Source organism: Erithacus rubecula (genome assembly GCF_903797595.1).
Source record: "Erithacus rubecula genome assembly, chromosome: 2".
NCBI lineage: Eukaryota > Metazoa > Chordata > Aves > Passeriformes > Muscicapidae > Erithacus > Erithacus rubecula.
The window spans coordinates 59,094,139-59,238,317 of NC_136685.1; the positions used below are offsets into that span (position 1 = coordinate 59,094,139).

Consider the following 144,179-nt stretch of genomic DNA (forward strand, 5'->3'; position numbering starts at 1 on the left):
GTAACAGCAGCTAAAGTGCAAAGAGGCAATGCTGCTCCAAAAGTAAAACACATTAAAAATCGCACACTATCTTCTCAGGAATTGTTTTCCGGGTGTAGGTGTTCCCAGAACACAGAGAAAAGGGAAGGTATGTGCCTGACCTGACAGAAGAAGTTATGAGAAGGACCATATTGGTAGGCTGCAACTAGAGAAAACATCACTTCTCCTAGCCACCTGAACAGTGGCACTCTGCTTCCAAGCAAGCTGAATGAGAGAGCTCTGATGTTTACCTTTTTCTAGAATCTGCATGTCCAGAACCAGTGAGGCTTGATATCCTCCTGTCCAACCCAAGCAGGGTCAGATAAAACAGGTTGCCCAGGATAGTGTCCAGACAGATTTTGAATATTTCCACAGAAGGAGCCTCTGCAATATCTCTGGGAAATTTATCTCTGTGTTTGGCCAGCCTCACATGGAAAAAGTGTCTCCTTGCATTCAGATGGAATTTGATTGTATTTTCATTTGTGCCTATTGCCTCTTGTTCTGTGCTATTTGGAACAATATTTTTCCTGTGTAAAAAACACAGCTATCTTATCCATGTGGTACAACAAGTATGAAGAGATAGTCCATGTGCAGTGAAAGGGCTCAGAAGCCACAAAACATAAAACACAAACCTTGGAATGTTATCAAAACCCAATACAGCTCCTTCTTTGTTAAGTGACTCATTCTATTTTGACTGTGAGAAGACTAAGTCTCCCAAAAAGATTCCTGCTCTGTAATCAGACTAGAAAACCCAGGGTGAATAAGGATGATGACTTAACCAGAGATGAGGAAAGTCTCTTTAGGCCTAAGGTGTCCTAAGGCAATCCCACTCATAAAGCTTACCTGGACTAAAATATTTAGTATAGACGAGTTTAAATCTTCCATCTCCTGGATAAGGAAGACCATTTGGAAAAGATCACTTTCAATTGGTGGAGGAAAAGGAAGAGAGAGAAGCTTTACAAATTGTTAACAAAAAAGGGCTAAGGTGAAGGAGTTGTATAGGAGTTGTATACACAGGATTAGTTCTTGTTGACCTAGTCCTCCTCATCCTGCTCTTGCATTTCTTTAATGGGAACACCATGATTAAAGAAAATTTGAATGCAAACAGATCCCAAAAGATATTTACCTCCTTGTTAGCAGATAAAGTTTGGCTTCCTTCATCCCTTCAGACTCGACTGTTTAGTCAGCATTATTTTCATGTCATATCTCTCCACAGAAGTGATTTTTCTTCTACACAGGCAGATAAGCAACCTCAAAAGACTAGAATATCACAGGAAGTAGAGAAATTTGCTTTAGCACTTACTTATCTGCCTTTGGCTCAGAAAACCATTTCATCATGCTACCAGTCCACCCTACAGCATTCTAGGATCCAGATTAACTATCCTGGACTCCAAGAGTAAGACCCTTGAACTCCTATATTCAACAAGTGGATTATCTGTTTTACAAGTGCCGTGCCAAAGCTGCCTTTGATTCCTCAGCCAAAAAGATCAAACACCCATTTACAAATGGGGCAACTGGAGATGGATTTTGGTTGAAGAGTTGAATGATGACAGTCAGCCTCTCTCTCTCCACAAGTTTCTCTGTCATCAGTATCACACCACTTGCTTCACACACAAAATTTTCCAATTAAATTTCATGAAGACACTCCAAATATGAGTTTGGAGGTAGGACTGGAAGAGGGAAAAAAACCAATATTGAAGCAGAAAATCCAAGCCATTGCCTTGTAAGACAATTCTGGAATTAAGGCTGGAGATGCAGCTTGAATTCAGTTCCTTATGTTTGCATCCTGCTATTGTCTTCAAACACATGGTGCACTCTGTTCTTCCCCACCTGCCCCAGTAAGGAAAAAAGGTTGTGCAGCGCAGACGAAAATTTTAATTCTGGCATTCCCCAGTACAGTTTGCCTAGCAGGCATCCAGATTTTGGACATATAGCTATGTCTCATTTGCTAGGATTTGAAAGAACAAACAGAAGAACAAAGAAGTTCCTTATGGAATACCTCCTTCCTTAGCCACACTATGCACCAGGAAGTTGCAAACTTGTTCTCTGCCACTTGAATTAGGATGGACTTACATGACTTTCTGTAAGTCATGAATGTATCAACTCTGTCTGCAAATATTAGTGAAGATTGAGAGAAACATGCCTGCAGGTTTCACAAACATTCAGACTGCAGGCATTCAAACACTCAAGTGCAGACTGCAGATGTAGACACACGCATTTATTTAACTATATGCAAGGCTTATATCTGTGTAAGCCTGTGCCTCATCTTTTGCACAGTCTGCAGAAAATGAGGCATAGGCCCTCTGTGTCTCATTTCTCTGGATTCCTGGGACTGAACTGAGTGCAGGTACAACACCGTTGTCTGAAAGAAGGTGTCCCTTCAAGTCATTTGGATATCTTAGGACCATAGGAATTTCCTAAGGCATCAAATGGATACAATTCCAGGTACTTAGGTTGTAAAATCCTTTCTCAAAGTCTTCTCTGACTGTGATATGAGCTTAGACTCCCACCTCACACATACATGATACATTTAGATGCCTTGAATGTAGGTCTCTATAATCTAGGGCCGACATTTTTACTGCCACCAGAGAAACAATAACACTTGGGATTTTAGTCACCATCTAAGCCTTGAAAAGAAGTCTTCTTGAGCAGATATGGACTCTCATGCTTGCCCCCCTCCAGAGTTTGGTGCTTTCTGCTCCATCCCACTACAGAAAATTCTGACTCAAACCTTTATCTTCTCCATCCCTGACCCCTTATCTCTGCCTCATTTTCATTCCATCTCCATTACCAGCCTCCATTCCTGACCTCATCCAGCTGCTTCTCTTTTAATTGAACAAGCCCCAACCTTTGATTTGCTTTCAAAGTCCCAATTTAATTTTCTCTCCATCCCTAGACCCACTTCTCTCAGTCAGACAGTTTCAGTTTCCCCTTCCAGCTCTTCCACATTTTCCTGCCTTATCTGCACTGGCTGTTACTACAATAAGCCACAATAAAACTCATCTAGTCTCAGTCTCACCCACATGCCCTGCTTTGTTTTAGTTTCTGTAAATACAGAGAATCAGAATGAGAGAAGGAAACCCTCAGGAAGCTACAAGAAAAAAAAAAAATACAGAATCCATAAAATCCAGTGATTATCTCAATTCACAGCTGTAACCATGGAAAGACACAGGATGAACCTACCATGGACAGCTGTCCTTGAATTTTGGGGACTTCAGCAAGCAGTCTGCACATCTCTTGTGTGGAAATACAGGCTCTCAGCTATGATGGAATGACATTTGGAGCTAGGTTAAGGAGAAATAACGAGTAAAAAAAAGCCATTGCCCCTGTGCAAACTATGATGTAAGGAATATTTTCCATAATTTGCTCATGTTCTCTGAGATCAGGCATTGTCAGTGAATTTCTTTTTGCCTCTGCAAGCAAGAACTTGGGGGAGAAGCCTTCTCACCTGCCTGACATCTTCTCAAAGCTACTATCTGAAGAGCACTTATTTCTGGGAACTGCAAAAACTAAAGACCATAATGAATTCACACCTGAGGAAGAAAAACTTTTAGTCACTTAGCAATGACGCATGAGAGAATTTTTGCTGCCATGGTTGCTTTCTGTGATAGCTGCTTCAACATAACCCAAGAAAGCCTTCACTGGACACAGTAACAGAATAGAACCACTGCTCTTCTGTATCTTCCTCCCATGATTTCTACCTGCATACCCCAGGCACAAGATGCAACACTGATGTAATGTTTGCTGGTACAAACCCATAGCAAAAATATTAGTGCTAGAATTACACCAACCTTGTTGCCCATACTTTGTGTTTCATATTTACCTCTTTATAACATGGCCAGCTGGCTTTTCCTTTTGTGTGTATTTGGCTCTTCAGAGTTCCTTATACTGTATCTAGTTTGATGAAATAGGATTTGAAATCTTCTTATTTGGACATCATGTAACTGGTGGTCAAGACTGCATACCCTGCATTGACAGGTAGTATTAAGGAAGGTAGAGCATCCACCTGTTGGTCAACCAGAACTCTGTTGCTTTTGAGACTGAACCATTCTGTAGGATGTGACTGTGGTCCACAATTCTGACACCTATAATAAAGCCAAGAACTTTAAAGTGGGTTGCTTGTTTTTAGTTTAGTTTGTTTGTTTATTTTAAAATGGGATTGTATTTCTTCAGTCTTTTGCTTAGAACTATCTAATTTCTTATAACATGAAAGACAAAATGGATAGTTTGGGGATTCTGCTAGGATTATGTATATACTTCAATGTTAAAAAGCTAATACTGATGTTAAAAGCTAATAATAAAATTACTGCTTCATAGCTCAGTTCCATATTGTAGGGAGTCCCACACAGTTTTTGCATAATGGTTCCTCTTGTAATAGTGCTGTCAAATGTCTCCAATTACAGCATGAAGAATTATCACAGATGATAAAAACCCCATCTATGTGTTTTTATCTGGGAATGGGAGTTCTTATTTCTGTACTGACTGTTCTGGTTTTGGTGCTGATACATCACAGGAGACCAGGTGGTTTGCTGCAGCACCACACCAGGTTATTCCCAGGTTGAGTCATTTCTTGTTCATAAACTGCAAGTGACAATTTCAGCTTCCCATTGTACCCAGGCAGGTCTCAACCTGATAATAGAATATTATATTTTACTACAGTGAGGCCACTTGGCTATCACAGGGGTAAACTCTGAACAAATAAGAATATGATGCTACTCTGGTAGCATGAGTCAGACCACAGTTAGTGTGGCTATCGTGTGCTTCCAGGAGGACAATTTCTGACTACAGGAAAAGGAAACCCACCTTGGGTAAGCATTCTGGTTACATTTTTCTCTGAATTTTGTTAACAGTCAGTCCTTATCACATGTGTCATCAGAACAGAGTGAAAACTTCAGAGGATCTTCTGAAAGTTAAAAATTCAGAAGAGGGAGAAATTTTTAAACAAAAATTCTGGCAATGATAGAGAGAAAGATCCACGGGAAAAGGGCAACAACTGTTGGAGAAGTGATATAATCCTCATATGGACATATCATGTATGTAGCCATCTGCAAAACTCTGTGGATGCTAGATAAAAAATGCTTTTTCCTGCCTCTCTATTATTCAGAAATGTTAATTATCTATAACATTTTTTTCTATAAATACATCGCTTTTATTGTTTTAATCAGTCTTCACCACTCACTATGATAAATACATCAATTTAAATCTCACTTCTGAGTGAAACCCATTCCAAGTTGTACCTGTTCTTCTACAAAGGGAGAAGAAAACACAGATTATTTTCTAAACACGGCTGACTCCCTTGAGCTCCTATTCCTCTGCTAGGTAATAATATGAAAAGGTTTCTATGAAGGGTTTCACACTTTCTAAACAAAACGTGCTCTTCAGCCAACAAGTCTATTTACAGAACTGATCCAACGGCTGCTCAAAACTCTTCCTTCCTACAACCCACAAACCTCCCACCAACTTCCTCAACAAATGTGACAGTTCATATTCAAACCCTGCACCTTCAGTATCCCACAGGTTATGATTAAAATTATGAAACTTTATTTGAAAAGAATAAATTAAAGCCAAATTCAAGAAGTTTCCAAGTCAGGTGATCAGAGAAGATGCTCTTACAACACAGATTAGGGATTTTTCTGTTCTTCCATATGCTTGCTGCACTGCCTTGAGCCATGCAATTCTGTCTCCATCATAAAGCTTTAGCAAGTGCATCTGTGCAGCTGTGCCTGTGATTCACCTACTGGTTTTCTTCAGCACAGCTGGTAAACAGGTGAGAAAGCAACCACAGTATCCTTCAACAGATTTACAGGGCTGTACTCTGAGTACACAATGTTATGCCATACAATACAGACATGCACACCCATCTTGTGAGCTACAGACACCAGAAGATATGGCATTTGAGAAGTCCTTGGGTGTGAGAAAGAGCAGAGCAGCTGCTAGTTCTCCATAGGTCATCAGGGAGGATGATCTTCAGATAAAGACCAGAAACTTGTACTTAGGGTGTTCAGCATCTGGGTCTGCTTTTCCCAAAAGGCCTTCTACCCAGGACAGTTTTTGGACTGTGCAGTTTATCTCAAATTAAGCATGGGTGATACTGATTTGCCTCCCAGAGATGTGATAAAGAGAAATTTATATCAAGATGGACAAACACCAAGACTACAGTGAAGGAGCAACAGAAGCTGATCTGTCTTGTTTCTTAATCTGCAAGTTTAGTGCAGTTGAACAACTGCCCTCGATACAGGGAGATGCAAATTAGGGCAGAGCTTCCTGGGGCAGAAAAATGGAGTGGAAAAGCCCTGTTCAAGACAGGGAGAGGTAAGAAGGGGCTGGAGCAGGATAGCAGCACACAGTCTATTTGAGCTTAAATAGGAAAGTCTCAATTGATTTGCCATTTGGCAGTGTAATGAATGATAGTTCAAAACTCAATGTGCTCCACTCTCTAAGGTGCTTTATCACACCATCGTAATTTTTTTCTAGTCACTCTCTCTGAAGGCACATGGTGGCAAAAGGCAAGAATGCAACCTCAAGAGCAGGCCTGTGTCGCTGAAAAACAAAGCTTGTGGGAAACATGGAGGAAAGGGAACCCAGGGAAAATGACACTGAGAGTCAGAGGTGAAGTGGTAGGGGGAAAGAGCATTGTAAATTTAGGCTGGAAACCATGATTAATAAATTCTGGTTTTTTAACTAGTGTTGGAGAAATTAAGATCTTGAGAACTGAAACTTTCCAGTCCTGCCCAGCCCCACAAACTCAGAACCAGAGTCAAGAGGAAGCTGTGCTGCTACACAGAAAAAGAAACTTAATAATTTGGGTTGAAGATATGAGTGATAGGATCTCTCTTTTTTTTTTTCTATTAATGTTTATATACCGTTATTAACAACCCTTATTAAAAAATATTGATGTCAGCAGCAGAACTCAAGTTGAGCTCCAGTATTTATTTTTCCTTCTGTCTCTCATGGGTCAAAACTCCCAGGTTGGCACATTATAATTTTTTAAAGCCAAATATCTCCCTGTTCAGACCAGGCCTGTTTATCTCTGATGCACTGAGCTCAGCACCCATGAGCAGCAGCAAAGACACCATCTACAGGGTGGCGGACATCAGTGATACAACACTGACACAGTATTTGCTAATTCTCTCTGATCACATCACTGCAGCAAGTTGAAACAGGTTTCAGGTCACTTCTATTAATTGTTCTCTCACAACATCAGGACAAATAGTACATATACACCTCACTTGGGCTCTGTGATTTTTTCATCTTTGCAGTCACACTGGCAGCTCTCCGTGTCTGTGCTTTTTGTATTTCCATCAGACATCTCAGGGCATTGATTAGCAGTGGCATGATGATTTCTGGGATTTTCAAGCATCTCTATCCCTGGAGATTTTCAAAAACTGGTAGGAGAAGGCCCTAACCAATCTGATCTATCTTTGAATTTGTCCTGGCTTAGGTAAGAGGGTTACACTAGAGATTTCCAGACTCCTTTTCAGTCTAGATTGCTCTGTGATTCCTTGATGCCTACTTGAAAGCAACAGCATTTTGGCATCAAATGGAGTTACTTTCAAGACTGGGAGACCCACACCTTTAACTGCAGGCTCAAGGGGGTAAGAATCACAGATTAAAATTCCATCTTAGGACCATGGAGAGCCAATCTAACCCAAATTTCATATAATTACAAAGTTTTACACCAGGGAAGCATTCCTATGGTTTTATAAGCAGCCATGGTCCTCCTCCAGACAGAAGACAATGTTCTAGAATGGCATTATGCATCTCCCTGTCCTTTCTGACAATTAAGAATTGCCTAGACCCATAAGCCTCCTCCTTTTCTTAATTATGAAGTGGTGCAGAAAGTTAAGATGGTGAAAACTGGACTCAGCTAATCTGCTTAGCATTGTATTGTGTAATGCACTGTGGCACAAGGCCTCCTAGTCTAGCAACATCCAAGCTGGGGCCCCAGGAAGACCCAAACTCAGCACTGTAGATCCCTTATATTGTATTTCAAGGTGTCATTCACTTGTTACAAATGCATCCCAAGTACTGCAGGAAATAGTGGGTGTACATCTTCTGTTACTACACACTGACACCTTCACATTTGCTTTACTGTGAATAAACTTGTTTCACATCCAAATAAAGCAAGCCAAGGGCATGCCATAAGGCATGGTACAATGCCAGGAAATTCTCATGAAAACAAACAAAAAAACAAGTATGTTCAAAGCTTTTTAACAGACCTACAGCAAACCTGGAAGGAGATAAAGCCCTCATTCTGCAGCTTTCAAGTCAGCTGAAGGCACTTCAAAAGACCTTTCTTAGCTGCCATATGGGAGATGGGCTGATTCATTCCTTGCTAGCTAGGCCCATTTCCCAGGTAGTACCTCTGGCACTGCGATTGTGCAGGTCCAAAAAAATCCTCCAAGGAATATGTGAAAAAGCCATTGCTACTGTAAGATCCAGAATGCAAGTAATGGCAAGAATCTGATTACAATCAATGTGGTTTTGGATCCTGCTCCAGTCAGTCTTGTGATGACACAAAGCGTTCCAGAACTCACCAGATATTTTTAGCAAAAAATATTGAAAACAATGAAACACCAAAAAAAACCCCACTCCCCAAACCCAACCCCCAACAAACAAATAAATAAACATACAAACAAAAAACAAATAAACAAACCAACAAAACCAACAACCACCCACAAACAAACAAACAAACAAAACACTTTTAAAATACAGCATAAAAGGGCGTAAGGGGAAAAGCTGCCTTCTTTTCTGGGCATGGCTTTGTCACTTATAAACTTGCAGAGACCTTTGCACTGAACTGGAAACCCAGGAGGTAGCAGTGTTTCACAGAGATAACGAGGAGAGTCTCTGCCATTCAACCAGTGAACATAACAGGTGAATGAGAAATTCTGCTAAGAAGTGGGACACCAGCTGGGGCTAGCTCAACAAAATTAACTTTTGATGCAACACCTTCATCTTCACAAGATTGTTGGTCAATAAGGAACAGGCAGCTCCCCAGGAATCCTTGTTCCAGTGATTACAGGCTGTCTTCTATTTTGTTGTCTTCCTATCCAGTCCATTCCAGCCAAATTTCTAGTGTTATTCAGCAAGCACACTCTGAACAGCTTCAGAATGACATTTTAAAGTCTATGCTGCAGCTGTTTTTCACATGAAGAGAAACACCAGATCCATAACAATCCTGGAAAGGTCTACTCAGATTTCAAGTCCCCAGTCTAAAAGCAGTATAGCCTACTATAAAGTCAAACTTAAATTTTCAGAAAATATGAGTCAGTCACCAAAATCAAAGGATTGTGTTGGTTCTGGTCAAATTTAGGACTGTTCTTTGGCTTAGCTGGACCAAGAACCCATTCATTAGCTTTGCTTGCTCAGACACAAGCAGATATTGAAGGACTGTCTCCCCTCCTATCCCAGTGACACTTGCACTGTACTTCTGCAGGCACGTGTCCACTTTTCCCACCGCCCAGCTAGCAACAGTGTAGTCAACACAAATCCCATTCCTCTATTGATCTTGTAAGCTGCACAATAATGAATTTTAAAAATATTCTTTTTCCCCCTTCATATCCCACACTTGGCTTTTTGGTAGTTTTTGTTGTTGTTGTTGTTTACTTGTTTGTTTTTGTTTTTAGTTCAGGGTGGGTTTTTTAAGCTTGTTTTTCAGATAGTTTCTTCTGCTCCACAGCTTTCCCCACGTCTTTGAGGCCTCCTGCGAAGTACTCAGGGCTGCAGTGGAGCACAGATGTCTGCAGCAGTGACACAACTGAGCTGAAATAAACAGAATGTAACACAACAATTACATTTAAACTGAAGGTTTCATAAACATAGGGCTTGGCCTATTTTATATGGGCTAAGTCTTGCTAGAAGAACCAAAGCATATCCCTATCCACATAGGTTAAGATAAGAGGCTATTGCTGTATCAGTAACCCATCAATGCTTTAGTGTTTCTCTTGCTGGAAATTTTTCACAGAAGCTGAAAACACATGCTCGCGATTTGTCCTGGCAGGGAGTGCCGCTCACCATGGCAGGGACAACTTACTGAGGACTCATCATAAGTCACCTCTGCACTATTCAAATCTCCAGCTTGTGTGAAAAACACCAATTTGGGGTGCAGCTGTTCGAGCCGGTACTTCCAGGACGCCGGCACTTAAGCCTCCAGCAGGGTTTCGGGACCCCCCGGCCAACCTTCGCACCAGTGCCAGAGCAGATGGAGTTAAGCCACCCTGCGTTTCCCTGGGAAGCTGCGAGTGCCGGGAGCTGCTCCGGCGGCGGGAGGACGGTGACCCCTGGCGGTGCCAGCCCGCGGTGCCTCGGCCGGGCGGCGCTGCGAGCACCAGCCCGCCGCGGCTGCGGCGATGCTGTCCCGGCGCCCGGCGGGCCCGAACCTCCCGGGCCCGGGCTCCGTCCCGGCAGGAGCCGCTCCGTGAGGGGGAAGGCCGCCAACAGCGAAGGGAAGGCTCCGGGGTGACCTGACCGCGGCATTCCAGTACCGGAGAGCCGACAAGAGAGCTGGAGAGGGGCTTATTGCAGCGACATGTAGTGACAGGACGAGGGGGGAATGCATTCAAATTGGAAGAGTTTGACTTAGATATTAGGAGGGCATTGTTTGCTGGGAGGGGGGTGAGGCACCGTAGCAGGTTGCCCAGAAAGACTGTGAATTCTCCACCCTGAAAGTGTTCGAGGTCGGGCTGGATAGGGCTTTGAGCACCCTGGCGTAGCGGGAGGTGTCACTATCCATGGATGATCCTTAAGGAGCCTCCCAGCCCGAGCCAAGCCGCACTCCCCCTCACCGCCCGCGGCTGCCGGCCCGCGCATGCGCAGCGCGTTGCCCGGGAGACGGACGCCGTTAGCGCTCCCTCAGGCGCGCCCGGCCCGCCTCTCGGAACCGGGACCGCCTCTCGGAACCGGGACCGCCTCTCGGAACCGGGGCCGCCTCTCGGAACCGGGACCGCCTCTCGGAACCGGGACCGCCTCTCGGAACCGGGACCGCCTCTCGGAACCGGGACCGCCTCTCGGAACCGGGACCGCCTCTCGGAGCCGGGGCCGCCTCTCGGAGCCGGGGCCGCCTCACTGAGCTGAGGTCGCTGAACGGGGCCCACCATGGTGCCCGTCCGCGAGCCCGAGCTGGCCGCGCCCGCTAACCTGCACTACAGCTTCTGCAGCCAGCCCCGCTCCCTGGCCTCCCGCCCCAAGTACCGAAAGCAGTCCAGTGCCTCCGAGACGTGAGTGCCGGTGTCCGGCGGCCCCCTCCCGGCGGGCGCTGCCCCGCTGCCCTCCGCCTCCCCGCTCGGCCCACCTCCCTCCCCGGGCAGCGCAGCCCCCGCCGCCCTGCCCTTCTCCCGCCGGCCGGGGGAAGCCGCAGCGGCGCTGTCTGTGCTGTGCCGCAGGGAGAAGGTCCCGCTGCACCGCTGCAACATCATGATCGACCCGAGAGTGGTGCGCGGAAACGTTCTGTCCGTCCACCACCCGCCGCAGGTATGGGGGTCTTCAAAGTGCGTCATGCTACGGTTTTGTTGGAAAGTCCTAGGTAGGACAGCAAAGATGTTCCTCGTCTATGATTTTAACTACCGGAGCTGTAATTTTTCAGTGTAACTTTCAATGTTTCGCGTAGTCACAGGCTCTCCAGTTAAACCAGCCTGTGACTGTTCCCAGCTCTTCTTTAAAGCACTTAGTTTCGTATGAACTTTTGCAGTTCTGATTTTTTTATTCCCCATTAAGTACTTGATGCCTTTATTTTCCTTCTCCGTTTCCTTCATGTAATGGTCCTGAGCACAAGTCATTACTCGATAATCTGTTATATCATATGCAAGATGTCATCAGGGAGAATTGCAGCTCTTGGGAAAGTGAGTCGTGGGATAGGCTTTGGTTTATCCTACCACAGATGCAGATCTAAATGATCCAGCTGTCTGCAAAAGCTGCCTGTGAGAATGCCAAAGTATTTTGTTTGTACTAGTGCTATATCCTGATAACATAGTAAATCATACAATCTTAGAGTGGTTTGGGTTGAAAGAGTCCCTAAAGATCATCTAGTTCCACCCCCCTGCCATAAGCAAGGACATCTTTCACTGGTCCAGATTGCTCAGAGTCTCACCCAAACACGATACTTTGTTTTCAGATAATATTTCTACAGAGATTATTTGATCATGAATTCAAAGCAGTCCATATTTTTAAAGCTACTGGTTGAAAATAGCTTTGTATTGTTCAATAGCCGTTTTTTAAAGTGAATTTTATGTTAGTTTTGTTTAAGAAGTTCAAAGCTGATGTTTATCTCAATCCATAAGTAGAATACTGAACTTCAATGTTTTTATGAGTTTCTTTTGTTTTATCAGTTTCATTGGTACTATCATTTTTACCTAGCAAACAATTCTGCTCATAATATGATAACTGAAGTCCATTTGACCTCTCAGAATTTGAGAACATACCATTTTAATTACTTTATCTAACAAAGTTCAATACACAATATTCACTTTCAAATAAGAAATGAATTCATTATTACTCTTAGTATGAGATGCCATTATCATGTGCCTGTAGACAGCTAGGATAACTTATTAATTTCATGCCATACAGTCTTTAAGTCAACTGAAAATTTAGGGCCAGGACTCAGGAAAGTAAATCCAAAATACTAGATAGCTAGCATTAAAACCAAAGAGCAGCCTTCATTTTTCTGTAGAGGCAATTGAGTATCATTTTCAAGTACAAAGTGTATTCTGTTCTGTGGGTTTTTTTGGTCTTCACTCCTGCTCAGAGTACTGAGCCCTGTATCCCTGAGGTTAAAAGGCAGAGGAGAGCCCAGAAACAAGGACAGGCCAGAAGGCTCACACAAGAGCAAATTCCAACAGGAACGCCGGAGCCTGTGGAGGGCAGAGAACATGTTTACGTGCAGACAGGTAAAAGGCTGATTTTTTTTAATATCTGCCTGAAAACAAAAGCTTGCTGATCCATATTCACTTGTTAAATTGGTGCTGAAGTTGATAGAATCACACAGTTTAAAATCACAGAATGCTGGAATCTAAATCTTTAGAGGTTCTAACTGTTTAAGTAGTGACATTATCCCAGAAGGTCAATTTTTCAGTGTACATTCTTGAACACTAGTCAAGACTGCTTCATTTATTCTTTCCATTTTTAGTATGATCAGAGAAAATTCACATACCCTTAAAATTGGAGGTTTGAAAACTTTTGCTTAAGGTGAACTACTGTTTTGGGAATCACTTCCATGAAGTGCACTTGACATTACAGAGAACACAGCATCAGATGGCCTTTACAGCAAACTGACCTATGTTTTGAGAGGCCTTTTTTCTAACTTTATAGAAAACATTTTATTGCACTCTTTGGATGTAATTCAGAATGTAGAGTCATCAAAAACAGTTAAAAACAAAAATTAAAGGAATCCCACTTTGACCATGCATTGTGCCTTTGTTTCTAGAACTGTATTTGGAAGAGATTAGTGATCGGGTAATAGAGATTGATGGAGAATGTCAAACAGATGAATTTTTGGACAGACCACCCACTCCACTCTTCATACCAGCCAAAACAGGAAAAGATGTGGCTACACAAATAGAGGAAGGAGAGGTATGAAGTCAGGTCCACAAACGCTGTCAAAATCTGTCTCCCATACAAAACACATTTCTGATGCAACATTGAAGTAGAAACAGAAAGTAACTAAACCTCACAGAACACGCAAAATAAAAAACAAAACTCCAAACCCAGCTCACCAATATCTGCTTTGAGATTAAGTGCAAAACTAAGGAAGATATGTCTCCATGTGCACTCGTTCTGCTGCTTTCAGCTAAGCTATGTTGAGAAATGTTCTCTTCTGTAAAACATGTACAGCCCAAGAAGGGAGTGGGAAAACAGAAATAGGGCCCAGAATAGTGCTCATCTTGTCCCTGGCAGTCCCCACAGGGGCTGTAGGAGGGTGTGTGGTGTGTCAGTCCAGCCCTCTCTCCACTCAGCCCCCAGCAGCACTCTCTGCCTCAGCTGACACTCATCCCCCACTTGCACTTCTCCAGCCTGACTTCCGTACAAGGGCTTTGTTCATCCTCCTTTTCTCCTTGTCGGTCTTTGTTAAGAGTAATTGTGATCAAGGGACATTTATCTCTGTTTCTCTGACTCCCATCCTCAGTTGTTTGACTTTGACATTGAAGTTAAGCCAATCCTGGAAGTGTTGGTTGGGAAAACAGTTGAGCAGGCTTTGCTGGAAGTCATGGAGGAAGAAGAGCTGGCCCAGCTGTGGTCACATCAGCGTGCCTTCGCAGAGCTGCGCAATGCAGAGTTTGCTGAATTGCAGCGCTTGGAAGAGCAGGACAGGCGAATTAGGGAGGAGAAGGTAGGATTTCCTAAGGGCAAATCCTTTCAGAAGGGAGAAAAACATTTCCAGTACTGAACAACAGGCTGTGCTGGCTATGCCCAAAAGGATGCTGTCAGCTTTGATATACCTTCAAGCATTTTGATTATATACAGCTGCACTCTGCCACTTGCTGTCATACAACAGCAACACACTGTTGTGTTTATTTAGAGCAGTCATACTTAAGTGACTTGGTGTAGTTGGACACCTGGTCAAAAGGCCAAAACCAACAGCGTTTTTTTCTGTACCTGGTGCAGCTTCTTCTTAAGCAGTTTCATTATAGTAAGTGCTAAATAGTGAGAGGCTTGGAAGTAAGAGAGACACCTCCTTATCTTTCACACAGTGCGTGCTCTACTCCATGCACACATACATTTAAAGATTGCAAAGTATTATGCTATATTAGTAATATTTAGTAAATAGGAATAAACAGAAACGGCAAGTCTTAATTAGTTAATATTCATCAGCCTTGCATAATTGTGTTTTCTAATGTTTTCCTGTACCAATTTGAATTTTTTTTTTTTTTGTACATTCAGTAGGATATAATATTGGAAGATAAAAAGTTTGGAAATATTTATCCAACTTCATCACATTCCAAGGCAAATAACCAGCTTGATCTGCAATAATAAAGCAAAAAGTAATGAGATTAATGTATACTAAGGTATCAGAGAAAGGTTCCATTTGGCCACCTGCAATGCCCTTATTTTACAGACTTGCCAAAATCAGAAAAGGAATACTAGAGAAATCTGCTTTGCTGTAATTTGGGGTATTTTAATACTCCATAGATTAAGTACAAACTTGCTTTCAAGCACTCTTTCATGTGAGGAGTTTCAGTGGAAGTTAGAGGCTGCAAATACAAAGTAAAGATCATAATTATCTGTACTTTTTACTATCTTTGCTGTTTATGGGACACACACTGTGAAAATTCTTCCAAGTATAGATCAAAGGAGTCGCAGCTTAAAGCTTCTAATTTTACATGCACAATTGCCGTGACAGGAACGTCGCAGACTGGAGCACCTGGAAAAGCTGCGGAAACAGAAAGAGACTGCAGAGAAAATCGCAGCTCGGGCATTTGCTCAGCGTTACCTGGCTGATCTCATTCCCTCAGTCTTCAACAACCTTCATGAAAGTGGATTTTTTTATGACCCTGTAGAAAGAGGTTTGTTTTGTTTTTTCTTTTTAAATATGTCAGCAAAGTAATATAAAGTTCAATACAGCCATGAAATATAGCATATTATCCTATTATTTAGAATAGTGTCATAAGACTTTATTCATTTACATTTGTGTAACGTGTAACAAACAAAAAACTTTATTGATCATCCATACAAATAGTGAAGAATAAGCAAGAGCTCACAATGTGACAATGAGAAGGGCTACTTTGGAACTGGAGAGAAATAAATGGGTGGTTAGGCTTGGAAGAGAGAAAGATACAGATTGAAATACTTGTATTTTTATAGAACAGATAAAGAAATCAGTACGTCATTCTGAATATTTTTTAAAGATTATCAGAGCAAGGGACAAATTAGTAAATTAGAATTAGGCCCTGCAAGTAAGTTTGGAATTGTATATTGGTGACTTCCAAGCCCTCAGAATCAGCAGCATTTCTTATGCAGCTGTCTTGCTACACTCTACTTCAGCAGTCCACACAGGCACAGACTACAACTTGGGAATGGTTACACTCTCTCCAGGTTAAATCATGGGGTCAATTCAGAAACTGAGTGTGTTTTGCCATCAGGGCAGGCTTTGGGATCACGGTGTACAAAAAGTATAATTTGAGAAACACATGGGTAAGCAAGAGCTCCTTAGTCAGACAGAACAAATGCTTTCAGCAGACCAGAAACCAATGTCTTTGGAAAGCAAGGCAGGAAATATTATTCTTCTGACTTGTTCAGGATAGTTATTTAGATCTCACTAGAGCGTGACTGTGTATCTCATCTGTGCTAAGCCCTTCAAAGGTGCCAGACCTCTTTGAAAATTACTGCAGTTGAGAGGACTCTGCTCTAAATCTATAATGATCATGAACCTCAATAAGAGAGGTTGGATGTAAGAAACCAAACAATATCTGAAAAATTTCATCTTACAGAGCAAGTGCCTTTTGGCAGGGTGGGTTTCATCCTTTAATTGTTGTAGCAAATAAAAAAAGCCACCAAGTCCTGTTGACATCCTTTTTAAAGTGTTATTTTTCCTTTGTTTCTTCCTGCCAAATTCTTACAGATATTGAGACAGAATTCCTTCCATGGCTGATGTCAGAAGTGGAAGAAACACTACAGAAGAAGGTTCTAGGAAGGATGATGCTTGACTGTAAGTTACCAAATCCTGGAATGTAATCTGGGCTGCCTGAAGTTCTTGATTGTTTTTTTGCTGGTCAGAACAAATGTCACATTTATATGATCATTGTGGATTAAGGTAGGAAGTGTAATTTTAGGAAAAACACCAAGTACCCACTTTTTTTTTTTTTTTTTTTTTTTTTTTTTTTTTTTTTTTTTTGTGTGTGTGTGTATTGGGGGTTTTGTTTGTTTCATTTTGTTTGTTGGTTTTGTTTGGTTGGGGTTTTTACTATATTAGCATGTTTTAATGTTGGAAAACTACTACTACAACTAGGTAACTGATTTTCAGTCTGAAACAATGGAAGTATCAGTTATGCTGCACTATCCACTCTCTTCTGACTTTATACTGTTTGAGGTTGTTAATGCTGGGAGATACAACACATGTATCAGGAATGGAAAGGTTAAAGAATACAGTTCTTTTTTTCTGCTATAAAGTTTCTACTTCCTCTATGTTACACAGCTAGCACTGCTCTAATATTCTCTGTAGTGCACCTGATTGTGCCAGTGGGAACAGAAAACCCAATCTTGTTTACTGCCACATGTATACCATGAAAGTGTCTTAATTTGCTTGTGTAAACTCCCAGAGCTATGGATTATTCTCCTACATGAAAGGAGGATGACAGCAGGCCATGGTTGACTGAGAAGTGAGGTGACCAATATTTTTCATCAAAACAAGGGTTTACCTCCTTGTCAGTCAATAATCATGTCCTTGCTTTTGAAATAGATTGAAATATCAGTCTTCTTTGAGCTAGGTCAAGATAAATATTTGGACTCTTTTATTAGTTCAGAGGCTGTAGATGAAACACCTGAAAAACTTGGATTCTGTCTTGTGAAGAAACACAAAAGCATTGTATATGGTATACGTGTGCCCAGCAGTGTGCTCCTAGATCAAGCCACTCTTTACACTTGCATTACATTTTCATTCCTATAGTTTTCATTTTGCTGGGACTTTGGGTTTGTATTACAATTGTGTTTGCTTCCTTTGGTTTATTTTTAGTTTAATCAGGACCCTGAATTTTATCTGTTAAGGTATAATATGATTTGGAACAGTTACAGCTGGTGTGTTAGGTATTTTATGCTGATACATGTGCCAGTATGTATACTCAAGGATTACTTCTTCATGTAGCTCTTCAGAAGGAAGGAAAATTTCTTTCAAGAAAAAAGATTGTATGAGAGTACTGAATAAACATCCCAAGGAGAATGATGGTGCAGGATACAGTATTGATGAGAATATCTATCATATTCTTGTTAAATCTGTTTAAGTTTTTAACCAAATACCATTGTCTTGCTCCAGTCCTTAGGTATTTCTTCATTTTTAGAGTTATCTCAGAGTTCTTTCCCTATTTAAGGACTTATAGGTCAGTAATATATATATAAAAAATCTCAAATGATAGGGTTTTTCCTCCGTGGTTGTAAGTGGTGCCTATCTCTGTTTCAGCCTTGATTCGTATGGTGGTTGAAAACCGCTTAGATGAATTTAGCCGTCCACCTCCACCTCCACCTGATCAGACAGAGGCACCCGCTGAAGAGCTTGGGGCAACAGATGCAGCTCCCCAGCAGTCTGCTGAGGCAGATGCTGATGACCAACCAATTGAAGAAGAAGAAGAAGAAGAAGCAGAAGAAGGAGAAGAAGAAGAGACTGACCAACCTGTTGCTGAGGAGTAGCCTTCAGATTCCATCTCTTCTCAGTTAGAAGAGTAACATCAAGAAGGAACAGGGGTTTTGGAAACTGAGTAAAAAACAGGCAAGTCATCATGTAAATGGAGACTGGTGGCTTAGAAATAAGGAATTCATTCCTATCTATTTACAGGTATTGTGTCCTAGGCATGCTGAAGGATGAACCTAAGCAACAGCAGAGCATTAAAACGTGCTTTCCATATGCTGGAATTGCCGATTTCAGGCTGCTAGAATCAAGAGAGAAGTCACTAGTGTAATGAATGGCACGAAAATTCTGTCCCCTTTTACTCAATCCAATCCATCAAAATCTGGGAGGTTTACAGTTAAAAAGTAATGCTGTCCCACACCCTGTGCTAGAAGGTCATGAGAAGGATGTTGAGAGCATCATAATAACCTTTGCAAGTGCTTTGATAATGTTCTTGGAACAATATTTCCTTTCTTTCCTTATTTTGAAAGGTAGTTACTACAGCAATTAAATAAATTGCTTTTGACTCATGTTAGTCTTTCCTTTCCTCACAAACTTGAATGAACATCTCAGCAGGTAAAAGAACCAAAGCAATTGTTCCTCAGGCTTGTCAGGTTCAAAGAGTTACCTGCCCCTGGGAATTTCTGCCTGTGCAAAATCCTCCTCAGCATTCTCTCTTGGAGTCCCTCCTGGAGGTGAGGGGCTGGAGCTACACACTAAGTCCAATCTCGGTTTTCTTTGTAATCGTCCTTTCCTGCGGGTCCTTTCCTGTTTTCACTGAAAACAGTACCAGACATAACTGACAAAATGTGCCGTCACTGCCATGTGTAGTTAGTTGTCCGTTCACAGGCCAGTTCCTCAGGTGGGGCAGTCCCCCTCACGAACTATATGTGCTGCATGCATCAACACCGTGCCATTGCTGGGTCAATGTTCCCAGCAGCAGCTGTTCCTGGCAGGCAGGTAGGGCCGCAGGGTGGACAGCTCTGCAGCCACGGGGGGTGCACGAGGGTCTGCAGCTCCTGGGTGTGTGTGTGCCGGGGAGAGAGGAGAGAGGCCAGAGGGAGCGGGCGCTGCAGGCACTAGAGGGCAGGACAGCCCACGGCAATCCGCCCGGAGAAACGCGGGCAAGGACACTGCTGGTGTCACCTATTGCGCATTTCACACCCTGCACTAGTCACATTCGTCTGAACTCCCCTCCTCTGCTGAACCGCAATGGTGTCGAACTTTCGAAATTTACTCATTTATAGCATAAGAAGCCAACACTTGAATCACCCAGTGCAGTCCACACTGGCTCATAGAATGACAGAGTAGTTTGAGTTGGAAGGGGCCTTATAGATCATCTAGTCCAATCCCATGCCTGCCATGAGCAGGGTCATCTTTGTCAGGTTGCTCAAAGTCCCATCCAGTTTGGTGGTAAAGGAGAAGGTGGAATCATCTCCTCAGGGTTGACCCGTGACAGTAGAAGAAACAGCCACTGGTCGTTTCAAGGGATGTGCACAGACTGCCTTCCCCTTCGGCCTGCTGGGTGCGTGTCTGCAACTGAACACCAAGGAAGCAAAACGGGACGCGTGTAGGACATTCTAAATGCTGTGAGGTTTCTTTCTGGGAAGTTGTTAACCACTAGCAGTGCGATCCAGGGTGTTCTGTGGATCCACACAAGCACGGTCAACTCCACGGCATTGGCAGCATGGGCGGCAGGACAGCCGCGGCACCCGCACGCCCCTGAGAACGAGTTTCCCGGGAGCGTCAGCGCAGAGCGAGCGCTCGGGCACCGGCGGCGGAGCTGCACCCCCGGCCCCGCGCTGCCCGGGGCTCCGCAGGGGCGGAGCGGGGAGGGGACGCGGCGCGGCCGCCCCTCGTGCCGGCCCTCCCCCGGCCCGCCCGCCACCGCCCCGCCGCCAGGCGTCTCCCCGGGGCCGGGCACCGCCGCGGGGACGGGAGGAGCCGCTGCCGCCACTGCCGCCGCTGCGCTCCCCGGCCGGCGCTGGGGCAGCGGGCGGCGCCCGCGGAGCTGGGCCATGAGGTGAGCGGCGCCGGCGTGCGGGGCCGGGCCGGGGGCGCTCCGCCGTCCCGCCGCCGTGCCGGGCGCTCGGGGCAGCGGGGGGCCCGCTCCGGGCGGGGCGCTGGGGGGCGGGCGCCGAGCACCGGGGCTGTCGGACCGGGCCCGCTGCCGCGGGAAAACTGTGCCACAATGTGTCCGCCTTCTGGAGGAGACTTTCGCCTTATTTATTTTGCGCTTCTCCCTCTCGACCTTCCCCACGCCCCGACCGCCGTTCAGGCTCTCCCGCTTGTCCGTCCGCAGCGCCGCGCACCGGAGTCCCGGGATGGGCGCCCGCGCCGGCCCCTCTTGCCTCTGGGCACAGAAAGGCCGCTGGACCGCGAATTTGGGGGAGGAGGGGACATCTCATCTCTCCTCTGCCTCTCTCCAGCCCCTCGGTCCTCGCAGGGCTTTCAGGGCAGAGCGTGGGGCCGCGGGCGGTGCGGTGATCCGCGGCCGGCGGTGGCACCCCTGTGACGGGAGACGCGGGTCGTGGTCCGGGAGGTTTGTTCCCGTGTGGAAAAACTTCTGCGGCTCCAGAGGTGCGCTCGTCGCTCGCACACGGGTCTCGACGGCTGCATAAAAACACCCGCCGACAGAAGCCGCCGCCGCCGCACGGTTTACACAGGTTTCCATCTCTCTTCAGGAGGCCGACAGCTTGCCGAGGTTAAGCCTTGAGCTGTCATTGACTCCTACGGGACACACCACTTCTTGTTGTTTTTTTTCCCCGTGAGGAAGAGGAATTTACTACATTATAGGATTTGTTTGTTTCTTAAAGTACTTAACTTGGTTAAAATTTAACTTTCAGTTGTTTTTTTTTTTGTTTCTCTGTTAGAAGTTTCTGTCCCTTAGTCAAATGACAGTTCACTTTTTAGAAAGGTGAAATTGACTAAACTTTTCTCTGAGGTCTGTTGCTTCCCCTGTCTGACTTTAACACAAGTATGTTCCTCCTTGCAATGCATGGCCAGTAAGGCAAACGGCTTTTGTAGAAGATATTTAAAGTAGTTGATGAAGAGCAAAAGTACTAGCTGCCTTTAAAATATGAGTTTAAACACAATCTTCCCACCTCAGCTGATATTTTTAAATTTTAAAGGACTATATAGGGCAGAATCCAAGCCATATTTTTTGGTATATGGTATATCTACATGCACGTTTGACTGTGGCCACTTTTCTAACATGATGAGGATCTTCATGGATAAATATAAATGACACATACGTTCTCGTTCCAGGAATCAGTAGGAGAGGATGTGCCTGGCATTATTACCAGGAGATTAGCAAGTCCAGCTCTGACAGAATGGGGAAGAGCTTCCCAATCTGAACACTCAGATTGGATTGCATTGCAGTTGTAAAATTAACATCAGTGGGTACAACTTGATTCTTGGTTGTCCCAAAGCTTAGCAGAAAATCTGGCTGTTTAAGTCTGAGATTTCTAATTAAATGCAGCAGCACAAGGTGTCAAGCAGTTCTGTTGCTTCTTAGGACCTTGCAAGAATGTCCCTTTTTTCTTGTGAGGTCTTCAGTGTGCCAGTGACCCTACAACATCTCTGCTGTCCTCTGACCCTTCATCGGGGAGAAATTTATTTATTGATGCTGTCATTGGGAATTTCCCTTCACTGGTCCTTCCCGTCCCTGTCGGTTTGGAGAAGCAGTGCAAGGAGCACCGCTCCACCTCTGTGCGTGGGGAGTGGTCACACTGCACAATGCAGAATGGGGCTGTGCGGGGCACATGGCTCTGGGTGGAACACAGGGAGTTGTGCTAAACAGAAGTATAGGTATAGTCACAGATCAGTGACAAACTGTGATTTTATTCCTCGATATTGTGTGTGTTTGCTGCCTTGGTGCCATTGTATGTGCAGTATATTTTTCCACCGTTAGTGTGTTACTTGCCCTGAACTGTAAGTCAAAGCAGTCAGAGTGTCATTTGCAAACCTAATGGGAGCTGGTATAGACTCTGGAGTACTATGACTGTGTAAGGGGCTGACTGCCACTGCTTTTTGAATTGTTCACTGCTCTGACTTGTAAATAGAACCTGGTTGTTCTGATCATGCCGATGCTGAAAATTGATAACTAGTGTAAGAAGCAGAAGATGGGAAGAGTGGGAATAAAAGAGAGAAATAAGATTGGAAGGACTGCACTGGTTCCTCTGGACCTGTGTATCAGTAGTGGGAGGTTTGGAGAGTTTGGTACAAAATAATCACATAAATACAAGAAAGTAAATAATTATTTCCTAAAGGGGACCATTAAATCATGTAGTTTATTCTCTAAGTTTAACCATGACAGGTCACAAATTCATGCTCTCTAACTAAAGGCAATAGCTTATATTTCCTCTAATTTCTATAATTTTCTCTGCATCAAGAACCTCCTTGAAGTTCTGTGAGCACTCACATGTCTTCTCTCAGTGCCTGCCCTTATGCCAGGACATGGTGGAAAGGAATCATTGTAAGATAATTCCCCTCCCCTTGATTATTGAGACACATTTAACCTACAGTGTATTGCCAGGGCTGGGACCTGATCTTCTGTTCCTCCCTCAAATTCCTAATTTCTTCACTGATGACTGAACCCCCAAAAACGCTGACCCTCACCCTGCCCAAAGTGAGTACACATACTGTATTTAAGGCACTCAGTGCTGGCATTGTAAGTTTGGTGTGTTTGAGCACTTGACCTCACACCTAACTTTACAAATCTAAATCGTCCCCTTCAGTAAGAGCAACCTGGCTCACAAGATGTTTGCAAAACAAGAGTATTGCCAACTAGTTCCCTACTGGCCCCTCTGGGCTTTTATTTTAAGATGTTCCTGCTTTCAAAGATAAGCATGAGGCAAACAAGACTGCTCCAAACACCAGGGGAACAGCTGACACACTTCTACTTTAGCCTGTGCCACTGTGCAGGCAGCTGCATCATTTAATTGTCACTAAACCCAGAAGAATCTGTTTGTTCTTTTCTTGCGTGTGTGGAAAGAAGTAGGAAATCTCTTTGAATGATGCCAAGGATACTGCTATTTTGTGATAACTAGCAGGAAATAACAAGAGTTAGGACAAAAAGAAGGTCAGTTGTCTTGAATTCTGAATGGGAAAACCTTGAAAGTTGATAATAAAATTTAATTGCACACATATCCTGGGGATAATCAAATAAATATTTTGCTTCTAATTTTGCTTTTTGTGCTGGCTTGTGTCTGTGTTCCAATGCATTCTTCTGTATATGGGCCATTTGCAGTTTTCTCTGACAGAGTGTTTTGGGTTCCAGATGTCTCTGATATGACAATTCAGAAGCAAGACTTATTTCCAATTAACTTTACTATCTCTATGTTTCTCATATTTCCTGTTTTTTCTTGCTTTTTCTGCTTGTACTGGTTGATATTTTGTAAAATGGCATGAGTTACAGTGCTAAATAAGGATCAAGGATGCCTTTGTAAACTAGTTATGTCTTAGAGTAGTAGATCAAGAGTAGATTTGCTTTTATCTTTGTGTCTTGCACCTAGAGCAATATTTTAGGAGAAGCTGTTTCACAAACAACTTGGGATAGAAAAATATAAGCTTAGGAAAGCATTTAGGAAAATATTAGTGTAGCAGTATCTAACCTGTGCTAACATGCATAACAGCAAGCAAATGTAGTGCATTGAGCAATATTAAACTTTGCTCTTCTACTCACTCTCTTCTTTCCAGGTTCCTATTGCTATTAATGGTGTTGAGGGACTCTTGAGGAGAAGCAAGGATGTCTTCTGCAAGAGTGACATGTCTTTCACAGAGAATAACAACAGCAAGAGGCCAATGTGATTTTTTGGTCATAAACTGTCACTGCAGTTTTGTTGGTGTACTTTAGCTAGAATGTTATTTCAATCACTGCAGCTGTAAAATGTGATGGGCAGCTTTGGTTTGTCCTGTCCTGCAGAAATAAGTAACTTTAGATTCAGTATGGCTTTTTTAATTATTACAATAAAAGCACTGTAAAACTGAGCAACAAACAAGTTATTTATATAGCATTAGCATTCTATTTTGCCAGTGCCTTGACAGGTTGATGCCCAAAGTAGACACCAAGTGTCTAATCATTATATTGTTCTGCAGTAATAAGCTGTGGAAGGACCTGTGAAGCACATATTAAAGACATACCTAAAGTAGTTTGATGCTTATTTTGTCTTCAGAGAGGTATTACTTCTTTTCTGGGTGGAATTATCTCTAGAGTCATTGTTGCAGATATGGCATGCAGAGAACCAAGAGGAGTTTGAAAGGAAGGGGAGATGCTGGACAAAGATCTGGAAAGAGGGAATAAGCAAAAGGCAGAGGGAAGGTAGTAAAATGCTTGAAAGTATTGGCTTAGAGAAAGAAGTTACTAAAAACGTAACTGATGTTTGATTGGCATAACAAAGGAGGAGCTCATAGATAGGAATATAAAACCCCCAGAGATTTGTTTTGTAATCATAAGTTCTATTTTAATTCAATTTTCATTTATTCTTAGCAACTAGCTTAACTTTCTGTGCAGAGAGGCAACCTTTGTAATATTCCAGAAATGCTCCATACATGTTCTAGGATGCTTTTTGCCTTCTGTTTTTTTCTTTGTTATGTGCTGGGAGACATGACTCACCTGCATCATTGAGTAAGGAAAAGACATTAAACCCTTTTAGAGTGATAAAGACAAAGCAAGAAGATGTAACAAAATCTTTTTCTGCTTCAATTGCACTTAGGTATCTCAGCAATCACCCGTATTAATTAGGCAAGTGACTTAATATGTCTCACAGTGAGAAAGAGCAGCAGATGATTTGCCTGCTGAAACACTGTGTTTTTGTATTCTCAGGGCTCATCCAAGAAAAGACCAGGGCTGCTGGCCAGAATGAGTCCAAATGCACTATGACAAATCCACTCCTCCCTCTTTCAGTGGAAGAGTAATTTGAAAACTAGCCCATGAGGTATCCCGAATAGATGCATCATTTGCTTCCTGTAAACCTGGCAGCCAGATAGCCCTTCCTCATCCCAGTGCTGCCAGGCACTGCAAAGAGATCACTCAGTGTTGGTCCTCAGTGGTGGATGCCAGTGAAAGTAAGAAAAAAATGTGTCAGGTGAGGATTTCCACAGTTAGGCTGTTAGACCCCAAATGAAGGTGAATGAAACTTCTCTTGTCCAGAGAAGAGCAGCAGAGCTGGTGAAGGGTCTGGAACACAATTCTTCTGAGGAACAGCTGAGGGAGCTGGGGGTGTTTAGCCTGGAGAAAAGGAGGCTCAAGGGAGACCTGACTTTCTGCAGCTGCCTAGAAGGAGACAGTAGCCAGGTGAGGTTGGTCTCTTCTCCCAGGCAACCAGCAATAAGACAAGAGGGCATTGTCTCAAGATAGCTCACAGGAATTTTAGGTTAGACATTTGGAAGAAATTCTTTACAGGAAAGGTGATTAGACATTGGTGTGGGCTGCCAAAGTAGAGTCACTGTGCCTGGAGGTGTTTAATGAAAGGCTGGAGGTGGCACTTAGTGCTATGGTCTAGTGGACATGGTGGTGACTGGTCATGTTGCACTCAATGATCAGAGGTCTTTTCTCGTCTAGTTGATTCTGTGATTCTGTAGCTAACAATTTCAGCAAAATGTAGCACAGCCCGGAGCTCCGATTCATCACAAGCCAGTGAAACTGATACAAGTCTGCAAAATGTTTTGGTTTCAGTTAACTCAGGGTATTCAGGCAAAAATAAGTTTACTGGAAATATTTTGACTTGTTCATGACTCACTTGTTTTTACAAACCTAACACTCCTTTCCTCACAAAGCGGGTAAATATGTAGGCAAAGCAAACACATTTACTATAAAATCTGTGATACCAAAATTCTGCAGTTCTGAAAGCTTGCCCTTACTTGAAACCATTTGAAGGGGTCAGGGAGGTGTTCATGTGGTGACACTCACTATGTCCTGGCTTGGAAACATGTTGCTTTGGATTTCTAGTTTTGCTTAGAACAAAAGATTGGCAGGGCATTTTGCATCTCTTGGGGACTGCAGATGGATTGTAATGATATTCTTGTCACTGGTTGTGCCCAGCAAGGCTTCTGGACCTTATTACTTCTCACATAGCAGCTGCCAGGGACAAGAATAATTTTCACACTTGGAAATCATCTTTACTTGACTTGTGAACATTTACATACTATTCTCTCTAAAATACTCTTAGTGCAAGTGATAGAAGGAATTCTCTCCCTTTTTAATAATTGAATTTGCCATACAGATTTTTCACTGAGTCTGTGAAGGGTTAATAATAAAAATGCATCCTAATTTTTAGGCATTTATTGAATGAAAAGAAGAAAGGCTCCCCTAGCCAAAACAGAGAGATTGACAAGATAGAAAACAAAACAAGGATAAATGGGAGATTAAATTGCTTTCCACCCTTTGTCTTACTCTAATAGAACAGATAAGGCTTGAAATTATTTTTTTTCCTTGAAGTTGTTCTTATTGTTTCAGCTATTTGTCCATGTTTATGCCTGAATCTCAGAACATTTCAAGTCTTTACAGGCTTCAGGACCTATACGGGCAAATATGTACAGATTTTTAGACCTCTAGCAAAGATGAAATATTGAGTTACAGAATGTATATTACAATCTTAGAGGTCATCAAAGAGACCTGATTGAGAATGGGTTGTGGCCTCAGTCCCTGATAAAACTATCAGATTTTTGCTAAATGTTTCATACCACTTTTATCAACATCAAAAATCTCAGAATTATAAAATAATTTTAAAATAAGACATTACTAAAATGAATATGGACTTCTTAAATGAATAGAAAACAGAGAATATAAATAAGATTGTTTTAAATATTTTTTACCCAAGTCAAAAAAGCAGTTCATGAAATAGTTGAAGACAATGCAGAATGAGTGTCTTTCTGATCTCTAAAGGTATGAGCAAGATATATTACTCTGAAACTTTTACTTGTCAAATTCACTAATTTTTTAGACTGTATAGGTCTGAATTGTCTTTGTGGTCAGTGATTTGCACTGATAACTTCATAAATTTAATAAGTAATTATCTAATTTAGACCCATAGTCAGGTTTTAATTTTGAATGTAAAATTCCAGCCTGATAGCAAAAATTCTCACACTTCTACTTAGGTGTTATGTCTGCTATCATACTTTTACTAATATATTTGGCTCCCAGAATCTGAAATTGTAGTAAATTTTAATATAATATGTTTTGACAAGGATATTCTTCCAAAGTTGAATCCACAAAGTTTACTGAACCACATACACAGCATAATTGTGGAGAGTGTGACCTGTGCCTTCAGTTTGTCCCAGCAGAGAACTGACTTGAATAATATGGATTCTCCCAATGTGAATATGGTTAGCAAGTCATTAGTGACCATTTATTGAAAATCTGTTAGCTTGTTATTAAGATTGTAGTAAATGTTGGAGATTAGAATGTCACGGTGCAACAAGTAAAATACACTTTGGTAGCTGTTGACAGAAAACATCCAAGTATTTGATAGTGGGCACTTTTAGATTACCCTAAGTTGTTCCACTTGCAGACCTCACATGCTGCATAAACATCTGACAGAATATATTCGTGTAGGTTTTTATAAATTTACTAAACCAGCCTTCTGTTAATTTAGGGTGCAAATGCCAAACACCTGAGTTGTTTCAGATTATTTTTCATTAACTCACAGAACAATACTGAATGGATGTTTCAAAAGTCGGAGTTGAAGAGGTCATGCAACTGGGTGAAGAAATGACAAGTGACTTCTCAGTCACTTTAATGTCTCAGTCATTTTAATGAAAGGTTAGAGATCACTTAGCTTACTTTTTTTCCTACATTATTGTAACTTTTCTATGTCAGGATCACTTTTAAATGAAGAAATGGTGTTTGACTCTGCTGCTAGAGCACATGGAGAAGTTAATCAGGTTCCAAGGCTGTCTCTGAAAAATTGGCATGCAGACAAGTGACTGCAATAAAAATGCCAAACTGCTGAATTACAAGGTGTATTTTATATCAGCCTGCTCTTGGCATTCATTAGTCTATGGTGCACCATATTCCAAGCTCTTTATTTGATACTGACAGAGGAATTAATGGTAACTTGATTTTAAATTGTTTTTGTCATTCTGTGGAGGTAGTGGCTTTTCCTTTACCAGTCTCTACATCATTGACCTTGTTATCCTGTTCTCATAACTCCTTTCACATTCTCTTTCACTGAAGAAAAGAACCTTGTGTAGAGAAGAGACAGTCTCCTTTAATTTATTCAAGTTTCGGTTTCGCTGGACAAAACGATAGAACAACATTGCCCTGCAGGATGAAACTTTAAACAGGCATGAACACTGTGCATGTAATGCCACATTTTTTTGGCTTCTTGTTTGAGTAATGTGCAAAAAGTGGCACAGAATCCCAAACAGGTTTGTATACCATGTAATTCCAGTCCAGACCTTGGAAAGGCAGGACTGCAGCTATAAGTTGTGTTACCCGTTGTCAGTGTGAGAGAACAAGAGGTTCAATTAATCTTTAGTTGACAGTGGGGAGCAACATTTTCTCTCTCTTTTATCTGAGAAACAAGTTACTGAATATGAATAGTTTGCATCTATATCTACTTTTATTCAACAATAATCTGTGATCCACAATTTATAGATTCTTGGAGTCATTAAATGGTTTGATAAAAGGAAGGAAACAGCTAAGTAATATTTAGGGACACGCATAGCTTTCATTATTGAAGCATTTACAGGCCATTTGGAAGATTTAAATATTGCTAGAGTTGTGCTTATTAGAATATGCATTCTAGGCACTATTATGAAGATATAACCTCTAAAACAAACATACCTTTTAATAAAAGGCAATAAGAAATCACTGCTCAAGTTACAGTTTAGAATAGAATAGAATCAACCAATAGAATCAACCCCTGACAATTAATGTGATGGCTAATGTTATTAAATTAATTCTAATGATTATCCCTTGCCTCTGTACTGTATGAGGTGGTAGCTTGCATTTTCCATGCAGCATTGTGCTCCAGCCAGTCCACATGTGTGAACAGGTGGGAAAGGATGTGAGTGGTGTTGCTGCTGAGTTTGCCATTGACAGGTCCAGCTGCTGTCCAAAGGAAATCTGAGCTTGCAGGTTGTAGCAAACAAATGGAGCAATGTGACAGGCAGCTGTTACCCAGTTGAAATCTTGTAGCGTTAATTAAAACAAATCAGCTCCTGCTGTCTCTCTGCCTTGAGTATTAAGTTCTCAGTGAAAACTTTGCTTATGTTTCAGAGTTATAAGGATGTTTTCATGTTATCGTTGCCTACTTCAGGCAGCTCAAGCAAATCTCTGAAGTATGAGGCCTTTGAGAGTGGAGAGGAAAAAGAAAACATTTCTACTAGCCAAGAAGCTGTTAACAAACAGCAAGGCAAATTGTGGAAGAGCATTAATTATGCTTTGCTGCATAATTTATGTATAGAGACATCCAGCTTTTATGGAGCAACTAAAGAGACTAAGATGCTAAAACCCTTGGAATCACTGGGAAGGGCATTTTGCATCTAAAAGAACTGAAAAATATCTGTATTCTTGACCCAAAAATCCTTTTTCAGGTAAAACTTCCTCACTTTTGCAAGTTTCTGAATGAAGTAGTCATTTCACAGCACTGAAATTTATAACTGCTACAAGTGTATGAGAGTGAGCAAAACTGAGAAGTGGAATTTGACCAAATAATTTGAATATAAGTGTTTTTGTAATGTAACAGCAACATTACACATTGTATCACCTTATTGCAATAGTGCTTAGGTTGCATATGTCATAGATAAAGTTTGTGAACATTTTGAGGGTGGGAGGTTTTTGATTACCATAATCTGAGCAAGATGTGTGAGGTAAGGTGTTGGCTTCTAGATGACAAATCTGTTTTCATGATTTCCTGAAATTTACTGACATTGCCAAAGTACTGGCTAAATGTGTATCTCCCTCTCTGGTCACAGGAGTGGGTGACTGTTGCATCGTGTGGGAACTTGTCTGTTTGTCTGTCTCCACTGCGGGTTTTGCTCACCACATTTTGGAAAGTTTTCAGCTGAGAGTGCATGTTATTTGTATCAAACTTATGAAAGAAGTGAGTGTTAAAACCCAGGTTTCTGTCAAACATTTTTTGAAGCCACAGACTTGTTGACTCTTTGGGGACTGCTGCTTGAGGATGATACAGGAAGGGGACAGGAAATCTCCCTGCTGACCAGTCTGTGCTGCAGAGGAGTGGCATTTTCTTGAAGTAAATGTTGGGATGCAGGCTTGAAGTGATGAAAAAGAGTTTAGCCAAGGTATTGAGGGAGAAGAGGAAAAAGTGCTTTTTCACGTGACCTTGTACAAGTGGGTTTGGTGTTTATTTTATGCTGGGATTCAGTCCTGAGTTTCAGCCAGTAGACCAGAGTCCTCTCCAAAGGGCTCATTGAAATGGAAATGGTTTTGCCCTGCTGCTGTGGAATGCAAATTATTTTAGGAATGTTCCTGGGTCTTGAGGCTTTCTAAAGCTCACACTTAAAAGATTTTTTTTTTTAGCTCATTTTATCCAATTCTCATAAGAAAATAAAGATCCAGAAAGATGATTGGTGCCTTGATCCTGACCCAGCAAAATATGAAGTGTAGGTTTGTCTTCATGTGTACAAATAGCTCCCTGCAAGTCAGTGGTGGGAAAACATGGGAAATGCAGAATTGCTTTGCTGGATCACAGTCAAAATTCTGAGTGCTTTGCAAAGCCAAACAAGAGCAGCCCTCAGTAAGGCAGGCTGGCATGAGATGCTGTTTGGTGTCTTTTCCTAGGAGTTTGTCTCCCTTTTGTTACTATCTCTTTTTAAAAATTCTATATAATGGCGTTTCTTGTTATCAGGGCACTGGAGGTGGGCAAAGACTTGTATTTAATGCCTTGTCTGCCACAGGTCTTTTGCTGACCGAAATAGACCAGTGTCAAGTGATACAGGCTGGGAAAATATGGTGAGAGACAGTGCCATATTTCAGAACAGGAAGAATTTGCTTTGAAACTTGGAGTGGGATTTGTTGGTCTTTGTGTTTCTGGTCTCAGGGCACAGGATATAAGGCGTAATTACTTTTAATGAAAATCGGGGGTTTTTGACTTGAAACTGAAAACAGGCTTGGATAGATTAGGTGCCTGTGTGTGAACCATATTTGCTGATGCTACATGTTGAGGTGATCATAACCAAGTTAGAGTATTGGTTAGTTGGTAGAGGGGATGGTAAGGCAGGACTTTTTTATGTATCCAGATATAATGCTCAGTACAGCTCTGCTGAATAATTAGCCAAGGGATCAAAAAGTTTTCAATGGTATAACTCTTGAAGTCACTGGAAACTGACAGGGCTCTTGGTTGCTTGCATACTACTTATCATGAAGGTATACAAAATTTCCTCATTACTTTTGTCATCTCACTACTGTCAAGTCTACCTTATGATTTTGTGCAGTTCTTTTACCTCTGCATAGTCCTTTGTAAAAGAGAAAGACATTGCATCTATAATTTTGAGTTTTCCTTATTCTTTACATTCATAAATAAGACTTATTTAGAGAGCTTCTGCAATATTAGTGAGCCAAATTTCTGGATTGTAGACACAAGTTTCCATGTGATGTACTGTGCAAGCTTTTTTGCTTAATTAAGGGAAATATGTAGAATCCTGTACATAAAGACAAAGATGATGGTAAAACAGTTTTTCTCTTTTGTAATTATAAAATAATACCAGGACTTGAAAAAAACCCCAAGTAATTGTAAAAGTACAAATTATACTATTTTATATTATAAATAAAGTGATTTATAATTTAATCTATTTTGCCAGTGTGGGACTCTACATGTGGTAGATTAAAAATGCACAGAAAATCACTGTTGATCAGTGACATCAAACAAATCATATGTTTGATGAGTTGTACTTAGCATGCACTAAATCCTGATATGGAGGTAGGACTCACATGTGGGACTAACACAAACTTCAGAAAATCTGCGTAAGTTTTTTTAGATGAAGATTTTTGGCTATGCATATTTATTTTTCCTTTTTAGTACTCTGTTAATCTTAAGTAATTTCTATATCATTATGATTTTCTTTCCTGCTCATGAATTTGGGAGAAGAAAAACTATGTCAGCAGTTATCCCAGCACAAGCTCTAGCAGTAGCCAAAAGAACACGAGTAGGGACACTAGTGGAATGCTAATACTGTGTGATGGATGTGTTGTCTCCTGAAGGTGTTTTCTTCTGAGGGATTGCAACTTGAGTCATCAGGTGTGCTGAAAAGTTAAACCCCAGCAACTGATTTCTGTGGTGGGGGAAAGAGAGTCCTTCCTGATTTAATCTCAGTGTAAGTAGGTTAAGTGTGGTTTTCCTGTCACATCTTTGCTTGTTTATTTTAGACACCTGCAACTCTGTTACTTACCATAGATGTCTTGAAAAAATACATTTACTTGTGTTTTGCTTTAACTTAGTTAAAGTATGATACATGGTACTTAGGTAACAATATCACTTACATGAGGCTGTTGTGAATCTATAAATGAGTTGTGCTGGGCATTCTTCTGAGTATCCAAGGAATAGTGGTGTCACTTTTCAGCTGCATGAGTAAGGTGGACAGATGACTTCACAGTGTGAGATTGGTCTTTTGATAACTGGTTAACTAATGTGCCTCTTTGGTGGGCAGATGAAACTGAGGTGCATTTGGGGGCTGTATAACATCAGATCACTCCAAAGAGTATGCCTGCATTGAGAGTTGTCATTGTTTTTGGACATTTTTATGTGGAAAGCAATGTAAGGAATTCTGTAATAACCCCTGAGGACTTGGTGGGGAGCAGAAGCTGACTGGTTCAGAACAGCCATGTTTCAGCTCACAGTGGCTTCATAATTCAGAAGCTGTGATCCAGGTCTTTGTCTCTGCATGGCATAGGTCTCTTTTGCAGGCATTGTGTTCTCTTGTTATCTACAGATGGCATCGTGTTGCAAACACAAGGGTGTCACCCACAGTGTGAAAGCTTTTCCTGTTGCTGCCACTTTTGTCTCTTCCCACATCTGGGTCTGCTTTTCCCTTGGCTTTCTGTGGCATGATGCCAGGGAAGATAGATGTGCATCTTCTGAAAGAGAGGTCAGTGGAAGAGCTCTGCCACATGAACCCACATGAGAATCCTTGGGTGTTACCTGCAGGGCAGCTGCCTTGAGCAACAGGTTGTAGCCTTATGTTGCAGACATTGCAAAGGTCCCTCACACAGCAGTTTTCTGTCTTCTCTTGCCATGGAGTTTGTTGTCTCTTGTAAAAATGAGCTTCAAGGTCAGGGAGACAAGTGCATTTTGGTAAAGCCTTGTCATCCCCATACAACTCTGCAGTGACCTGCAGCAGCTCTAGAAGGTGGAGTCTTTGCTGCCCCTCTTGCTGCCTCCCAGTGGTGAGCAAGGAAGTTATTGAGGCCATTGCTGGCCTCAATAAATAAATTCACGGATGTCTCGTGTCACAGCCCCATAGGTCCTGTGCAGCCTGGTTTTCCTCACTGTGCATTTCCTTGAGGAAGTCACCTTTCCTCTGGTGTAGTGGTGACCTTGATCCTCACTGTAGATCCTCTTCATGAGCCATACCTGGAAACTGCTGCCTGTTTTCATTCCTTCCATGTCTTCTGCACCAGAGCAGAGAAGGTAACAGGCATTGTCTTTCCCACTGTGCGCTGTGAACATCTCATTGCAGTCCCACCACCATTATATGTGTCCATTCTGAGTCATACATGCCCACAGTGTGCCACGACAATCACTTATAAAATAGTCTATGAATTTTTGGCAATGGTGGAGCAATTGAAAATAACCCAAACCATAAAATCCTGGCTCCTGCACAAAATACACTACGACATATCCTTCTAGGCAGTGCAAAACTCATCACTTCCTCTAACGGGTGCAAACCACTTTCCACCACCACAAAGCATTAAACTTTTCATCATTCGAAGTGCCTGTAATCACTGCTTTGCTATCTGTTTACTGTTAACCATCTATTATACTTAAACCCATCAAGTCTTCTTCAGTCTATTACTTGGAAGCCTGTAAAACCCTCATTAGGCTTTGCCTCACATTTTCAAGGCTGCAATGTTCATGTATGGGAAACATTCTCTACTCCGCTTCTCCTCCTGTTCTGCCCATTCTTTGATGAAAAAGGAGGATACTTAAGAGCAAGTGCAAACAATTTCTTTTGACTGTGTGGGCAGCACAGCAAATTTGGCCAATATACAGCCCTTTGTCTAAAGGTCAGTGTGGCACATGGCCAGCCATGGACAAGTGACTGATGTGGCCAGAAACCAGAAGGCACTGTACCTGCTTGGCACAGTATGTGTGACTGCCACAGCTCTGTGTGTGTTGGAGCCCCCTGGTCAGGGGGCAATACACTGCACAAGGTACCCTCATACCCTTGAAGAAAGAGATGGATTTATGGTATGATTTTGTGCAGCTAGGAGGACAGGCAGTCCTGCTTCCATGTTGAGGATAGCTGCCAGGGAGGGCATGGACTGAGGCTGCACTTTCTCATGACAGGAGAGTGCTGCAGACCAGATGTGTGATAATAAAGGTATACTAATGACTCAAACTATATGGGAAGGAAGAGCTTGTGTTGTGGTGGTTTACCAGGTAATTGCCCTGCAGATTGAATGCCAGCACAATTAAGTAATTTTATCATTAATCTAGTTATTCAGTGGGGGAAATTAAATCTCTATTAGTTGATGGCACTGCTTTGACAGTGATAACATGCAGCCTGCTGTTTCTGGGGATGACAAAAGCTGGTGTGTGTACAGTCACATATGGATGCCATTAAAGTCCACTGTTCCCTCTGTAAGGCTGTATTTTTAGAAATGAACACCATAGACAAGAGCCTTGTTCTCAGCCAGAATGGCGTCAAACTGCAGAGTTGATTTTTTTCAGAAATAAAGTGTTTTCTGGATGATGGAAATCAGACTAGGACACTTGCTGCTTAGGAAGCCTGCTGTCAGCATGCCTGTTTTTATCTGGAAAGAGAACTCACTCATGTCTCTCTGGCATGTGGGTCCCTTTACTGCTACTTTCTCACAGCACAACTCAATTCTTGCAACCAGCTCCTATCAATTTGAAAGCATCTTACTGACTATCATTGTATTTTTAAAAATTAAGATTTTTTGATCCTTTTCAGTCAGCAACAAAATACTTTGCGTTCAACTTTTCGTAGAATCATAGAGTAGTTTGGGTTGAAAAAGACCCTTCAGATCACCAGTCCAAACTTTAACCCAGCACTGCCATGTCTCTAAACTCCATATCTACATGTTTTTAAAATATCCACAGAAATGGGAACACTTCCCATGGCAGTCTGTTCCAGTGCTTGACAACTCTTTGGATCAAGACTTTTTTCCTAATATCCAGCTTAAACCTCTCCTGGCACAACTTTTCTCTTGTCCTGTCCCTTGTTACTTGGGAGAAGACATTCATCCCACCTGACTACAACCTCCTTTCAGGTTGCTGTAGAGTCATAAGGTCCCCCTGAGCTTCCTTTTCTCTAGGCAAAACAAAGCCAGTTCCCTCAGCTGCTCCTCATCAGCCTGGTGCCCCCAGACCCTTCCCCAGCTCTGCTGCCCTGGACTCACTCCAGCCCCTCAGTGTCCTTCTTGTAGTGCCAGGCCCAGAGCTGATCACAGGATTTGAGGTGTGACCTCACCAGAGGGACAATCCCTGCCCTGCTCCTGCTGGCCACACCATTGCTGATCCAGGCCAGGATGCCACTGGCCTTCTTGGCCTCCTGGGCACAGCTGGCTCATGTTCAGCTGCTGTCACCAGCACCCTCAGCTCCTGTTCTGCCAGCCCACTTCCCAGCTGCTCTTCCCCAAGCCTGAAGCACTGCCTGGGATTGTTGTGACCCAAGGGCAGGACCTGGCACTTGGCCTTATTGAATGTCTTTCATTCACCCTGATTAATACACACACATCCATTTAAACACTGCCTTAAACACTGCCTGATATATACAGGGCATAAAATGGCATACACTGATGTGATTCATGCTGTTATGTGTGTGTCCTCTTCCTAATACATGCATTATTATTTCTGTAGCTCCAATCAGCCCTATTTAGTCATTGGGATACCTATGTGTTGGGAGTTGCTCAAACAGCTACAGGAAACTCAGGCTGTACTCCTATGTGCTTATAGCAACATTTCAGTCAAAAACCAGCAGATGAATGGGAAGGGAACAAGATGAATGAGTTCAGCAGAAAACCAAAAGTCTCCAGAAGTCCTTCAAGAGAGTAAATAAAATATCTTGCCCTATATTTGGTTAATATTCTTTTTGACTCTGCAAGGGTCAGGACTGTTAGAAATACCAGACTTAAACACAGAATAGCATGCAGTGGAGTAAAACACATGACACTTGAAAATTGTGTTGTAATCGATGCCTGAAAAATACATAATAATAAAAGTTAATGAATATATGGAATACTGTGAACTGCTCTTAGTTAAAATGCATTACATTAATATTGTCAGTTTACATTGTTTGTGAAATGAAGTAGAATCAGTTTTTCTTTTCCTCTACAAACTGAAATTCTTCCTTTGTAAATTTCTGTAGATATTTTCTGCTTATTTCCTAAAGAACTAAAAGACTATGCATATGATTATTGGCATGATAGATAAACATGAACGGTAGTAGTTCAGAAAACTGATAATTATTTTTTCATTTATTTTGTGTAGGTTTCCTTTGCCTGATCTGTAAACATGTCCACAGACCTGCTCTGTAAGTACATTTCCATCATCATGAAAATCACCACAGTGATTTTTTTGTACCATATGTTTTTATTGGATTCCCAGATGTACTCATGATTGATGTCTTTTATCTGAAGTATAAAGTCTGCTTTTCCATTTGCGTTTCTTCCGAGACATCTGTGGAACAATATTACCATTATAATCAACGGGATTATTCTTGGAGTAAAGCATGACTTAATGTGAGTAAAATTGTAAAAATCTGGCCCAAGTATAAGAACAGACTGGTTCATTGAGGTTTGAAATTGCAATTCTGTCTAAAATGTTTTATCTATCTTTGGCACAAATACCATCCCAGATTACTACAGAGTGATGTGCTCGGGATTTTTTAATCATTTTGTGAATTTAACTCCTGTGCTTCCAAGGCATCATTATCCCAGTCACATCAAATCTCCTGCCTTATCACTGTTATTTGTCCTTCTTAGCAGATAAGTGGTATATCCTTATATTCCCCAATACTTGCACTTTCTCACTCCAGTTTAAGTTACCTGAGGCATTAAGCACATTTTTTCTGCTTATTTATCTGATCTAGATGCTTTCTTTTGGAGCGCCTCAGCTGCCTTTTTTTTTACCATTACCTCCAAGGGCTGTCCAGCTGCACACTGTGAAATATAAGAGAGGGAAATTTCAGACATGCATTTTTTCATTCTTCAGTATTTCCTTAGAGGAACAAGGAAAACAAAATTGGGGTGTTTTTCATTGATAACTGCAATCAGTTAATAAATATAAAACCATCAGTGGCTGAATGGAACATAGCAGTTCTATGCAGAGATTAAGTTAATTGTTAAAATGCATTTTAAATTTTTTTTCTGCCAAATGTCAATTTCGAGGCATGCTTAAATACCATTTAGATACAGAGAGAACTCTAAAATAAAGAATGTAATATGCCTGACTGTATTATATACAACAGGCAAAACTCTTATCAGGACTGAAATATTGAAGAAAGCAGAGGGCAGGGTGACTGCACAGGGGTCATGGTCAAGACTCCTCAACTGTACTCAGATATTTGTCTGTTTTAGCAATTTTATGCCCTGGCAGTTTCATTTTTCTTTTTGCCAGTTCAGCAACAGTGCCTTTCTCATGTTCCCCCAAATAATTAGGGTATTAGGGAAGTTGTCACCTGAGTAGAGGCTGAAGGAGTTGTGTGTGTTCTACTTGGAGAAGGCTCAAGGGGATCTATCTGGTCATGGTCTTTCAGTACAAAAATGCTGTTTATGGAAAAGGAGTTGGAAGCAGCCTTTCCCCAGGCATGCACTGTGACAGGACAAGAGAATGGCCACAGATTGCTTCAGGGGAGATGGTTGTGGATGCAAGGGGCATTTTCAGCTGGGGATGGGTAAAACATTGGAATAGACTGCCCAGGGAAATGTGGAGTTGCCCTCACTGGAAGTACTCAAGGTACAGCTTGACATGGCCCTGGGTAACGCTATTAAAGGGCCTGAATTCAGCCAGAGTCTGGGCTAGTTAATCATCACAGGTCTCCTGCAACTTCAGTAATTCTGCAGTTCTGTGTTTCCTTGTGTTCTCAGCTGTCTTCTGTGCAGCAAGCAGTCATCCCTGCCATCTGTCCCTGGTCTTGTCAGTGTTGTACGGCTTGTGCTGTGCTGAGTCCTACGATACTTGCTCATGTTAGTGGGATAGACATTTGTCTTCTCACTTGGAGATGTGTCAGTGGCTTGGAAGCAGTACCAGTGCTGAGGGAACTTTCCAGGTTCCAGCTGGTGGGTGTTCATGACAGCTGGGTAGTGCCTTGGTAATATGTCAGTGCACAAGTAAAGAATGATATGGCAAATCTGTACAGGTGTGAATTGACTTCAGATCTTTATGTCTGTATGTATATAAATAAATATTTCAGGGCCTGCCTGTGAACTCAGTATTAGTGTATACTAATAGGCAACAAACACTAAGGTTTGTCAGGGATAATATCTATCAGACCGTCTTCCAGGTAAGGATTTTGGATATAACCAAACTGATTGTGGGGAAAAAGAAAAGGAGATGATGAGCATTTAAACATGTGGAGCTGGTGCCAGGTGGTCTCAGCAGCAGGTCTCTGGCTTTTACTGTTTAGCAGTAGATGTGTAGCCTAACCATCGGTCCTTATCTTGACCATGTCTTTTGCTAGGGCTTGGTTCAGTACAAGGCCAAATTTTAGCATTAAAAATCTTCTTCCAGGTTACAGTAATGAAGGCAAAATGTATAATTTTAAAAAGTAAAAATTCTAATCAAACTGGAACAAACCCCCTTAAATTCCTTAGAAAAAGTCCCACTGCAGTCTAGGGCAAATTGCACAAAGAAAATATCATGGTTGCACAATACAAGGGCTGCTGCAGCTAGACCTCAAACTCCAGCAGCTAAGTCTTCAAGCTTGTGGAAATAAATCAGAAAAGCTAACATTCCAGAGAAGTTTCAGCACAATGAATTTGAGGTAGCAAGCGTTCCTGTGATTTAGATGGAAAAGCTAAGAAAAAAAAAAAAAAAAGACATTTATGAAAAGTCTGTCAGCTCCTGAGGCTCGGCTGGTCGGGGGAGCAGCAGCCTTCCCTTGGAGCTTGTTTTTCTTTTTATCCTTGGATGAACTAGCGTTTGGTATATTGTGCAGCCTGACTGTCGGGGTTTGTCACGGTTAGCGCCGGGGCAGTCGCGGCGGTGCGGGAAGGCGATGGGCGTGAATGGAGCGTGCAGCGCTGCGACAGAGCCCCGCTCTTCGGGAAACCTGTTGCTGCTCCTCTCAGCACAGCCGGCCAAAGCCAGGCAGGAAAGGAGGTGGGTCTTTGATCTCTTTGTTGTAGCTGCTCCCTGGGAATTTGCTGAAATCAATGCCCTGTTTTCCTGAAGAAATGAATGGCTATGCCTAACTAGCTTTGTGAAGCGCTGGGGAATTCACTGCTTCTGTTTATTGACAGCTGAAAAGGAGCACATGGTCCTGAATGGGTCCTCCTGGGGAAACAAAACAGAGCAGAGTGAGACTTAGTTGAATACAGGGGCATTTGGAAAAATCTGGCGGAGGAGGATGGCATGGTTCCTTACACCCTGTTCTAGCATAGCCTGACTTTTTACTAAAATTGCCATTTTAAGTAAGGTAAGGTTTGTTTTGGTTTCCCATATGTAGTGTGATTATGAAATGTTTGCAGTTCTGTTCTGGAGTGCAAAACCAATGTTTGAGTTGTATTCTGTCGTGGGAAACACCTAAGTAACTCTTGTGCTGTTTCTAGCCTCTGTGTGAGTTCATTTGTTCTTTATCTAATGGTGATTAATGAATATGAAAAGTAATAGAAAATCAGTACTTGGGTCTTCGAGTCAGGTCCTGAACATCAGATATTTATGTAACCTATGATAAGCAATTTTTTATACCTTTGAAAATCAGCTGAGTTGCATCAGATGATTTCTTAACTCATACAGACTGCTGTGTCAATACTTACACACAAAGCAGTAACTAGCAAGAGAGCCTGTCTGGCAAAAAATCTGAGAATCTTAAACTCCTTTGAAATGTGAGGATATGTTTTCAAACCTCTGCTTCCATGCATGGACTCAAGGCAAAAGGTAGATTCATCACTATGCTTGCTGCTGGCTTTAGATGTACGTGGGTTTTTTTGTAAAGACAGAAAGAATAGCAAGAGAAAGGTGAAAATGAAGAAGTAATATTTTCATTGTGCAAGTCCAGAACACTTTATTAGACCAAGGGAATTCGGTGTGTAATTCATATGTAAATTTTCTACTGAAAACAGGAGAACAAATTGCCAGAGTTTCTATATTAGTTTCTGTGGTGACTGAAGGAAAAGATTCCTGGGCTCATGCAGCTTCCAGGTGTGGCCCACTTAGGATAGCAGGAAAAATGTTAAGTAATGTCATTTCTGACTTTGTTACTTTAAGTGTAAGGGCAAACTCAGAACAGAGAAATTGCAGCCATACAGCCTTTTTCTTACATGGCAGTAGAATTGCTGTGTTTTTGTGGCAAACCCGATTAAAAAGTGTCCGTGCATGTGTGCAGTAGCTTGAAAACTCTCAAGTAGTCCCCTCATTTTGAGAGAAGTGCTTGGGAAATTTCATATTTTGTTGGGATAGTTTGTATTCCTCAGTCTGGCATTTTTTCTATGAGTGATTTTGAGCTAGTAATCTTACTAGTTTTGTCTCTTTTTGTGCTTTTCCCAGCAGATAACTTATCTGTTTTTCTTGGAAGAATTTGGCCTACATATGCAAACATGCTTTCTTTAGATTACTTTGTGATCCTTAAAATGAGAATACATTACTCAGCTGTAGAACATCAACATGTTTGCTTGTGGCTTCTGCTGTTAAGTTTCCAAGATTTTCACAGAGAAAAAGCAAAAAAAGCAAATGCATTTATAATTTTGACTAAGATGTGAAAACACTGAACTCATAAGCAGGCAGATATCAAAGTTTGTGGGCTCTGTTGTCATTATTGTTATCCAAATGTGTCAAGACTGTTTTTTGACCTCACTTAAGTGTATTTATGCACGATAGGCATTGGAAGCCATTAAAATGCAAAGCTAAAGCTAATATAAAGTTAACATTTAAGTTGGACAGGAGATGTATTTGTAGGTCCTTTTAGTGCTGTAATCTAGATGTGTATGAAAATGTTGACCAGTGAGGGTTCCTGGCCACTTGTAATGGTGCAAACAGAATAGAATCACAGTTGTGGAAAGCCCAGTTGATCAGGGCTTTTTTAGTTGGTGTAATGGGGAAGAAAGTGGATGATTCATGTGTGACTCGGAAGGTGGCACTTGTTCCCTGTTCCTTGGGCGATAAGACAAGGCAGAGTGTGCTGTGTTTAACTTACTGGACTGCAAGGTGCTTAGGCAGATGTGAGTGGGGAGGTGTGTGAGGATGTTCTGGCAGGACAGTTGTCCCTTTGCTTCTTCTCACATCTTTATAAAATACGAGATTGTTTTGACCTATTGGCAGTGTTAAATTGGAAGAAGTATAAAATATTTGATTTCTAACCAACAGGGTAAAATATACCAAATACAAGGTGAGATATGTAATCATACACAGCTTTAAGTAAATATGTACGTTAAATAACAGAGTTATATAAATATGTATCTGAGGAATGGTGCATTTTCCCCAAGGTGATGCCTTTACCATCTGTTGATCTTGTTCTTTGAGCTAGAAAAGTATGAAAACAGGAACAAATTCTTTGCAACTTTGCATTGCAAGATTGCTTCTTAGATTCATGTAATAGAGGCTACTGTTATTTGTGTGTGTGACTTCTGCAAATAATTTAAAGAAACTACAGAATAATCAGAAATCTGTAGAAAGTGTTTGAATTTTATTTGATCTCAAACTGAGATGACTGTCAGTAGAATAAATAGAGCTGTAAGGAGATACTTTATAATCTGAGTTGAGAGCTTTACAGAAAAAAAATTGCAATTTTTTAAACCCACTAATTTTTGCAACTCTCATGTAATTCTCTTATAATAATCTATAATCATGTACTTTGCATTTCTGTGTCTTACAGAGCTGTTGTTAAACCTCAGGAGAATAGTTATTGTGGGGAAAATGTACTGTACTGTGGTTTAATTTATTGTTGTCAACCTTATTAGCCTTTTTTAATTGGTCTGTTAAAGAAGTGGAGGTAGACCTAATTTCTTTATTACAGTATCAATCAAGACATTAGCTAATTATCATATGGTTCCCCATAAAATTTTTTTTGTAGGAAAAAAATAAATAAATGTTGGATCTTAAGATAAAGAAAACAAATTAATGGAAACACAGATATGATACTTGCACATGTGAGTATTTTTTCAAAGAAATAAAATGTGTTTTTCCAGCAGCAGAGCTTCCCAATGCCTATGAGGTGTTTTTTTAAGAAATCACTTAATGACTTAGAAGAGGAGAGTAATTTAACAGAGTCATAAAGGCTAAGGATGAGAGTCTCTACCCATTTTGTTCCCAGAGAGGCTGGGATCCAAGCATGTTGAATTTCCTGTTGGAAATGAAGCAAGAAGTAACAGAAGATGTCTGTTACAAAGTGGATGCATAGTAAGAACTAAAGCTGTTCTCCTAAGCTGTTAATGATCCTTCATTTACAAAAGCCAATGCTTTTAAAGACAGCTCATTAATTTCAGTATTTTAGATATATAATTAGGGTTCATTGATTAAAAAACCAACTTTTTTTTTTTTCTCTTGGGTGAGTGAGAATATCAGTAGGAAGTTTGGGTGGCTCACTGAGGAAGTTAATTCATTTTCCAGTGTTATTAATAGCTTCAACTGAGTGTAATATGGACTGGAATGCTTTTTCAGGACTCCAAGGTCTCAGCCCTGACCAGTCCTAAGTGTCCATGTATTCACTTTTCCACATGGAGTTCTTTCTTTCATGATGTAGCTACTTGCACATCAGTGGAGCCATGTGCACAGACTAATACCTGCACAAGTGGGTCCTGAGGTGCAAACACTGCTCTTTGATTCCCAGTAGCTGTACTTGCTTCATATTGTTACATGTGCCTCTAAAGACATGAGGTTCTTCATCCACAGGATGAGTACAGTATTTCTTTGCATTCCAGGCTTCCTCTTTGCATTCTACAGTAAACTCATACTACCTTCTCCAAAGTGTGTGTACCTGCCTGGTTCTTTCTTCCAGTAAGCAGCTGGAAATACATCCCAGCTGCTAGTGTCTTTGCTGGTAAAGTTCCCAGAAGTCCTTGTTGAAAGTCACCAGTGGAAAATGAAGGATTGATTTGGGCTGGTTTCCTTAGGAGGGGTAGCTTTTGTCACCAAGTTTTTCACCAGTCTCCTCCGCACAACATCTGGACTTGGTGGCCAGTGACAACCAAGTTTGATGAAAGAGTGAGAGACCCAATCTAAGGTTCCCTTTTAAGGGAATGTTGCAAGGCTTGGAATTATTTCAGCTAATCGATACTAAGGTTTAGTCATTGTAATTGCTGCACTTCCTTTATCAGAATTGAAACCGTGGTGTTGACCTACCATCAATAAAACTGCTGACAGTATTAATGCACTTAATGTGGTGTGTGTGTGGCTGTGTGCATGTGTATTTATACATATATGCATTTAGGAAGATGTATTATATGGGTTTTTTCCTGCTATTACAAAGATGGAAGATTTTGGTGTCTGTGGTGAACTGCTGCAGTAGCATTCACTTTTTCCCCTAAAACATCTGACATTAAAATAAATCAACTGTCATGCCAAAAATCTCTAAAAATAAAGTGCTTGAGATATATAAAATACTTTGCTGTGGTAGGTATAATCTGTGGTGTGGGAGTTGCAGATAGGGGGGGGTCCAACATGTGGCCCAGGAGCCACAGGGTGCTAATGAGCAGCTTGAATATGACTCTTGGTGGCTGTCTGTGTTTCTGTGACAGAGGGATTTTATTCTTGCCATCTGCAGTATAGAAGCAGCACAGTTTGGACAGTTCTAGGGAAGACCTAAAGTAAGCAAAAGGTGTCACAGCCAAGGAGCCACAGCCTTGCACCAGGTTGGATTGCTGCTGGCTGCTGGGGGAGATGGGCAGAGTACAGCAGGAAGGCTTCCCTCTCAGAGAGCTTTTTGCTGGGCATTTCATAGGACCATGCTATGCTGATTCAGGTTCTTTTTCATAAAAAGTAGTAGTTGTTTCTGTGAATTTGCTGTTAACTTTCTTCCTTGTTTCTGGATCTAATTTTATATGACTTTATGGCAAGACAGTGGAAGGAGAGGGAGAGAAGGGAAAAAAACCCTTGGAAAATCCAGCTGCATTTTTCAATATGATTGTTTGAAGTGTGCTCAGCTTTCAGCAGAGAGAGAAGTCTCTTTGTTTGGGCTGATTAGAAGCTATTACATGTAAACTATGGGAGGTGACTTCACTTGAACTGTGCTCATTTATGTATATTGGTTCTGATAACAACCAAACCCCATGTGGTGTACTGGAAACGTGACACGTAAGTTTTATCCCAAGAATAACCAGAAAATGATTATTTTTAAAACTAGTTTCAATCAATTAATGAATTTTTTGACCTCAGGTCATTTTTGATGAATGAACATACCAAGAACTTTGATAAACTAGTTGATCAGGCTGCAGTGAAGTTTGCACCTACCTACTTTCCCTCCTGTTTGGTTTGTTGGGACTTTTTTGTGTTGTGGGTTTGTTGAGGCTTTTTTCTCCTTTAGTTTTGCAGGAAAGATGTTTAAGTTACTGCCTTTTCAGGTGTTTGAACAGTGAAGGTAACTTATTTTTGGTGGAGTTTGTGAAATGCAGAAGAGCACAGGTATGCTTTTGCTGCACAGCCTTCATGGGAACACATTGAAACTGCTGAATTCCATAGCCCAGCTGTGCTCCTTGGAGTTTCTCTAACTTTTTTGCTCCTCAGATTTGCTAGGCAGAATGAGCACGGTAGAAAGCCTCATTGGGGTTGGTGTGAGACTGACTTTTTGTGAAAAGCTGTTTAAATTCCTTTGGCTGTGCTTGTTGTAATGGCCACCAGGTGAAAGACTGTTCCCAGATGAGCTTGATCATCATCATGATAACTCCTTATTAAGAACTGGTAATTAATCATAGTGTTTGTTATCTTGCATGTGTTTGTATAACAAATAGTTTTGCAGTTTGGAGGAATTTGCATATTGGAAGTTGTGTCTGCTGGAAGAATGTGCACATGCTTTGTGTTAGGTTTCTTTGCAGTCAGGTAAGTGTTGAGCCACCCTTCTAGAGGCATTCTTCCAGCTGGTCAGGCTCATCCTTCTGTGAGGAAGGAGCAGGTGCCTTGACAGATGATCTCCCACTGCTGAAAACCCAAGGGTGCAATCTCCTTCCAAATCTTCATTCTTCTTGGGAACAAAGACGAGCACAGGGAGGATGGAAGTGAGGTGAGGGAAGGTGTCACAGCAAATCAGTGGCTGGGTCAGGGGGCCTGAGGGCCAGGCTCACCTGCAGTGCTGAGTTTTAGGGAATCAGCTTGACCTGCCGGTCTGACTGAGTGTATGGGGTGGGGTGGCAGTAAGGCATGTTTGCTGTTCTCTTTCTCTGTTTCTGTCTCCAAATATAGTAACTCATTTTTAAAGTTTTACATTTTAGTAGCGTGAGGTCATGTTCCCATGAATATGTTTAATGTTCAGAATGATTTCTGGGATGTTTGCAAACCACCTACTGTTCTCCTTCCCAGGGAGGGGGCCTCAACAGCAGTAGGCATTTACGTGCAGGGTGCCACTAATGCCTGAGCACGACCAGGACTCCTCCTCACCCTTCACCTGTGTCTCAGGAGCTCCCATCCTGTCACCAGAGGGCCTGGGCATGGCAGCACAAGGCCAATATTGCTCCAGCAGCACATCCACAGTTTCTGTAGTGATGCCACCAGGTTGAGACTGCAAGGTTTTGGGGTTTCTGTGTGCCAAACACATGGGAACTCTCTGCTTGAAATCTAAAGTTTCCCTCTCAAGCACACTGAATAAATCTGCTATTTTTTTCCCCTTCCTTGTGAGGGTAGTGTTATTTTGGGTGCAGGGTTATGGAAAACACCGCACCTGCTCATCAAATAATATGGTGTCATGGACAGAAATGCAAGTTTTCAGTCTTTATCCAGGGGAATGATTATGATTGCAAACTCAGCCTGCAGTTGAGTTTTATGATTAATTTATTTTTACTTTTTTTTCCATGCAGAGCTGAGCAGTTGTACATCTCTGCTAATACAAGGTTTTGGTGTATTACGTAGAAAAGACACGAAAAGGAGACATTCACCTATTTTAATGCTGGACTAGGGGTCAGTTTTTACAGTTAACAAGTGAAGATCAATCTGTAGACAATTTAGCATAACAAAATATCAGAAGTTAATGGGATTTGAATAAAATTATTCTGAATTCTGGTAATTATAGCAAATTCTATTTTACTGCAATATAAATAGAATTAGTTATTAATCAGTTAAAAGCTTCATTTTTCACATGAAGCTTAGGATATAAGGCTTCTTTCAGAAACATTTTTTACAGAGAAAATATGTGTCAGTGGCCCACAATAGTGGGAAAATAACTTGTGATTAACTGTTTGCTAATTGAGTACTTTGAATTTTTTGCCAAATAAATTGTAGAGAAAGGATGTCAAGCTTTTCCAGTACAGTGTGCTGCAGAACAAACCTGGCTGGAAACCTTCATTCACCTTTGGCTAAGAGAACAAGACTGGCATGTGCAGTGTACCTCAGACAGAAAATATCCAGAAGGTGTTTCTGCAGTGTTCCTCCTCTCTGTGAGAGCTGAACAAGGCTAACGGAGCGCTAGTTTTACTCCAGAATAAATTACTGTTGTTTGCTATGCAAATCTTATGATTGTAATTAGGCTAGGATTTGGACTGCTGTGTACACTGATCTTTGTTCCCTCTGCGCATGGGGGCTAATTCTAATGCTGCAAAACAGCAGAGCAAATGCCAAGGTCTGCTCAGCCTCTGATCATTTCTCACAGGCTGAGTTTGCTCCAAGTGGACAGTTGAAAAGGAATGGTTTTCCTCTGCCTTCACAGGGGATGTTACTGCTCCGCAGGCATCTTGTGGGCCACTGAAATGTTCAGGTAAAGTCTCACTTGAAAGCAGGGGTTGGAGAAAATGCAGGGAGGAGGTCCTGATAGACATCTAACTTTTAGCAACCTGGTTTTCAAAAGTGATGTTGTGCTGCTGATTGGTCCAGGATCTGGTGGCATGTGTGAGCTGTCACGACAGTGATTGCAGTTCCTAGTATGGCTATGTATAGCTCCCGTTATCTGTGCAGCAGGGCTCTGTGTAACCGCAGCCCGTGGCTCCTTGCCCACACTAATGAGCTCTCCCCGAGGCTGGGCTTGTGCCTGTGGGGGTGGCACAGTGCTCCAGCCGTGCTGCTGTTTTGGAAACCAGTTTGTTGACTGTGCTCAAGTCCAGCTTGCCCAAGCTGCCGTGCCAGCTTGGCTACTGTTGGCTGCGGGTCCCAGCGCAGCGTGGCTGGCCCCGGAGCTGTCGGGAGGACGAGGCAGGCTGGCAGCTGAGGCTGCCAGGCTCTATGGACTGCAGCAAAGGAGAACTGGCACCTAGACCTGGACTGAGAGGAAGAACCAGCATGGTGAGGACAGTACAGGTGAGCCACACAGCCCATTCTCCTCCCTGGGAACGCAGCTGCCAGTGTCCAGTCAGCTCCTGTGGTGGGAGTGCATCCTGCGGGCAGCGGGTCTTGGTTTTGTGATGACCCAAAGAGCAGGGGAAAGCCAGGGGTTGGCTGCTGCCAACCATGCCTCCCAATATGTGGGAGAAGTGGGAGCAGAGGCATTCAGGTGCAGGGGTAGCAGCTGGGGATGTCTGGGAGATGTACCCCTCTCTTAGCCCCTCCAGCGGTGGTTGGCAGGGCTGAGCACCTTGTTCTTGCCATTGAGGTGGTGGCTGCACACCCACAGCCTGGTCAGAGCCTGCACCTGCACCAGGGCTGGGCTCTTCTGTACAACTGCCTCCCCACTGCTGCAGGGAGCTCCAGCAAAATAAAAATCTTAACAGCTACATGATCTATTAGCTTGTGCAGTTTTATCTACAGATAGATTAAAAAGGTATTATTTGGAATTTTTTTCAGAAACATTATGAGTACAGAGTAAGAATGAAGAAGTACCCTCAAGGGTAGTATTGTTTTTCTGAGGATATAGTGAATGACACAATCTGGTTTTTAGTAGCTTGTAACTCCTGTAAATCTTGTTTATTTCTTTTTGTTGCCTACTCATCTAAATCACAAAAAAGAAGAGGAATGGTGGCAGTCTTACTTTTCCTTGCATGCTTGCACATGACCTCGAATCCATTAATTTTGTTTATGTAAATACCATTTAAGGGAGCAAGGAAACTGAAAAAGCATTGAGATACTAAGGTACCTACCAAAAACCAGAAGAAACCGTCTTTGCAGAAAGTGATTTTTCTGACCAAATATTTTTCATTTCTAGTGCTAATACGAAAAAATGTGTGTTGTTTCCATAGTTGGATGCGCCCTATTTCAGAACAGGTTAGAGTGTGTTCTGAAGCTGTTGTTGAAAAGATATATTTTACTTAATTAGCCAAGTTAAAAAGGGGTATAAAATCTATGTGAGCTTAAAAATTCTGTGCTGCAGCTCTATGTATGTTCCTTTTCCCATGGCATCTGTAATTTAGCATTGAAATACAAAGGATCATGACTTGGCCTGTAATTATCTCTGAAGAAGAATGTGAACATGACAGTTTTGCCCTGTTAGTTTTGGGGAGAGAAATTACAAGGATCTCACTTACCTTCAGTCGTCCCTAAAGTTATTCTATTTGCAGTGCTCCAAACCTATTTTCCTGGTACACCTGTCAGTTTTTAGAATGCAATAAATTTTCAATTAGGGTACAAACATGTTGGTGCAGCATCAAAAACACTGTGTAGTAATGTAATAGCAGTATGCCTGTTATTAGATAACTAGTCATTCTAGTTATCCTCATGACCCATATAATGAAACACAGAAAACCTTAGAGCAAGTGTTGGACAGCTCTGGATATTTCACAGAGTTGCAGAATGTTCTGAGTAGGAAGGGACCCATAAGTGTGATCAAGCCAAACTCTTTAGGAGTACAGGGAGTGAACCCACAACGTTGCTGTTGTTAGCACCATGCTCTAACCAACTGAGCTAATCTCGTCTTTCAAGGTGTTGGGCAGCTGTGCCAGGTCAGAATCCCAGGGCACGCTAGCAAGGTGCTTAATGGGAATTCCAGCTCTGCAGGTAATTTTGTTCAGATGTCTCTGTGCTGCTGGTGAGCTGTGCTGCCTAGGGTGTTGTCTGTGGGGCTGCTCTGCTTGGATCCCTTGCTCAACACCCAGTTGGATGCAAAGCAGTTCCTGATTTAGAGGAGAGCCTCCCTACTACCCATGTGTGAATCATTTCAGACCTATATCTTGGATCTGGAGGACCAAGGAAGGTTAGCCTTCTTCTTCAGGATTTAGAGGCTGATTCAAGGGATGCCCTTTCCCCCCTGCTTTCCCTGTCCAGCCTTCCTGTGAGCTGCCCACCCTGAGCCTCGGAGGTGGGCACTGCCCCGGGGCAGCTGGAAGGTTTGCTCAGGAGCTTGCTAGTGATGAATCACAGAGGTATGGCATGGATTGATAAGGTCGTGTACTTTGTGATTAGACACATCCTTCCTCTAACAGCGGTTCTTTGTCTCCATTTTGCTTTTGGTAATGTGTTTCGGCCGTTTGCATACAATGACTCTCCAAGCAGGAGCTGTTTGACTTGAGACAAAGTCACTATTATTCCAAGCAAGCTCAGGAAGCCCTCATAATTTTGTTGCCTTCAGAAGGGTGAATTTATTTAAAAGCCAGTTAAGTTAAATCACCAAGGAAATATTTTTATTTTCTTGCAGCCTAGCTGTAAAGGAGTTTTGGGTACATAAGTGTATAACAAGAAAAGTTGTCTGGCAGCTATATTGTTGGGGGTTTTGTACATTTTAAGTGATGGCTATAGAGGGGCATGCTCTTTATCCATAACACTAGCAGAAACAAGTTATCTTTTTCAGCTATTCACAGTACAGGTGTGCAACCTGGGAGCCACGACAAAAGAAAACTTCCATGGGCCACAAATTATTGGAAAATACTGATATTGTATTGCCTCCAACCTGACCAATATACAAGTCTGTCTCCTCAGTTGGAGTTGATGGAGAGCCCAAAGAACTCAGGAATACTTTAGGCTTATCTGGGGAGATTTTTGACTCTCAAGGTGCATGATTTAGTCAAGTGCCTGCTTATGTTTACAAACAGAAACCTTTAAAGGGTACCCTGAATATGGCATTTATTGTGCTGTAGTGCTTTTTCAAAGACTATCTCTGATGTCTCCCCAGGCAGTGTCTCCTGAGCCCTTTATGCCCCTGGTTATGAGCCCCTGTCTGTGATGAAGCCTTACTTCTCCTGCCCCAGTCTCTGCTACAGTGCTCCCTTGGACTCCCTTGGCTGTGCTGGCTCCCCTCCTCTGCTCTGTATTGTCACTTACTGAATAGACTTGCTCAGCAGAGTTTTCAGAAGGAAAACAAAACGAAGTAGTCATGGATGACCAATATCAGCTTTTCTTTTTAACTCAGTCGTAAAGCATTGTTGGCTCACTGGTTTGGTTTCTGCTGTCTATAAAAAGGTTTTGTGCAAGAAGTCCCCTTTTTCCCATCGCCCTGTGTGACACCAGTGCTGAGATGACCTTCTGCTGGAAAGTCTCATTGCTCAGTTTTGTCACTGCTCTGTATGAGTTTCCCTGGCAACAAGTTTGAGCTGCGCTGAACCAAAAATATCTCCCTGTGCTGGGGGAAAGTCAGTTTGCAGACATGTATTTCTCTTTAATGAGTTCTCTGGATGGTCTGTGTTTTCAGCCTGCAGATGTCATTATTGGAAACCAAGAGCTGATAGATGCAGTGTGCCCCTTTTCCGTACATCCACAGGCAGAGTGTCCTGTGAGGAGGCTGCCCCTGCATGATTGTCAGCTGAGCTGTGGCTGTAGGACCCATCATACTCACTTCTTATGATACCCTGAGGGTCTCATCTTCTAGTGAGAATGGTCTGTGCAGCAGACACAGTCTTCCTTGGGTCTCTGCAGATTTCATAATCACAGAATGGGTAAGGTTGGAAGAGACCAACCTTACCTAGGTTATTGATAACAACTTTTCACTTTTCTGTATAAATATATGCATCTTACTTTATAGCTGTGCATGCAGTGAAGTTCAGTTTTTGCCCCCATCCTAGTCTTTAAAGGCACAGTTTGTGACACCTCCAAATGATCATATGTATAAATCTTTGGAGGTCAAGACCTGCCAAATTGCTCAGGAGAGAATGCACAAACTGGAGGTGTTATTTCAAACCTTCCTTGTTTAGTTTTGAGTTGCAGATAATCTTATCACTACCTAATGTAGAACACTGATGTGAAGAAAAACATTTGTAATTCCAGATGTGTTCTCAAGATGACAAAATTAGAAGAGACTAAATTGGAAAGCAGGATTTCATTTTTAGTAACAGGTTCCCTTTTCTGGATTTGTAGGGTGTGAGGATTGCGGCAAAAGCCTTATAGGAGAATGCAAACTCCACGGACCACTCATCAGGGCTAAAGATAGGGTTATTCCCAGCCGAGCCCGCCTCACCCTACCTCACTACCTCACTTTGCGAGTCTTGGAGCTGAGAGCTGGAAACCAGCAGAGTAAGTATTTTAGCTCATTTTCCCACATTTGAGAAAGAGGAGACAAAAACACTGGCCTGTTTTCATGAGTAACTCAAGGCATAATCATTGGGCATTAGCATTATGAAGACTGTTTTCAGCTGAGCACAGCTAAAGCTCACAGTCAGCTACTGTTGTTTATGACCGATTTCTGGTATAAACTGATGGCAAGACATTAGCCAGAGCTGGTGTGACATTTAGCTGTGAGCAACCAGTTAGCTCTGTTCAGTCAATCCAAGTTTAATGAATGTTGAATTTGTATCTAATAATAACAGCCATGCGCTACTACTGCTTTTTCTCTTTTCCCCCAGCATGCAAAACAGGAAAGAGTTTTAAATGAAAGGTCAGAAACAAAATGGTAATTGGCATCCCTTATCCATCCTTCAAACTCAAGAGATCACAGTGGGGGAATTTACCTTTTGCAGCATTTTCAGTTCATATTATAGAAAGACTGTTGCTTCCTTCTAAAAGCACAGCAATTTGGATGCCCAAACATGAACAAAGGAATGATGTTCTTAGTGTGCAAATTTTCCACAGCTACCTGTGTAAAATTAGTCCTGCCTAGATTGCTTTTCAGAAAAAAAAGAATTACAAGATGCCTACACTGTCACTCCATTGATCTGGCAGTGGAATAACTGGAATGATTTAGGAGGCTAATACTGTGTTTTTATAGATTCTCTCCACTCTTATTGGGAGAGAACAACCTTCCAAATTATGCCAAAAAGCAGAGGACTATGGTAACATCTGTTTGTAGATTGAGGAGTATCCACATGTTTGTGGATACTCATACTCAGTTTAACATCCTGTCATGGATATTTGATACTTTATTATTTGATGTAGTTCCCATTAAAAAAAAAAAAATCGGTACCTATTTACATCCTTTTTAGTTTCTTTACCTTAGAATTATTTACTGGGCTTATTGGTCTAGAAGAAGAAATCATGTGTTCTGCACTATTTCGTTTTTCTCCTTTTTCACAACTGTAAGCATACAAGAAATAGTTTGTGATGTCTGTACTAATATTAGACTGCTCTGTTTTGTTCACAGTCCTTGGTGTATTTGCAAAGAAAGTAATACAGAAGAGAACACAATTTGGCCCTTATGTTGGTCAACTGTCTACAAAACTGACCTGCTATGATGAGAGCAGGCTAGTCCTACAGGTAAAAACCCATTTCCTTTTTATGAAGTGCATATGTGTCTTTAGCAGCTCATACTTATTTAGGTATTTTAATCAGTCAATTTGCCATCTGATCTAGTTCATTAATTTTACTTTGGATGTGTAAGTATGAGTGTAAATCACTCAGAAATTATTAGGCAGTGCAGCATAACCTGAAGTGCCTAAATATTCCTGTATACTGTATTTTCTAGAAGTTTGTTTTCTTGCTTTCTAGTTTTACCATTTCTAGGGTGTTAGGCCTATCAGTCTAATAGCTCTTGATAAGCTTTTCAGACAGCATGGCTACTGCACTTTCTTCCCAGATAACACAAAAGGATTTGTGCTTTACACCAAACCACTGGGAGGTTTGAGTTTTGCTCTGAGTGAGAGCGACAGAATTATGTGCTAAGGCACCAGCTTAGTAGGGAGAAACAGTGCAGGGATAGGGAAACACTTCTTAATTAATTTTAAATGTTATTGTTATTAATTAATAATAATTGGTAATTTGTTTAGAGGCTTAGACACACAGTGCACGACCTCAGTTTATTTAATCTGATTGTTATTTAGGGCTGGTACCTCTGTTGCTGCACACGTAGGTACTGACTGTTTCATCTGGACCATGGCTCTATTATTTGCACTTTTTCCAGCAAAAATTGTGGCCTCTCAGGACTAGCCCAGCTTTGACAAATCTACATGGACAAGTTTTCCCACAATAATTCCTTGGGAGTGAGAGTTGAAATCCTCTGGACCCCAGTCTTTGCATTTTGCTGTCAGGGTCATGGCTGGGCATGGCTCTGTGTCATATTAGAGTCCATGGTCAAGCCACAGCCTCTGTGAGGAGTTCCCAACAGGTCATGGTTCTTCTGGAGTTTGTATTTCATATCAGCCCCTCTCAACCCCAAAGAGAGAGACACCAGCAGCAGCTGTCCTGTGGCACACTCTGTGTCTTCATCTGAGCTTTCTCCAGAAGCCTGGGAGCGGAAAATACTGTGTTGTGAGAAAATACTTCTGAACTTTAGTTTGAGAGCTTCAAGGTAGTAATAGCTGCAAACTTGATTTGCACATGGAAATTATGGGAATTATCTGCAAGGAAAAATAACACTGTCCATCTATGGGATTTTCATAGCATATGGACACCAGAAAAGCTTTGTTCTTCTCTGTAACTCAGTATCTTCAGTCTTTTGATTAGACACTATTAAAAATGCAGAAAATGTACTTCTCTAACAATGGATGGATGAGCTAAGCACCCAGTTCCTTCCTCTTCACCAAGCCATTGTAAACCACACCCTATCCTCTATCAGTCAGCACCATTTGCTTAACAGTATACAGTGATAAGCACAGCTCTGGCTGATGAATGGACTGTTTCTTCAGAAGAGGAGATTAGAGTCCCAGATTTCCTACATGACAGCAGTAGCTGCCTTGGCTTCTCTGTAGCATGAGTATGTGACCAAACTTGTCCAACAGGCAGGTGCTTTCATCGGAAACGTGATGAAGTTAGATAAAATAGTTCCCAGAAGCAATGAAAATGCAACTTTTTTTTGCAGTTACTTGCTCAGTTACATGGTTAGTAGAACAAATACAAGCTGTACTGACATCAGGTGTGCAGCTTTGTTTGTCCACGTTTGAGACTATTGCAAAAAAGCAACTGTTTTGTTTGAGGTTGGTAGTTTTTGCCTCATAGGGGCATTCTCTTGGAGGAGAATCTAGGTAGAATGAAGAAAAGGAGAAAGAAAAAAATCTTTCTGGCACAATTGTTAATTTGTATTTACTTTGCATTGTTAAAGGGAAAAAGAGAAGACTGTTAAAATGCCATTATGTTGTATGCTACTTCTCTGGACTTATTAACACAAGCTATACAATTGTTCCATGCAAAATGTAGTAGCACCGAAGCTTGAGATTATCGAGTGCTCAGGAAGTAGATAAAGGCATAAAGCTTATCTTTCTACCTGCCTGCACTTAGTTCTTATAATATTATCTTTATAGAACATAAAAATGATGAACTATAAATGGGAAATACATACAAAGGCCTACAGTTATTTTAGTAGTGGGGTGCTCAGCAGGTATTCTATCTTCACTTTCTCTTGCACTCAGTGTTCACTAGGAGTGATCTATTTCAAAACAACCGTGATGTCAAGGGACACATGGCCAAGACAAGGTAGATAACTGATAGCTGTGATTGCGAATTAAAGGAAACTGATGTGCCTCTCTGCAGGACTTGGTTTTATCATATTCGTCCTCCTGTTCTCCCCCTTTGTTTCAGGTATTGAAAGATGGAGGGAAGTACTTTCTGGACACTCCCAATGAGGACTGTGGAAACTGGATGATGTTTGTCCGGCTAGCCCGGAACCAAGAAGAGCAGACCCTTGTGGCTTATCAGCACTGTGGAGAAGTCTACTTCACAACAGTTAAGGTAGTTAAACCTACATTGCTTCATCTCTCATGCAAAGGGAAACTTCTAGACAAAGGTTCTGAAAGACTAACTCTTACAATGAAAGATTGATTATATTCTGCCAACTGGATCGTTACATACATACCACCTTTAATGTCATTTAATCTGTAGTAAAGCAGGCAGTGTGTGGGGTTTGTCAGGAAAAAGTGTTGTGTACTTGCTGTTGTGGGTAGTGAAGAAACTGAGCCAAGTGAACATAAAAATCATTCACTATGACAGTGTTTAAACTGAATGCTCTTTAATCCCAAGTAGATATATGGTGGCACTATTTGGCATTATTACATTCAACAATACTTCATTCAGGAAATAAAAAACAAATTTGTTTCTTTTATTGCATTTCTGGACACATGTTGTTTTCTGAGCACATTGTCCTGTGCTCAGGAACAGGCTGTTAAGTGAATCTTTATGGATAATTTTCCATGGTCATTGAATCTGAAGCCTTAACTGCAAAACTTAGAATACTGCAATGTTGCCATGAAATGACCAGTTTATGTTAGAGATTCTGGACTGCATCTTTGTCTGAAGAGAGAGAACAAGGCATTCTGTGTATATAAATGAAACTAGAACATACAGTCTTGGTTTTTATTGTTTGGCCATTGTCTTAGACAGAGTTGGATTTAATCAGAAATAAATCTTTTGCACACTTAGGAAATTGAAATCTATCTGATGAACATAATGTTTGTGTATCACTGTGAGCAAAAAAATTTAAAAAAAGTAATATTACTGAAAAGTAGTTACCATTAATTAAAATCCAGCATTTCAGTTTTGTATCCAAGGTTGGCACATATTTTTGTGGCATAGTAGTATTTGGAGTTTTTCCTCCATTTTTGTTTCTCCCCATGCACAGTGAGAAAAATATTTACTGTATAGTGCTGATGAGAGAATAACATTTCATACTTTCTAAGTTGTTTGTAACAGTGTGGAGTATAGTTGATTTTGGGATTAATATCAACATAATAATTAAGAAAAAAAAAAGAAAAATGTGAAATAGTATATGCTACTCTGAGATATTTAGGCTGTGTTTGGGATGCTCATGCAGTCCATATCATTTGAGACTTCAACTTGATTTAAAATGTATGATATGGTTGTAAAATTGACAGGATTACTAATACTATATTTGGGAAGCATGAACTTTTTCAAGAAGTAGTTGTTATAAACTGGTAGCTTAAAATTTCCAGTATAATTTAAATTTTATTGAACTAGCTCTCTGCTGACTTCAGCAGAACTCTGCACAGTGTCATTAATGAAGAGTTGCATCCTGTACACTGACACAGATAGTGTCCTAGGATGAGGCATGTGTCTTGGAGCCTTTGCTGTGCTGTGTGTCATAGGGCATTACTTGGGTTTTATTTCTCCAAGTCTCAGTATCATTCAGGGTACTGTGGCATCCTGCAGATTTTGTCTTGGTCAATAAATGTGATGGCCTTGTGCTTCACTTAGGCACACCCTGCTGGTCAAGCTGTGAGGCTGGCTTAGGGCTGATTCTGAAGATACTTTCTCAAGACATTTTTAGTGAATGTATTAAGATGGGAGTAGGATTGGCTCCTTTCCCCACTGTTTTTACAAAGTAATGGGATTTCAGTGATGTGAAACTACAGCTACTAAAGCACGTGTAAGTGGCATCCTGACACCACCATTAGCTTACTTTCTGACCTGATGCCTGCAATCCTTAGAAATAAGTACTTTAAAAGGTATAGAATTGTGAGGGAAAAAAATCACCCATGGTTGCTGTTGTTCTCATCCCAGGAGAATTTCATGTATACACTACAGTTCTCTTACTGGTGGCACAGAGTAAAAGGCTACTTGTGTAGTGATACTGGTATTTAGTTTCAGTTTTACTGAGATTAGAGCTTTTTAATTACTTGACTGTTTCACACATTGATGCACTTGCTCTCCCCACAAAGTCACACTGACCAGGTTTCAGCTTCCCATGAAGGGGATGGCTGCTGCTCCAGGAATGCTGGGCAGAAAGCTGTGACAGTGTCACGCTGTGCAGTTTTTTATGGGTACCAGTCTCAGGTGTCACAGGCCAAGGTCCCAAGACATCCTTAAACATTTGCATCACAATACATGATGAGCCTCCGAGTTAATGGCTCTGCCTTGTGTCCTTAATGACTGGAGAATTCAGGACAGACCATTTCTGCTTAGGACAGGTGTTACCAAAATGTACACCCAACCCATTCTGGTTGTAGTTAGCAATCAGGCTTGTGCTTGGAGTTCAAATTCAGTTTCCAGCATTAAACCCACAATTGACCCCTCGCCTCTCTGCTTTCACAATCTACATTGTCTTTTCCCTACCATGCTTATCCCACACCAATATTACAAAATAAGTGGATTTTATGATGTCACATTTTCTGGAATATGACTCAGCTGCTCTCTTTCTGGACTAGTTTGTTTGGGGTTTTTTTGGTGACACAAGTTTCTGAGTTAAAATGAAACTACAAGTACAGTGCAGTTTGGCTCTACCCCTGTTGCAGCAATGTTGTTTTTTGTTATAGATGAAGAAAATTGTGTACAGGGTCAGGGAGTCATATAAATCATGACCCCAAAGTTTAATTTTCTCCTTTGCATTTAATGAACTAATAGATGATTAGCCAGTGAGTGTAATCACCCCTCTCTTTTTCTATTTGCTATATTATTGACTGAAAGTATTTGTCAGAAGAGGTCATAGTCCAGTCTGAGGAGAGATTTGGGCAAGCATGACTGGATGGGAGACTGCAGATTATGGGCTCCCTTAGTCCTGTGGGGGAAGGCTTCAGTGGAAGGAGGGCAGAGTTACAATAAAGCACAGCTCACACACGTTAGAGCCAGCACATGGAAAGGTGCCAGGTTTCCTTGCAGTCCACAGGCCATCAGCTCTGCACCCATGCTCAGTGTGACATATCCAGGAGCACTTCAAGATCTTGTGTATTCATTATGCAGTTTTCTTTGCCTATAATGTGTGGTTGAGTGTTGTGTCCAGTGGGCTTCCAGACATCAAGGAATGGGCATGGGATATTGCTTGGAAAGACTGCTGGATGTTTGAACATCACAGACAAATGCACCTCAGTGAGCAAAGGTTATGAGGATTGAGGCATCTGTCCTGCTACTGGGCGCCCCCATCCCAAATCCTTGCAACACAATTCCACTTTTAGAAACAGAAAGTGTCAAGCCCTAGTGGGCAGTAATGCTCAAAAAGTGCTTGAGTCTTGAAACTAAGTTACCAATGATTTAAACAGAGTCAAAAAATGCAGTTTGACTGCCTCTGCAGTCAAACTGCATTTGCCCTGCCCCTCCTATCTTTCTTACTGTTTGGTTTAGGAAAATTGACACAAGTAAACATGTGCTGGTTTTTTCCATTCACAGCCAATTGAACCCCACACAGAATTGAAAGTATGGTATGCTGCCGATTATGCCAAATTTATGGAAGCTTCTGCAGTCTTCATTAAAGAAGAATCAGATGTCTCTCCTTTGCCTGCAGTAGCAGTAAGTACTCCTACTCTGCACTGAAGTGATCACCAGGCATAGTAAATTATGGTTTATTTACATGTTTTCTCTTTTTATGTAACTCTAGTAGTGCAAGTGTAGACCACAGAATCCTTTCAGCAATTTTAGCCAAGCAGCTACTCAGAGAAAGATTGTTCTTTCTGTCCTGTGTTTGTAATCCAATGGAGCTATCAGATATAGTCAGAAGTAAGTGGCACCACTTTATGTATTGGAAAGACTTAAGATGGGCACTAATTTGTGGATAACCAAGCTGTCCAGCCTCAGACTTTTTTCACCATTTCCCCGTCTTTTGTTCTGGCAGATTGGCCAGAGTACACACTAATTATTTCAGTCTTTCCTGTTCAGTAACCCTTCTCTACTAATTCAAATACTTTCCCCTCTGTATCATAGTAGAAATCCTTAAACTGATAGGAAAAGTTTGTTAAGTGATGGAAACATGGCTGTGAAAATCAATACTTAATCTAGAAAGAATGTGAAACAAAGAATACAAATGAACCAGGAATCCATGTTCCAAGGCAGCTTGTGAGGCCTTCAGAATATTCCCCAAAAGGAAGGTGTGGGAGAGCCACAGCATCAGACACAAGTCTTAGCAGAGAGGAGGACTCATTCTGGAAATAAAGATGGAGTGGTACAGCCTCACCATGCTCTCCAGAGCAAGCTAGCCCAAGAGCAAGGGAAAAGGAGGACAGTTTATGAGATGCATAAAAGGTAGATGAAATTGAGGATGTACATGGTCATGCATTAATTTGAAGTACATTTCATCCATGATTGGACATTTTGGTAATTGTTTTTCATCTGAATTTTATAAGTATAAAAAGTATTTTTGTATTTAAAGTGAGTTCAACTGAATCCAGCAGAGCTCATTTTCATGGAAGTAATACACTGTTTGCAAAAAAAAAAAGGCTTCAAGTCAGGATAGGCTTGAGATCCCTAAATCTAAGGTGTTTCTTATCCAGTTAATATAAGTCTAATGCCAAATGACAGGCTATGTGAGGAAGTGTCTCCTTGAGCCATTGGCCATTGCTGTGTGGTAAAGCATGGAGTTGGCCCAAAACACAACAAAATCTGTATGACTGAACTACATCTTTGCACGGAAACCCATCCCATCATTGTGTGGCTGGAATAGCAGAAAAACTGTGCCTGTCCAAGGATAAAGTACAATTTATAACTGCTTTTATCAGTAATTTCATAAATGTAGAGACTTTGAAATTCAGTAAGCACAGATAAAGGTGAAGGGCTCAGGACTGTTACAGTAAATACTGAACATGTAAATCAGTATTTAGCCAACTTTACTTTTCCTTTGAGTATTTACTCCCAGAGAGAATCTATTGCCAGTTGAACAACTAGGTGGTAGCACATGGAAGTAAATGTCACCAGAGACAATGATGGTCTTAGAAAAGCAGAGGACAAGATGAGTGAGAAGAATATGACCATCCTTAGAATGGTTAGTAAGGAAGACCTGTCTTCTGTTCTCATTGCAGAAAGAGCCCGTAGACTCTTGGATATGCTCCAGCTGTGGAAGCACTTTTGCAACTTTTGCTCTGCTGGAATCTCACCAGTGCATCCATAAAGACCGAGTCCTTCCTACGAGGTTCAGACCGCCAAATAAGTTGGGACCCGTAAAAGCAAAAAGCAAACTCAAAGGGAAACTGAGAGGAGCATCATTAGGCAAAAGCATTGCTCAATGCTTTGGGACCATTTCCTGTTCCTCTGCTGCCAAGTTCAGCTGTGCCAGCTCAGGAAGCGCTTGTGGTGCTCTCGTGAGGTTTATACCTAAATGGAGAAATGGTCGGCCTTCACTGCTGAAGGGAAAAGAAGTGAAGCAGCCAGATAGTTATCCCTGCCGACTCTGTGGGAAGATATTTGATTCCATTGACAAGCTCACGGTCCACACTTACGCGCACAAAGGGGAGCGTCCCTACAAGTGTTCACAGCACGGATGCACAAAAGCCTTCATTTCCAAATATAAACTGCTCAGGTACAGCTCTGGAGCCATTCCTTCTCTTCTGGGTGGGGAGGGGGGATTAAAAAACAGACATCTTTTTCCTTTGGGGTGTTCTAGTGACAATTAATCCTGGAGGTCCAGCTTTTATTATTACAGTTTTTGATAGAATTGGAGAAAACTAGTCTCCCTTAATTATGGTGGCTACTCAAAAAGATGATATTGAGCAGTTTTAATCTACTCTATGCTTTATGATTAACACCTTCCTCCCCTCCAAAAAAATTTAGGCTTTTACTTATAACCTGAGAAGTTATAACCTGAGAATGCCTTCCTTTGAGAATTTTAGTGTTTTCAAGTTTTGAGACTGCAAGAGTAAACATACTAGAATAAATATGAACACAAATAACTTCTTGTGTGTGTGTGTTTTGTTTTTTTTTTTTATCTTAGGCACTCAGCCACTCATTCTCCACAGAAATCTCACCAGTGTGGCTACTGTGAAAAGACCTTTCACAGGAAAGACCATCTAAAGAATCACCTTCAGACCCATGACCCCAACAAGATGGCCTTCAAGTGTGAAGAGTGTGGCAAGAAGTACAACACCAAGCTAGGCTATAAGAGACACTTGGCTCTTCATGCTGCCACCAGCGGGGACCTCACCTGTAGGGTGTGTGCCCAAGAGTTTGGTGGTACTGAGGTTCTGTTGGAGCACCTCAAAAGTCACGCAGGGAAACCGACTGGCAACATGAAGGAAAAGAAACATAAGTGTGACCACTGTGAGCGTCACTTCTATACCCGCAAGGACGTGCGCCGTCACATGGTGGTTCACACAGGCTGCAAGGACTTCCTGTGCCAGTTCTGTGCCCAGAGGTTTGGGCGGAAGGACCACTTGACACGCCACACCAGGAAGACTCATCCACAAGAGCTGCTGAAGAGCAGGTTGCAGAATGGTGACTCAGTGGGTCTCCTTGACCAGCTCTTGTCATACAGACTGAAGGAGGATGCCAGCATGCTGTCCCCTCTTCCTGAAAGTGTCCCTGTGCCAAATGGGATTGTGAATAGTTCAGAAACAGAGGAATACAGCTGTTCACATCTTCATTCCCAGCCAAGCTTACAAACTGCTCTTCCTCTTGAGTCTTCTCCTCACTTGCAAAGGATGGGCTGTGCGGACAGCCTCCCAGCTGTCCCTCCCACACCGTGTTCAGCAGCTCTCCCTATCAACCTGAACCTTCATCAGCCCAACAAATATGACCTTAGTTCTACCTCATTTGCTGCAGGACCCCTCAAGAATCTACCAATAAAAGTGGATGTTAAAGGTTACAATGTGCATCTTCTCGAGGACCTGCCGTTACCAGAACCTCAGTCTCTCCACAAAATGAGTATGGAAGAAGCTTCCTCAGGGCCTGTAGGGGATACTAACAAGTACCCAGTGCACAAAGAGACAGAGGCAGCAGCTGAAACTGCAGGCCTGCCTTTCATGGATCTCACTCATGTGATGGGTTTCTGGCAGCTCCCACCAGGTGACAACCAGAACACTATTGGGGACATCACAATGGCATTTGGCTCAGAGGAACCTTCACACAGGCTGAATGGCCTCAGCCAACAGCAAGGTCTTCAGCTAGCAAGTGGTGGGATGGCCATAAACCAGCTGCATCATCTTTCTCGCTCCTTTCCATCCACTACAAATTCTGTAACATTGCCTCACTTTCACCATGCCTTCAAGTAACCATTACCCTCTGTGGGTTTTTTCCCTTTTTTTTTTTTTTTTTCCTTTAAGACTGTGCTTCTCCTTACTTAAATCTATTAGGACCGGGGTGGTTTTGTTTTTGTTTTTGTTTTGTTTTGAAGAAAAACTGCCCCAGATATTTTCAAAGCATGTTATGAACATGGTAGTTAAATTCAGGATGTTAATAAACAAGAAGCTCTATTTTTCATACTATTAGTTTTTTAGCATATGGCAACAGTAGAACTAACATATTTTCCTCATCTCCCTCTATATTCTTGTTTCTTTTCATACAAACAACTGAATAACTATCTTCAATGGCAACAAAGTATCATAACAGGCACAGTAAAGCTATGGCTGCTGCAATAGGAGAAATACAGTTAGGGTGAATGGGAAGAGGGGGGAAATCACAAAGAAATCAATTTAATGAACCATAAATCACAAAAAATTTGTATACATGGCAAATGTAACAAATGATTTATCAACATCAGATAGATTTTTAAGCACTTCATTAATGAACTTTATTAATCCTTAATTTGAATTGGAATCATTCCAAGAGTAGATCTCACATCCGTGTTTCACTTTTTTCAATGAAGATCATCACTATCATGATTATGTTAAACTAGATTTTGTTTTCTGGTGGGCAGTTCAGCTGTGTGCCTCTGTTGCCTTTTTCCTAGGGCTGAAAATAACTACCACTTCTGAACGACTGTGTAAGACCTGCTGTCTTGGATACATGCAGCTCTCAGAATGGGAAGTGAATTCTCTCAAGTTAGAACAGAACATTAATTTTCATTTAGAGCTGGATCTGTCAAGACAGCAGACAATTCTATCTCTCTCTCTCTGATAAAGCACTTGAGCATTTCCTTAAATTTAAGCTTACGGTATCCTGCTGGGTCAACAGCTTGATTAATTTAACACTTAATAAAAAATAATGGATCCTACCTAAGGGGCTTTTATTCACCTTTTGTTGATAAAAATGGCCATTGTTTAGTCTGGGAAATGATTAATAATTGTAGCTATCTGAAAAGAAGGGTTTTCACAGAAATCCAGCCCTGGTCCAGGGGAGCCTGTTCCCAAGCAGGACCCCTGTGGAGCAGGGGCAGGTCCATGCACAGAAGGGCTGTGGTGGAGAGCTGACACTGGGCCCTGTTCAAAACCAGGTTCTGAACCTGCCTTACAAGTGTCAGCTGCAATTAGCAGGCATGATAATGGTTGAGGCCATTTTACTTACAGGAGTTCTGCTCAGAAACAGTGGGACGGACTGCTGCAGTTGGACTCCAGCCTTTGTTTCTTGCAGACTAGAAACACAGAGACTTCTCTTTGTTTCCTGGGGTAAATTGTCCATGAGCAGTTCATGTGGACAGTGTGTTGGTGTGACAATTCTATCACCTCATGCATGAACAAGCAGAAATTGTAAAAATCACAGTTTCCAGTAGATGACATTATTAAACGAAGAAACAAACTCTTCACAATATACTTTGTTGCCTAACCCATATTTAAAAAAAAAAAAAAAAAAAAATCATGGTTTTAGTGAACAGCTTAGTTACTAATGGATTCTGTTTCATCTAAAACAGACACAGAATTTCTGAATCTGAGTAAATTCCCAAACCCCAAGAACTGCTCTTCCATTAAATCCAAAGAGAGTTCAAAGTACCCAATGCTCATTACTAATAAAACATGGAGCAAGCATATTCTCTTCTCCCTTGTTAATCACAGGAATATTTCTGGAGAGCTTCAAATAAAAAATAATTTTTAAATGATTGCTGTTTTGCTGTTACTGAGCTCTGAATCATTGTAGCTGTACAATGCCACTGAATATTCTTACAAGTTGATTGGTACTTGGGTTAAGGATTGTTTTATTGCAGTTCATGAGCAAATGTTCTGCAGATGCAGTGCTAAGGGGTATTTTTTGTTATGAAAATTTTTGGCATAAGACAAACCAAAAGGAATTTTAAGGTCATTCCTGTAATGACAACAAGAGGAGAACAGGTACTGCACAGTCATGTCCAGTGAATAGTCATTTAAATTACGAGTTCCAGAATAGGGAAGAGGTTGCAAACAGTGTTATATGCATTTTCTACAGCTAGGCTTGTATTTTCATCTGGACTTGAAAAGGTGTGTGTGTGTATATTCACTTAACTGTATTTTTTTTCCTTATTTGTGCAAATTGTGTTCACTTGGCTTCAAGCAAGCTTATGTACTTGTAAAAAAAACCCACCAAACTTAAGTACAACAAAAAATACTTTGCTACAAAAAAATTTGTTGGGCTACCTAATCATACACATTTTGTCATTTTGGTTTGTGCTTTTATAGGAGGTGTCAGTTATTACTGAAATACTTGTCCTTGAATTTAAATGTGATGTTAAGAAGCAAACATTATCAGACACTGAGCATGTCCTTTCAGCTGCTCTTTCAGCCCCTGCAGCAAGGTACATGAGTTCTGGGCTGCCAAGGGAGGTGCTGCTGCCTGATCTCAGCCCCTTCCAAAATATGAAACAATTATAAGCATTTCTCATCAATACATATGTAACTACAGGTTAAAGGCTGTCTCATTCAAATAAAAAAGAAAATATCCACTTTTGATGCATTTTAAAATACTTTAAAAGCACACAGTGATGGTGTCTGCAAATAAAGCACAGAAGCAAAATTTAAAAGTGAATGCTGCTTAAACCCATCAGCCCAATTTCCTTTTCCCAGATTCTTGACATCATAAATGCAGCAGAAGCTGAGGATGTCCCATTACAAAGAAAGGCAAGTTATTTCAAAATGTGAGAAGTGGGTATAAGGGCAGAGAACTACCATGGAGAAGGCAGGATAGGCCATGGAACAGCAGTTAAGAGATGGGACAGAAGGATCTGAGAAATCTTAGGATATTTTACCTCACATTCAAATAGTGATAAAAATACTCTTTTATCTGAACTCTGCTTGGAAATCTGTAGAAGCAGAGCAGTATGTGGTGAATAAACAACAGAATTGCTATAATGAAATCATACTGTAAAAGAACAAAATTTAGTGAACATTTGGTCTCTTTAAAAAAAGCATTCTGTTTAGGAAAGAAGAAAAAAAGACCCGAACCTGCTGAAATAATGTCAAGAAGCTAAAATTATGGTGCAAAAGACTGCATCATCTATGTAAACACAAGTAGATCTATTGCTAAGTTCCCATCCTCTACCAGAAACCAAGCCCATTTCTTTTTCCTTCACTTTTATTTACCAACTTTTCTTGTTGGAAACTCCAATTTTCGTAGTCAATGTGTTACTTTCAGAGAGTTTTTCATAGATAGATAGATACTGGGATACTAATCTGTGAAATCCTACACTTCTATACACAGACAGAAGATAATGGGGACACACACAACAACAAATATAGTAAAATTTGCTCGAAATTTGAGGATTCATTTATTTGGTTGTTAAAGAGAGCAACTGTGGCAACATTGCACAGTATAGTCTGGAATGGGTTTGTAGTTTTTTCCTTCTTCCTGGACTGAAAGAAAGACTAAGCAGCACTACTCTAATATACTGGGGCTACTGTCATGCCCACTTTTTCTAGCTCTAGGAGTTACAGTTGCTTCAGTGTCATCCTTTCTGTATCCATCTAATCACTATTAGCCAGAGTCTAAGTAGTTTAATTAAACTCTTTAAAATATGGTATTTATTACTGCTGTGTCCAACTACTTTTCATCTTCTTTTACTTAGTAAGAATTTAATAGGTAAGAAATTCCTTACGGATTTGAATTGAAAGCCTTAGTGAAAATTCTTAGTCTAAAAAGCCCCTACTTGTTTCACCACTGAAAGTTTATGCAAGATGATCCAAGGCTGACAGTGGATCAAGTGACCAAAAAAATAAGAAGGGATATACTTCTACAACATTTCTGTCTTTTCGATCAACTTTTAAAAGCAGTTAAAGTGTTTAATACAAGAATGAGATTTGGTTTTAGTCTGAACTCAAAGTGCTTTGAAGAGATGCACAGCATACATGGCCATTTATCATGTATCAATCACTATCATTTATTGTTTACTGGAAGATTCTATTAAATATTCACATGAAGTTCCACAACGTTCACTTGTCTTGTTCAATATATCAAAGCATTAGGGGAAAGAAAAAGAAAATCACATGGTACTGGATCTTCCTACATTTTGTTAAAACCATTTAATGAACTGCTGGTAATGTCCACCCCTCTCAGCAATCATTTAATTAAATCTTGGCAACGGATACAAATAATCTCACAACTTTAAAAAGGATAGCATAATAAGATTTGTAGCCTAGAGAGAAAAAACTCCAACCAAACCTGAGCCAATGAATTGCAGTTTGCTTATTTTATGAGTAGCTGTACCATTTCAGGTGGAATTGATGCTGGAAAACTGTGTTGCTTAAGATCTTCCATAATGTGTCAGAAGAGAGTCTTAACACATCCTTGCCAACCAGTCAGTCTTTTCTTCTTTGTCCATTTGTGGTCTAAAAGCAACAACAAGCCATTTACTTGCTATTTCTTATGATAGAAAGAGCTTTTATATTTTACTCTATTTTCTCTAAGAAGATGAAACCTGTATTTGTGGGAAGGTGATGGAGCAGCTCATCCTGGAAACCACTTCCAGGCACATTAATGATGAGACCATTTATTTGCACCACTCAAAGCCAGTTTCTCACCTCTGCTTTCTCAGCTAAAAAGGGCTCTTGGGTAGCACTGAAACTGATTTCTTACTGCCCAAAGTGCTCTGTAAAGCACCTGGCAAAGTTCAAGTTTTACAGAAAATGCAGCAGCAGTTGCCAGCACCCAGCAAATGCAAGCTCACCTAGCCCAGTCTTTTTCACAGTTCCACTGTCCTTATTTTAGATGTGAGTGTGGATGTCTGTCCCAGGGACCTGCTGGGGCAATGGCTGTCCCAAGCCTCTGTGAGCTGGCTGCAAATACAACAGTGAACCCTGGACTAGCCAGTATCCCTAGGGAAAGGAGGTGTCAAGCCCCATCTTTCAGAGTTCAGTGGCTAAACCCTGAGAATGGTGATGGTATCAATAAATCCCTGTTGGTGGTATGGAAGACCTTGTGTGGTACCCACAGGAGTTACTCTGCTGTCAGCATAATCCCAGGTAGAGAATCCCAGGTAATAGAGATGACACCACTGGATAGGACAGTAGTTTTCCTGTAGCTGGCAAAGTCAAGGAGGTGGGTAGAGCTGATGATGGCACTGTGGAATGGACACTCCCATGCCCATTGCAGTCTTCCCCACAGCTGAAGGATCCAGCCACTGACCAGCAGCAACCAAGGACAGTAAAACTCCTCACAGAAGAACCCTGCAACATCTTTGACTGTGAGTCTCTGCAACTGGCTGTTACACACATTCCTTTTCATCCCATGCTCCAAGCACTCTCACAAGCTTCTCTCCCAGGCTGCTCAAAATAACCTTTCCAGCTATGGGAAATCATTCTTGGCCATATTTCCTGCTAAGAACTGCTAAGGCTGGAAGGGCTTCTTGCTGCTCTGACATGGCTTGGCATGTCCAGAGATGGGAACCCACTGACTGGATGGTCTGAGGAGCAGGAACACCAAACATCCCAAACATCAAGGTCTGGGAAAGGAAACATTGAGGAGAAGGAAGCACCTCCACACTGTCATCCTGACATAGTTGTTACTGAAATGAGTGCTGGCATCTGCCACACTTGGACAATTGAAGCACATTGTAAGTGCACAAGGTCTGCTGGAGAGGTTTGCACTATCAAGTAGCAAATCCTCTTGAGATGTCTGTTACAGCAGAGCACAGCCACTGCCTACTTGGGATGGGGCCATTCCAAATCAAAGAACATTCAACACCAAAATTAGTATTCTCAGCTGCCTATACTGGGGCCCTGAGGAGCTCTGCAACAGGTTTTAGTGAAATTGATTGCTTCAATTAATACAAAGGAGCTCATACTGCAAACACTGCAAGAGAATATTCTATATAACAAAAGCAAGCAATTTCTTTTCCCATTATAATATTTAAATTAAAAAAAAAAAATTTCTTACCCAGACTTTACTGAAGAATTTTTCACAGAAGATACATCCATGGATCTTCCTGGTTTTTTCAGTATTTCTGTAGTGGTCTCTGCAGATCATTATTTTGGAAATTCACTTGCCATAAAACATGATAATCTACATAGATTCTCAAACTTCAGAAATGTAGGGGTCAAAGATACTGATACAAGGAGCAGTACGTATTATCATTCACAGGTTATACTACAAATAACCTTTAAAATAACTTTGAAAATATCTTCTAAGCAAAGTCTGATACAGGTCATGATTACAAGTAGCAATGGGTTCTAGAAAACATGAGATCCTGCTTAGAGAGAACTATTTTAAAGAAGTGGTGATGTTAATCAACAAGGGCTTTTGGAACAAACAACACACAAAGCTTCATATCTCATCTAAATGGACTTAAGGTAAAAAGGATGGAATAAATCTCAAAGCTGAAGATTGAAGGTTGTGGAATTCTTTATGGGCAAAGAGAACCTCAAAGCCAGACTGTATCCTGTATCTGTTTGAGGACCTCTAACTGAAAATTCATTTGGGTCCCTCCTGAGGATTCAAATTAAAATCTCAGTGTCTGCAGACACACAGTGGATCAAGATGATGAACAGGAAAGCCATTCACTATCAACAACATCCACCTGGAAATTTTTCTCCTTTCTCACTATATCAAGTGTTGTGCTAGGAGTAAAATGAGCTTAGGATTTCATGTCAGGACATAAAAAAAAAAAAAAAAAAAAAAAAAAAAAAAAAAAAAAAAAAAAAAAAAAAAAGAAAAAGCCCAGCAAAAAAGTCAAACTTTATAATTCTACATTATTTTCTGAGAAAACTGGATTCCAAAGCCTAGTATCTGCTTTAAAAATGCCTCCCTCACCTCAAATACCTCAGGGTTTGTTGTAAGAAAAACATAAATATGACTAAATGAACTCTTTGCCTGGTTTATGTTTGTCTTTTTCTCTCTCCAGAAGCAATAACACAGCAGGTGTTAATCTTGGAGTTTTACTCTCAGTCAATGGTTGGTTGTTCTAGTAAAAAAAGATGCACAATCATCACTCAACTCTAGCAAGGAGCTTATAGACCCTAATGAAAACTGTCCAAATTGCTGTTGAAGTGGTACTAGGAAGGAACAGGCCAAAGGTCCACCCTCTCATATTTGCAAGCCATTTTTCCTGCTCCAAAGAGGTGAAAGAATAATGAAATTTTTCTACATCTTAAAAAAAATAAACTAAAACAAAATCCCCCCAAATCAGCAGTACTCTCCTAAAGGAGCTGTTTATATTATTCTCTTTACTGTAATGAACAGGATCTCACTTCAAGACACTTATGATTAGCTCTACTTTTCTGATTCCCCCTAAGGGTCCTACCCTTTGACCTTGTGTGTAGTGACCAGGGAATAGCAAACCTTCCAACAGCAGGGAGCCCTACAGAACAGGAAGAGCTTTCTCAATGTACAGCAAAAGCTGCCAGGTTTTTCATTCTCTCCAGTTACCCTGGAATGTAACTGCAGAAGAATCTGAAGAAGTCATTGTCCCAAATTTTTTGTATTGTCATATCCTGCCACTTTTTTAATCAGAAAAAGGGCTCCAGTTATGGACAACTCCCAGATGATATTGATCATGTCTTGCTATAAGAGTTTATCAACTTCCCTGGAATTTCAAGTCTCATATTAATGACCACGAGCTACAGTTTGGCAAATCTGCTTCCAGCACAAGAAAAATGTGACTGTGTTTGCTTACCAAATCTGGTCTGTTGGAGTTTGCAGCATGGCAGACAGCTTGTTTTCTACTAAACTCCATATCCCTCCGTTGTGGAGCCTCAGTAAACCTTTGACAGCACCATGGACGTTGAATATAGTCTGACAGTAAGAAAGGAGCAGCTTGTGTCACAGCTTATACAGTGAGGAAGAATCCCCCTGCTTTACTGGAGCACTCAAGATGCAGTTCAACACCTGGCCCCACCAGCAGGTGTCCATGGTTAATTCCCACCAGCTTCCAAAGTACAAACTTAGCAGAACTACAAAACCTTCCTCTAGAAAAACACTTGGGACACTAAAAGACATGTTTATGGTATTAACACAGAAAACAGTAGCTTCTTTGAGGAATAAACCCTGTGGATTAATGAAAGCATATTTTATTATCTTTGTCCTAGTCCTACCCATTCCCAACCTCACAATTAACTGGTCTGAGCAGAGCTCCTTGAGAAGCTCATGGATATCCACACCTCTGGCTGCAGGGAGTGTCTGAGCCCGGTGTTAAATGATGGAGGATAGTGGGAAAGACACCTGCATGCACTGTGAACAGGTGGATTATCTGCTCAGCCTTGTGGCAGAGCTTAAAGAGGAGGTGGAGAGGCTCAGGAGTATCAGAGTTCAAAAGAGAAGTAGGCTCATGGAATCACATCCTTCTATCCCTGAGAGAAATGCAGTGGATGGAAGATCAGCAAGTGTCGAGGAGCTCTGGTTCTCTTGCCATCAAGCTGAAGAAGATTTAAAAGCAGGGAAATGGAAACAAGTCCCTGCTCAGGGAGGCAGAAGAATCCCCTGCTGGTTTCCCTTGCCTTCCAGGGGCCCTTACAGGAGAGGAGTGAAGCCCAGGATCTCGAGGGTCAGCAGGTAACAGTGGAGAAGCAGCTCTGCCTGGGGGGTCCCAGATTAATGTAGTCAACCAGAGGGATAACAGCCACAGGGAATAAAAAATGGGTGGTACCTTTCTTCTGAGGGGAGCTGAGTGTCCTGTATGTCAGCCAGACTCATACCATAGGGAAGTCTGCTCCTTGCTGGAGCCTGGGTGAGGGATATTGCCAGCAGACTCCCATGACTATTCAGTGCACTGGTTATTACACACTAGTGATTGTCCAGGTGGGCAGTGACAAGGACATTCTGTCATAGGTTGGAATCAATGAACTCAGAGGTTTTTTCCAACCTAACTGATTCTGTGATTTAGCAAAACACTGCTGAAGCATTTGTGCCCTGTCAGCTGGAGCATATCCAAGAGCCAGGTTTCTGGGTGACAAGCAGCATTGTGAAGAACCTGCAGTGGTGCTTTCTAAAATCTTTTTTGACAGTATTACTGTCATGATTCTGCTAAATGCAATTGTTATGGCAGGTAAAATCCAACTCGTTGCAATGAACAATAAGTGTTCAGGGTCAAAGAAGTCACATTCAGCCATCACACTGCCCTTGATGTTCTCAGACCCTTCCTCTGTGTCTTACAAAAGCAGCCCAAGTGTCTTTTGCTTAATACTAAAGATACAGCATGTTTACAAATTATTTCCCTCAGTAACAATACAGAAAAGATGGCCCAAGCTGCCACCAAAAGCCTTCTCCAGACCAATAGCCTGGGAAAAATGGTTCTGAGCACAGGGAAGGGAGGAAGAGACAGGGCAGATACTCGGCTTCAGGGGTGCAGCAGGGACATCTGGAACTTCAGGGGAGAATGGGGTGTTTTGGTCTCTATTTGGAGGAGAATGAGACAAAAACTAATTCTTACTCTCCTTCCCACAATCCACATACTTTCTCAGCAGTCCTGTAGTACAGGATATACAGTCCTGTAGTATAGGATATACATCATCACTAGGCCACACAGCAATTTGTCCTTCTTAAAAAGCAATTCTCCAATTCCTTTCTCCACAAGTACCGCTGCTCTTGCACAACTTGGTTTCCTCCGAGAGGGAGGAGGAAAGGGAGGGTCTGCTCTTAGAGCTGGTAATGTAAGACCAGAAATAACAGTCATTAAAGAACTCAGCAGTGGAAATTCAGAGAGGAGCTTGACCCCAATCAAGGAAGGAAGATGTGTCCTGCTGCTCATATTGCATTGCTGTCATCTAGGAGAGGAGAGAGGCTGGAATCATGGCAGCTGCTTTTGCTATCAGTCATGAATTCCTGCTCTGGAAGTGAGCCCCCCTTCTCCCTTCTGCTGTCTGCCTTCCTAACACAGACAGGACTCCACTGACACCCTTTCCAAGATTGCTCCCACATTTTATAAATCACACTATGATGAGATATTGTCTGTGTGTGCATCTTTTTGAATCTGTAACTTCTAACACAGGCAGCTCTGTGCTTCTTGGGGATTCATGCACCAACTATCTTGAATCATGCTCTCAGATTTAGGTGAAAAGAAATCTATTAGAGATTCACATTACCTTTAAAATATATATTTGAACATTTACTTGAAGAGCAGAGACACTCATGTGCCTAGGGTAGGCATAACATTTGATTTGGCTTCTCAACAGAGAAATATTCCCAAACACTAGCAGCACAGGGAAGGTTAAGAAAGAATTTGGCACTCAGTCAAGCACATATGTGAGACTCATCCACAACATCCAGGCTTTGTCCTTGGAGGAAACAATAGTGTTACTGGATAAAAGACTTCATATGGAGATAAACACATGCACTTCAGTTTTAACTGTACCTGTTGCAGGGGCTGCTTCTTCACGGTGGTAATTTCTCTTGCCTATAGTTTCAAGATGCTGAAGGGCTTGCACTTCCTGATGAAGGATTGCTTGGGACACTGGATCTGCAAAGAAAAACTATTGTTTATGGGTTGGAGTGATGGTTTCTTACCCAGACTTTAAGATTATTTACATTCAGGAGCAGGGAGCTGCAGCAGTATTCAAAACTGGGTTCAGTTTAACTCCTGAAAGACTTCATCAAAACTTTTAAAAGCTGTCAAAAAAAGTAAAAAGTACAGCTGCAGTTCAACACAAGTAAGAAATAAAAGCCATTTCCAGTTTGTTCTGCTCAGGGACAGGCTGGAGAGCAGTCCAAATAGTGACATGCAGAGAAGAACAGTTGGGGGCTGTGAACAGGAGCTGTCCCGTTGGACTCCTCCTCACACACAGCACCTGGTTCTCTTTCTTTCTTGGTTGAGAGGGAGAACAGTCTGATCCTGTTCAAGGGGCCAATATTTTCATTACTAGTCCTCTGAGTTTAGATATACTCTAAAATGAGGTCTCTCCCCTGACCAGCAGCAGTGCTGCCCATCCCACCAATACCACTGAAAGAGCCACAGCCTCAGCTGAATGGGAGCAGCTCCTTACCTGCACCTGTAACCTGATAACACAGAAGGAAAACTAGGGATAGCACCTGTAGCTAGAAGCACAGGAAAATTTTAGGTAGATAGGATATCCAGCCAAATCTGTGGAATATTCATGTGACATAATAAAAGAGGTTGTAAGGTTCAGAAGTCTCTCAGATTTTAGCATCACTCTCACTCTTGTGCAGCAGGACAGGCAATGCACTTTGTGAGGAACACCATGGGAGCAAGGACCAAACTAAAGCCTCTTTCCTGTGCTGTGAATAGCATGAGACCATCCACAGTGGGTAAATTAAAGAACCTATCTTTAATTAAAGACCCTGTTCCTATCTCATTTTGCTTAGTCCCCCTTTCTAATTCTCAGTTATTCTCTTGATGTTAATCATTTCTCTATGCTATCCAATCTGTTTCCGTAGGAATTAAGCAGATGCCTAAGCAAGGCATTTTGGTTACAGCTCAGCTGGACTAAAACGCACCACATTCCACTAAAACATACTTCTAAATCCTCATTTCCCTTTGAACCTTTTACTCATGTGTTTCAAGTCCTTACCTTCTGTCTCTAGACATTTTTGACAGCAAAGTTGAGAGGAATACTCCTGTGCAGTACTGAAGAGCAGCACACACCTGTGCCTTGCTTGCTGAGGAGCAAACCAGTCCTGCATCATCAGGGCATGGAGAGTCATCGTAGGACTTGGATCTCACACTAGCCCCAGTGACACAAAACTTCTCTCTCATAAGACAGAGCTCTCTCTTTTCAAACTATTTTGCCAGATAAAACCATTATGTTCTTCACAAATCCCGAGATATCAAATATGGAACTACTAATGCAAAGTAATTGCACCTTTGTCTTGACTCTTGCAGTCACTCTGATTTCAGTGCATTTTCGTTTACTTTGGGTTTTTTCCTTGCCAAATCAGGTTTTAGCACTATTGCAGGACTCCTCTGATCTATGACAGAGACACAGGATCAGTAACACAAGCTAAGGAGGAGAGGGGTATGTGCAAGCCCCACCCCTTGAAGAAAACCCAGCATCTGGGTTGTGCCAGGCAAACCGTGCAGCCACGCATTTAGTTTGTAATCCAGGGATCAGGGAGGTCAAGGGGAATATTTTCATTCACTTCAGCAAGCTTTGGAACAGAGCCTGGTGCCCACATTATGCTGTCAAAGGGACTACTTATCAGATGGTTTATTAGTCTATTTTTTCCAGGAAGACTGAAATAACAAATTCAGCCTAAAACCCTGGAACAAAAAAGAAAGCTGCAAGTTAGCAATTTATGCCTCACCAAGAGAAAATACATCATTTTCAATTCAGTGTATAGTAAACATGGTTTTGGACAAGCAGGTAAATTTAGGCAGTGCAAGAGTGAAGATGAATTCAAAGTGTGTCTGTGCATGATAAATTCTCTAATCAAGTTCACTAATGAAAGCAGTTACTAGATAATTTGCTGTTTTAAACTTGTTCAACCCACTTCTCTACCAGCAGTCGCCTCCTCCTTCCCCAGTGCTCATTACCCATTTCAGCAAAATGCACTGAAATTCCCATTAAAAAGAAGGGGTTTCTACCACAAAACATGCAAAGTGTTTTCCATGGGGTGTAGAAGGAGGCAGACCTTGACTTCAGGCAGCTGTGAGTCTCAGTCACACAGCACGGGACCTCATGACTGCGGCAGAGTCGGCGCTTGGACAGGGTCCTCGCTGGAACAAGTACTTCATTGTCAGAAAGGGACATCTCCATAGAATTACAGAAGATCCTGGGCTGGAAAGGACCCGAGAATTATCAAACCCAACTCTCCTGTCGCATACCAGGGTTCCTCTTTGCAGAGCTCCCTCCTGATTTATCCTCTTCCAACAAAGCACAAGCTCTCCTTTGCTGTGACAGGCAGCATTGTTTTCCACATGACTGCTTAGGTATGTGCTTTCACAATGACATCACATTTGGCTGAGGAGATGGTGGAACAATACTTAAGTCCATCACTGCCAAAATTCAGGGCAGGTGACCTGCACCCACCCAAATTTATAGTTTGGACATCAGCAGGAGCTAGTGATACCCAAAAATGGCTTAGGTAGAATGTGTCATGCAAAGTATGGCACGATCTTCATTACTAAGGTGGAATGTTTCCATGATATGCTAAGCAGAATTCCAAGATGATCTTACTTTGTAGACTTTAAATTTGTTGGTATTTTCATTTAAATACCCTTTTTTTAAAGGAAAAAAAAGGTGTAAAAGTTACATGGAAAGTAGTTTCAGACCCTTTTAACTCCAAAGACAATCACACCCATTTCAGAGCAGGGACATGACTTGTATTAAACAAAAACAGTCTGTCAGAAAACTTCAGGAAAGAGTGCTTTTCATTTGAATTGTAAACTACAGAGGTATCAACTTCTCTAAGGACTTCTCATGCAAGTGTTCTTTACCTGTTCTTGCTAAAACAAAAGAAATCCTTGTCTTGGTAAGCAGGTGAATGACTGCTTTTGTTTCTTAACTTTTCCTTGGGATTTTACCACTGCTGCAAAGCACAATTAAGGTTACTGCAGTGTTTCACTGATTACAGATGCAGAGGAACAAAGCAATTCTGTAATCTTTTTTACTCCTTTCCTACTGCTTTTGTTTAAATGTCTTTCCTCTTTTGTTTCCCAAGCAACAGCTGTGTCTGTCCTTAGTCCGGACTACACTCTTCCTTTCAAGTGCCTTTCTTTGCCTCCCCCACCTCTTTATTCTGTTCTCATCCCCCCAAGGTTTTTGATTTTGGTTTTTTTTTTTTTTCCTTTGGTTTCTATTTTAAAGGACTTTAGGTATAAGCATAGTACCACTGAATCAGGGATGAAAAATCTAGCAAAGAACATGTGCACTGGTTTTAGTAAAAGACTGTCCTTTTTGGTGAACCACAAAATCATATTCCACCCCAAAGCACTGAATAGCATCTGTTACTTACTTGTTCCATTGAACTTATTTCCTGGTATCTGACTCATCTCCACAGAACTGCTTCTCAGATTTCCTTTTCTGTTTTGTTGTCAGGAGTCATGAGTACTGGGTGGTCACTACTCCAGTTACCATAGAATCAGTGATTACACAATTGGCAATTATGACACAGGCAGACCTTGCTTAAGCTTGTCAAACACATGAAAACTAGTAGAGGCATCAGCTAAAGGAAAACACTGAAACTTTTTGCTAATTTACAGATTATTTCTATTGATTCTGTTAACAGACAACTAGAAAATGAAGGCTTAATCTATATATCTATACTGTATTGATACTTCAGCTTTCTGAGCAAGATTTGCAGACTCAAATGTCTCTATTCCTTTCTCCAAAATCCTATTATTTTACCAATTAAAATATAAAAGTCTTCTTCCAATAAAAACAAGTATTTTGAATTGTTTCTGTACACTGAAAGACTTCATCAGTCCCTGTCAGCTTGTCTCCATCTAGTAGTCACAAAACTATTGAAGGAATATTGAAGATGCCTTGAATTCACCAGTAGTCAAGCCACTCCACCGATGCATTGGTCACCATATCCCTTCCAGTAAAAAGGTTAATTTTTCACATAGAGGCAGAAGATTGCTCTGTCTGCATCATACAGACTTAAGCAAAGGGGTTTTTTATGAATATAGGTGGATCAGGACTCATTACAAATCCTATTCATTCACTTCTTTATGGACCAGTGACTATCAAAATATCTAATGTTTACAGTATAAACATTTAAGATCATGCCAAACCTACAGATTTTGGCCCTCGGCTTATATTCAGGAAGTTTTAACAACAATTGTAGTGGGTAATAAGTTTGTATTCCAATTAAACAGATTTAACACAAGACCTGAGGAAGAATATTGCAGAAACAACAAGACAGTGACTATCTGCAACACACACTTCTTATCCAAGATTCTGCTGTTTGCTTGCCATCCTACTCAGAATGAGTACTTCCAGCAAATCCAATTCCAGTGGCAACATTCCGAGTCACTGACTAATGTAACTGCAACAGTCCTTGCAACAGACTTTATTTGCCAGGAAATGTAAAACTCAGGTTAGATAACTGTGATGTCTAGCTACACAACAGCTTTTCAGACACTTTTGTTTACAAAAAGGCTTCCATCATAGAACCAAAACAATAAATAACCTACCCCCCAAAAAAAGAACCAAGGAGGAGTGGGTGTAAACTCCTTGACTTAAAAAACTGGATCACAGCAAAGAACTATATTAATCAGTATAAGAGAGAGAAGACAAATGAACATACTGTTTTGTAAACTGAAATAATTTAATATAATAACCTTAATCAGATCAAATCTGTAGGATTCTCCTGATTTGTTGATACATTCAACATATCTATATATAACTCCGTTCATTGACAACTTGTAAGAAAAATATTTGTAATTTTGTTACATTTCTACTGCAATGAAATTTTGCAGCAATTGTCATGTCACTCATGACAGAATAGGTATCACCAATATATTATTTTATAAGGAATTTCACTTCAGAAAAAAATTACAAATTACTGGGTCTTGTTACAGAGAGATTTGAACAACTCCCTTTGAGCAGGACTGGCAAAGGTGTGAGTTAGCAGTTCCCTTTTCAATACAAATGAAAAATAAGGGGTGTTTCCACAGTAAGTTTCTCAGTTTCTTCAGGACAGCTTCAGACCTTGTACGTTTTGTTTCAGATTGAGCAACTCCTTCTCTTGTCTTGTTTTCTCCTGTTTGAAGGCCAGCTTGTTGGCTTTCTTCTCCATTCTGCGTTCCTGTACACAGGAATAATGAAAGATTTACAAAATAAGAATTAATGCAAAATCAAACATTCCAATTAACTCTTCTAAATCATGAAAACAAGTGCAATCTGGACAATAGTACTATTTATGGCTCTAATTATTAGTAGTCAAATTGATATGTGTACCAACAGGATAAACATCTTTGGTTAGCTGAAGCTTCTAATATGCAGGCAATTTCTGCTCCGAAATCTGACAGCTAAGATTTCACGGTGGCAAATCAGGATTTTCCATGTGATCTGAGATATCATAACTATTTCCTTTGCTACTCTAGATTGCAAGGAAATCTGATGTTCCTTCAGAAGTTGTATCTGCAGCAGTGGCCACACCAACAAACCCCAAGTTTTGATACTGGAAATCAGTAAGACAAAGTATGATGTTAACATTCTTTTCAGAAGATTTTTTTTTTTAAAGAAGCAATAATTAGTCCTTTGAGACCAGCAAGTTTTTCCCATTACCTTCAGACATAATAAGTGAGTTTTAAACCAAGTTCGTAAGACAGAGTTCAGACAACACAAAACTTGCAAGGTTTTATTCCCAGCCAGGCGTACCTTTCGCTCCTCTTTTATTGCCTGTTTCCTGGCTTTGCGATCCTCTTTGCTCTCAGCTTTGGAACGAGGCTGTATTGATACTTTTGGCAGGTCACTGCCATTGATCATTTGCATGCGTTCCACCTGCTTAGCTGTGAGACCTTTCTCAGGCAAGACATGTAGGGGAATTCCAGTCTTCTGTGAAATTTTTATTGGCTTGGGCTAAAAGAGAGAGTGCATACCTATTAGTGGCCCCTAGCTTCTTCTCCAAGAAGTGCACATGGCACTGCCTTATCAGTGTAAAAACTCCAGATCCAGATTTAACAGTAATAAATATTAAGTCACCTCATACTATTTAACTCCCTCACAAAACACACATTAATCCCAAAGTAAGAAATCAAAACATCTGTGAAAATATCTGGACTTCCAGAACAAGAATAACATTTTCCCCTTTTATTTAAATACTACTTAAAAAATAAAGAACTTATATAGTCACTTAATATTCCTTTATAAGCTGGCAAGAAAAAGGTTTTCTTTCAAATTTGGGGAAATCAAGCTGTGCTTGATGGGGAACAGATGAAAGACCAAAGAACTAGAAAAAATTGTTTCAGACCATAGGAAAAAAACCTGAACAAGTATGTGCTGTGAGACACAGATTACACAAAGGTGTCTCACAGAAAAAAAACAAAGGAAATTCCTTGCTGTTTCTGCCTAGCTATTACAGAAATTTTGAACTGACTCTGTTTTCCTTCTAATAAGAAAACACAAATTGAAACTCTTCTTCAAGGAAGAAATAATATCAGAGCCCTCCCAACCCTCATTTCTGCTCCCTGTCTTTTAAAACAGATACCCATTGAGAAAAAAAACCCCACATTTATCTCAAGTTTACCCAGTGTTATTAATCAGAGTAAGTTTAGTAATTTTACCTTTGATGGCTCCTTAATAAGTGTTGGGTGATTATATAAGTTTGAATAGGTACCTAAGTCACAAAGAAAAAATAAAGTAGTCAAGACAGGCTTGCAAACAGAAATTATGAACTGTACTGCTACTTAGGTTTTAAAAATTCCTCCTATTGTGCTCAGAGAACAAACCATTTTACCTGAAGCACTGTCAGGAAAGTTCTGAAATCACCTATCATTTATTTTGAAATCATAAGAACTAATAAGCAAACTCCAAAATACTTACTCAAAATGGATTCACAATCCCACTTTTCTTTTGGCTCCTCAATAACTACAGTTACTATTTCTTCCTTTTCTTCCTCACTTTCTTCATTTGCAGGAGAGTCCAAATCTTCATCAGGTTCAAGAGCATCCAATTTCACACAACTTTGAAAAAGTTCAGGTAAGAAAAAAATACAGTTTATCTCTTCCTGAAAATGTGCAATTATGTAAGTTCAGACTCCTTTAAGTAAAGCCCCAGACCCAAGAAAGCTATTTCCAATGAAATTTGTAGCAAAAATGAAGCTTCATTAAGTAAACCTCCTCAAAATAAACCAAAAACATTAGGACAAAGACACAGTCAACAAAACAAATATTTCTGCTTCTCAAGAGGATGAATGCCTCTAATAGATACTGCTTACATTAAGTTCAATACAATTATACAAAAGGAACATAACCTACTCAAACCAACAAAATTCCTCCACTTAATTTTATCATACCAATGGATAATACTCATATGCAGCTGCTTCTATTGTGGGATGCAATATTTGAGTACATGAACTTGAAAGAACACACCCAAAATTTCCATATAAACAGAGGATTACAGAAGTACTTATGTGAAGCAGTACTTCTGGGAATACATACTCCTTTGCTTTCTCTTTGTAGTAATCATCCAGGACTTCCTGCAACCGAGTATTGTCTGTGTTAATGTAGCCTTCTAACTCCACGTTATCTAAGGCTCCAATCTCATCTTCATCAAATTGTTCATAAAACTAAAATAAAAAAGTGGTTATCTGCAATTAGACCACATTTGTCATGCAACTTCTCGATAGCTTAAAGTGCCACATGTTTCTTTTTATTTGCCTCTCTTTTCTCTCCCCTCTCATTTGCTGAACAACTGCCAAAAACATCTACAGTAGGATTTCCTCTTTACTTACATTCTTTCCTCACGGGACTCACAAAGTTATCTTAAAATGTTATATAAATCAGCTTCTAGAAAGCATTTTCTATTCTGGTGCACTATTTCCATCTATGCCTTAAGAAGCCTGTCATTGCTCAGAACAAATGTTACACACTATTTCCACTGCTTTGACACCAGTTCATGAAGGTATACTTTACCAGGGACCTGTAAATGGTTTGCTGTGTTGAACTGAGCATCTCAGATGAAAGTGTAACACTAATTATGAATGCTCATATAGTCATCAGAGTAATTTTGTTTACCTCCATCAGTGCTAGGCCTTTAAATAGCAATTAACACAATAACCTAGGTGACACAAGCCTCTAAATGCACCAAGTATTATAAGCAGAATACATGCAAAGAGCAGTGGCTTGATGCCCTGACTGCTAAAAGCAGTAAAATCTGCACATGTATACAGGACAGTGCTTGATGAAATGAATCAACAGACAGAGAAGCATTTAACTCCTTTCACAGTTACACTCTTGAGCTGCCTCACCTTCTCAAATCTGTCATCCAACAGGGTTAACTGCTCATTCCGTCTTATTACTGAAGATGTCATAGAATATTCTGTGAAACGACTCCTGGTTTCTTCTTGCATAAAAAGGAATTCTTTAGTCCGTCCATTAGCCTCATCATCTGACAAAGGACCTTCTGAATCATAATCTTTATCAGTACTGCAGCTATCCTTTTCATCACTATCATCCATATCTTCCCATTCATCTTCATCCTCAGCATCTGGCCCCCTGAACAGAAGTATAAGACGGTTTTAGAATAATACATGGACCTTTACATAGCTCTGACCTATGCTAGGCTATCTGAAACAATTTGGCAACAACAGTTTTAAATCTTGAGTGAGACTTTTGTCTGAGAGCTGAAAGCATTGCTGGTTGGATCATGCATCTGTGCACTGAGACTGAAGTTATTTTTATATTCAGTTGCACATGTCAAAGCAGAAAAATATCAGCTGCATTCTTGACTATTAAAACAAGCAAAATTTCTTATTGTTCATGAAATTACGAGAATGATACCAAAACCTAAGTAGATAAAATGCAGTGGGGTATCACATGAAGCATTTGTAAACGTTTCAGAAACACCCATTAGCCTTCATCAATACTGTTACCGTTGTATTTTACATACAATAGATGACAATGTTTTAAACAGTTCAAGAGCACTATTATTCCAAACACTGTATATAATCCATGAGCTCAAAGTAACTAATGAAACCCATCTCTTGGGTAATGAAATTTGATTTTGCAAGCTACCATCCAAATAACACAAGATAATACTTTTTTCAATACAGCAAAGCATTCAATTTGAAATCTGAAACCATCGTGGCTTCCTACACCACCACATGCAATAACCAACAGCATTTCTCCTATTTCCATAGGACAACTCTTCCAACACAGCTCCATCTACCTCTTCTGTGGTTTATTTGCTTGTAGAACAAAATCATCTTCCAGGACATTTTCTGGATTGTCAAAGTCAAAATCATCATCAAGAGCAGCAACAATATCTGGGTCAAAATCTAGCCGCGGTCCTTGAAAGTTGAAAAAACAAAACATAAATATTTACATTTGTCTGAGATTACAAAGCTACTTTCCTGGATAAAAACCAATCCAGCTGGACTGTTCATTTGCAGTAAGAAAAGCTTAAACCAAAGAATCACAAAATTCCTCATGAATATTTGTAGATTTGATAGAAAAAACATTTCCCAGAGGTCTTAAGCTTCCATAAATGTATTTTAATACAGCATATTGTGAAAGAAAAAATATCCAAGTTAAAGTGCCACATGATCAGGTACCAGCATTTTATCTCCAGTCCTAAAATTCCCTACATTACAAAAGGTTAGAAAGTGTTTCTCTGCTGCAATTAACAGAATTGTCTTTAGCATCCTTCTGTCAGGACAGAGAGAACTGCTACAATTCCTTACTGTTATGAAATATGGAGATAGCTGTGGAGTCAATGTCCAGTCCAAACATGGATACTTAACAAAAACCTACTCACAGTCTGTAATGCTGAAATAACACTAATAAAGGAAGGTAAACACTTTTCATGTTAGTGCATTTGAAAAGATTTTGAGTGAAAATCCAGTTCCAGACTCAGATTCAAGCAGGCAGAATAATAAATTAATACTATTATCTACAGTTTCCCCTCATTATTAGTTTGTATTTGCTACACAATAGTAAGAGCTCGTGGATTCCTTTCCATGCAAAGCTGAAGAACTCTTACTAGTGAATCACAGAAGTAAGTCTCAAATTGAAACAGATCATTCCTTATGTCTGTTACTGAACCGAAACAAAAAAAAATATGACACCAGAATAGAATCCTTAATTACCATCTACTTCTTAGATGGCAACTCATATCACAGAAAGGTGAAAAATACCTGAAACAGGAGCAGCTTTATTTAACAAACCCACATCCTCTTCAAACTCTGTGGCAAATACTGAGGAAGGTAATTTAATGGATGGAGCCTTAGAAAAAGAAACAGAAAAACATGATCAAAATATACTGGTTCTCAGTTTCTTATTTGAGCTCACATTAACAAAATCATGCAGACACTACTGTGACCAAAAGAAATCAAACACCCTCTGCTATAAGTGACTGGCAATGGCATACTTTACTGCTTCAAAGCATTTACTGCTTTTCCATTCCAATGTGATTTAGCACCACGAATTCTACCAATTAGGCCACGAATTGAAAAGTTTGGTTTTATTCCATCTGGTTTCTATTGCATTCCCCTTTTAAAAACATGGTGTGCTGATAATACAACCTGGCATATTCGTAACTCCCAGAACATTCAAAAGTTCTAAAAAAACTTAAAAACAAATGCCCACCCCAGACAAACACACAACTTGTTCAAATAGAAACTTTTGCAAGCCATCTCTGTGAAGAAAAATTTGTTGTGAGTACCTGAAGTGTTTCAACACTGTGCTAGCAAAATAACGTTCACCAGTAAACTCTGGCTTGTCAGCTTCGGAGTTTACTTGTAGGAAAGTCTGTTTGTGGGTCAAAAGGATCCTTATAAATAAATAAATGCAAACAATTAATGTGTCCAGAGGATGCTAATGCTCCAAAGAACAGCATTATCATTAGCAAAAATACTACTTACTGAAATTCTCTGAATTTCATCTTCTATGTGGCCCTCACTTGTGATGACAATTCTGCTTTGCTGTCCACGCACAGATGGGACAAGCTCAGAGGGACCAGAGGCTTCTTTGAGGTGCTGCAAATAGTCATAGTCATCATCAAAGAAGACACCATACTTGCGCTGCTCTTCCCTTCTTTGCTCCTCATGTCCCTAGGAAGCAGGGGGAGAGGCAAATAATCAAAAGGAATGCATTTAGTTATTCAAGTCCATTTAAAATTTACTAGAAAAAAGAAAAGCAATACATCTACAGACAGTGCCTTAATGTTGAAGTCCCTGTAGTTCTCTCTCCACTTCTTACCCTAATTCACAGCTAATTAGAATGTTGTAATCAGCTGGTTCCACATCTGCGTGCTGTCTGAGCAGCATCTTTCCATCAGCAACATAACCAACAATGCCTGTTTTACTGCAGTGAGTCAGGCAGGTTTTCCTGCTATTTTTAAAATACATTTACACCACTAATGACACTTAAGTCATCCTTCAACCATCAGACAGTAACTCAGAACTACGAAATTCCCTACAACATCCTTTTTTTAAAAATAAGCTGAACTAAAAACTACTTTCTCTCAGGCTATGTTTTAAAATTGTAAATGGCACACCAACTTTCTTTCTCCATGGTGTTTCTTATCTGAATGAACCTCAGTATTAAAAGTGAGTATTTACTTTCTGTGTGGGCAGCAGAACTCTCTGGGGTGCAGTATCATCAGCAGCAAGAGGATCCCTCTGACTTCGGTGCACTAAGTGAAATGTTACTGCTTTTTTCTTCTCTATGAAGGGCTTTTTCTTCTTGTGAGGCTGCAGAAGGAAATTTGGTTAACTGTTAACAAAAAATGAAATAGTAAACGCACCAAAAGAGAACCTTTTCTCTGTAGTGTGCTGTATTCGTTTTAATGCCTTAGAAACACATGCTTGGAGACAAAGCATAAAGAGACCAGTGAGAGCTTAACTCATCTCTCCACACGCACAACAGACATTTCATCTGTTCTAATAGCAAATGCAGCTTATTCAGCTGCAAAACAACAATACATAGAACAGTAAATATCTGATAGTAGCACACAGAGTTTAACATACAGCCCTAGAAAGGGGCTGCAACACACTTCAAAGAAACACGGGAAACTGACAGAAGGAAATTCATCTAGACACCTTGCTTTGTGAGAGTTCCTTACACGGCTGCTCCTACAGCAGCAACTCCACCCCAGTCGTGAGCACCATCCGCAGCAACCCCAGCCAGGCACAGCCCTAACATCGACATACACGTGCGTGTTGGATCAACAAACCCACCAAGCACTCTCAACTGGCTGAAAGCCTTTCCTGCGAGTTACCACATCTGACCTGGAAAACACTCCGAGCAAGGCGTCCGCCTTTACTTTCCTAACAAAACGCGTTACAGCCGATACAGGCAAGCTGGGGCGACTCTACTGCCATCTCCCCCCGACAATTCCCAGTACAAACACGGCACACTCACCATGGCGCTGCTCCCCCCACACTCCCGGTGTCCCGAACCCCACTCGCTCCACGCGGGCCAGGCGCCAGTGCCCTCACACTGTGCCCTCCATCTTGGGATAGACCAGTGACCAACGGGGGGGGAGCACATAAGCGGCCAGTCCGGCCAGGTTTGTACGGTTTTGTTTTCCAGTCAAAAAAAATAAAACAACGGGCGTTTTCTCAGACTGAAATAGTATTTTTATAAAAGAGAGGCTCAGTGGACCTAAGCAGGATGCTCGCCGGAGACACATTTTCCCAGTTCTCACCTCAAAATAGTGAGGAATGGTTGGGGCCGGCGGTGCCCCAATGGCAGAACGCGGCGCAGGCGGCCGAGGGGCAGCGCGCGTGCGCAGCAGCCGGGCCGGGGAGGGGCTCGCTGAGGGGACGGGCGGGTTGTGGGGCTGAGTCTGAGGGACTGGGAGTAAATAACGCTCGTTGGTATTAACAGCGTTTGCCGTATTTGAGCTCTTATTTCTGATAAGGAATGACTGGGGAAACTGGGCCTGTTCAGAGGAGAGACGACTAAGGGAGGACCTCATCAAATTGTGGAGTCTCTCTGGAAATGTTAAAGAGCTGTCTGGACACAATCGAGTGCCGTGTGCTTTCGGATAGCTCTGCTTGGGCAGGGAGGTTGGACCAGATGATGCACTGTGCTCCTTTCCAACCTGACCCATTCTGCAGTCTGACACTGTAGTTGTATAAATCTCACCTACACCTTGTAGCAGGGCTGTGCACAAACGCAGGTACTCACATACAGGCACCTTGCTAAGAAACAGAGAAGTATGCTTGGTATTTTAAAACCCGCTTTGTCACTTTTCAAAAGAAAGTGTAAAACACGGAGGGGAGCAGGGTTTTTCAATGTGCTTACAGGCAAATAAAGCAGTAACAGCTAAGAAGAGGTTTTTCCACTGAAAATTCAGAAAAGTTACCCACATGATGTGTGTATGGATGCGGCTAAATATATATGCTTGCATGTATCTTAAAGTATTAGCTTTAGTCATATTTGGGTGGATTTCATTGGTTTTCAGTAGGTGTCACTAAAGCTCCAGGAGAATCCAGATTTTCACTTTTCTGGATGTTTTCTGAAGTCTTGAATCTTTACCAAGTTTCATCACACCACTCTTACCGAAGTGCACAATCTAATCTGATCCACTCCATCAGTTGAAATAACTCCTGTACTCGGGGGATTCAGATAATCTCTGCCTATGTCTGTGCATCTTTCCCCTTTCTTGCAAACTGGTCAGTGTCTTGCCGCAGTCAGCCCTGTGCGGGTGTGGTACACACAAGAGATCAGCAATGACCCCTCTGGACCGCGGGCTGCGAATGGATTTTCATTATACACCCAACAGCAGCCACTCCCTCCCTAATGTGCGTACTGCCAGCCCAGCGACAGCTGAATAGCAGAGCTGGATTTGCACGAGGTAATTAAGAGCAGAATCGTTCAGCTGTTGAAAACACAGTACTTAGCATTTATTTGTGGGGTAATGATGTATATTAGATTACTCCTTATTGCTTCCAAGTTCCTGACGTGCTTCTCTGGTATCCACAGAAGTGCATGTACATAGACTTGGTGACTTCACAGTCCCCTAAACCTGGTGACCTCCATACTCGTGATGGCAGTACTGTCATTCCACATGCCCCAAATCTGGTCTAGGAGCATTGTATGTTTGGATGTGGGCAAAATTAAATTTTGCTCTCAGCACTGCTGTTAGTCAGTGGTTTCCTAAGTGTTAGATAAATTTATGTGTTCAGTTAAGCCTCATTGTTTTCTCTTTCTTTAATTTACATACTTGCCCTGAATTTCATGGTTAGATTCTAAATACTTAGGGGGAAGGATATGTATATGTTCACACACAGAGATTAAAACAGGTTCCTTCCCATATCACAGAAGATTAATGTATACAAACAGTAATACATCTGGGGATGAGTTTGAATCGAGGATTAGCAACAATAGGCACCATGTTGCCTCCTTTGTTGTACCTGAGGGCGAGTCATCTCCTGATTTATATCAAAATTCAGTATTTAATATTACATATATGTGAACTGTATATGAGAGAGTGTCTCAGAGACTGCTTAAGCTTCTCATTCCATCCAAGCTTTACAAGACCATCCATCCCACTGCACTCTCTGACTGGGTTCTTTGCAGAGACTACTAAAGAACTCAGCAAAGAGACTGAGGAGGTAAGTGCTCAGGTCACTAACCACTTCCCTTATGCTTGCAGAAGAAAAATGGCCAGTATTGAAACAGTCTGACTGTCACGACAGCCACTTAAAAGATAATATGCTGGAAGTATATCCTTACCATAATCAACTTGCTTTCTGTGTGAGGAAGTGTATGCTTATTTTTTCTTTTAGTTCTTGCAAAGAAGAGATTATTGCAAAGTAATTAAAAATGGAAGTTATTGTCAGTCACTTTGAAAATTAAAAGATGCTGACTAGGCTGAACCCTCAGCTGTGCAGATCAGTTTTGTTCATGTGCAGAGGGTGTAATTCCACTGCAAATCTGTCAGTGCTGTCAATGAAATGGTAGAAAACACTTCTTGCTGATAAAAGAAGGGAAAACTGGGAGCATAGATTAGGTCTCCAAACCACTGAGCTACAACCCTAACTTTGTATTTTTAAACCAAGTGTCATCTCTTTGAACACACCTCTCCATGAACACACCACACACAGAGAATTTACCAGATGTGTTTGAAGGACTGCCAGAATTCAAAGGAAGCTTTCAGGAACCCTTTTTCATCTCATTTCAACAAGGAGGGAGTTTAATTTGGCCTCTGGAGGCTCTCTGAATTTAACTCTACTATGTGTGCCCATCTACATGTAGAGATTCAAAAACAAAATATTTTCAGTAAAGATGTTCTGAACAATTGTATTGAGGTGTTTTTAAAATTTTTCTATTTATATATATTCATTCATATATATATATATATATATCAATAATTCAAAGACCTAAACAGTTGTCTAAGGCACTTGGAACTGTCCACAGCAGAGTATCTTACAGTGGTGTACAACTAGTTTCCTTGTTTAAAAAAAACACCACAAAACAAGTATAATATATGTACTGTGTAAACTCCCCAATACATTCTTTATGTTTTTCAGGTGATGATACTGGACTATATTAATATGTATATGTGTGTGTATATATATATATATATATGTACTACACTACAGATAAAACCTCAAGAAGCAGCTATCATTAATTTGTAACAATTACAGTTACTTGCATTCACAGATGTCACACACCTGTGTAAAATGCTGTGTCAGATCTGCCACTTCTTTGGAGTTACCATATGCAGTCACACTGAGCCAAGTAGAGGCATTCATTATGTAATTTTTACATAAAATCCGCCCTGTGTAAGCTGAAAAGTTATTGGTATTAATTCTCCACAGCCTTCCATATTTTAAAAGTAATAAAACACGTGGAAAGTACATTTTAAGGGAACAGCAATTCTAAGCTGATAATGTTTCAGATACATTTTTTGTAATTATCAGTAACTATTTAGCATGACAGGCAGTGGGGAACCAAAACTTGAATTTTGTTTGCCTTACTTGACCTGTAAATGAGAACATTTAATGAAATCAAAGGAACTTACTCAAAGAAAAATTTTCATTATTTTTCATCAAATTAGTAGAAACAACAAAGCCTAAGAACTAGCCAAGTGTATATGAATAGGTGACACTCACTATGCAAAATTTTAATTCCAATGAATTCACATGGAAATTCCATTTCAGGTGACTGTGGTTGCCTGAGAGTATATTCAGCAAGCAAGAATCTTCTGGCTGTGCTGAAGCCCCTCCTGGAGTTCAGCACCCACGCTGGTGTGGATGTGTGATGAGTCCTCCTTACTGGAGCCATTGCTCCACAGTGCCCTGCAGACTTGCTTGGAAGGGGCAGGTGTGCACTGATCCCCACTGCTGAACCTGTCCTGGTGCCCTGCAGCTCTGCCACAGAAATACAGGCTCCTCATCTCCCAGAGTTTAAGGTACAGCTGGCTCCAAAGCACAGCACACAAACGTTGCCATGATTTATTGTTTGAGGCATTGTGCTGCTGAACGGGGACACGAATTTATCAGCTTTATCAGCTCCTGTGTGTACAACAGTGCCTGTGCTCTGCAGTCCTCTCCCACATTTGCAGTTTGGTTGTACGTGGAATTCTATTTTTTTTAAGGAAAGCCTCCCAAAACTTAGGAGCTATTTAAACAGTTGCAGGCAATTAAGCATGTGCAATCTCCTCACCCTTCCCCTGCTGCTGATACAGTGGTATGACTGCTCAAACAAGCCATTGATACTTTTGTTTCAAATCACACTAGCTAAAATAATAATAATCCAAACCACAGTATTTCTTTAATTCCAAAATTTTTACAAGTTTACAAATCCATATACCACCACACAAAGTAGTGAAAGGAAGAGATGTTTAGCAACGTTTTAGCATTTTACTATATCATAACAATGTTCAAATATTGTTAAATTTGACATAGTATTGTGAGATTTTTTTTAATATAAAGAATTTATGTTTGAACAAGAAGATACAGATAATACCATTGCTTTCTTTGTTTCTATCCAATGCAATATGCAGCTTCTAGGAAATACTGGTGAAATGCTGTATCTAGTTCATGTGAGCTTTATTTCCATTAAAATCTTGAAACGAAATGGGAACACAAAGTGAAACCTTTTTAATTATTAAAGTTAATAAATAAAAAACCTGTTTGGACATTACAGCAAATATATGTTATTTTCATTCCATTTCTCTCTTTCTCTTGATAAATGCAGTTTTGTAAGTTTTGATGGATTTTGTTGTTTTTTTTTCTTTTCATCAGAATCTATGTCCCATCAGTAAGCATTGCACTGATCTTGGTACAATAAGAATACAGATAGCAACAATAATGGAACTAAATGTGGAAGATCCTAAAGGCAGGAGGCAAGTTTATCCATACTTTTTTTTTTCACCCTGAGTATGTTTTCAGTTTAGTTTACAGCAATGGCACAGGTCTCAACTCCTGAAGATCATTAAACCAGAGGATGTGAAAATGTTAAACACACAGTTCATGTGTACCTGACAGTCTCATGCAAATGTGGGCTTGTAGCTTGGTTGGCTTTGTCATTAAAGCATCAACAGACATTAAGACATGGGCCAATATTCTGGTCTCTTAGGGTGTCAGCAGTGCTCACACAGGTCTGTCCTGCCAGGTACCCAGGTGACAATGTGGCTCTCCCTACCCTGACTCCAAGCCCTGCCAGCTGCAGACAGTCAGGGAGTTTTGGTTGATTCCCAGGCTGCCAGACTGGATTAGATGTTTTTAGTCTGTGGCTGGATCTTGCACTTTATGATGATTCAAAATCGGGGCTCAGACTGAGTTTATAGTCAGGTTAAGCGTCTGCTAATTTGAAACAAATTCTCTCATGTAGCTGTAGTATTATTAGTTACAGGTCTGAGTTTGAAGCATCTCTGTAGGAAACCAAGCACTAATTTCACCTGGAAGCAGGGGTCTAATTTCTATAATATCAGTGATAATTCCTCCCGTTGTTTCACAGCTTTCATTTGGTTTCAAGTTAAAAAATAGGCACTCATCTATGCGGCTTTTCCATGTCAACACTGAGGCTGTGGTGCTTTTCTAAGAGGTGCTAAGGTGGCCAAAGCAAACAGTGGGGCTGTCCTGCTCCACACCACATCAGAGGTCAGTGAAGTCCACCACAGCAAAGGACATGCACAACTGTAGGTAAATGATAAACCCAGCAAATAAATGCAGTCTTGTAGAACTGCAAACGGCCATGAATACTTACAGTGTTTTTGAAGAGATATTGCTTCTGGTGCTACCATGTTTCAAATCACCAGCTGAAATGGTATTTAGCTTAAATAATCATTGTAATTTAGTTTAATTTTTTTTTTGTACTTGTTGAGTCAACATATATAGCACAATTAAAAAAACCCCAAAAAACAGATAGACTGTATTTGAGTTATAAAGACTAATACGTATTACCCGAAAGAAGAGACAAGACACTCTAGAACCATTTCATTTTTTTATGTGAAGAAGAAATTAGGATTTGATTAAGCATCCATTCTTTTGCACCACAGCAACATGCTGTGATGTGTGGTTATACTGATAAATATTATATATGAGATCATTTCAGAAACCACTCCTTCAAGCTGCTCATTTTCTCTTTCTGTGGATGTAGACATACCTGAGTCTGTGGAACATAGGTATCATGTGTGTAAGGTTTGTCATATATTGTGGATGACATTTAAGTGATTTGTCCAACTTGATAAAAATTATCATATTGATCCCTTTAGCCAGCTAGTTGTACTATACTTTGCATGAAAAGTGCTATTATTTCTTTGCCTGTTTAACATATTTTTATTTTTAACTCTAGAATAATTCACTCATGAATTTCTCAGGACTTACCCCAGTTTTTTCCTTCTAGTAGGCATGAAGCACCATAACAGATATATGGTGTAATATTTCCAATGGGTTATTGACGCAACTGAAAAACATTTGAAATTATCAATACAGAGGACTAGGAGAGGCAGCAGAAATTGACTTCAGGCTTCACAAAGCAAACTTGCTTCACTGCACATGGTGACATACCAAATTCTCATTATTTTTTACTGCATGGACAACACAGATGTTGTTTTTCTGCCAGGTGGTAATTAGAATATAAAAATAGTATATACAATTCTATGTCTCTGTGTGGATACAATGCATTATGGATAGTTTGTAGTTCTAATTTTGCAAGAATACTACATAAGATTTTACATAAGTTCCAATAAAGGCAACTCTTTGTCCAGTTATGTAAATGTGTTTAATTAGTTTGCTGAACTGTGAGCCAACCAATCTGATCTGCATATAATAATTATGAAAATTGTAAGAAATTAACTCAGCATCTCTACCAAGGCTAATGCTGAATCTAGCAACATCTTGAATGGAATACTTGAAAAAAAAACCATCCAGCCCCAGAAGGAGAATAGGGAAAGCCTGAGTGATACCTTACCTATGCATCCTTATTTCTTGTGACATAACTTCAGCCTGAAGAAGTCTGAGCCAGAAGTTGAATCCTCATCTTTGTGTTACTACTCTTGAAACAAAAAGGTTGCCACAAGACTTTCCATCCATGGTTCAGGCCTAGTATAGAGGAATGTCTTCTTACAAAGTCAATTTTTTCACTTTATCCTAAGAGTTTAACAAGTTTTTCTTGTGTAACCTGTGTGCACCTTGGCATGGTGGTGGAGCTACTGTCTTTTATAAAATATTTATAGCCTGACATTAACTTTTTCAGAGTTATTCTGCCTGTGCAACTGTCTTCAGTATCTTGGCTGCTTTCAAATGTTTCAACATGATTAAGGCAACACTGAGATCTATTTAATTGCTCCACTCATTTCCTTTGAAGTGAAATAATGTGTTCTATACTTCAATGTCAACATAGTAGACCTTTATATGATTTTGGACACACATTCCTAATTTGGCAACATCAGCAAAAAGAAAAAAAAAAAAAGAAAAAAAAAAAGTTGAAGCAGAACTATTCTAGTGTGACTTTTAAGTTTACTCTTCAAATTCTAAAAAATAAAAACTAGCATTCTACCAGAATTGCTGACAGACCTTGTCTCTAATGCCCTGCTAATTCCTGTATGATTTACTGCCAAAGAATACATTTTCACTTCTTCCTTGATGTGGTGTTTCTATATTTATAAAATGATGGGCTTTCCAGAAGCTTATTTTCTGCAAATGGAATCCTAATGGCTCTTATTGATTCCATTTAAAAAGGAAGGTGCTGCTTCCTTTTCTTTGCTACAAGCATGTAGATGGCTTTTTAAATTTGGTTATTGATATTTTGTGGCTCGTACATTATTAGACTTTTACCAAAGTGTAATGGATCCTAACAGTCATTTAAATCTTATGCTTTTTAAAAAAAGGTTTGCCAATGTCTTTAAAAATCATAGTGACAGGGAATGACAGCTTTTGGAAAGCACTTTCCTATTACTAGAGGTGCTCTTCACTAAAATAATCCACCTCATTTATGCAAACCTGGTCTTGTTGTAAATAGCTCTAAAGAGGGATATCTAATTTTAGCCACCAAATTGCCTTCCTGCCTCTAGGCTGACATCTCTAACAACAACCTTCAATCTTATAAACTAAACACATTCCACAAGAATCTATCAGAGGTTCTGAGGTAAAAATCACATCTACACAGACCTTTTATTGCCAGAAAAAGAAATACTTACACTTTATAATTAAAAACTGAACAGGACACATAAAAGACAAAAATAAATTGAAATATGTACACACATTAGAAAGGATAAATAGCAAATATATTGTAATACTGCATTAAATGTATGCATATGTGAATTCCAGACCCCCCCTGCTCAAAGTTGTGTACACTAATTCAAAGGATAAATAAGTGCTAATATAAGACAGAGAATTTCTTAGTGTAAACAACGCCACAGGCTTTTTAATAGGCCTTTGGGCCAACTTAGAAAAACCATGTATTGCCTTTCACACTCCATACCACTTAATTTTAATAGTACTGTATTCACATGTACAATTTCAAGATAGTATAAAAAACATGATGAATCTAAGAAGCATTCTTCACACTCAACAAAAACAGACTGGAGACACTCCAAGGGTTTTTCTTTCACTTTTGAAGGACCACTAACTGAAGACATACTGATTCATCTGGGAGTTCTTCCTCAAAGCAGTGCAAGAGTCCTTAAATGTAAAAAGTTGCATTAGTAATCACTGCTCAGGCCTATTCATAAAGACTTCTGTGCCTAATTTCAATTCTGACTTTGATTCACACTAGCATGATGTCAAAATTGTCACTACTGCCTGCCATGGATGACAAAGATAATGATGCCTCTGGTTTGAATGGCAAGCGACAGACATCAAGGTGTGTTTCTAAACATAAAGCATTTCATTGCATTCATAGTGTCACATTATTTGTCCTTCAAATCCTGTTTATGCATTTCTGAGGATCCAGAGTATGTCAACATTAAAAACCCAAAAAATATATGACTTGGTCTGTATGAATGTTCCATGTGTTTTCCTGAAGCATGCGCACTGGGATTTAAAAAAAGACAGTTGAGTTATGCTAGGACTAATTTCTGGCAACTGTATTTACTGGCACCAAAGAAAATGACAGTTCTTCCTAAAGTACTGATGACATGAGGACTTATGGCTTGCTATCTTTTTTAAGACAGGCTGCAGCCACTAAAAACCCTACATGCACAATTGCTCACACTCTCAGTTTTTTTTAAAAAATAATTTTTCCCACTGGCCAAGTGCATTGTTGAGCAGTCCCATCCATTCCGCTTTTCTCTGTGGACTGACAAAGTCTCTTTTCTCCAGCTCTCAGTTCTTTTGTCACCCTCCCCCTTTGTTACCCTCAGTCCCAACCCTATGAAGCCTGATGAGATCCTGGCAGCAGGCTCTCCAGCGATTGTCTTCAGCACTTCCTGACTTGTGGAGCTCTGACAAAGAAGTCCACTGGCTTCTCCATGTGGGCTGCCCACAGAACTGTGGTCTGTCTGGACATGGACAAATGCTTCCTGTGGGTTCTCCTCCTAGACTAATCATTTGTCCATTGACAAAGACAAGGCCACTTTCTTCATTAGCCTCAGGGTAAGCTGTAACACACACTCGTACTCAATCAAGTTCCAGTGCAATTTCGGGTCTTCAGAACGCAATGATTTCCCCAAAGAAAATTGTTACTTGAATTACAGGATGTGGTCAAATAGTTATGGACGATGAAACCTGAAAAGATAAATTAAAAAACTTAGAATGATGTTATTTCCACTGACAATGACACTGATCCTCATCCTGCTCTCATAACTGTTTCATTTGTGGGCCAATTATTCCTAATTTTCCTGATCTGTGTTGGTTTAGAGTCAGACCTGTCACTTCTCACTGTCCATCTCTCTCCTTAGAAAACTAAACAGAGATTTGGTGTGGCTCACAAGTGTGGTCCCTGGCACAGTTTTGCTTGGGTGTGCTTTCAGGACAGCATGCAGGCTGGCTATGGGGGGACATCACCCTGTTTTGAGGTGAGAGGAAGAGGTTAACTGAGAGCTATGCCAAGCCTGCTGGCCTCAGGGCCAGAGAACAGTCTCTGGTCTGTTTTGTTTGCCAATACAGATTTAGCCACAATTGCATCCATTATTTGGAGATTTTAGCTTTGCTAAACCATAAAAATTAAATTTCTGGGGGTTGAATCCTTGTGGAAATTGAAGCTAATAAAAATTTTGTATTTTCTTTTAAGTAAGCCATAAATTTTATAGCACTTCAGATACTTTCTTCTTAATAACAGCAGTGAACTGAGGTACATGAAGGCCCAAATATACCTCACTTTTTTTAGGCTTTTAGGTAGGGCACGTACATAATTCCAGATTGCCTGTACGATGGCTAGAGAAGTGGGTTGCTCCAAAAGGTGTCACCAACTCTTTCTATAATAAGTTAGGAACCTACAGCAACTGAAATTCTACATCATTTTACATGTAATGAGTCCAAGCAAAAGGGCAAGGAGGGCACCAGTATCAGGTTCTCAATGTATCTGTCACCAGACAGAAATCCCTGTTAAAATGGCTTTAAAAATTTATCTGCCCCTGAAGTAGTAAAAGATGCACCAGCTTGAAACAGGCATAGATAATGATGTATCTACACAATTGGATTTACCTAAGTTTTTGTTTGACACATTTTCTCTTAACTGTTCCACACATTATCCCTGTAAATTGATTCAATACAATACAGGGATGCATTTCTCAAATGAAGGAGGTGTCCACAAACCCTGACATTCAGAGCTATGCAGCTTATCTGCTAAATGAGGGTACAGAGGATTGCTGAAAAGACACAGGGGTTTTGTATTTTTGTAGAAAAACAATATACTGGACTATATATATAATTTTATATATATATCATATGTATCATTAGAAACACTTAATAAATACCTGCTAATATGCTCCTACCAAACTTGTATTGATTTCTCTATTTCTAGAAACTGATTTTCGTGGATTTTATTTTGTAATAATAGAAAGAATCAGTCAAAATTACTAGGAAAAGAAAACCAGTCAAATTCACAGTTATTACAGTAAATGATGAACAATGAAACCCATTGTTCTTTCTTTTCCAAGTTTAATATAAAATTTTAACATTTCAAATATACTGTAGGTACTGGTTATAATAGTAAATAATCTATATTTAATCTTCAATAATATAGGAAACCATGTACTATAAACTCATTGATCTCAGTGATCTTCTTGAAAATAATTAAAATATTAGAAATTAATTTTCTGGCTAGAGACTTCTGTCTATGGTTTTCTTAAATCCCTTTTGTTGTATCAATCCAATACTACTTATTACTAGAAAGCAGATAATTTTAATGAGATGTCCCAGAGAAAACAGGATCTTTTTTTATTTTCAATTAAAACATCTGCATGGTATTCTGCTCTTAATTAGCTTTTTCTAGTGTTACTCTTCTGACTTCTGTGTAGTAACTCCACAATATGACCAGTGAAACAAAAGGATCATGGATAAAAAGCAGAAAAAAACATTATTTCCCTCAGACTGAAATTCTTTCAGGACCCTCCAGAATCATTGCCTATATTTATCACAATTTGGCTATGCTTGATTTTGAAAGGCTCTCCTTGAAAATAATAATCCACTTTTAACTGGTTTCTTACTCCACTAGATTCTGGTTCAGCTTTCAAGAATCCAGTTGTAATCAGTCTCAACTGTTCTCAAAGCTCATGAAAAAATATCCAATTCTTTTTGCATGAATCATGCATGTCTGTACTTAGGCTTCAACATTGCAATGCATCTCAAGAAACATAACAATGTAAGCAGGGGTTTGCTTTCTATACCTGCTATTTTTTTTCTCTCCCTTAGGATGCTTTTTTTTCAAAAGCAGTATTTTTCTATACTCTGAAAAAGATACACTAGCTGCTATCTAAAGAGAAAATGACATGGGAAGCCAAATGAAAAGATACATCTCCATGTTTGAAAAGGACATTTTCTAGTGGACAGAATGCAACTCAATTAAAACCCTGCATCCCAATTCATCTTCTGGCTTAGGTTTGCTGTCTGTGAAACTGGTTTGAATTTTTTAAGAATGAATTTGTTTATGTTGTATCTATACAGAAGTGACTTTAAGTTACTATTTTTAGACTCCATGTTTTGGTGAGAAAGAAATCACTGAAATTGTGAAATCAAGCAGTGAAGTAGCAGATACATGAAACACCCATCACTCATCATGAATTTTCCTTGTGACACAATCTTTAATTAGGTAAGTCAGACTCAGTAACTCAGATTCTGAGTTTGGTTTAAACAGTAGCAGGAAACTGAAGGGACCCAGTCTTGGGCAATTGTTTTTATTTGACTTCATTTTCTGCAGAAGCAGAGATATTAATACTATGTACACAATGTTGGCCGGCCCTGACATTGAGTTTTGATTGCTGGTGTCAATTTTCAGCCTTTGTGACTTCCAAGAAAAATGAACATATGCTATGAAGATTACAGAAAGTGTGTCCCTCCTCCTAGGAATTATTTTGCCAAATTTGAAAGCCTGCTAAAAAACTGTGGACACTTCAGACCTCCTTAAAATAACAATGCTTCTGACAACATCTTGGTGTTATCCAAAGCAGAAAACAAAACAAATCCACATTAATACATTAGAAGTGGCAACAAGGGAATCTATCTTGTTCCCCAGAATTGCTGCCAGGAGCCTAAGTGACTCTTAGAAAACTCGCCAAGACACTGGTGAGCTCTTCTGAAGTTTAAAACATCATCTGGTTTTCACTTAGGAAATGTATCTACACAAATGTATACTTTAATAAGCAAGGGAATGCTGCCAGAGAAGGAAATCCCTTTAATTTTGTGTGCTTGAGGGTTACTAACTTCATCTGTAAGAACTGATGGGCTCTTTCAAAGGATTATTTAGATTCCCCAAGCAATCTTTTTCTGATGACCAGTCCATTGCAGTCACCTGCACTGCTGTGTCAGCTAGAGATGGCACCAGCAATACTGGGAATTGCAACAGAATCAGTGGTGGGATTCAAGGGAACTCATGATAGGAATCCACACAAATCATGACACAACTGCAGAGAGCTTGCAGAAAAGCAGAGGGTTGCTGCCATACTCATTTCTCACACTTACACAAGAAGAGGGATTCACCCACCTGGTAAATTGCCGACTTTCCTCGTGTACTTCCATTTCTGTGCTTTTAAATTCATTCAGTTCTTTCCGTATTGCTGCCTAATAAACAACAATTATATACACAATCTAAGAAATATGAATTTTCAGGAAACAAAAAAGAGTCTGAAAGCAATGTGGCCCTACTCTTGCAGGCGCCTCACAGTTCCCATTTCCACTCTCCCTTACTGTAATGCACAGCACTTACACACTTCTGATCATCAACACGAATGACTTTTCTATTACAGCTGTTCAAAGCACTCATCCACTACAAAGAAATGCAAAGCATCAAGCACCGAAAGTAAACCAAAAAACATTGAATCAACTGGAATGGGTAAACAAAGCTCACACTGAAATAGAGCATTTTCACTGACAGAAATGGGCAAGGGGCTGGATTACCCTGGTGATCACTGGCTGACTAGGCAGACAGGAGGGGATTCTATCTCCAGGCACAGCCCTGAGGAGCTGGTGAGTCACTGCCTGCACAGGCACTGTGCACACAGCAAGGCCCTTGTATCTCTCCTCTGGAGACAGGACTTCAGGAATGCAAGATGAACAGCATTTTTTTTTTTTTTAAGTGGAATTAGTCACTTGATTTGATTAGTTTTATGTAAAATGACATTAATTGTTTGGGCATTTCAGGCTTGGGTTTTCAGTTAGCAGATAATAAAGAATAGCAGAAATTCAGTACAGTTTGTAAATGTCTTGTTGCTTACAGTAAGAGACTGATAAGCAATTTACTTCATTAAGTAATAAATACAATTTCTGAAATATTATAGTACATACTACAAGGGGTTTTGTTTCTATGCCACACACCTTCCTACCTTCACTGTTAAAGGAAATGACAGTTTATTCTTGCTCATTCTTTTCTTTCACCACTTTAAATAAAGACGGTATCATTTCATTAATCCCTAAAGAATTGTCATCTAGTATGCATGCCTTTCAGTGCAGAACAGACAAGCAGCATGATAAAATTATAGCTTCACCAGGCTGCAGTCTTATAAATGAAAAACTTTGTTTTCAGCAGGGGTGGTCGTGTTTAGCCACAGCAGCATGCTCACATGAGGCTGCTGTAGAGCTAGTAAAGAGACTGATTTCTGAGCACCAAATCAGCAACAAAGACAGCAGAGATCCAGCTCTGTAATACAGTTGCAGCACAATTTTCTGCTCCCACTAGAATTAGAAGAATGATTTCTCTGGGGGGGAAAAAAAAGGACAAGGGAGTTTCCAGGCAACCCCAAGTCTGCCTTTCTGCTAAGGCCAACAAACTTGGGGCTCACAGAATCAACCTTGGGCATCTGTTAATTGCAAAATGAATTGAGACTAAAAACTGCTACCCTGAAGTAGGTAGGAAACTCTACTGGTTTTTTTTTTTTTTGGTACAGTTTACCCTGGTTGGACCTCTGTCAAAGTGGAGGTGCTGGGTCCTCTAACCTCCCACAGACTATGGGAGGACCAGACAGTGGTCAGCATCTCCCATAACCAACATCTACAAACACTTCTGACATTTTAACTATTTCACCTTGACCTGATAAGACTGTCAAATGAGCTGGCATTTAAAAAATATTAATATTAAAATACAAGCTGAAATAAAATCAGTGCTTCACTACCCTTAGCTAAAAGAGAGTGGGTTCTTACACACCACTTTTAAGCACATCTCACAGGAGTTCCATGAAGTCCATAGGTCTTGGTTCAGACCCAGTGCTTTAAGAGCCAGCACTTTTGGCTACCTGAATTTTACAGTTCTCTTTTCATTAAATAGTATAGGAGGGAAATGGAAGAGTACTATATAGTAATCTTTGACTGGTACTTTTAAAAAAAATGAGAATCACAGGATCATTTGTCTCATCCTCTGTAGTCAGGCAGCAGAGCCATATTAACTGTAGGATGTTAGGGTTCCCAAAAGGTGTGCTGCATGCACAGTCCAGTTCTTGCACTGGTTATAGCCATGAGCCTTGAGGAGGATTGAGCAGCTTCTACCTTTTTTTCACTCATATGAGTGGCAAAAGCAACTCTTGGTAGCAGTGACACAGACATCAGCCTGCAAACTCCTGCCTCAATTCCCACAGATCAGGGCCACCTTGGGTAAACATTTATCTGTCTTAGCAAAGATATAAAAATTGGGAAAAAAAAAATTTGAAATTCTGGCCCGAACTCTGATAATGGAGGTGGAAAATATGCTCTTAATAGGCACCCTAGTGGGTTTTCTTAGCTGCAAGCAGTAGATGCACAGTAGTACCATGACAATCTTGCTGTCACCAGCAGATGTCATTTGTGATGCTGGCATCAAGAGAACGCAAACCAGAGGAAAGCTCCCCAAAAGCGAGAGATGAAAGCATTTTCTTATAATGTACATTTGTCCCTTGCCTTGTCTGCAGGAGTTAACCTGGCCCAAGGCTTGTCAGCACGACGGTCGTAATCCGGAGATTCCGTGACCTCCACGTACTCGTTAAATCGAAGGATTCTTCTCGCTTGAAGTTCAGCCACTGTAGGCCTCAGACTGAGCTGTAAGCAGGAGGCAGAAAATAGTACGCTTAATAAAATTATGAAATAAAGTAAAAGAGGAGGGTATGATGTAATCTCAAGAGAACTTTAATGGTATTTCTAAATAGGGTCACTTTCAGGTGTCTAAAAAAAGGCACCATCCTGGGAGTGCTGCGCAGGAGTGGGGAGGCAGCCTAACCTGATTTCTTCAATTATAAAAATAGTCTTTGTCGGGCAGGTCACAGAGAATCATGACAGTTATCCCTGGAATATTAATTGTGACTTTGCAACTGTCACTACCCCGCTAGGCCATCTGCATTAATGGTTATACTGTGTTAAAACTGTAGTACCAAAAATAAGTGAGATTTGGAAGTATCGGCTTAACAAAAAACCCTAGGAGACATAATTTGGTATTATGATGCCAAATTATTTCAGTTACCTCAAACAATATTCACTTTAATTAAGGATGATCATATTAAGAAAATTGTATTTTTGCAGAGATGGGCAGACCAGGGATACTTATGAAAACTCCTCCCATCCTCTCCCAGAACAGATCTGTAACTCCATTTCCAGGGACAATGCGCATGATCCCACCTGCAGAAGCTAAGACCACTGATGTGGTTAGTAGAGCACTGAAGGGATTTTGTAGGGAGTCACATTGTTTTTCTGTCCTCTCCACTGCACTAGGGAGGAGTGGATCTACAGGTGTGGCTGCTCTTAATTGTATGTGACAGGGGTGGTCATGTTCAGAGGAACTGTCCCTTATGTCCCCTGCTTAGGAACACCAATATGGCAAGACTTGGTATGCTTCTCCAGCTGTGGGAAAATGGACAGGATGGGGTTTCCCCCAGCACAAACTTGGATAGTACTGCTTTTTAAGCAGATTTCTGATCTGGGGAAATGACTGATGGACATTTGCAGCAATGTCTATACACTGATTTTTAGATTCTTATGAAACAATTCTATGTACAAAAATACACAATACAAAAAAGCACATCATCACCTTTCTACTGAGTCTACGTTTTATTTCTCTTTTGGCTTCCTGTTCCTCTTCTTCATTCTTCTCTGTTTTCAGAAGAGATAAAAAGGAGTGAATATTTAAGTATTATAACTGCACATACTGTATTTCTCTTGGTTGAAAGCTTCAGAACTCCAAGTCCTGGCTCATGTTTCCTCATATTTCTGGATGATGCCGCATGTGTTGTCTGCTTTTTGGCTTTTGTATGCTCTCATTCTTTTCCCTATCCGCACTTCCCCTGATTCTGTAGACATCTCAAGTCAACTGTGGGTCACGAGCACAGCAAAGAGAAGGTGCCTGTCATTTCCTTTCTGTGTACCAGCAAGCAAGTACCCTGAAAGAGTTGCCTGATGTTTCAATTACTTATTCTAACATAACAATCACTGTTGCTTTTACTTCCACATTGATTTTAGAATAAGAGTCTAATTTATAAATGCCAAGTGAAAATTTTGCTCTGAGTATTTGAATTACCCAAGTTTCTTCTACTGCTACAGGACATGAATCAATGACATTTGTTTCGCTGACATTTGTTAGCAAATTGGTTTTATTTAATTTTTTTTTTTTTTCTGGTTTTATAATGGGGGCATATGATCCAACACTCAAGCCCTCTTGGTTAAGGGCCACTGGCTGGACCAAATGAACTAGTAAAGCAGAAAATTTCATCCATTTTTAGAAGGTATTTGGGTATATGAATGAAAAAATTTCCTTTTAACAAATTTTTGTTCTAACTAAACTTGATTTCTTGACTGCCATTGAAAACACGTGAACACGTGTTCATGTGGGCTCAGCATGTTTATCAATTGATGTATGGTTTGAAGGACAGTATTTGCCCTTTCAGCCCAACTCTGATGGTTATATGCAAAGTTTTGTGGATTAAATATCCCACCTAGAGAGATATATAAAATTCTTATTCTGTTTTATTCATGGTTGGGGATTACAGATTCTGCATTACAGTTCAAAGCTAACTATAAATTTAAATAAATTAATTTGTTCTGGACACAGCCAGCCAAGCTGTACAGATGAAAAGGGAGTTTTAAATCCTGGCATAGTTGTATTTGCCATGTTTCCTACAGCCAGACTGTTGTGTTAGTAGAGGTGACCTGGCCACAGAAGGATTTCTGTGTAATGACTTTTACACTGGAGAAAATGCTACGACAGGACACATCATGGTACTTGCAGATATCCTTTGCTTTTCATGTATGAAGAATATCAAGGAAAGAAGGAGTGGACAAATTATAAAAATGAAAAATAAAGAAGGGAAAAAGTAGGAAAAAAGACAATGCCTGCCCAAGATCTGCTCTGTAGTAAGACTCCAACATTAACACCAGGTTTCCAAGAGCAAGGTGCAGTTGCACAGGCTAGCTGCCAGGATTAGGTTGGATCCCAGGTTGATGGTGATGTTACTGAGATACTGAAATATGGATGTAATTTATGGTTTATTAATTTCTTTTCTCTTAAATGGAAAAGAAATGGATAGCCTGTTTCCATAGAGGAACTGTAAATGGACCGAAACTGAAGAGTAATTGCAACTGGAGGATTATAGATTAATCTACATTTTAATTTTTAAAATTAATGTTTCTATCAATAAATAAGTTGGTTATATTTAAGGACTTATAACTTTAAAGGGTAACTCATAACATCCTCACCTAAAAAAACCATAAGATCTATAGATGTTTTAGGACAGATAAATCATCTGTAGGCTTTTGTTTGAACATCCTCTCTTTGCAATCAATAGACACAGTAGCTGAGGTAATTAAACACAAACTATTAATTTGGGTTCCATTCACTTGGGAATCATGTGACATAAAAATTTTTGTCCCCTCATGAATGGAATTGCTTAAGTCCTGCCTCAGACAATCTCCAGTAGCAGACACAGCAGGAAAAAAGGCAACTGAATGCACACACCACTGTATTGCCCTTTTGTTACTTTAGATTGTAAAATGTGAATAATGTGTATTATTCATATCTTGGCATTTCTTTGCTATCTAAACCACAGTGTCTCCTAAGAAGCAGCAATGAGATGTTCATGTAAGAAACAGGGGCTTATGTTACTTAATGCATACCTTAAGGAAGAACTACCAACAGCATGGCCACCTGAAATACTGTTAGTCTGTATTTTCAGGGAGGATAAAACACCTTAAAAAAACTTGCTCCGGACATTTAGGAAGGTTAAAGGTTAGCTGCCAATCCCAAGCTGTGAAGCCACATCCCTGTGGAGAGCAGATGACTGCACATTGGGATGGCTGGACAAGGGAAAACCCCCCCAAAAGGGCAAGCATCTTAGCAACTGGGCAGAGGGTCTGGGCACCCCTTGGAGCAAGCCATCTTCTGGGGGACAATACCAACAGGAGGAACCAGGAGCTTCCTTAAATCCTGGGCAAAGCAAGAGGGGATCAAACCCACGGGGAACAGAATTTTCTGCATGGGAGGTTGGGACAGGATGTGTTTTATACATTCAAGCTGGTTTAGTTCTAGGAATAAAACTCAAGAGCTAAAGGAAATGGACTGAAATCTTGTAGCTGTTACTAATATACTGAATCTGCTGTTTGGCACATGGGCCTCTGTCTCTGGCACTGACTTGCACCTAAAACACCAACTTCCCACCTCCAGCCAGCTGGGCAGTCTTGCTTTAAGCCTGGTGCTACAGAAACACTCCCTGGATACAAACTTCTACCAACAGTAAAAACTACAGAGTGTTTTTGGTCTTTTAAGGTAAAAGTTTAGAAAGTTGCTGTAGGGAGTTAAGAAGATGTGTGGTGCTAAAAATAATAGGTCTGGTGCTCCCGTGTCCTGTAGGTGTTGTGGAAAATTCCAGCCAGAGGGCCAAGATTTGGCTGCAGGTATGAACTGACTCACTTGGCCAAACAGGAACACATTAATGCACAGGAACACACTTATGACTGCTTTCCACCTTAAAAGCAGATCTAATCTGTGTGGTGTGGAGAGAGAAAATATAAACACAGCGTTCTCAGCTTCAAGTCCCCTCCTCAGATGTCCTGCTGCTGCCCTGCTGGCAAAGAACCAGCCCAGCGAGCGCCCTTTGCTTGCAGAAGTCTCTGATTAGATCCCAGCAAAACTATAGCTTCCCTCCTTCCCTGCCTGCAATTCATATGAGGTCAAACTGGGATTTGCCTCCTAATTGAAACTATTTTGTTTAGCATCACTTATTGTGGCTGTCAAGTTAAATAATCCACCAGTCAAAGTCAAACAAGCAGCTTCCCTGTCTTCTACACATTATTGCTCCTGCAACTTTTACCACATTAAATCTGGTCACTATCTGTTCTGTGGGACATTTGTTTTGTAGCAGAAGGGGAAAAGAGGAGAGACAAATTGTCCTGCCTAAGGACTGCTCTGTTCTTGACCAAAAAGTACTTCTGGAGCATAAAACCGAACTTTCCATTGTGTCCCTATGGGATTAGCTATGTTTAGACTTCTCTGTGGGCTTGCTAAGGAAAGAGAAAGAAAAGACAAACAAAGCACTTGCTTCTTGCAGTGCTCTGAAATGCACAAAGCAGTTTCTCTTTCCTGATTTTGCAAGCAAAGACAACCATTAATATTTCTGAACAAGCATCAAGAGCTAAGCCCCATTTTCTACAAAGCCATTACTGGCAGGAATGCAGGTGCACTGTACAAGAAGTTCACTGTCCCTTACAAATACAGGAAAAAAAGTACAGTTATCTTTATCTGAAATTCTTGGAAGACTGAAAAGTTTCTTTGCCATAATGCAATACTATAAATACTGCTGGTTCAAAGCCAGTACACAAGAAGCCTGCCTTTATAAAAACACAGGGCTTTATGTATTCCTTCAAGTGGACTCTTGAGTTATCGTAACTTTGTTTTAGTGTGGGAAGTTTCAGAAGTCTGGACAGTTTTATCCAAACAGTTTTTATACAAATCCGCCTGCAATGTCTTGACTGTACTTGGAAACAGGATTTTCAGTAACTGGTTTATCTGGAAATATTATCAAAACAAAGCTTCTTACAAAACAGACTTCCTCACTAACTGAAAAGATAAAAAAAGAAAAAAATAGGGATTTTTTTTTTCTGAACCTGTTAGAAAATTTGGGCTGAACTTTATCCTGAAGTAAGCATTTGGACCTTTACCACTTAATGTAATCTCAAAGTCTGATAAATATTCCTCAAAACAATACATCCCCTTAGCTGCAATTTACATACACACAGTAATATAACTCCTTCTCCCCATCCACTGCTTAAGAAATATGAAGAAGGGAAACTTATGAAAGAAATCCCAATTTACTCACAAAGGCTGACTATGCCAACAGACATTTAAGACGTGTAAACATTTTCAAATGATCCACAGGAAGGAACTGCAATAATTTTGATGTAAAATATAAGTGCCTTAGGGCTTAGAGAGAACTTGCATCCTGAAAGGACTCTGAGTCAGACTGTCATCACAAACCCTGGCTTGCTTTTGGTTTGCCTTGCTTTTATAGACCACTTTCAACGTGAAATATTTTATATCTCAATGATGAGCAAAAAGGTCCATCCTCCTTGTGCTCACCAGGGTCTCTGTGATTTTTTTGTGATTTACAGTTCTGCTTCCCAAGCCTTTATTTTTCACTCTCCCTGGCCTCTTTAAGGCACCCCCCAGCAGCAGCAGGGGAGGATGGCAGGAGGCACTGAGTGCAAAGCCTGGTGGGCTGCCAAAAGCTTAAAGTAAACAAGCTGAAACAGGAGAGGAAATCTATTAACTGCTTTTCAGTCTTGAGCTGCTTATTGCAAAACCAGTGAATGGAATACACACTGGCAAAAAGAATATTAAATACATCACAGGTTTGCTGCTGGGTTGGTTACCTTGAGATAAGCAAGAAAGGGCAATAAAGAAACCCGGGTGGTGCTCCTAGCTCAGTGACCATATCCTGGCCCACCAAACATGTTTTGGATTTACCTTCCTCACATAGTCCAGCATGAGCAGTTTGTCATATACCAAAAAAGTTCTTATTTCCAATTTTATCTTTATTTATCTATGACATTTATAGGTTTGGAAATTACAGTTTTAGAAAGTCTGTTTAGATTTTGTGCTGGATAGGAGTCCCCTGATCCCTCTCCTGTGCAAGCATGAACTATAGCTTCCCTTTTCAGTCAGACATGCCACTACTTGGCATTTGAGAGCTCAGAAAATAGCAGTAAGATTTTATTAGCATTTTATTATCAGGATGGTTTGCCTGAAAGCCAATAATTGCCCTCTCCCTGATTTGCTAGCCTGAGCAAGGGCCAGAGTCAGCAGTCCATGGATGCTGTCAGGTAAACATCCCATTTTCTTTCCTTCCCTTACCCTTAGCATGCTACACATCAGGGCTGACACCAGGGCTGCACAGATGAGCTCCAACTGTACTGAACAATTGCTGGAAATGACAGCATTATACCAACTCTTTGATCAGGTGTGAGAAGTTCTCATGCCTTAAGAGTTTTTTTGCTTGTTATTTGTCTGATTTTTCATTTACTGCTATAAAGTGCCTTTCCTTCATTTATTTCTTCTAGTTAACCATCAAGTGCTAGCTACCTCTGCAAGATGAACACAGGACTAGGTGGAGGTGGGCATGGCAACTGTTGCACTGTGTGTTTAGGTAATGTTTTTATTATGGATTCATTAAGGAAGACAAAACAAAGCTTGTTCTGAAGAATTTGCCAGTCAAAAAACAGAAGCGACATAAGTAAATGGCAGAATAAGTATAAGGGGTAAACATCCAGTGTACTTCCTCTGCCCTTGACTATTTGAATTAAAGACCTTTTTTCCAGCTGGGATATGAGGAAGGAGTTAATCAATGGGAAGATATTCAGTAAGAATCTCATACAGGTTTCAGTACAGAAGATTGTTTATGCCAGAAGTGAATATGAAAGCAAGCATGGTGAAGTAGCTGGCATTTACCTATTGACTTTCTGCTGAACACTTTGCCTTTCCTCTTTCTGCTCCTCCTTCCAACCTCTGCCCTTATATCCCACCTTCATCTCTTACTGACATTCCTTTCTCCTCCTCCTCCCCATAAAAATCAGGTGGAAGGTTAACCAGCCTAGAACTATTTCTAAAGGGTATCCAAGTCATTCCTGGTCTTTGGGACCAGCTTTAAGAAGTGAGATTGTGACAAGCAAAATTTGGCATATTGAATATATGGAATTTTCAAAGCCACAGTTACGGGTCAGTGTATAAATCTAGTGTTGACACATTATTTTCTAGAACATCATTTCTCTCCCTAATTATGGTTCTAATACTGGAGCAACAATGATGGGCTTCCATATGAACCCAACAAATGCTCCCTTTCCAAGTAAATACTGTATGAAACCTGAATTAAATACTTACGCTTCAGGATATTTCTTTGCTCCAGCTCTTCAGTTGTGGGCCTCTGGCTAAGTCTCCTGTGAGAACAAAGTAAGTGACTGATTTAAAACCAGATCTAAATTAGGATTTGTAATACAGATTAAAAGATGCAATTTCTGGAAGTAACTTCCAGGCAGTTACAATAACTGCTCATTTAACCAGAGTGGGCATTTTTTAAAAAAGATGTAGTGTTGCCATTTGAACAAATGAATAACTGATACTTGAATAACACTACAGAATTTGTACCAGCGAATTTAAAGTTTCATTAATGAATTCATATACCTTTTTTGTTCCCAAGCACCATCATTATAATCAGTTGTACAACTGTTAGATTATTCTCAGGTGTTTTGAATGGATTTTGTTATTTTTTATATTTTGAAGTCTTACTAAAGTTTTTTAAAGAACCAAAACCAACAAAACCATAAACTGTTCATCCCTCATTAATTTGTATGTACAATACAATTGGGAGCTTTACCTGAAACCTAATTTTATTTAGTTATCTATATACAACAACTGCCATTACAAAAGAACCTCAAACTGAGATATTAATTTTCTGATTTGTATTGGGGTTGATGTTATCTCTGTGTTTACTAAACATGTCCACTTGTTAACTTGAGGAAAGGAGCAAGAAAAATTTCAGCAGTAAAACTTATTTTGCAGGTGTGTTCAAGACAGATGTCCCTGTGTTCCTCAACACACAGTTCACAACAGACTGTCTTTAGCCTTGTGACACTCATCCAGCTCAAATCACTCTTGGACTTACAGATCTGTGCCAGAGGACTGGTAGGTTTACCACAGCTGTAGGAAGTCCCAGGTGGGGACCTGACTCAACCCTGACTGAGCTGTGGGAACAAATTTTCCACCAGTCTCAATCTGCCAGGTGCTGACCGCCGTGCCAGGAATTTTTTAAGAAACTGGCATCACACTTGGATGTGATTTTGGGTATGAGCACAGCCCTGATGCACACAGATATTGTCTCCTGCCACCAGAGCAGAGCTGTGTGCGTTGCCTTTCAGCTCTCCAGCAGAACCCACGGAGCAGCTTCTGCAGTTCCAGCCCCCAAGGGAGGACTGACAAGCAGGATGTGATCACCAGAGCTGGGATTTGCTCAGGAAAGCAGTGATAACAACCACACCTCCTTATTAGCAGAAGAAAAATGACCCATGGGCTCTGCACAGTAGATGTATCACTCTTACAGCTCAGTAAGAAAATAGCTGCCTTGGCCAGACACCCAGTTCACAGAGAACTCAGCTCATCTTCTGGTTGATAAAGGGCTGTGAACAGTCCTGGAGTAGTACTGACTGGACTACCCTGTGTCTGGGAATCTCCAAAAAACACAGGACACCCTCCAAATCTGGACAACCTTCCTGAGCCACACAGAAACAAGGACAGCAAAATACAGGCATAGTCAGAGACCACGAAAGCCAAAATAAACATGAAGATTTTTTTTTTTTTAAACCCTGTAAAAGGCAAGTGAATTTTTTTTATGCAATGTTCTCAAGTCCAGAAGGAGAAAGTAACATACATCCCATAGCAGTTCAACAGCTTGAGAAAGACATGACTCAGAGGTAGGCATAGTAAAACACTAAATACTGACTTTCCCAACTTCTTTTGCTGGAATCAGCATATGATATGAAGGAATGGAGGAATTGGAGAGCCAGGGGAGGAGAGGTAGGGTCAGAAGGAACAAGATGCACAGGCATGCTCTATGTGTCAGGAACTACCACTCTGTTTGAGATGGGTATACAAGTGGAAGTTCCCCTATAAAATTTGAGAAAGAACCTGAAACATGTAATTGATTATTGTGGACTCATTCTTGCCCCCTTCCTCTTCTTTCCTATTTTAACCAAAGTACACAAAACCTCTTGTATTTTGTTTCTTGCAGGAGAGAAAATGCATTATTAACAGTTTAAAGTTTCGTGAGAAATAAAAACACCATTTTCCAAACATCTGTACCACAAAGATCCTGCAGCAAATATTGGGCTGCATTTAAAACATTAACCCAGTGTTCTCAATTCTCTTCCTCCACCTCCACCCAGCAAAACCACATTTACCCTGTGACTGATACCTCACTAGCTTTGTTCCAATCTGATGTCTGATTTCCTGCCTCTCCTCTTCAGATGTACGCTGCAAGATGTTTTTGTCTTCTAACTCTTTCTTAGATGGTCTGTTGCCAAGTTTGATAGCAAGAGTATCCCTACGACGAATTTTACTTGCCAAAGAGCCTGAGGAAAGGAGGAGTAGGGTAGATTTAGTTCATTCATGCTCAGGTTACAGACACAAACTCTGACTAAGAACTTTAATACCACCCCAAAGCAACCTTGTTTCCACATGCAGGAGAGGAATTTTAATTAACATCAAAAGAAAAATATTAGCCCAGTTCATGAAAATAAAAAAGCTAAATGGCTTGGAGGAAAAAGCTACCAGCCAAATTGATAAACACATCACTTGTCATCTGTGAAGTTATAGGATAAAAATGACAAATCTACACTAAAATGTCTTTGAAATCTAATACATTACAGGTTGGCTTATTTACCTACTTAGTATATTTAGCAACCTGCTGCTCTTTTTCTTCAGCCTTAAATGGTTTAGCTTCATTCTACTACTGTTTCCCTAATTTTCAAATTTTTTTCAATTAATTATTACTTAGTTCTTTTATAGTGATTTCCATCTCTACTTGTAAATTAAAACAAAAAATACAGCTTAGAAAAGTGCTCTGAGTGTTTGTAAAGTAACCTAGGCAGGAAGACCCAGACACTGAAGCAATCTGCTCTCCATAAAACTGACACTGTAAGGACAAGGGCTTTGCAGCTTGGCCAGCATTAGCTTCAGACAGCTGTGGAAAGAAGGGCATTTCTCACAGCCTTTCTATTGCTTCCCTTGTGTCTTGACATTCTGACTGAGGTGGGCTACCTATGCCTTAGCTTGGCAGATTTTCACTGTGTAAGGCAGTTTGGTAAGACCACAGGCTCTCAGCTCGCCTCTCATAAGACCCTGTGTTGCTGTGTGAACACAGAGCTTTTGATTTCTATCACTTTGGGTTATAATCAAACCCAACACAAAATTGCAGTGTTGCACTCCTGCACCAGTGGCCAAGATAAAAAATTAAAAAAACAAAACATGTTCATTTTGCTTCATTCCACTTTGGCACACTGGACCTTGGCCTTCTTTGCTGAGCACAGCAAAGCACCTCCTCCAAAAATACTGTGAGCAAGGCTCTCAAACCATAGTTTGATGGTGACTTCATAGCGACATAAGGCTACCCAGGAGGAGGCAGAGGGAGGGCTGCCCTCCTTCCTGCTCCTGACAGCCTGCTGCTGCCACCTTCTTTGTCCAAGCAAGGGAGAAGCCTTTGGGTGAGCTGGATCAGAGAACCACTGATTCTATTGAAAATCAGCTGAACAGCTGCTCCTGCAAAAATAAACATGAACTCTAGCCTAGGAAAGAACAGCTGGGAGCAGGGATTAGGTAGAATGGGAGCAGGATAACCCCTTCAGCACAGCAGGGCTTCTGCCCAGTTAGGGTGATGATGCAGTCATGACCCCAGATGAAATTTCAAAGCTGTAAAACTTTGATGTAATCTACCGTGATCTGCTCTTTCTGCTAAGGTTGCTCCAATGCTTAAAACAACCTGATCAAAGAGGAACAGGTGACTTTCAGACAGTGAAATGCTGACTGATGGGCTTCCTGTGTCATCCATCACACCTGTAACTCCCACAAGGAGTTCATGATGTGGGCAAGCCAAATGAATGGCCTGTGATGCCCCAGGGTGGAGACCTTGTTCCACCCTCATGTCCTCCTGTTCCTCCCACCTCCACTCTCCTCTGTGCAATGATTGATCTGCTCTCACTCATGCACAGGCCCCAGCAGGTTTCTAATTGTGATTTCCTGGCAGAAGCAGGACACTCACTTCTCAGGAGTGACAAAGTACTAAATCACCTAAAAGCATTCCCTGCAGCAGTTCCTCTCTCTGCCTTATGCTAGCATGGCTCAAGCATGCTCACAAAATGCAATCTGTGAAAGGCAGCCTGCAGTTTCTGAGCAGGATGCTTACTTTCAGTACTTGCATTCTCATCATCATCATCATCATCATCATCATCATCTGTGTAGAGGATTGGCCCATCTGAGTCCGAGTCACTGCCATGGCTCTCTCTGCTGCTTTCACTCTCAGGAGGGGCAGCAGTGTCCGAAGCCTCCTCCACTAGTTCAGACAATGCTTGATCTGGAGCCTCCCCTTCTTGGTCTTCTTTGGCAGCCAAGCTGTTTATTCATGAGCAGATAGGGTGACACATTAATGCAAGCAGAACACAACATAAATGAGAAACAATTGAATAAGCAAGGATGAAAATAAAAGTTCTGTTAAACAAAGTAATTACTTTGTAAAAAACCATACATATATAAGATATTTTAACATATGCAGATATGTATATGTATCTAAGTACATGCATTAGGAAAAAGGAAGCAAACTATCTAAAATACTGTATTAAGACAAATCCTAATTGCTTTTTTATTTCTTGTAGGGTGGAACTGAGGGAGAAAACAGTTCATAAAGCTGGAGATGAAAGGAGCAAATTGGAGAGCAGATGGGAGTGCAAAGTCTCCTGTTCTGGAAGCCTAACCCTATTTATTGTAAATACAGTTTCACTGCAGTTGGGTTCAAGATGTTCATGCTCATCACTGATGAACATGGGGATCGACAGCAGATTGCCCTTTGCCTTGGGAAAATCTTTATGTAAAGGAAGGGTAAAGCAGGGGGAAATGCAGCACTGGAATGCAGAGCTGGCAACAGTTTTACCAGCAAGAATTTAAAGAAAGGTCTCTAGGCTACTGGCATCTAGATTAAACCCTCTTGGATTTATAGAAAAGGTGCTTATTTCTGTGGCAAGGAAAAGACAAATTAGTAAGTCACTTTCATTTTTCTGCCAACTATTTTGCCTCAAAAATATAATTATGGCTTTTCTCTTGACCAGATTTTACAGTACCTGAGATGTAGACAAGTTACTAGGCAGTAAAAAACCAAATACCTACTAATTGAAGCCTGAAACCCTCATTTTCAAGTATTCAAGTAAATTCCCATATTGAATTGAGAACTTGAGCAGTGAGATATTTAATGACATCTACAGAAAAGAACCCCCTCATAATCTGGCATCATTTCTCGTTTGCCTTTATGTGAGGTAAATAAAGGTGTAATCAGCTTTTTGCTGAACTGCTGAGCCCAGTGCCAGCCACACAATGAAGAAGAGACATGTTATGAGCATCAACCTTCTGGGGAACCATGAGGCACCGAAGGTGAAAGGCTCAAAGGCACTGGGAAGGAACAAACTGTGCTGGGCTGCAACACCAACTGTTCTCAGTCAGCAGAAGAGACAGAAGAGATCCCCACGTGCCTAGAGTGCAAAGAAACGTGGTTTCCCCAGCTGTGGTGTCACTGCTGCCCCAGCACAGCCATTCTGTCTCACCTTTCCGTGTCTTCTCCCCCGGCACCCGGAGCGCTGCCTGGAGCGGCACCACGCTCGGTCTGCAGGAGAGGCTTTGTGGCTGAGCCAGGGCTGCGTGGCCCTGCCACACAGCTGGCTGACACATCTGGGGCATCTGAGGAGCCAGCAGGCTGACCAGCTGCTGCAGGAAAAGGAGGTGGAAGTGGAGGAGGAGGAGGGGCAGCGCTGGGAGGAGGGGGCACAACAAGCTTGCTCGACTGGTCTGCCTTCTCCATTTCAAAAATCACTGTGGAAGTTTGCACAGGCTTGGGTTTCTCTGCCTTCTCTTCCAAACTGTCAGCTGTTGCACCTGGGGGGGAAGAAGCAGCCCCATCTGGTGCTGTTCGTGGGGCTGATTGTTTCCCAGGTTTCTTCTTGCCTCTGGGAGTCCCTGATGTGCCAGATTTGCTGGAAGTCTCCTTAGTGGCTTTGTGATGAGATGATGTGGATGAAGGAGATGGTGATGAAGAAGACTTGGAGACTGGTAGTTTTTTTGCATGAGAGGAACCAGCTAAAAGAAGAAAAGAAAAGGCATTTTACAGTCTTGTAATTATATGATTTTTGCACTGTATTTTTTTCATGGATTGACTTATGCTGGTCTTTAAAAAATAAAAATACACTTGATATTTCTACAATACTTAATGTAAATGCTTGAGATGATTAAGTGTTGCAGTTCCAATTTCATCTTTGTCTGGGAGATGCTGAAACAATGAATACTTGCCCAAGAACAGCAGAGAGGATCAACCTTACAAATGGTAAGAGTTTGTTTTGAGCATTCTGCATTGGCTTATTACACCTGGCCTGGACATCATCTCAGTAGTCCACACCTTATTCTAAAATGTTGTGTAGTGTCCTAGCTATAAAACACCAAAGCTCCCTGGCAGAGAAAATTGTCTGTCCCTTCCTACTACACGAATTTTTGGTCTGATCCTTGTGAAAACCCTGTGATTTTCCTTATACATTTCAATGAACATCTGAGGACTGTTACTGAGTATCAGTGAATTGCCTTTCACAATGTTATTGCAACTGGTGTCGTCCTACTTAATAACAAACAGCAGAGGGGCAGCAAAACAAGGTGCACTTTCAATTCCAGCTGGTGTGTCCATAAAAGAGAGGCAGAACAGAAACCACTGCTGCCACTTTGCACACGTGACCTTCAGAAGGGAGGAGGCACTGAAGGCCTCCTGTATGTGCTGGAAGCCTTCATCTTATCAGTGACCAACTAAGGCAGTCTTGAAAATGCAGTGAAACAAGGTCCTGGCAGTAGCTGGTCAAGTTGGCTGTTTAATCCTGTGATACTCACCATTATGAAGCACGTATGTATAATGAATCTCACTAGAGATTTCAGCTAGCCTGCATTTCCATGTGCATTCCAGCCACATTTCCGATTGTTGTTTTAATGCACCCGTTGCCTGAGATGAGAGCTCCAAACTTCTAACTTTCATTTAAAAAGCAATAAAAATGACAACCATCTAATAGTCCTTTTCATCAAAATGTATCTGACTCAAATACTTCTGATGGAGTAAAAATTCATTAACTTCCAGAGAACAAATGAAAGCAATATAAAGTTACATAGCAGCCTTCTGGCTAAGCTTACTGAGTAAAACAGAAAGCTGTAACAGAAATCTGCTGAAAGGCCTTCTTTACTTATAAGCACTTAAATAAAAACACCCCCCCCCCCCAGCAGACTGGGAGAGAATCAAAGTGCAGATACTGGCCAAAATAAGTTCACAATATAAAAACAGTTTTCACAGTGAGACTGCTCTCAAAGGATATAGAAACTAATTTAAAAGTAATTTTACTGTTCTCTTCTGTAGCTGATATGGTTTATAAACATTTATAGTGCTGTGAAGCCTTTAATACATCTGAAAAAAATTCATGGAAAGTTCAGGAAAAACCCTGTTCCTTTTTGTGCCCCCAGGTGACTGTAAAGGGCACTGAACCCACTGATACTGCATTCATCTTCCCACATCAGGTACAAAACACTCAATTTACATGCAAAGCAAAATGAAGCAGAAAAATGGCAGAGGCAGAAGTTCATAATTACAGTAGGAACAGCTGGTGGTTCCAACCTGCATATTATTTAACAGAGATCTTACTGAGTAGGTGGATGGCAGAAAGAAAAGGCTCTGGTTCTGATCCACTTCAGTGCGGGCTGGAGGTCAGCAGAACCAGTTACATGCTTACACTTAAGGACTGCAGCACAATACAAATATATGGCCACACAACTGTGGCTGGGAAAATGTCAAAATGTATTTCCATTGTAAAAATCCTTACATTATTCTCAGAACCTGCAATTAGATACAGAAACTTAGAAGATTTCTCCCACAGAAAACCCTGTTATGTGTCCACATGGGTCAGAAGTGCCACTGCTGTTGTTTTTGACTGGGCTGGCTGGCAATTTTCTGTCATGCCTCTTTTTCAGTAGAAGATTTGAATTCTGATTAAATGAAAAATTTAATGCCTGTTGTTTTCCTTTTGGCATGCATCCATGCCTACATTTAAGTCCCATTCTCCCAGTTCCATTATTTCAGTGCAGAAAGCTGCTGTGGTGCCCTCAGGAGAGCCATGGCTCAGTTGTTACTCATACTCCTCTCCTCCTTCATGGCACTTGATCCCTGGCTGCCTCATGTGCTCACTTTCACAGGGACCTGACAAACCTCTTGTACTAACACTGCTCCAAACCAGCTCTACTTAAGTACGGCCTCACTCCGAATGAACACAATGTATTTTTAATGTTGGAAGAAATTATCAGTAGAATAAGGGATATACATGGATATATTTGGAATCTGTATGGTCTCCAATCATTGGCTGACATTTCAGCAAGGCTAATAGAAGACAAATCTGGAACCTGAACGTATTTTAATCTAAAAAGTCAGATACCTGACAGTTTGTTACCAACCACTGGTACAAACATTTCTTTATGTGATGGATTGCTTAATTTCTGAAAGGTCTGCTGATACATGGCTGCTTCACCTAGGAAGTGCTGAGTTTTCCAACTGCATGTGAAATACAAGCAGAAATTTCTGGATTTTCAAAATGTTTATTCTTGCATTCATCTGATGTAGCAGGGACACTTAATACCAAGTTAATGGATATTTTATAGCAAAGTTATTATTGTAATTCTAGAAGTCTTGCAATGTTTTCAAACAGTCCTTTTCTGTATGCTTCAAATACAAAATGTGCCAAAAAGTACAAACTGTGAAAAGAAATACTTGCAGAGAAAACTGGAGGGACTGGAGGACTTTGAAAGACAGAAAGAGATTGAAAACACAAGGCTTGTGTTAAGTCTGCCAATACATATATATGGAGCCCATTCATCACAATACTGCTCATGTTCAAATTATGGGTGGATGTTTTAATTTTGGTCATTGTCCATGCTGCAACCATTCAAACTCACAATCAGCACCTTAAGAACATCCACCTATAATCTTTAATCTTGCATCACTGCAGAATTTTGATATAACAGTGTGGTGATAAACACATGTGCTATGTGCCTGATGATTGATATTTTCCATTTCCACTATGGACTTAGAATCACAGTGCCCGAGGGAAGCCTGGACATTTCTAATGGTTGTTTTTTTGTTTTGTTTTTTCGGTCAGCTGATCCAACTGCTATTCAACAGTCGTTTAAGATGTTTTCATGGTTTTAATCTTAACTTCTTTGTGGTCTTGTAATATTGTCAAATTAATTGGAATAGTTGATACTTCCAGTAGAAAGTTACAGCAATACCAAATTAGTTTTACTTAGGGGTAACTTGTGCTTGGTTTCAGAAGTGTCCTTCTTCCCTGCTGATTCACCGAGTCATCTTTTTGCCAGCTTCACACTAGAGATGGGAATCCAGTGCTGTCTCTGATGAGCTCGGCATTGTACATAGGCTCATTTAACAGAGAGGGAGTCTGCGTGCTGTCTGGGCTGTCTGTGGCCAGCAGAAGCAGAGCCCAGCAGGAATCTCTCCCCAAAGACCCATGGCATGCTCCTCAGGAGGCCTGCTGCACAAGGCAGGAGCCAGAGGGAGCCCAGCAGCCCCATGCACATGCACCCACGGCAGCTGCACGGGCAGTACTCACCCGCTTCTCGACCGGCACCGGCACCCGCTGGCTTGGGCGGCGGGACAGGAGGCTGCTTAGCAGGAGCCTTGCCCTTTTTTTTAGCATGAGGTGCTTCGTTACCCTTATGGCTGGTGGTGCTGGAAGCAGCAATGGCATTTTTTGGTGGTAGCGGAGCTTTTTTAGGTTTGGGCTTAGGCTTAGGTAGTGGTGGAGCATGGGGTGTCGGTGTTTCTGGGCAGTGACCCGTGCTCTCTACGGATAAGAAAGTGAACAGAAGCCAACTGACACAGACATACAGCACGTAAATTCAACAGCAAGCCTCACAACAGTGGCTACTTCTGCTGCTTGAGCTCTTGGGAATCAGGAGACACTTCATCTTCTGCCTCTGAATGAACCATTACCTCAGAAGAAAATTACTGTTCATCTCAACTCAGGATCTTCTCATGGAAAATATTTACCTGGAACTTCTCTCAGACACATCTATTCTAGATCTCCAAAGACCAGCCTTTACATTCAGTACCCCAAAATAGAGTGCTGGCTTCAAACTAAACAAGGGAATGCTATTTATTTCTCTAACAGATCTCAGCTTCTTTTCAACCCTACCCACCCTAAGATCAAGAGGCTGTAAAACTCAGATTCATGTGAACCTGACTGTGAACAGGGCCATTCTCCCAGCCACAGCCTTGAACGTGGCTACGCAGCAGATATTTTCCTAATTTTCCCCCAAAGAAATCTACTTGTTTGAGCTGCACATTGCTTGCTCTTAGCAGCTTTATTTTGGGTAACTTCCTCCGAGTATTTCTACCCCTCAGAAACAAATGAAGCTAAATAAGGTAGGTTATCATTTGGCATGGAAATGCTCTCCCCTCCTGCTGGTTCTTTGGGTACTGTTACACAACTGCACTTTCAAGAGTCTAGAGTTCATTAGTCAGCAGGAATTTGGTCTTTATCTGCATTGTGCTGTGCAATAGGAATGGCTCTGCAGAGTGAAAGAGGTAGCACTAAGGAACCAATATCCACAGCCTGCATTTCAGGAGACTGGACTTCCTTTAGGTTAGTTCTGCAGATTGCATGATTTGTGGTGGAGGGAGTACAAGCTCCTGAGTACATCTTTTGGCTTACTTTCATCCAAAAAACCTGGTTGGTTTGTAGCCTACAAACCAAAGAAGGGTAAATGGGGATGACCAGGATATTAAATTCAAAAGTGCATGCCTAATGCCAGCTGTAATGTTAATTGATAATGATGAGCCATTTACAGCCAACATACAATTTTGCAACATAATCACTACAGCTGTAAAACTTGGTGTTCCCAGGCAGGAAGAGCTAAAGTTCACAGATGGGAATCTTCATCTATTCAACTAAACCAATTCTATGCCTATTTTATCTCAAGACATCTCAACCCTTTCTGAAAAGGGTTATTGTAGAAGCAAGAGCATTCCATCAGAATCATATAGGCATTGTTTGCATGTTACTGCAAACTGTGACTGGGGAAAAAAGATGACAAGCAAATACTGCAAAGATTTTTAACAGTCTCTTCTATCACCGAAGAGAAAAGCATTTCATTCTTGCATTATGTTCCTATTAGAGCCTCACTCTTAACACACATAAATGGACATTCTCATCTCTCTTCTTTCCTGTGTTAAAGATTCCCAAGAGATAAGCAACAGATTTTAATTTTAAGACTAAAAGATGAAAAACAAATAATGTGCTAGACAATAAAGACATTCTTCCTCTCAGTAACAAAGCCTTTCCAACTTTGAGCTTCAGGCTTGTTAACAGAAACCTAATGCATCACCTGCAGTTATTAAAAGCAACATGCACATGTGTCTTCATGAACTGAAGGAATAACTTTAACAGTCCAGTGTCTTCCTTCTGTATTTCCAGCCTATTATGGACTAATATGCTTTTGCTAAAAGCTTTAAAAGAACTATCTCATAGAAACCTTTTACAACTTTCAAACAGATTATTTGGAGCACAGATTCATCTCTTTGTTTCCCACAGGAAGATTTCAGATGGAGAAAACAACATGCTGTCTGTTACATTTTGACCTCCTCTTTTACAGCAAAAGGGTCTCCTTGTGAAATTCTACCTACCTTCATTCAAAGTTGAAATGCTGATATAATTCTGAAAAAGCAGGATATTTTAAAATTTGAAGTCCATTAATAACAAACATGGCAAGAGAAGACATGATTTTGTATTTTGAAGATCCTGAAGGACATGACGATTAGAAATAATTGTAAGTGCAAACAATTTTTTGCTATATGTATTAACTAGAGATCCACAGTGATAAAAATTTATTTACTAGTAAGAAAGAATTTAAAACTTGCTTACTTATATACCATTACTGCATTTTGTTTCAGGTCATTGGTAGAGAAAATGTTAAAAACAGAATGATAACCTAGAAAGAGTAATACACCATTCTCTAAAGTAATACAGTCAATCTACACTAAACTATATAACTCATTAAATAATGCATTTCAGAATTTATCTTCTGAATCAGGAAAAAAGGTACAAAATACAAGGCTAAAGCTTAATTTAGTTGCAAATAAACACATCCTAGTAACAACCAATACTTTTCAATTTTCCTTTAGACAAATAACAAAAAACTATTAATGAAAACCAAAGCTGGAGTAGTTCATTCACATCAAAGTTCTTGCTTGCACACTTCAACTGTGGTTAAAACTGGCAATTTATATAGCATTTATTTTAACAGAAATGCCTTGCCATAACTGGAATTCTACCTTTGTCTAAGACAGTTCTTTTCATATTGTTATGTACCAAAGACTGGCAGGCTCCTGCACAGCTGCATCCTACTTGCTCACCTCTCATCCAGTCTTGACTGCCCCTTGATTAACAGCAAATTTTTTTTACTCACAGCCAGGAGGAAATCTGTGGTGAAGATTACTGTCTTTGACAATATTGTTCCTCCTGGCATCCTATTAGCTTTGTTGCTTTTGCCTGTGTTAGCTTCATTTTTTTTAACCTCACTGTCAGTCTGATTTTGCCTATATTATGGTTTCTCATTTACATGAGACAGAGATTTCAAGTTCCTACCTGACCAGTCTATTACATCAGCTTTTGACAGTCACAGGCCAAGTTTGAAGCAACTGCTTTTCATTACTTTTCCTCTGCTGACCCTCAGGCTTTGTGAATATTCACTGTCTTCCCCCAAACTCCCCTCTGCTGTGATGCCAAAGCTGACAGTATTTAGGCTGCCAGTATTGTGCTCTTTATCCTGGTCTGGTGTCCTCTTGTTTTCCAGTGCCTAATCATAATGTCCTTTCTTTTACTGCAAGTCCACTGGAAAATTTTTGTGGTTTTCTGCATCTATGTAAGATGCTATAATAAATGCCTGGTACATACAGTAACACTGCAGTAATACAAATAACTAATAACTGCAACAGTGGCTTGATCTTGAACAGTGACAGAGATGGTCTGATGTCTGTAAATGGCTACAGATACAATTATGTTGTAATTGTACCTCCCTAACATGATTCTGCTTGAATATGGACCCTTGGTCTTCATGCCTGCTCTTTCTTTTGCCAAAACAAGGAGGCATCTGAATCAGTTCAGATCCATCTATTTGTTCAAATCAATCCCCCAAGTACCTCAGGACCAGCTGCAACACTTTTATTGCTGTTGTTTTTCTTAATTTAGAGATCTGTTCATCAAGAACTGACCTTTTAACTAAAGGTCTCCAAAACACACTGGATAGGAATATCTTTTATCCACTGCTGCCTAGATGGAAATAACTGCTGTAAAAACCACTTGCCTATAAATTACTTCCTTAAAAGGAAAGCAAATGCTAATATCTCATTAAGCATTTGGATCAATAATATGTTTCTGTTTAGAATAAATTTTCCAAAGGCTGGATATTCAAGAAATCTCACTTTTAAACCAGATTTTCTTGTTTCCAGAAATTGTGATTGGGGCCAGACTCTTAATAAAATCTGTTCTCATGTAAACATCTAAGTGATGGTCAGATTTACAAAGCTCAGTATACAACAGCTCTTGGGGGAACTCATAAAATCTGAAAGACTTTCAGAGAGATGCTAGTGTGCCACATGCACTAGAAAATCAGATTACTAATTTTCAAACTAAAAGTGGGAATTTTGCAAATTCTGGACCACACGGACCTATGAAAATCCTGGGCATACTTTCCGAAGATAGGTTGAAAAATACAAGAATTTTTTCTTTACTTCTGTGAGCTTCTAAGGAACAGAAGGCCAGAGCTTTTTTTACCTGAGGATTTTGTCTTACAGCAATTGTATTTTTGTTTGTACAGCTAGAGCTGTGCCATGGAGCTATGTCACAGAAAACCAGCAGTGCTGCAACACAAGTGTATGATCTCCATCAACTGCAAAGCACACTCCTCCTCCCAGAGGATGAGCACAACACACTGGAGAAACATTATGTAAAATGAAAGCTGGAAAAGTATGTTTGCTGTCTTCTGCAGGATGCCTCCCTGTACAATGAAACTCTGTGAGAGTTTTGCAGATCATGAGTTTCCTTTGCAGACTATGCAGAGAGCCTTGTCTTGATTAATCAAAATCCAGGAAGCTGTCAGTCAGGAACATGGTACACAGGACAAGACAAGGGGTCTTTTGTCCCACTTTTGGACTCATTGATTGTGCTGATGCAGGTGGTCACTCACACAAATCCTTTCATGAACTTCAGATTTAACCAGCTCCATTTTTTTGTTCCTGCTATTGCTAATAAAATTCTGTTCAAGAAAAGACCCATTCTAATTGTTAAAAAGCTTCCTTTAATTTCCACTCTAACTGTATTTCAAACCACTGTTTATTCCTTTCTACTTGTGCCAGCATTGTCCTTTAGCCATGTTCTCTCCTGGCTGTTTACCAACTTGCAACACTCATCAAATGCACTCAGGCTGGCTCGGGCTCTGTTTTGCTATGCTGAACCAGGACAGCTGTCTCACAATGCTGTTTGCAGCTCTCTCTGCAGTTTTGAATTCATCTTTCTTGAAGATGGATAAAGCAGATCTGCATGTCTGCAGCCTTCTAGATCTTACTGATTGTAATTTCAACAGCACCAAGTGAAAGAAGCCTTCTAACAGAGACAGTGTAGAAAACAGAAGGGGGGAGAAAAGTGTAGCATCTCACCTAAAGCAACCACATTCAGGTATTTTGCATTAGTTTCAAGATAAAAAAACATTTTAAACCCCTATCATTTTACATTTTTAACTGCTCAGTCTGTGTAAGAAGTAAGCTGCTAAAAAAAAGAGAGAATGCCTAAGACATATTCACTATCAGCTGATCTGTGAGAATCTTGGAAGATGGAAAACATGTAGGCTTCTACATTCTCTTACACTTTCTGAAAAGATATACTCAAATAGCTGAATGGTTAGTTCATAAAAATAATGTACACAATCTTAATTCTGGAGCCACGTTAAGATATCTTTCTTACAAAAGGAAAAAAACAAAACAAACAAACCAGCTTTACAAGTCTGGAGCTTTCTTCAGGCACTCAGTTTTTGTGAGTGAAAGCCTGTGCCTCTCTTGTCACCCTACCAGCATGAGCCAGCCCTGCTGACTTAGTGGACAGGCTCTGGCCAAATACAGCATTATCTAGAATAGCTTTCCTTTTAAGAATATTTGGATTCAGCCTCATTTACATAGTTCAGGTGATGAACCAAAGATATACTGTTCTTAGAAGAACTGGTTTTAGTCAGCAAATAACTCAGCTGGAGTGAGAGATTCTTAGGGAGTCAGGCAGGAAAGCCCACAGCCTTTTATGCATGCTGTTCATATCAATGATCTACAGATCAGGAGTGTAAGAAGCCAGCTAGGCACACAAGAGGGAGGAAAGTCTGCCTAGTTTCTCACAGTGACTGGTTTGCAGGTTTAATCTTCTGAGACAAAGCAGGCTCTTGTCTGAGACCTGGAAGATGAGGGTTACTACCTTATATTCAAACAAGGTTTGTTCTGCTTGGCAGAAAGAAAGAAAGAAAAGATCTCTGAGAAAAGGAACTTAGAAAACCAGACTTTGAAGAACATTCCTTGGTAGACAAACTAAAGCATTAGAACAAGGATCATGGCCATAAGACCAGAGTTTGTGCCTCCAAACTTCTTTTCTTACCCATATGAAAAAGAAAATATTAAATTTAATGGCAGATTTAAAGAGAGCAGACAAAATACAGAGGAAAGAACCCATAAACCAAACATACTACGGCCTGGAACTTTTTCCAGCTCTCATATGAGAGTTAACCTCTTACAGAAAAAATATGCACATGTAGCCCAACAATTCATTTGGAAACAAGACTAAGAACTGTTTCCTTTACTCATGTTTACTTCAGATGTGAGGAAACCCGAGAAGCTTAATCCCCTAGAAATGGCCCAGAACATTCCAGAAGTGTATGCCCCATACAGCACCTGAAACAGAGCTCTGACATTCTGCAATGCAATTATTTATCAAAGCAGCACCTAACACACCTGACTGATAGTATGCAAAACAGAACTTCGGACTGTTTTTTTCCAGGCAATGTCATGCTGATGGTTACTGAGCCTTTCACATCTTGAAGCCCAAACTAACTATGAAATCTGGAACCATCTGCAAGAACCATTAAAAGATTTAGCTTGCTTTGAAAAAATGAGCAAGACTGAAGTTTACAAACTGACCTCAGATACAAATACGGTGTTCTTTTGTGCATCTGTGCTCCAGAGATATCTTGGGAGGATTGAAAGGAGAAAAGAGTCCCTGACATAGTACCTGGAGGCTTTACCATGCATGCTGCATCACCACTCTATGTCCTGATATCCAGGAGGCAAACAGTGACAATTTTGACACCTATTCTATTGATGTGGTTTTTGATCTTATCCCACACTGCTACAGGGGGCAGGAGGCAGAGAGATTCCTTGGATCCCCTTTGCAGTGCTCACACCCCACCTGGAACCTGGAGCTCTGGGCACTGCTGGGGATCCTGCAGACCCATCCATGGCTCAGGAACCCAGGCACAGAGGGAGATTTCAGTCTGCTGCCCAGACATTCAGAGTGTTCTTTGATATTGCTGCCTGTCCACTTGCTGCTCTGTATTTCTTGCAAGGCTCACAGATAAAATAGCTATAGTTTAGCTCTTTGTTTTCTGCAAAAGATGCTAGTGACTTTCCTTAGCCATAAAAAAAAAAGAATTCAGAAGTCAACCCAGAACAAACACAACATGAATAAATGATCTCAGGAAAACATTAGTCTGATTTTTCAACAGCAAGGCTTTATACATCAATTACCTGCTTTATGTTAAACTGTCACTTGTTTCTTATCATCCTGCCATAAACGGGAAATTTTCTTTTAAACACCCTGCTTGTATGACTGTCATCATTACTACAAATAGTAACAGTTATAGTATTAAATTGCCCAAGAGAATTTTTCACCACATTTAAAAGGCACTTGTGAGCTGATAGGCAGCAGATGGGTACACAGCTTATGGAACTGCCTGGCAGCAAGGGGAACAGCTTTCAGGGGTTGTCTTCTTCACTTGCTCCTATTTTACTCATTTTTATACGCATGGCTGAGCTTATTGTTTGCCCTGTGGATACTGTATTTCCATAGCTCATGCTGAAAAATTGTTTTTCTTTTAACTTATTTTAATTCCTAATATATTCCACACTCTACAGCCTGTTGCTGCCAACTCTCACCATACTATCACAATGTGCCTGTATCATGTGCTCTTTTTTAGTTTCTGGCTCCTGCAATCATCACATTGATATAAGAAGGCCATTTTCACCACCCAGTTGAACAAGAGGACAAATAAAGACCACCATCATTTCATAAGAGCATTTTAAAATAACCTTATAACTTCACCAGGCTGAGATGCATTTTTGGCAAGGTTTGATTCAGTGGGAGTTGGAAATGTGGCACGCTGTGCCACTAAGCAGCAGGAATTAATCCTGTCTTTGGGTCTTACAAACATGGAAGGTGACCACATCTTCCCTCAAGATTTACACCTAAGAGTTCCTGACTTTAGAAGCCTCACATCAGCCTCACTGCAGATGAACTTCTTGCAGCCACTATTCCTGACTCTCAGCCAGTATTCAATCCATCTATCTCAGCTCTCGTGATGGAGGGTTGTGATCTGAAGCACCAGCACATTTTATGGTCTTAGCAGAAGACAGTGAGCTAAGTATTCCTGCTTCAGCTCTGATTTTGATGCTCCCTGTTGATTCCTCACTCTGCCAGTGGGTGTGGGTGTAATGTAAACCTACTGCATCTGCCAAAAAACTATCACCCAGGACTGGTATGTCAGGTGAGATGCTAGGAGCCTCACTCTTCCACTGAGTTCAGCAGGCTTGCTAACCTTTTTGTTTAATTTACTATAAATAAAGAACAATTGAAGAGTATTCACAATGACTGTGGGGTGGCTTGTACTGGGTTTACACAGTGTAACACTGTTTCTGATACATGGAATTTATCCTTAACACCTTTTGTGGGGAGAATATTCTCTGCAATAAATCTATCTCCTTTTGTTCCAGGGGACTCAAGATGGTAACTCATAGGAGAACTTCATGTTTAGGTGAAAGAGGAAAGAATACTTTAAGGGGTTTGCATCTTCTTGATACTCAAATTGAGATTCAATGAAGCCTTAGAATACCAGTTTTGCTCATTTTTTTGTTTTCCTTCTCCTGCCTCCATATATTCTTAATTTTCTGAGAGGGACTGGATTGATAGCTATACTTTCTTTGGTCCTGTAGAGCAATAATTTTTAATTTCTCCCCTCTAAGGTCAAAACAATATATAGGGAGTGCAGAGTCTAATAGGATGTTAGAAATTGATATTGAACCTCTCCTGCTTCACTGGACTTCTACATTCTGCAAAGTTAGCTCAAGGGGATTTCAACATGGTTAGAAATGTGTATTTCTGAAATAATAAACCGTACCTTAGGAAAACTTCCAAGTCCTGACAGCTCCAAAACACTGTATTTAGTGATGCACAAAATAATAAACGGCCTGATCTAACCCCAAAGTTAAACTGAACCATTTTAAAGGAGTTTTCTGTGGCTTTTATAACTCTTTTCCCCTGACCCAATACACAGATGGTTCTAGTTGGCATCACAAGACAGACGTATTTAAATGTAATGACAAAGGCTAATCTTGTATTTCTGCCTTGTTGGGAGACAGGAAGTACTAGAAATCTCATAAGATTCTCTTTGGACAGCTATCCACTTTTTGCATAGTCAAGTGATTTACGTAGCTCTGAGAAGAATTCATATTTTTGTGTTAGTTGAACTGACCCTCTCAGCCTCCAGAGGCTCATTCATCACTAGGTAGAGGTTAATAGAAGACATTGGAAAGGCTGTTCTGTCCTGCCTCCACGGCTCCAGCCAGCCATGAAGGTCTTGATCTTTTGTATCTTTGCTCTTTCTGCTAGGAAAATCCAATAAATGAAATAGTATTTGAGAGCACTTTTAGACAGGAGAAAGAAGTGGTGCAGTATTCAAGATGGTAGAGAAAGAAAATTAAAATTGGTTCCAGTCCTGTGATTCCACACTAACCTTTACATTTCCTTTGAGTCAAACTCAGGTAGATCTGAGTAAAGGTAGCAAAATTAAGATGGACCCTGGGACTGCTAAACATTTACTACAATTCATCTATAGAAAACCCTGTAGTTATAAAGTGCATTTTCTATAAATGGCCTAGTTTCTGCTTGCAGTAGTGACACAGCCCCTTGAATATTTGTGAAGAGCTGGACTGCAAGTGTTTAAGATTCCATGAAAACCAATTGGAATGAGTTGCTGAAGTTACTTTCAAAATGATAGATGGTTTTCTAGAGACTTAAACACTTTTGAACATTCAACTCAGGAGACACTTCTACAATGATACTGCAAGGTGATGCATATGAACTCAGTGTGTTCTTTCATAAGAGGAAAACCTGACACCAAAGCTTGGCCATGGCTACAAGGAAAGGCTGGCAGTGAATTTAGAAACTGAATCTCCCTGCAGACATTGTTGTGCTCAGATCATGCTTCTCTTTATGACCTTACCATGATGCACAGGAAAAGGCATGCCTACCAGTGACAGAATACTGGTGTTTCACAAGTCTTATCTTCTCAGCAGGTTCTGCTGGCATCCTTGTGGCAGAACAGAACTCTCAGCATGTACAGGTGCTAGTGGAAGAACATGTTAATATTTAAAGTAGGCAAAAAACAATCTGTGAAGAACACGTTAATTTACCTTTCTGATCTTCTGTTTTTCCTTCTGATGCTGATGCTTTCTCTGATAAAGTGCCATTATTTCCACTGGCTTTTACTATATTTTCTTCCTGTATGGTTTCTTCACCAATGGCTATGGTGTGTCCATTTGAAGTTTCAAAATTTACTGTTACATCACCATCTGAAATGAAAATTAAAAAGTTATTGCCTAGTTTAACTACTTAGCACCACTTACAACACAGCATCCCTCTGCTTTCAAGCTTGTGTGGAAGAAAAGCAGAAAGACTTACTGAAATGTGAACACCAGGCTGTGATCTGCTCTGGAAAGTAACTCTGTAAAGAAACTCTTTAGGCTTTAATGTTCTTTGGATGGGCACCTCTGCAGTAGTAGGTTTGGAAGTCCATGGTGGTTTCCTTCTTCATGTCTGTTCATGAGCATCCTGTTCTCTCATCCCTGCATCTTGGTTTACACAGCAAAGAAATGTGTGCATGGGCCACAACAAAGCTGTAACATGTTCCAGCATGTTCCAAAAATGGACAATGGGAGGGCAGAGTTGCAGAACTACTGTGGTGCACTCCCAGCAAGTAAATGAGCCAGGAATTCTGACAAAAGTTCTCAGAATGTATGTGCCCATTCAGTTAATAAAAATACTTCACAGAGACATCATCCAGTCTTAAGATCCAAGGTGAAGTCTTCCTGTATCACATATCATATCTTGACTAAATTCTGCAAGCCAAATACTTTCTCAGCTCTGATGATACTTTATTCACTTACCCTGACTAGCTCAGCTTGATAGTTTTTTTGATCCTGAAAAAAACTTATTTCTTTCCCTATTTGTCTCTACATTACTGAAAACTGCTACACTTGCTAGCTTACAGCTTTCTCTGTTCCATGTACTTTAAAGTTGCTGCTGATCTTTTTCTCTGGTAATTTCTTTCTGCAAGATTTTCTTGCTGTCAATCAAAAAATAAGCAAATCTAGATGGCATCTCTTCTGATTTCTCCCATTGATTCTTCACTAACTGTGCCAATTCCACTTCTCCTCCTTGCTGTGTGTTATCAGACCTGGATGTTTGGCACTTCCCTGGTTTCAACACACTTATGCAGCTTCTGTCCTACCGCCTTGGGTACTCTGACTAAGGTGATCGTTTCATTATCTTCCACACACTAACATCAACTTGATTTGTAAAAAATGAGTTCTGCCTTCCTAACTTTGTCTAATTTACTACAGCTGACACTTGCACTTACCTTAATGCAACATTCAGTTTCTTCAGCTTCTTTCTCCAGGGATTCTTAAATCCACTCTCTCCTCTCCACCTCCACATATGACACTGCCACCTCTTTTTCACGTCTTGCTTCTGCAAACACCTCCTGCCTCCAAGTGCCACTTGCCACTTCATTCTTCTTCACTCCATGTGAAACACTGTCACTTCTTCACATTTCTTACCTCTCACATTTCAAGTCTCATGTCTCATTTCATGTCATTTCCTCTTTTAGCTTTCATCCCCATAGTTATTCCTTCTAACTACCTTCACACTCAACTGTCTTTTCTACCTCTCCATTTTTAGCACCTTCAAACCAACCCCATATTATTTAAAAATGTCCTTAAGAATTATGATTTTCATCAAACATGAAGCACAATGTGATGAAGATAACACAGACCAGATTGACACGGGAGGAAGAAGAGAAAATTGTTCATATTTATATCTTTCTCTAACTTTGCTCAATCCCTGTAAGGAATCCAAAGTCCCATCCCTTTTAAGGATGAAAGAGAGAGTCAAGGACACTGATGACCAAAGTATTCATGCTTTTATCACAAATGATAGTATTTATGTTCAGACCAACCTGAGAAGTTACTACATTTCAATAACTGTAAATATAATTTAAACTTTCAAAGGACAAAGTCATGCAGATCCTCAGTAAAACACATGGCAAAATCCACAGCAAATTCACAGATGGACAAACTGAGGTATGGAGAGTCTATAAGTCTTGTTTTAAGACAATGACAGTGGCAGAGACAAGTGCAGAAGCCAGCTATGCTGAATGCCATAGTCTGATAATTAGCCAAACTCTGTACGGACAAGTGATGTCACACACCAATAAACAAGCCTTTTACTTCTAAATATCTATGTGTATGATACCACCCATACACACTGATACTTTACTGATTCTTCAGATCACACAGAAAAACACAATTTTTAGGAGAAAATTATTTTTCATAAACGTGGAGTTGTAAGACTCCTTGATAAAATGACAAAGAGTTCAATTTTAAGCTACAGAAAATTATTTTCCTCACTTGACTTTCATTTGATCTAGATTTATAAAAAATTAAAAATATTAAAGAGAATACCACTAGAAGCATAATTGGATGTAGCATAGAGGTATCTACCTTCACTTACTGGGGCTTACTCATGTTTTTCAAAATGCAAATTCTGGCTAATGCCAGTTACTAAACCTTAGAGCATTTTGAAACAAGTGATTCCTTGCCCACAGTTTTATGTTGATGCCATTTGTGATTGTGGCCTGTGTGACAGCAGTGGGATCCATATGATCCCAGCACTGGTACTTTTTGATACCTGAAATGCATTATACTGATTTTTCTAGGTTCCTAATTTTTCAGTCAAAATTTCTCATTTTATACTCTAGTGGCTTTAGACAGCACACCTTGACTCAAAAATAGTTTTATCACTAATTCGAAAAAATTCTGGCAAGCAATAAGCAGGAGCCACAGAAGTGACATTATTTAAAGGGAGTATTAAAATACTTCAGGATATGACCAGAAGTCAGCTGGGCACCTATGGCAGAAGCAGTTACAGAGCACAGATCCCTTGACTTCACTTCAGTTGTCAGCTGGCCCAAATTACCTCTCACACTTCTCAGTTTGTGTCCTTATATCTATTTATACTACATGGAAACAATGCAACAGTGGCTTTATCATAAATGTTTAGTTTTTAGTAGCTAAATTCTAGTTAATGCATTATCACCTTGCTCAGGCATTTCCTTCAGCACTCCCCTTCTTATCAGCTCCTCTCTGCTTTGTCTTGTCGAAATCTTCCTTTCCAACACTAAAGAAAAAGCACAGTTAAGAATAGATTTATTCTCAGACTGCTGACGCTTGTGAAAAAATGTAGAGAACTGTTTTTGTTTTGTAGAAAGAGAACTCTTGTTTCCTCTGATTCTTCAGGAGAAGTGGCCTGAGTTTTCATGGACAGTCTCTGAAAATATTGCACTGCAAATTCAGGCACAGAAAGTGGGGACACATATGATCCAATATCTTCAGCTCAGCAAGTTTCCTTGAGGCTTCTTTAATAGTCAATGGAAAAAGGTACTTTCAGGGTGAAATTGAATTCATCCTAGCATAGGCATTTAGCATTTAAAAGTACCTTTTTTCCCACTGACTAGATTGAGTAGCCCAGCTGGAGATACCTCCATCTGCTTCCTACAGCTTTTGAGTAGTGAGACACAAATCCTGCTCGGAGCAAGAAACTCATAAGAGTAGCCCTTGTGACATGCAAGCTGTTTAAAGGGAAAAAAACCCAACAGAACAAGAAAACAAAAGCAACAACAAAAACAACCAGTAACAGAAGCCAGAAAGTTCTGTTCTAAAAGGAAATAACATCCTCATCGATTGATGCTGGTTGGCTTTCATGGAAAAAGTATACAGCATCCTGTTTTAGGTTAAAAAAGAAGCAGCATACACAAAAACCTCAAGACTGTGGCATGAAGCATTCTAATTATTATGTTTATTTCCCATGGGGAAAATGCTGAATAGTTTTATAGGGAAAGCACTTACATATGTCAAAATAGAATAACTCCACACTGCATTCCATCCCCAAACTGATGGGGACAACCCAACCTGGTCTTGGACATTATTGTAGTGATCCATGGGACCATGGTGCATAATGTTCACAAAATGTGAGCATCACTTGTAAAATCCTAATAGGAAAAGGTAGTCTCCCATCCTGGTTCTGTTTACATATGGACATCAAAATCCATGTGACAAGTAGACCTCAAGCTGAGAGCAGTGAAGCTTCAGCTGTGCTGGACTTCATCCTATTAGTGCTATGGGGTAGGGCTATTTGTCTCATCAACTAATTCAAATACTCTCTAGGGTCAGTCTAATTGTTGTATGCAGAGTGATAATACCTCTTGCAGTGTTTAATCTCACTTGTGCCAGCCCAGTTGGAATTACACCTTTCCCAGCAGCAGGTACCCAGCTGCTGACACAACAACACTGGCTGACCTCAGCAAAGGTCAGAATTTCTTCCTAACATCTAATCTAAACCTGCCCTCTTCCAGTTTAAAGCCACTCCCCCTTGTTTTATCATTACATGCTCTTGTATAAGTCCCTAAGATTCTGTGCTTCCCGAATTTGCAGTACCAGTTTTACTTCTCACACTGCAAAGTGCAGGCATTCAGCAACTCCTCAACATAGGATGCATTTCCCCATCAAAACAGCAGCAACTCCTGGCAGAAGAGCTGGAAGGAGTGAACACTTTGACCAGTCCAGTTCCAGCTGCTCATGCCTGTGAGATCAAGAGCTCACAAATGCAAGCATTACTGGCCCAAGAACAAGTAAGCTGGCATTAAGTCTGTGTCTATATACTCGGGTACTTTGAGGGCTCTGTCCATTAAAGGTCAAACCTGCAGCATTCCAGTCACACTTGACAGCATGAAGGAGCCCGTGAGTGTGGCTGCAGACTCTCAATACCAGCCAGCCTCCTCAGGGAGACTGTGGCAGCCTGAACTCTGATCAAGACAGGCTCCTTGGTCCCACACCTAAATTACCACAAGCCCTCCCAGTTTTTCCCCTGTATTTGTTGAAGCATGGACCTTGTGTCACACATGGCATGGAAGCAAAGGTTTGCAAAGAGTTTTTCATGGAGGGAAGCAGTCCCACAAAGACTGCTTTAAAAGAGATGGGGGGTCATGAAGACACAGGACTATGTGGACAGGCAGGGATGGAGAGCAGATGCATTTCCTCTGACACAGCCCTGAAGGATGAACACCTTATGCATGTGCTTTATACTTGTTTTGTTCCTGGAACTATAAATATTATTTTATTATTATTTCAGCATTACAAATATTATTTAATTCCCACTCTTTTTTTCTCTCTGCTTCATTTTTACATCTGTTTTCTTGGGGACAGTGAAATGAGTTGATCTCTTACATATCTGTGGGACAATTCAATGCCACTTGAAAACAATAATGCATCAAGCTTAAGAACATTGAATCAGACCTTCCCCCATTAATGTCTCTAGTTTTCAGGATGATATAATTTTCAGTTCTACAACATTGAATTAACAACTGCACTGAATTAATTATCATGGGAAATGCCAATTGTCATTAAAAGGCATGAACCCCTTACACTTCAGCCAAAAAACCTCAAAGCATTTCATAAATTACACAGGTTTCATAACAACCTTGAGACATAACTATCTCCATTTCACACATTAGAAAATTTGTGAACAGATAAGAAGCTTAAGTCCCAGTCCTCCATCTTCTAAACTGCTAGCCATGATTGGTGTTTTTATTTAAACTGATTAAGCTCAATTAATTCAGCTTGAAAAGATAATTTTTTTAAAAATATTACTCGGCTCACGGAAAGAACGTAAAAAAATCAAGCTAGTGTTCAGTACTACTATCATAATTTTAAGTCCTACAAAGAAAAAAGCAGAATCTTAATTTGAATCAAAGTGGTAAAAATATGTCCCCTTGTATAAGAGTAGCCTATCAACTTAAGAACTTACACTGGGTCAGTGGACTCATCATAATAACTTATGGTTTATTACTTTAGACTTTAGATTATGAAATATATTTCATGTTTACACAGTCAAGTATTTTGTACCATCTTGTTGCCGAACACCATCTTCAAACACCTCCTGACTTCTGAATGCTTGACTTTGTACCTCTATCATTTTAGGAAAGCCTACTGAAACATAACAGTAGTTAAAAGTAATTAGCTCAGCAGACTTGTCTGAGACTCTTAAAACTCTGTGCAATTAGGCTGAGTGACCAGCAAATGCTATCATACAAATCTTTTCTGCAATATGTGTATATAAGTATATAAATATATCTCTACATGAATATGTAGATATCTCAACATGTCTGTCATATATATGATATGTAGATATATATGTGTATATAGAAAGGGGGGAATATAAATAAAAATTTCAACATGAACACCAACATAATGTTTATAACTTTAAGCAATAATAAAATGGAAAAACGATTTCTCCATCTGTGTACATGTATTTACTGAGAATGATTACTAAGAGGTCAGTTCTGGCTGTGAGGGTAACTGGTTATGAGTCCTTGCCAACTGAAAAAGGCTGAGGTGAGGCAGGCAGGCTCCAGTTTCATTCTCCAGAAGAATCAGAAAATCCCAGGTCAAAATCCTTCCCTTGTTGCACTCAGAAGAAGAGCTTGCCCTGACTTCAGATGGTTACTTCTGTAACCATCAGAAAGGATGTAAATTTATTGTGTTGTGTGCAGCCTTTATTTATTCCCTACTCCCCTTCAAAAAGCAAATATTTGCTTTTCTTGCACAATACAAATAATAGTAACACTAATAAGGGGAACAGTTTACCTTAAAAAGCAGCTTCTCTCTCTCTCTCTTTCTCTCTCCCTCCTTCCTTATCCCCTCAGAAAAGACTGCTTAGTGATAATCAGCAGCTGCAAACCTCAGGCAGTCTTAAGACCCATTCTTTGACTCGAAGAGTGCTGTGAGATTCTGGATATTCTCCAGTATTTAGTTTTGTTCTTCTAAAAGAAGCTTGAGAGAATTCTGATTATTAATTTTTCTCTGACCTAGTAAGAGCTAAAATTGCCTTCTGATCCCTCTCTGTATATACTTTTGCAGTGAAGCTTTGAAGTGGCATCTACTTTGTGCCAAGACACAAACTTCTGCCTTTTCCTTCGCAGCAAAACATTGCAGAGGAGAGAAACCCTTGGGATGATGGCATTTTATGTTTGTTTTTCCTAGATTTTGAAAGCCCTCTAGGCAAAAAGCATACAGCCAGTGCCCAGAGAATAGATTTTCTGAGATAGAGCGTGGAAAATATGTTGCTAAAGGGAAAAATTCTAGCCATCATTCCCACACTGGCACAGATATTAAGATCCTACATCTAAACATCGCTCTCTTTTTGATGTTTGTGGTATTTACTGTTTACGAACATCTTCCAGTTGCTCCTAAGACAAAAAGTCCTCCATGGTACATGTCCTGGCAAGGCTGCAGCAAGAACCTATTCCAAAAAACCTACTGAAAACCCAGAGAAAGTAATGAAATCCCCTTCCAACAGCTTACAATCTGTCTTAGAAGAAACCCTTTCTTCAGCTGCATGTGGATTTACCATGCTGAAGAGAACTGGCAATAAAGGAGGATCATCGTGCTCTCTCCCATGGTCCTGGGCCAGGAAATGGATTTCCTGCATGTAAGAGGCAGGCACACACACAGCCCCCACTTGGTAATGTAAATACACCTCTGATGGAGTAGCCTGAGGAAAAGGATATCCTGTAGGATTTTTATTTTGAATGGATGTCTTCCCATTTCCTTCTCAAGTGAGATAAGCAAGTTTCTTCTGCCGTGTCACTATGCAAGCAACAAGGGGCAACTTCCACATAAATGCATCTTCTCAGTCTCCATTGGTCCTGGGTCTATTTCCTCAAGAAATACAGGGAATACTATTTTTACTCATTCCTGAAATTACCATCTAAGGCAGGATGAATGCAATTCAAACTACTTCTCAATTCAAGTTTCAAGCCCCACGTGAAGCACACACACAAACATAAGTGATCCCTCGCACAGTTTAAAAGCAAATCAGTGTTTTGAGGGACCACAACATCATGAACAAGACCAGCAAATTAAGTAGAAGTGAGCATCTAAGGAGGCACTTTTGAAAATGTTGACCTTAATTTCTTAGTGCTTCATTTCCTGCACTTGTAAGAGAGATACAAACACATGTTTTGCCTTGGTATTATAGGAATTGATGTGTCATGCTTGCACGACTGGATTCAGGCCCTTGGAAGAAAGACAACACAACATAAGAAACACTAACTTTAACATGAACTTACCAGATATTAGGTTTTTTAAAAAATAATTGAAAAATGATACATGCATTATTATTTAACACTTGCTAATAGGTTGTGAAAGTTTATGGAATGTCTGTATACCCAGCTTATAAATGGTCAGTACTCTGAAGAACCCATTGCATAGAAAATTACATACCTGTCCAGGAGAAGCTGCAGAACATTCAGGAGTCATTAACTAGAAATAACTTTGCTTTAGCAATATGATAAAAGTGTTGGGAAAGCTGAAGGAAAGTAATGAAGTAAGTAATGAAGGAGATATCAGACTGAGAGGATTTAATTTTTTTAAATATTTTTTTTTTTACTGCAGTAGTAGAAGAAATTGTGGGGGGTATGACGTATGATATGTGAGAAAAGAAAAAAAAAATCAAAGGAAAACAGGAGAGAAAGAAGTATTAGAAGATCTCATAAATCTGTTCAAAACTTCAGCGGGCATCTGGAGTGATGAAGACACCAGAGAAAATGGCTTCATTTTACTTTTCATGTAAATAAAGTTTGTTTTAGAAGTTTTGCTGTCAAACCACAGAGCTCATTGCTGTAACTCTCAGGGGTTGGTATGGGTTTAAAATGTCAAGCAGTGTACTTATAAGAGTTCAGGGAAGCCTACTAAAAACACTTTGAGAGACTACTGTTGGTTTTATTGCCTACAGCCTTGGAAGACAGTAGACAGGCAGCTTTCACTGTAGCAATGGATCTAAAGAGCTCACAAAAGCTCACTGGAATCTAATTAGACTCGAGTTTGGGAAACCACAACGTCAAATGTTTGAATCCCAAACCAAAAGTTTGGGATTATTGCAGAGAAAGTTTGGCTAGAGCAGTGACACAAAGACACACATATATGCAGGGTGGCATTCAGTTTTCTAAACATGGATGTCTACAGCCACTTCAGATGCCCCAGGGTTTTGGAGCTGTCTGCACAGGGATGATAAATATGATATCAAACCTTCTGAAGAGCAGCCAGGACACCCTAGAGCATCTCAGGTGGCCCCAAACAACTATGTTTGGTTAACTAAATCCCAGCCTTCAATGTCCCTCTTTTTCAGACAGAATATAATTCCATCACAGCATTTGATTTCAAACCATCCTTCCATCCTTGTCAGTGGGGAAGTGAAAGGGCAGAGCTCGTTCTGCTGGGCATGGCTACATCTGCTTCTCCCCCAAACTTCCGTCTCCATGAAAGCAAGGTTTGCTTCATAATTCAAGACACTGACACCAGGAGGAGAGAGAGATTTTTCTCTATATTTGAGGATGTATATAGTAAACAAATCAGCTGTGTATTTTAGGTGATAGGTTCAAGAAGACAGAAGCTGAACAAGACTCTGTTTTTCCTTGCCAAGGATCAAACTCCTTTTCTGTATGTCAAATCCTGTGCCTAAATAATCCCTGCCATCTAACCATCTAATATATTCAAATATTACCCTGCAAAACCATCACAGTGTTTTCTACTATTTGCCACCAAAGGGCCACAGACATACCTGCTGATGTTTCTCTGAATTTATCACTGGTCTTCTTCTTCCGCCATTTCCAAGGTTTAAAGATTTTGCCAATGTTGGAAAGCTTGCCCTTCCTCTTGAAGGGGGGAGTTTGGGATCCTGGGGCTGGTCCATCTGAGTTAGCAATTGAAGCCTTGTCCAAACCATCAACTGTATAAAGAAAAGAAATAAAAATAACTGAAGGATGTAAAACAAAATAGTACCCAACAGCTAAACTCCTCCACTCCCAGATTGCACAGGCTGTGCATGCATCAACATGGATTTTTCCTGTTCCAGAAGGCAGCCCTGGGCTTCACTGCTTCTCAGCACCTCAACTGCAGCTGTCCAGAACTTGCTTCTTGTGATGCTCATCTGGCATATTTGCACAGTCTGCTGGTTTTCTATCACTACAGGAGAATTTCCTTCAACAAATGTTTGGGTGGCTTTTTCCCAATCCTTGGTAAAGTTGAATAACTAGCTATCATCACATGGAAAACAAAACCCTTGCAATGTGAAAGCATAAACTGTTTCTTTTGGGAAAAATCAATCCTTTCTCAAACAAACTCTAAAGGTAACTGTTCTGGCAGTGGAATGGGAACAGGTCTGTTTGATATCCCTGGTAATCAGTCCTTCCCAGCACAGCCTGCCATGAGTCAGACTTCTTATTAACAAAGCCTATTCAACAATAAGCTTTTGAACTGAAGCCAAAACTTAAAGAAGGATTTCTTTACTGCAAAAACATATTGAATAATATAAAAGCCAATACTTAGCATCAATGGTCAAACTTTGAGTTTTGTGAACCAAATCAAGACTCATCCCACAACATGCTGTAGCATACAGTTAAAATAAACTACCCTGAGAAATCTACTATTATTTATTTCTATTTAAGAATTAATGTTTCTTAAAGCCTTCCATTTGTAGTCCTGCAAACACTTCCAATGTGCTGAATTTTACTCCTGTGAACAATGAAGTAACTGCCATTATTTAGAGACACAAAATTAATCGTGGTCTTAACTGTTTGTGGCATATAAGCTCTGTAATTGCTTTCATTCATCTAAACATTCTAATTATAACCAATTCGGAAGAGAGTTGATGCCACTCTGAACAGTAGTAATGATAATCATTGATCATTAAATCAGAAATCTATTCAAAGAAAGAAATATCAATGTCCTCTTTTTACAGATGGAAAATATGAGGCACAGAATTGTTAAGTGCTTAATTTTATGTTTGCCAAATAGCTTCCTGAATCTTGGTCCTGTGTCCTAGCTGTTAAAAAGATTCATATTCAGCCACATAACATCATGGTGCAATCTTATTATTTATTCTCTTTCTCATACAAATGACATTTAATGAGTCCTATATTTGTCCTAGGCTTTAGATTGATCCAGGATGCTAAAAAAAAATCTTCTTTGTGAGAAAGCTGACATAATGAAAACAGAGTCCAAGAGACTTTATTTCCAATGTTTTGAAATAAACTACTAGGAAGAAAGATTCATTTTATAACTTCATTGAAGTCTATGAAATTAAAACTAGTGATAAACTTCCTCACCTGTGTGCTCTGGAGAACAAGGAAAACCTTAGAGATTTAAAATGAGACTGCCTTAAAATGAATCAGCTACCCCCAACACACCCTGAGAAGCCACAGGTGAGAGGTGGAGGATGAGGAGATCACCAAAGGCAGTGAACAGCTCTGCAGAGAGGCACAGGAGCCCTGCAGGGGTGCCTTGTCTGAAATTAGGGATTGCACTTCTGTCTGGGCTTACAGGCATTGCCTGTGGAGTGCAGTCTCCTATGGAATACAGAAACCTCTGCTGGAAACTGTGGATCTAAGGGAGAATTACAGTTATTTGGAGTGTATGTACAAAGATAGGAGAGCAAAATTTATCCTTGCAATTCCAGCTGATGTAAGAAGGGATGAAGGCCATGGTTTGCAGCCATGAAAAGCCAGGTAAGAGGTAAGGAGAACACCAGGAGTTAGGCAGTGCAGCACTGGAATAGATCCTGGGAGGATTGGAAGGCTCATCCAGGCAAACCTCCAAAGCTCCTTCTGGGGCTGACCTCACCTACTGCCAGGAACAGTCCTGCCCCAAGTAACCTCCAGTCCCTCTCAGTCAAGAGTCCTGTGGTGCCAAGGGATGCAGAAATACACAGTTTTTCTGCAAAATCAGCACAAGTAAATCCAAATACTCAGAAGTGAAGTTGTGAAGAAAAGAGACCAGGATCTGTTGGTTGTGGAGTTCTGTCCTGGGACAGGAGTCAGGCATTATCTCACTGGCAGAAGCACTGAGATTATCAGCTCAGTGGAGTGAGAGGCTATCCACCCTTGAGGCAGCAGCACAAAACCCGTGCTCTTCTCTCCAGTGGCTCAGACAGGCTGGGCTACTGGGTGAAAAGACTGGTGATAGACAGCATGGTCTTCTAAGAACACTGATCTTTTCAAATCCTCCTGAGTCATGGAGTACAGCCTATTGCAAGAGACCACTGTCACAACAACCTCACCTAGATTTTTTTTTTCCCTGTGCCTACCAGCAGAAATAGAGGAGGATGAGGGCTCCAATAGCTCTGCACAGAGAAACACAGATCTGCATCGGTGCCTGTTCTGCCCTCTGCTGAAAACTAACTCCAAAACAATGATATTCATCCTAGCTACAGAAATCTGCTTCAAACTGAGCAAATAAATTAAATTCATGGAGAATAATTCTGTTCAGGAAGATGGAAACTTTTGAAAACAGATGCTGACATTAATTCATTCTGACAATGAAAGAGAAGGAGTTGATTTATCTTGTGAGTTCAACAAGTGTTCAAAATTGGGAATTTGCTAATCCATGGACCTTGTACCAATTCCTGCATTTGAAATATGTATTTGAAAACAAGGAATAAACATAGCCAGATATCACAGACTAACTTTAGAAATAATCTAAGATAAAGTACTATGTCTAGAAAAAAATTATTTCTTTTCAAAAGCACATATATTATATGTATAGATATATATCCACAAGTCAGCACATTTTATCAATTAATAAGCTACTTAGAAAAAACCCCCACAATTTCAGCAATGATGCTTCAGAGCATTTACTGAAAGGTCTACAAAAATCTTTTTGTTTGAAACACCCACAGGAAACTGATGCTTCATATGCACACTATTTGCTTTATAGATCATGCACTACTCAAGAATAAAGCAGTGCGTTTTCCACCTCAGAGAACTTCTCCACCTTCTATTATTCATTATAAACATTATACACATTCACTGAGGGGAAAAGAAACATCTTGGCTTTCCAAGGTTTAGAGGAGCTTGCTGACTTGTGGTACTCTTTTGTTTGTATATAATGTCTTGAAATCTTGCCTTCTTTCCACCATCTTCAAAAACACATTCTGTATTTTTTAATTCTGTATATATTTCCTCTGGCAGTGAAAATAAAAAGCCATCAGAAGAGCCTAACCTGCACTCCCCTCACCAGCACCTTTCCATACAACTGATATAATCCAATACTAGTATATATTTAAGGGATTATTTTTCACATCAGGGCTGCTAAGTACAAGATGGTACCAACAGAATATCAAGTTCTCCCCTTCCCCCACTATGCTGCATCTTTCCTGCTGCAATCCCTTCTCCAACCCACATCATCCAAGGCTCACCCACCTGTACTGCAACTCTGCTCTGGATCCTTGTCATACAGCAAGGTTAGGAGTGGCAAGACAAGTGAAAAATCCTCCTCCTATTGCTGGACAACATAACCAAGAGGGGAAAAAGGCACAGAATCAAGTGCCCCACTGATATCAAGGCACTAAGGCAGCACTGGTACCCAACACTTCCACTAGCAAGAGCTCTCTTGCAGTATTGCCATGATATCACATCACTCAAAGTATGTGAGGAAAACCTTTTCATCCTGTCAGAATACAGGTGACTCAGGGTATTGCCACATCTAACCATTAATGAATTGAGGAATGCAGTAGAATGTACCTTGGTCCTGGCTCAGAGTTACCTTACAAGTGCATTTGGATACAATTTCTGTGCTTATTAATGATCAGTTAGGTAGTACAGCTATTTTTTTCTCTTCCTCTCACAACACCCTGCTGCCTGGAAGGAATGTGCTGCAAAAGTCATCTTGGTTTATTGAGACCTCAAAACCTCTTCTGACAACAATATGATTTTCTATACTGCCTTGCCAGAGGGCACAGAGCTGGAAATCATGGGTTTTATGACAGCAAAATGAACACTTTTTTGCAGATGCCTATTATCTCTAATTAGCAGTAAGTCATCAACTTGCTATAGAGTATAAGCTACTTATTCCTCAAGCTTACTGGCAAACTTCAAGACACTACATGATAAAAGGTTTGACATCGTCATTAAAAATCAGAAGTCATTCTGACACTATAAATGTCATTTTCAATAAATATCTCAAATTATTATTTTTCCTGATCCAAACCAGATGGAAATAGTTTTGGGTTTTTTTCTTTCTTTCTCACATTTTTTGTTTTGTGGGTGTTTTTGTTTTATTTTGTTTTTTGTTGTTGTTCAGTTTTTTTAATCTACTTGGAAGGGAAAAAAATACAGCTAATCCTAGGTGGATAAACTGGCAAATGAGAGAGATATAATCTACCTCTAGGCAGCACAATGAATTGGCATCTGCATGCTTTTGCTTTGCCATACATCTGGAGTTTAGCTTTAGAGAAACTCTGTCATGAGCTAATTGATTTGATTGTGTTTTAATTAAATGAAAGGAAAAAAGCTGAAGTTCAAATGTGGGCGGCAGAATGGTAGTTTCCATATGGAACTGCCAATATTGCCAAATGTTAATTGGACCTCCTGCTGGCAATGAGCTAAACAGGCTGGGTAGTGGCTACTTCATAGAGAAATTGGCTGCTGCTCTGGAAGAGCCAGAGGGAATCCTCCTAGGATAACCACAGCAAGGATGGAGATGATGGCCTGGATACCTCCAGGTTTCTACAAGGATACACACACAAATGCTTTTGGGGTTGTTGGAGTCATACTTGGGTCAGCAGTGCCAAAGTCCAGAAAGGGCTTCAAGTCCAAACACTGCAACTCCCACTGCTTCCACAAGCAAAATGTTAACTTGCTGCAGAAAGTCAAACACAGCAGGAGTGGAAAATTCAGCTCAAAAGACTACATTCTGTTCTGCCTGTGATGAGCCCCTAACTAAGCTCTGCAAAAAGCACAGGTACTGCTACACAAGTACTTCAAAGGACAAGAGGGTCCTCATGTGGCTAATTCTACAGAAAAAAGAAAGAAAAAAAAAAAAGAGCAAAGTTATGATTGGAGGATACTTTGTAGAGACACTAGAAATGCCAAAGGCAACACAGCCAGTCAGGGCTACCCAGCCTCACTAAATCACTCTTCCCATGCGGGAACCTCATGGTTCTGAGCTCTTCTGCTCCATCTACACTGGCATCTGATCTGAGCTGGGTACATTCTACAGCACATTGAGCACTGCAGTCAGACTCTACAATCACACCACCTCTCTTCTCAACTGATTCTTATGTCATAACACATCAGAGATTCTCTTAAGGTCTGAAAAAAAATAAAGATCTGACCTATGCTTGCAATATGCCCACAAATATGTGTTTGTAAATTAATTATTTACATTTTGGCTACATGCAGTCCTTATTGGAACAGCTACACAACTTCTTCCTCCACTTCAATAAAATTTTTAACTTCCACACTTCCAGCTCCCTGAAGAAGGAACAAACAAATGCTCAGCTGTCCTGTTATAGAGAATTGAAAGAAATCTGGCTGAAAATCTTCTTGATACCTCCACTCTCACCCTGACTGGCTTTAACCAGAAGAAAAGTGATCATAGGTTTAATGCAGGATGCTTATTCTTTTTTTCCTTAATCCCAATATTTGAGAAAAAAAAAAAAAATCAGCAAATGGCAAGTTTCCAGATAGTTACACTTTCCAGATATACGAAACATCATATCAA

At 40.5% G+C, this 144,179-nt stretch overlaps 5 protein-coding genes across 12 annotated transcripts in view; 2 read left to right on the forward strand and 3 right to left on the reverse strand.

Moving 5' to 3' along the window:
* Nucleotides 1-10,977: 10,977 nt before the first annotated feature.
* On the forward strand, nucleotides 10,978-18,855 carry RSPH3 (radial spoke head 3). Its single transcript, XM_079298686.1, has 8 exons — nucleotides 10,978-11,237; nucleotides 11,403-11,490; nucleotides 12,761-12,902; nucleotides 13,439-13,584; nucleotides 14,138-14,341; nucleotides 15,353-15,515; nucleotides 16,571-16,657; nucleotides 18,122-18,855. Exons 1-8 carry the CDS (start codon nucleotides 11,116-11,118, stop codon nucleotides 18,346-18,348), a joined length of 1,179 nt encoding a protein of 392 aa, XP_079154812.1. The 5' UTR covers nucleotides 10,978-11,115; the 3' UTR covers nucleotides 18,349-18,855.
* Nucleotides 18,856-20,197: 1,342 nt separating this feature from the next.
* On the forward strand, nucleotides 20,198-65,492 carry PLAGL1 (PLAG1 like zinc finger 1). 7 transcript variants are annotated; one of them, XM_079331235.1, is made up of 9 exons: nucleotides 20,217-20,348; nucleotides 32,496-32,608; nucleotides 36,967-37,009; nucleotides 51,985-52,140; nucleotides 53,204-53,316; nucleotides 55,573-55,722; nucleotides 59,107-59,226; nucleotides 60,729-61,225; nucleotides 61,637-65,492. In XM_079331235.1, the coding sequence occupies exons 3-9, from the start codon at nucleotides 36,991-36,993 to the stop codon at nucleotides 62,910-62,912; spliced, it is 2,331 nt and encodes a 776-aa protein (XP_079187361.1). In that variant the 5' UTR covers nucleotides 20,217-20,348; nucleotides 32,496-32,608; nucleotides 36,967-36,990; the 3' UTR covers nucleotides 62,913-65,492. The 7 variants fall into 7 exon arrangements, with proteins under 7 accessions (XP_079187360.1, XP_079187361.1, XP_079187364.1 ...); XM_079331234.1 differs by lacking the exon at nucleotides 32,496-32,608 and having other exon boundaries at nucleotides 20,198-20,348; XM_079331237.1 differs by lacking the exons at nucleotides 20,217-20,348; nucleotides 32,496-32,608 and adding an exon at nucleotides 47,426-47,530 and having other exon boundaries at nucleotides 36,994-37,009.
* A 4,337-nt stretch (nucleotides 65,493-69,829) lies between these two features.
* LOC306798726 (uncharacterized protein) lies at nucleotides 69,830-77,512 on the reverse strand (the record flags this gene model as incomplete). The annotated part of the gene is made up of 4 exons (XM_079298926.1): nucleotides 76,879-77,512; nucleotides 73,322-73,426; nucleotides 70,649-70,767; nucleotides 69,830-69,937 (listed from the first exon to the last, which is right to left on the reverse strand). Exons 1-4 carry the CDS (start codon nucleotides 76,913-76,915, stop codon nucleotides 69,830-69,832), a joined length of 369 nt encoding a protein of 122 aa, XP_079155052.1. The 5' UTR covers nucleotides 76,916-77,512.
* Nucleotides 77,513-78,171: 659 nt separating this feature from the next.
* LTV1 (LTV1 ribosome biogenesis factor) lies at nucleotides 78,172-86,370 on the reverse strand. The gene is made up of 11 exons (XM_079331592.1): nucleotides 85,955-86,370; nucleotides 85,153-85,284; nucleotides 84,454-84,642; nucleotides 83,728-83,815; nucleotides 82,761-82,881; nucleotides 81,841-82,087; nucleotides 81,032-81,159; nucleotides 80,415-80,554; nucleotides 80,156-80,208; nucleotides 79,251-79,451; nucleotides 78,172-78,675 (listed from the first exon to the last, which is right to left on the reverse strand). Exons 1-11 carry the CDS (start codon nucleotides 86,081-86,083, stop codon nucleotides 78,562-78,564), a joined length of 1,542 nt encoding a protein of 513 aa, XP_079187718.1. The 5' UTR covers nucleotides 86,084-86,370; the 3' UTR covers nucleotides 78,172-78,561.
* A 7,769-nt stretch (nucleotides 86,371-94,139) lies between these two features.
* Nucleotides 94,140-144,179, reverse strand: part of PHACTR2 (phosphatase and actin regulator 2) — a 70,126-nt gene continuing 20,086 nt past the window's right edge. Inside the window, exons 2-13 of one of the 2 annotated variants that reach the window (XM_079331354.1) lie at nucleotides 138,241-138,408; nucleotides 131,662-131,742; nucleotides 128,700-128,858; nucleotides 118,534-118,767; nucleotides 114,445-114,973; nucleotides 113,040-113,245; nucleotides 111,054-111,210; nucleotides 108,968-109,023; nucleotides 102,635-102,696; nucleotides 101,515-101,652; nucleotides 99,134-99,210; nucleotides 94,140-95,718 (exon numbers count right to left, since the gene is read on the reverse strand). In XM_079331354.1, the coding sequence (XP_079187480.1) occupies nucleotides 95,703-95,718; nucleotides 99,134-99,210; nucleotides 101,515-101,652; nucleotides 102,635-102,696; nucleotides 108,968-109,023; nucleotides 111,054-111,210; nucleotides 113,040-113,245; nucleotides 114,445-114,973; nucleotides 118,534-118,767; nucleotides 128,700-128,858; nucleotides 131,662-131,742; nucleotides 138,241-138,408 (1,883 nt within the window). In that variant the 3' untranslated portion in view covers nucleotides 94,140-95,702. The remainder of the gene's footprint in view (nucleotides 95,719-99,133; nucleotides 99,211-101,514; nucleotides 101,653-102,634; nucleotides 102,697-108,967; nucleotides 109,024-111,053; nucleotides 111,211-113,039; nucleotides 113,246-114,444; nucleotides 114,974-118,533; nucleotides 118,768-128,699; nucleotides 128,859-131,661; nucleotides 131,743-138,240; nucleotides 138,409-144,179) is intronic. The other variant, XM_079331355.1, reaches the window with a different exon arrangement.

Bases quoted from the DNA above. Each gene is read 5' to 3' on its own strand.
- RSPH3 (XM_079298686.1), top strand. From the start codon at position 11,116: ATGGTGCCCGTCCGCGAGCCCGAGCTGGCCGCGCCCGCTAACCTGCAC. The intron at 11,491-12,760 runs GTATGGGGGTCT...ACTCCTGCTCAG, and splicing joins CCGTCCACCACCCGCCGCAG to AGTACTGAGCCCTGTATCCC. The intron at 12,903-13,438 runs GTAAAAGGCTGA...CTTTGTTTCTAG, and splicing joins ACATGTTTACGTGCAGACAG to AACTGTATTTGGAAGAGATT.
- PLAGL1 (XM_079331232.1), top strand. From the start codon at position 39,705: ATGGAGCGTGCAGCGCTGCGACAGAGCCCCGCTCTTCGGGAAACCTGT. The intron at 52,141-53,203 runs GTAAGTATTTTA...TTTTGTTCACAG, and splicing joins GAGAGCTGGAAACCAGCAGA to TCCTTGGTGTATTTGCAAAG. The intron at 55,723-59,106 runs GTAGTTAAACCT...TTCCATTCACAG, and splicing joins TCTACTTCACAACAGTTAAG to CCAATTGAACCCCACACAGA.
- LTV1 (XM_079331592.1), bottom strand. From the start codon at position 86,083: ATGTGCTCCCCCCCCGTTGGTCACTGGTCTATCCCAAGATGGAGGGCA. The intron at 83,816-84,453 runs GTAAGTAGTATT...TCTTTTTCTAAG, and splicing joins ATGAAATTCAGAGAATTTCA to GCTCCATCCATTAAATTACC. The intron at 78,676-79,250 runs GTACGCCTGGCT...TCCTGTGTACAG, and splicing joins CAATAAAAGAGGAGCGAAAG to GAACGCAGAATGGAGAAGAA.